The 144,179-nt window shown below is 42.1% G+C and overlaps 1 protein-coding gene and 2 long non-coding RNA genes across 7 annotated transcripts; 1 reads left to right on the forward strand and 2 right to left on the reverse strand.

The window, feature by feature from the left end:
* Positions 1 to 39,065: 39,065 nt before the first annotated feature.
* On the reverse strand, positions 39,066 to 67,104 carry LOC141965529 (uncharacterized). The gene is made up of 4 exons (XR_012634474.1): positions 66,382 to 67,104; positions 66,001 to 66,090; positions 52,856 to 52,974; positions 39,066 to 40,054 (listed from the first exon to the last, which is right to left on the reverse strand). It is a non-coding gene; the product is annotated as an uncharacterized LOC141965529 (long non-coding RNA).
* Positions 67,105 to 67,504: 400 nt separating this feature from the next.
* On the reverse strand, positions 67,505 to 90,801 carry LOC141965528 (uncharacterized). Of its 3 annotated transcripts, XR_012634472.1 has the most exons (10): positions 89,444 to 90,801; positions 88,845 to 89,070; positions 87,226 to 87,410; positions 84,246 to 84,472; positions 83,353 to 84,093; positions 81,816 to 82,306; positions 80,594 to 80,680; positions 79,822 to 79,952; positions 69,929 to 70,068; positions 67,505 to 68,630 (listed from the first exon to the last, which is right to left on the reverse strand). It is a non-coding gene; the product is annotated as an uncharacterized LOC141965528 (long non-coding RNA). The 3 variants fall into 3 exon arrangements; XR_012634471.1 differs by having other exon boundaries at positions 79,822 to 80,680; XR_012634473.1 differs by lacking the exon at positions 83,353 to 84,093 and having other exon boundaries at positions 79,822 to 80,680.
* A 12,242-nt stretch (positions 90,802 to 103,043) lies between these two features.
* On the forward strand, positions 103,044 to 118,010 carry NR2F2 (nuclear receptor subfamily 2 group F member 2). 3 transcript variants are annotated; one of them, XM_074917257.1, is made up of 3 exons: positions 103,044 to 103,192; positions 111,239 to 111,766; positions 114,891 to 118,010. In XM_074917257.1, the coding sequence occupies exons 1-3, from the start codon at positions 103,150 to 103,152 to the stop codon at positions 115,163 to 115,165; spliced, it is 846 nt and encodes a 281-aa protein (XP_074773358.1). In that variant the 5' UTR covers positions 103,044 to 103,149; the 3' UTR covers positions 115,166 to 118,010. The 3 variants fall into 3 exon arrangements, with proteins under 3 accessions (XP_074773358.1, XP_074773356.1, XP_074773357.1); XM_074917255.1 differs by lacking the exon at positions 103,044 to 103,192 and adding an exon at positions 107,570 to 109,389 and having other exon boundaries at positions 111,218 to 111,766; positions 114,891 to 118,009; XM_074917256.1 differs by lacking the exon at positions 103,044 to 103,192 and adding an exon at positions 108,811 to 109,389 and having other exon boundaries at positions 114,891 to 118,008.
* The last annotated feature ends 26,169 nt before the right edge of the window (positions 118,011 to 144,179 follow it).

The following is a 144,179-nucleotide window of genomic DNA, read 5'->3' on the forward strand; positions in this document are numbered from 1 at the left end:
GACTAAATTTCCCCTCTGCTGTTACCGGGCGCTCTGCTGTGAGGCAATTCTTTGCTCAGCTTCTCTCACCTGCCTGCTAGCAGCCTTTACCACACAGCGTTTCATATATAGATATAAAATCCTGCTGTGCAAAATACTCTATTCATCCAGGCACTCGCATGCTATTTGTTATTGATAAATATCAATATTATCATCATTAGCAAAGCAGAAAAATTACCATTATTATCTATTTAACTGGCTGCTCGTGCAAAGGGGGTTGATTTGTTGGTTTCAGGGGGTTTTTTTCGTTTTTTTTTTTTCTGGTTTTGAACTTTATTATGAAAAGACTGTGCAGGAAATAAGGAAGAAAAGGGAGCACTGTACCATATGAAAAACTACATTCAGTGTCTACAAACAAATTAAAATCAGATATGGAAAGAAGTAGCTCCCACAAGAGAGGATTAATGAACATGCACACTGGCCCGAGTTCTGCCCTTAGGTGAAATCAATGAAAAAAAGCAAGTGCATATTTTTGGCCCATTACATCTCTTCTTACAATGTTTTCTTAGTATAAACCCAAATCCAGGGACCAGATCAACTCCAAAATATCTTAAATTTTCTCTTGAGCAATATGAAATCTTATGGAAAATGATTTCAAATATCTCAGAAAACAGAACACATTCAGTACAACTGGGAACACACTTATTTCACACAAATGAAAGAAATAATCCCGCTCGTTCTAATTGGAGAATATTTTTCTGGGGCAGTGATTTTGTCAGCTGTAAAAATGATTAATGCTGTAATTCAGCGGGATACTTAAGCACATGTTCAGTCAATTCCTATTCAGCAAAGCATTTAAGTACTTAACTTTGCGCACATGCTCAGGAATATCAGCATGTGCTTATGGGCCAGATATGGAAGCGTACAGCATCAAATGACACAGAGCGGGACCGAGCAGGTTTCCAGCCATTGCCCAGCACTCGGTGTACGACATGCTGACTGCAGCGGCATTTTGGCATCTCCTTTCATCTTGCCATGGGATGCTCTACGTGCCCTATTAAATAAGGTTTGACTATGGAATGGAGCCTGAGGCAATTTTTTGTTATAGACCTAATACATAGAGTTTTCAACACCAGTGACCACAAAGACAGCCCAGTCTGTTTGCTAAGGGGATATTTTCACATCCAGCTGCATTCTGCTTAAAAGCAGCATCAAGGTGGAGGCAGAGGCAAGTTTGTCACGCTGCACGTCTCAGCCTCCCCCCTCTTGAACACACAGCCGGGCGGCTCACCTCCCCGTTTGTACAATCCCAGTTCCTTTCCATGCTGATTGCTGAGATGGTGGCAGCTCTGGTTGGAGTCCTGCAGCAGGCACAGCCCCAGCAGGCAGGATGCATGCGGTTGGGAGAGGCTGGGGGAGGAGAGCGGATCACACATGCTGCAAGCACAGGCACGAGGAAACACATTTCTCCCTCTTGCTAGGGGACATGTGCAGACACAGGCCTGTGGCTGCAATGACAAAATAATATAAAACAACAGGATTTGCGCATCCACTATGGAAAGATACTGTTTGAGGAGTGCATGGCGAGCAGTGAGAGCAGTGGAGGGGCTGCTGTCACTGGAGGAGAGGAAAACCTCCACCGGTGATGATGGAGAGCGGGGGCAGAAAGACAGAGCTGGAGGATGACCAAGCATATCGTTAAGCAAACAAACCTCTGGACCATCCAGAAAGAGCTTGAACAGGGACACATCTACTATTTGCTAAACTGACTGATGGTGCTTACCATCTTGTCCAGATGTCCAGATGATCATAATGTTCCCACATCTAACCAGATGGATCCAAATGTTTCACTGTATTTTTTTTTTTATTAAACTGATACATGGGGTTCAGTTTTCTTCAACTGATACACGGAGTTCAAAAACAGGTGTCCCTGGTGCAAAAAAGTAACTATCTTCAGCCTTGAACTGAAAATCAGACAATGCAGAGAGGGCAGCAACAAACTGCATAAGAGAAAAAGAAGTCTTTTTAAAAAGATAAGTAGTTTTTACAAAAGCATGAGAGAAAAATATAGAATGACCACTATGAAAACTTTAGCATGGGAAGTCCGGAAGCAGACTGATGTTTTGTTACAGGGTGGGGGTATTTTTTCCCCTGTTGTTCAGACATCTGTTGAAATCAGAGCTGGACAAATACTTTCAATTAAAGTTATACAGTCTAAGCATTTCACCACATCTTTATGAATTTTTGAGGAACAGTAATTCCAAATGGTACCCAGTTTTCTCTTAAACTGTGCATACCCACATGTATAGGATTGGAATCCATTGAATTTCTCAGAACATGTATGAAAACAGGTCTCTGATGATGTCTCTAACCTTACTGTGCGCAGAGTTGTAGAAATCTGTAAACACACAACTCTATGTGAGGTTATTAATCAATAAGATGCTATAAACTCTGTAGGCAAATTTCTTACAATTGAAGCCACAACCTTTTAGTGAAGACAAAACTGCACTTCTCTGACACGATGGACTTATCTCAGAGTGGCTAACAGGTCCTAAAAAAATTCTTTGGATTAGGAGTACAATTCATCTTTAGCTTTTTAATAAAAACAAGAAAAATAGCACCTGTAAGTAACTCAGAGAAAATGCAGCATGAAATTTAACTCAGGACACTTTTGGCATGAAAAGCTGAGCTACATATTCAGGATGGGTGGCCCAAATACAGATGCACATAGAAATATTTGTCTTTGACATGCCTGATGGAACACCAGGAATGAATAATTTCCCAGTATCTGAGGAAAAAAAAAAAAAAAAAGATGCAAACTGCCTGATTTTAAGGGAGCAGCTACAGATTAATAGAGATAAGAGTGTCATTGTGATAGAAACTTTATGAAATACCAAAATTCTATCCTATAAATGGTGTCTAATCTAAACCATAGAACAGCTCAGTTTGTCTCTTCCTTCCCCCAACATGGAAAATAAAAATACTGTTTCACGGGGGACAAAAGGAGCATAGCCATATTTTTAGTAGTCCTGGCCAAACTTTGTAAATAACTTGAGGAAATATTTTTTACTTGGATTTTCAAAGAGAACTTCTCAAGATGTTATTTGGAAGCCCTATATCATGCAGAAACAGATTTAAAACTCTTTCAGGATGATAGCCATATAAATCAGAAAACATTGTAAATATATAAAATTAGCCTTCTATAGGGCGGTTTTTCATCCTTTCACCAAAAAAAATGTCATTCAGCACAAAACCCCAAATTATTTATTAAAGTCAATGACTGAACTGGAAAAAAATATTGAACACTTTTAGTAAAAAGAGTAAGAACAAATTAAATAGGAAAAATATACAGTCCATGGTATTTCAGAAGGGATGGGATGGTCACTACCAAGGAAAGCCACAAGGTACAAAGATCATGGATACAAGAGGAGAAAGCATGGAGCAGTAGGTGAGAGGAGAGATGGGAGAAAGGTCTATGGGACAACAGTGGAGTAGACAGTTTCCTAGAGGGAATCTGGAAAAGGCACCTCAGAACTTCTTTGTTTCAATTTGATTTTAAAACCACCATCACGTCTGGGTCACAAGGTAGCACACCCTCGCAACTCAAACTGGCTCTACAAGTTTTTCACTTCTTTAGACTGTGTTACTGTGTTGTACTTTAAAACCAGTTTTTCCTGCGGTCAACAAAAAGTCAATGAAAAAAAACAATAGCGCTCCAATTGCATTTTTGGTCTGCAGTTGATAACATTGCTTGAATACATTTGCACAGAATCATTTCTGGTATACTTCTCTGTTCATACATGCTTTCAAGTTAATGATAAAAACCTACATCATTAATGGACCTACTAGCAATAGTCTGGTTCTTCGTGATTATTATTATTTTATTATCCTTCCTAATTTAAATTTGGAATTAATTTGGTTTCTTTTAGAAATCAAGTCAGGGCAATTTCAAATATATCCAAAACCTACTTTAACTGGAGATGGCTGCCTGAGGTCACATAGGCAAGAGGATTGCTAAAAAGAGATTTTTGCAGGAGAACAATTCATGTCAGAGATTCAGAACACTGAATTCATTTTCATGATGTTGATTGTACTTGTAGTTAACTAGTTTCTTAAGAATACCAATAAGTCTTCTTGCCCCTTTCCATCCTGCAAGCTGACCCAGGTGAACCAGCTTGAGGAGTTTGCACAGACTGTTTGCAGAAATGTTGGTTTAATAGACTGATTAATATAGACAGGAACTTTCCAGAGCCCACAAAAACACACAAGTCTCTAGTAAGTTCCATTAAAACTTAAGAAACTTTTCTTCTCCTCTTACACTTGTTATCCCTATGTGTCCATTGTTCATTTCTTCCTTGCCTAGTGCCAGGAATACCTTCCACTCTCTCTCTCATTCTGCACTTCATGACTATATACCAAAGTTGCAAGGCTTCATACAACACTTGAATTTTTAGCACTTAGCTGATCATTGCATTTTCTGAGCAAGATAGCATCTTTTTCTGGAGTTTTGATATGGGTTTGTTATTATTGCCAAACTGCTGAACATGGATAGGATTGGTGGAATCACCTGAGAATAACACAGACTGTAATTTTTGGCATTTGCTTTAATTGAGCAGTTATTTACAGGTATTTTTTCCATTAGGAGCTAGCTGCGAGTACACCTGCAACATTAGCAGATATATGGCTTACTTGCTGTGCCAGTTACAGGAGGTAGCACTTAAACAGTGAATCACAGCAGTTTTCGCTTGTTTGTACCTATTTCCCCACTTATTTCCCACCAGTCCCAACTGGTTTAGTAGCCCTCTCACATTTAATACTCTTACAATTAATTCCATTCCAATCAAGTGATCCTTGCAAAGCCACTGTCAAGGATCATTATCCTAGTTCTCCATATTTATATACAGATTGAGAACCAAACAGAAAGCTTAGGCTCTCTGCCTGAAATCCCAGCATAATTTAAGGTCCCTTTGAACTGCCAGGCTGGCAGTGTCAGACTCTAACCAGACCCTAAGGGGTTAGGGGTGCGAGGAGCCCTCTGAGGGTCCCACTATGGCAGGGCCCACCATGGCAGGCCTCCAGCACTGGCAGGTCCTGCACCTCGGTGGTGGGAGCAGAGGAAGGGCTCTTTCTCTTCTACACATCTTCCGTGGAGATGTAGGGCAGTTTGCAGTCTGCCCAATGTGAAAACATAAAAGCTGTCATGCAGGAACCCACTCCTGTTCTCTAATTGGGATCAGGACACAGAGCCCTGTAGGATTCTTCCCTTAAAAAAATTGTTTTGCTCAATAATATTTTAATTTATCCCTTCCCCACTCCAAAGTCTGAAGAGTCCTATTGGCCACCCTACACATTAAAACTCAGGAACCCCTTTCTCCTCTCTGCCCTCTCAACTCCCACTGTCCGAAGCAATCTCCCAGAGGATAAATTCTTCAAGAATAACAGACTTTGAAAAGGCCATGAAGATAAAACTTTGTAAAGAAGGAAGGAAAACCAGCAATGGGAAACTGCCCTATCTAGGTTAAATACATATTTTGGTATACATACTATTTACGCAATAGAACCTAATGGCTTCTTCAAAAGCCATTAAGGTGTATTAAGTAAATACATCATTTGGTACATGAGCTAATTTTGAAAGTACATTATTCTGTTTACAATACATTCTTTCAGGTCTGAAATCTACTCTTCTGAAGTGCCTGAAGAGTGACTCACAAATGGATCCTTAATCCACAGCAAGGAAATCACCTCCTAAAACCAGACCGACTGTCTTTAAGTTTACATAGATAGTTGGAAAGAAAAGAGAAAAGAATCCAAATGAAATATTAACCAGCTGAGTGCTCTCCAGTGTACTGAGTCCATGGGATAAAACATACCACCAGGATACTCTATCCACTTAATACAGAACATGCCATCTGAAATACCACTGCATGTGAGATCCACATGTCAGGGTCTGCACTCAGAGGCAGCAGGAGAAGGTTTAGAGGAATGCTGCCTTTCACTGTGAAGTAAAAGAAATGAAATGAAAAGTGATGTTTCAGGAAAGATCTATTTTGCATTGCATAGTATGCGAGTTGATGTAATAAATGACAACAGTAATTCCTTTTTAAGGATTCATCCAAGTTAAGTCTGCAGATCCAAATACTCAGATTTTTTAAAAGTTTAGGTCTAGGGCTGAATTTTTCAGTTTAGGTCATCTGTAATAGCAGTAAACTTGCTGCTTGCCTCTTTCATAAAGGATTGGGTAGCACGCTGAGATCTTCATGAACCTCCTAACTTTTTTTAGGTGACACACAAATATCCTTTCCTCTTACGGTGCACATTTTGCAGCAGGAATTCTCATTTCATGATGAGTGTGCACATCATTACAAACATACAACTTGGCCCAATCCCCAGCTGTGCCAAATGATTTAAATGTCAAATAAAAACAAGGATAATCCACATGCATTTCTGGGGAAGGTTATGGACTTCCGTCCACTGATGGCAGCACACATGGCAGTAGATTGTAGACTGAAGAATGATTAACTAATCAATTTGCATTTTATGACAGAGGGGAGCAATATTTGGTTTTGAAAGTCGTGATGCGGCCTGAGATAAAATTTTAACTTCCTGATCTGTCTGAGCACAGGTTTGGGAGCCAGGAAGTTCTGTGCTCCAAATCCAATTATCCAGAAATATTGACCTGTTCTCTTATACAGATGACTAGCTATTTATCCTAAAACTTATCATGGTAATGTCTGATATACAAAAGTACTATTTTTCCCATTCTACAGATGAGGAACTGAAATAGAAAGAGATTAAATAACTTGCATTAAGTCACATAGGAAGTTGTTAGAGGATCTGGGGACCAGATTACCTCAATTTTGCCTCAATACCTTGATTACAGGGCATTCCTCAGAAAAGCCATGCCAGTAACAAAAGAGCGTATTAAACCAGATGTGATTAAACTCAATATAAATGATACATACTAATAAAACAGATTTCTTTGTCTGAAAAACAGGAGAAATTTAAGACAAGGAATGGGGTGGGAGGCCTAGATTGAAGGAATAATATTCAATGTTAAGAAAATGAAGTCATAAAATCTTTGTCAAGCATTGCTCAACTCTTCAAACCATATGGAGCATGACTGCTGGGCTTCATATAATGCCCCAAATGTTTTTCATTTTCTATTCCACCGTTCACAGCAAAGGCACAGTGCTGTAATCCTGTCCTTCCGTTAACTACCAATTGTTTCTTTTGCCAACCTTTTTGCTTTAAATATCATTTTTTATGAAGGATAATGTTATATAGTGGAAAACTGTAAAAATTTTATGGATAGCCTTGGTGCTGAGAAAATGCATTCTTTCAACAGTTTTATTATATATATATTTTTTTGTCCATTACACATTTACAGGGTTTTCTCCATTGTATATATGTGTGTTTTATAGTTCTTTCTAGACAAAAGGCATTATGTTAACAGTCCTATCATTTAGAACTTTAATTCACTATTATGTTTTTACCTTTTTGGGGAAAGAATGGTATTATTTTTTTTCCTTCTTGGTAGTGCCCACTGTTGTTAATAAGAAGAATGGGTGATCCTAGAAAGAGTTAGGTGTGAATAATCAATGGTTCAAATGTGTCTCTGAGCCACAAGTGTGGAGAATCAGCTCCAAACACATCAGATGGGATGATTTAACTCCAGTATATTATGTGCCCTCAGTCAAATGTTAACCAGTCTCCTAGTATCTGTGCTTCCCCCATGTTGTTTCAAGCATCTGTTAACCAACTCTAGCTCTTATGACACTCATTCACAGGTAAATCGAGAAAAACCATGGTCATCTCAAAGGAATGAAATACATTTACTTCAGATTTAAGAGATGCCTATAAACTCTTTGACATTCCTTCCTAATAACCAGCCCAGTCCACTCTTTTAAAGATTGACATTTCTTTGCTCTATATCAGGCCTCAAGCCTTTAAATGTCAGCCTGGACTCCAAAGTTCTACTTAAAATCTCTTCTGGTTCACAGAACCACCCCACTGCAACCTCTACCTTTCTTTGAAGCTGAACATTAAGGCACGGCTGAGCCTCTGGTGCCACTTCTCTTTGCTGCTTGCTCTGTTGAACAGTCCAGTCCAATGCAACATGAGCCCAAGGAGGATTTGACACTGGGAACAGAGCAACGTAGCCCAGAGACAGCTAGGTTACTCCAGCTAGAGCAAAGCCAGAAGATGAGAAACTGAGACAGCAGAGGGTCAAGAATGCCAATCAGAGAGCATGACCTCCTGAAAGCCTCCTGTTATTTGAGTTCTTCAGCCAAATGGTTTTTGAAACTTTTACAGTGATTAATGGGGTCCAATTTGAGAAGAAAATTAAGAGCAAGTTTCTTTTTATGGTATGGGATTTTGATATGATATGGTCCTTAAGTTTTCAAGCAGCTAATCACATTCACAAGTAATTAAATACTGCAACATGTCTTCTTTCTTTTCACCATAAATTGGTGTTTGTAGCAACACAGAACAACTGCTATACTTATATGGTTGTGAGTTATTTTTAGCTCCATTGTTCATTGTCTTTCATACATGCTAGTTAATGGGCACCTTCTTTCCCCCTCTAGCAGCAAGACAGTCCATGCAAAATAGTAATGGCAGATTAATCCTTTTTTTTTTTTTTTTTTTTTTTTATGAACACCTTAAGGGAAGCAGAGGACTTTCTGATCATAAAAACACAAAACCTTAGAAAACAAATATGATGGAATCCAAACAGTAACCTAATAAACACAGGAATCATACATTCACAAGAGCTTTGATACATTTTATTTGAGACTAGTTAGCTTGAATTATTTAGGCCATGGTCTGAAGAAAAAAATTTTCATCAGCCCAGAGTATGAATTCATACACATAACCTTCAAAATCACTAACAGAAATCTGTGAAAACATTTTTTACTGTCTCACAGCTCAAAACATTGCATTATTGACTGCCAGCATCTCTTCTGCTACCAGACATTGAGGCAAGGAAGAGAAGCTTGTCCAGACTCATGAAAAATCTTAGTGACTAGTTGCTATATTTTCCCTATTAGCCAGAATTACCTTTAACCACTTAAGTTATCTATGTCCTTCACTAATTATTCCCACTAGCTGCCTCTGCAGCTCTGCTTCTATATGTTGTGTCACTCCAGCTTTCTGGAGCGTTTCTGTTATTTTGGAAAGGGTGTAAGGATGTCCTGAATCCAGACAGGGTCTTTATCACAAGGATATTCTCTTCCATCTTCCTTTTTCATCTTCATGCTGAAGGCTTTATTAGGATGAGTGCTTCAGTAGTGACCCACTGGGGATCTTCACAAGTGGACATATCTTCACCACCTTTGTAACTTAGTAGTTTGGAACAGAAGCATGCAAAGATGTTATAAAATAGATGTAAGCCAAACTCAGCATGTTCCACTCCAACCCTCTTGTTCTTCAAGAGACATCAACAGGGTTTCTGAGCCTATGGACTGATGATCTTCCACCCCTCACAGGTGGGAATCAAGCCCCTGCTTCCACGAGCACACAATAATACAATGTCAGACTCCACCTAATGCAGCAACTCAGAAGATTGTGTTAAATTCCTTTCTCATTTAACTATGTCCTCTGTGACAGTTGTTCTATTTGGTTTGCGCAAGCAGGAGCTATACCTTATGATGTTATATGGGGACCATGCTGCCTGATAACAAGTTTCAGAAAGTTTCAGCCTCTACTAGAATAAGTTGCCCATACAAGACTCAAACACAGAGGTGGGAGGCATCAGTCAGATTTCCAGCCTCAAGGTGGCTAGATCATCAAGAAGAATTTCACATAATAATTAAAATAAATGTAGCAGGATATTTGCAAAGGGAAACCCCTAAATTTCCATTTGCACAAGAAAAAACTTGCACTACTCAAGTCAGACTCTAGTTATGTGTTCACATCATTGAAGTAACAGGAGTTATAAATTGTGACTACTCACAGCAAACTGTTCTCAAATAACCTACAAGCCAGATCAGAAATTATTTCACTAATAATTTAAAATGACAAACAGAACCAAAAAAAAAAAAAAAAAGCAGCAGAGTATTTGCAGACCATTCATAAACAGGAGAAAGAGATTAAATGTCACATAAATGATTCATTATGGATTATTCATTCAGCCTATGTGTGAACATGTGACTGGAGAAAACCAGTTATATCCATTCCCTACTTTTTTGCTTTAAATGAGCATGCTCAGTATAGGCTATTGTTTAGCTGGGTTACAGAAGCATTTCATAAGAAGGGCTTCCCCATTTATTACTAAAAAAAAAAAATAGAATTAAAAAAAAAAAAGTGAGGACAATGACCCTTCTGGAGTCTGAGTGCATATGTTCAAAGTAACTCTGCTGTATAAGCCAACAGAAAATTGGCCCCCAAAATGACTTATAAAGGGATTTTGTAAGACATGAACAGAACAGCATGGGCTCTGGCTAGGCAAAGAATTCAGAGTTGTAATAGAAAACATTTATTTGGCTACAGCTAAACATCCCAACACATGTTAGCATTTGCTGCCAATATGCTTCCTAATTAAGAACAACATAAAATCATAGGAAATCCTGTATCCCTGTCTTCATGCACTTTCCTTGTATCTTCGGTGTCCTGGCTCTGTTTCTCAAGTATAGCCTGCACAAGAGAAAGGTTAATTCAAAAGTAATGTTTTGCCAGCCATTAACTGTGTTGTCATTAACAAGATTAATGTACATTCCACTATGCATCACCAAGTGCATTCCCCCTCCTGCCCCCACCCACTCTTTAAACAACTGCTCCTATTAAAACCTAATGAGCACAGCACAATTTAAAGAATAGCACCATTTCTGCTGGGCAAAGTGTTGTCTGTAAACCATATAAAGCTGCAGGATTATTATGGATCTAATTGAAGGGCAGCCGAAAAAACAAAAAAATCTGTTCTCTCTTGGACTATGAAGTCTTGGCCATGTTTATATATTTTATCACAATGAACAGATTTCAAGACGAAGGACAGACTAGTATCTGTTTTTCTTCCTAGCCTGCTCTTCCTTCAATCTCTACTCTTTCTTCATCTGAAACCATTCAGAGATTCCTGCAATGCACAGTCCCACACCCAGGTTACCTCCAACTCATCATCCAGTGATTACTGCACAGATAAACAGTTGACTGGATCCTTCTAAACCACTGTGAGATACATTTTTTTATAAGCTGCTCTTAGAGGACCTTAATTCATCAGCATGGATGGAGCCTGGGCTCACTTGACCAGACTAACTCACTCTGGTTTTTTCAGCAGAAGAAGCAAACAAATTGCTGGACAATTATACAGAGTGCTCCTCCTTCATTTTCATATTGAAGTGGCCACCGGTTTGGAGATCAAGAGTTCAGACATGAGACACTTGCAGTTTTTCATCAGGTTCTTGAGAAATTTCAGAATTATTTATTTTATTTCCAGAAAAGCCATACACTCTGCCCTGCTCTTTTCCTGCTTAGTCGTTTTACACTTCTGCTCCCCCCTAACTTTTTTTTTTTTTTTAAATCTATTTATTGCCTCTTTTTCTTGGCTCATTCTCACTTTCCATTTTTCATTATTAGTTCTTTATGATCTTCTGTTTCCTTTTTTTTTTTTTTCTCTGTCATGGCTGCTCTCCCAGTTGTTCTCCTCTGGGGCCCTGAGTTTCCCTTAGCTAATGAAACAAGAGCTGCCTACCTCCCTTGCTTTTGCAATCCAGCTGTTTCCTTTTTAAAATATAAACTCATCTTTATTCAGTGAAGTTCCTGTGCAGGGTCTGATCCTTTAAGAGGAGATTGCATTTTGTGACAGTGAGAGGGAGGGAAAAAATAAACTTTGCTGGAGGAAAAGCCCTTTGGTTAGAAATCCAATCAGCTTGGTCTTGAAAGGCAAAGCCTTCACCAGTAAAACTGGGTCGTTATTTTACTTAGCACCTCTTGGCACCTTGACATTGAAAAAGTCTCCTTGACAGTCTCCCCTCCCTTTTCCTCCTTTAGCTCCTAAAACCTCCCACCTTGAAAGCTTAACGTTTCCTGGCCTCTGTGAAAGTGTAGTCTAACTAACACCACAAACCTGGATTTTATATGATTAGTTAGTGAAAACTTGCCAACTTTAGGTGCAGCCTGCCAAGTCAAGTCAATTTACTGTGATGCTTTGACTGTGCAAGTAGGCCTTAATCCCCCTTTAATCTCCAGTGTACCCTTGACATCATGGAAATTACTTACAAAGCTAATGTCATCAGATGATCCATGTTAGCTATTTCAGTGAATGTTCTTCTGCACAATAGAGCAGGTTTACCTTGTAAGACACAGGCCCCAAAATATTTTTGCTTAATGAGCCCAGCAGATATCATCTTACAAATGGGGAATGAAACTCCTTCTTCTGCACTATAACTCCCCAGGCCTCATGTGACTTGGAATTTACATGCTAGCCAAGCATCAGGTCAGTGTATTTTATTTCATGTCTGATTGATTGGATAAAGAGATTTACATAGTAGCCACAACAGCTATGAGTTATTAGGAAGGCAAGTTTCCCTTTTCAACTCTGCAAGGCCCTTCCTGTGCTGAAAACGTATGGCAAACATAAAAATTTCTACAAAAATTGTTTTTGATAGTATGTTCAGCCATCAAGAGCTTAAAATAGAAAAATAATGCCATGTTGTGCATATGGTGACCAAGGTGAACATTAACATGTCTAACAGCAAGGAGGTAACTGTTGTTATTTATTGATTTAATAATAAGGACTTACATTTATACAGTACCCTTTATCTCAAAATGAGCCAAAGTGCTTCATACACCCAAAAAAATTATGTGCAACCTACGTAAAAGTATTGTTTCAGCCATTACAGGAGAGTTGCCAGTGCTGGAAGAGGGACAGGACACACAGCAATCTCCTGGGCAGCCTGCGCTGAAGATAAGATCAGGGTTTAAGACAGGAAGTGAAAGGAATACTATATCCCCTCACATCTATAGGATGAGCTCATGACTTGGAGAGGAGCAAGGTCATTGGGGTCAGCTGTCTTCTGAAAAAGAAAGAAAGCCTAAAGGACTTATTTCAAAGGTCTGCAGAGGTGAAGCTTGCTCCTGTGTCAGAAGGGTAGTGCTCTGCATAGACAGTTTGTGATTAAGGAGTGACTCATTAGTGTCTTAGAGGGAAGAGGAGCACTTATGAATGCTCCTTCCTGGATCACTTAAGAGGCTTTTAGGAGTGTCTCATCCCAGGACCGTTCTTCTTCCTCATTTAGGTTTGACATTGCCCTTTGGAAGCCAAGGAGATGTCTAACATTCATTTGCACGGGAACAGGACCAGATACTTCACTTGTGATACAAGATGAGAAAATAACACACAGCAGAACATCTATGAGCAGCCAGACCCTGAGAAAAAACACACACATCTATCAAAATGAAGGTGTAAAAGATTATACGTGCTCTGCATCTGTCTACAAAGCTGCTTATTCACTTGTAAAGTGCAAAATTGTATGTGCAATACCAGTATTTACATATGCCTCTGGCCCATTTGGGAAAAAAATGCCAACTTTTCTTCAACATATGTCTCCAGTCAACTAAAACTTTGCTCACTGTGAGAGATCACTTTTCTTCTCCAGACAAGCAGCCCCTGGGAGAGAAAGTGACAGTTCCATGTCAAAGGACCTTACAACATTTGAGGAAGAGAACGAGATATGAATCCAGATTCAAAGTTAGGTGTCTTCATTGATAGAGCTAATCCATGTCAGCTTGTGAGAGAAAGGGGAAGTCAAAATTAACCTGAGCAACAAAAACAAAGGGGAAGTTTAATTAGGAAGATAAAGTGCAGCCACCCTATTTGAGATTTAGCTAAAACACTGAGCTAGCTGCCTCCCAAGCTCTCACAGCAATTTTTAACTAACAGATGCAGTCAAGCTTTCAGTTTTATATTGCTGTCATAACTCATGATACACAATCTTGGGCTGTTTTCAGAAGGTCCGTAGAACGAGGCCAGCTTGCGATTTCATACCGGGGGGCTGCAGCGCAGCTCTGCTGCCAGCACCTGTGCCCGACATCTGATCTTAGGGCTGGAGCACATCCTCTCCCCCCTCTTCCCTCTGCGGGACTGGCTATGCCAAGCCAGCGAAGAAGCATTCCAGCAGATTATGAAGTACAACTATCTTGGCCCTCGCAGCTCAGAAGAAACTGGACCTAATAGGAATTTCACACGCCATTCTCATGGATCTAAAGCAAGCTATATGGGTAGGCCTGTAAGGCAGTTTCTGTCCATGTGCTCATCTGTGACCATGAGACGCACGGATCCCTAAATGCTATGATTAGGTCAAGGATAATGGCAGGGACAACTGCTGCGTTGAAACATGGGATCAATGAAATGAACACATTCTTAGAAAAGGTGGCAAAGACGTAAATGGGAGTCACTGATGCTTCCAGAGAATGGCTTGGATTACCGAATTCATAGAGGGAAGAGTGTACCAAATATGAGGGAGAGAGGCAATGTGAAAACACATCGTCTCAAGTACTGCCTTAGGAATATTGAGGCCTTCTAAACAAAGACTCTTATCTCTGAGCCAGGCATTTGGAAAGATGGAAGTATGATCCTAACTCTAAGCTTCCGCAACTCTAATCCTCCTGGGACAGTGACATGAACGAAACAGTCTGTTCAGAAATCCCTCAACACTGTCACTCTTTTTATAGATCTCAAAGCGACGGAATGAAGAATGGAAAAGCACTCTGGTGTCAGAAAGTGCACAGGAGGGGTCATGACAGATCAGCCGATTGAAAAGAAAAATATGATATTCATCTTCTCCTGAACTGTAAAGGGGGGGGGGGGGGGGGGAGCTTACCATCCCCTCCCAACTGAAGGATCCCAAAAGGGTTCCCTTTAGTCAGGGTTTCTGCCCAGAAAAGTTTATTACAGACTTCCCACAAAAATTCAGCAGCTGTTTTAAATGGAATGAGCGGGCATTTCCCATCAGTTTTGGAGGTCAGTGCTCTGACTCCTGCCTGTCAGGAAGGTGTGCTAAATGTAGTTAGGGCCAGTCCCACGAAAGGTATTCAGGCTCCTCACTCCTGTTGAAGTGCCTAAATATCTTTGTGGATATGGCCTTTAATCTTTGCATGAGCTGCGTTCCCAGCAGAGAAATCTGAGTCCTCTAGACAAGATCTTCACTTCTGCCTGATCCAGGGTAATTCTAAGGATTACTACTCAGAATACTGGGAGAATGGGTTGTCATGCTGTTTTCAGGCAGACAGCACTTTAAAATACCCAGCTAACACTAGATACACACTGGGGTCTGGTGCCAAGCTAAAGGATAGGAATTGCAGTGAAATCCTATTAACTAAGGGCATTACAGTCATTAAATGAACCACTGAATGCAATGTTGTATTGAGGAACAAGGGGAAGGAGACAAAGAAGGAAATACATCTCACGAGGGAAGGGAATTCCCTGTCCTCTCAAAGGTAAACTTCAGGCTTCAGTGACATCTAGCAGAAGTTTCAGAAGCCAGACGTACTAGAAATGACACGTGCTACTTTTTTTAATCTCTTAGTGCAAGACTTCATGCTTGGTCTTGTCTGCAACCTTGATACTTTATGTTCCTTTGTGCCCTTTAATGCTAAGGGTACTGATAGGCTTTATAGTAATGCAAACAGAGAGCATTCCACCTGCATCCGCCAAAGCATTTAAAGATTCTATTAATCTGATGTTTTAATTGTTTTTGAGATTAGGAAACAGCAGAGCCTTTGTTCCCACAGCCTAGGTGCTCTCCTAGAATAGTGGCGGGGGTTGTTTGGTTTTTGTATATTGAGGTTGTTGATATGACAGGGAACAGAGCATGACTCAGTGCAGGTGATTCATAAGGGTCACCAACTAGAAGCCCATTTCTTTGAAAGCTCATGATGTTTTACAGATCAGGAATAAGAACGCTCTACTGGGTTTTCCCTGCACAGTAGCCTTGTGGCCACAGTGCTCCTGTTCCACCTGTCTATCTGTGGTTGTCAGCCAAAAGTAGAAATTAAGTTTGCTCACTTCTCAGGGCTGCTATATTAGGAGCAAAGGACCTTCCCTCCTGGATCTTACACCAAGTGAAGTAGGACATTCAAACAGATAATGGCTCCCTAATGTCAAGACAGGGTTGGAGTGGGATAAGAATTAAATTATCAGAGGGAACAAGAACAAAGAAGGATCAAAAAGAGAGAAAGAAACGGTGTTGGGAGGAAAATGGAAACCAAAGCAGGAAAAAGTAGGCTACCAAATTGTCTCCACTGTTCAGGCAAGAAGGCTAGAAACTAGTGAACAAGATAGTCCATAGCCACTAGGTAAGCAGTGTCCCTGCTATTCACCATAAATGTACTGAAACAAGCAATAAGAACAGGACATGGTAAAATTGTTACCCAACTCGGGCAATGCCCTGCTCAGGCCAGAAGAGAACATGGTGGAGATACAGAGCTCCAAAGAGAAGCAGTAATAATATCTAAGCATCTGTAAAACATTTCATGGGGAGGTATCTAGCAGCATAGCTCAGATAAACCAGCAATGATTTGGCCTTAAGTCTGAGTTGATAGAGATGGGTCCTGGGTCAAAGTGAAGAAGTAGACTTTCCAGATATCACCTGGAAAGATCAAATAGTACAATATCAGATCTGGCTGCTCTATGGACACCACCTGATTTGTAAATGTATCTGGGAACTCCAGCATTGTCCCTTTTTTTACCGTGCTTGTCTTTTTCTATGAAATCCAAGGTGAATTATTTCACATCCAGGATAGTCCAAGGTAACAACATTCTGAGTGTCACTTACCATGAATGCATGAGCACCTGCTGGGGTTTGTTGCTAGAAATGCCTCTCAGCTATTATCCAGCCACAGCAGTTTTACAGCAGAGCAGACACTTTATGGAATGGCATAGCTAACTCACCCTGTAGACTTTCTAGTAGCAATAGACTTTTTTTCTTCACTTGAGACGCCTATGAGCTTATTTACAGAGTCAATTAACAAAAGATAACCTCCCATTGTGCAATCATCAATAAATCAATTCTGTTAATACTATCTTGGAATGTCCTCCACTATTTACTTTAGTATTGTTGACTCTCGGCACTTAAGAAAGCCAGCACCTTCCAGTTTCACTTGATTATGGGTAAATGGATTTTGTAGTAGTCATTAATAATTATAAATTGTTTTGGAAAATATTTAAGTTTGTTGAATTTAACCACTTGCTGAGCATTAAAATCTACCCCATATTGACTGTGTTTGACAATTACTTCAAGAAAGACAGTCCCACATTGTAAGATTATACTACAGCACCTATGTATTTTGTTGGCTTACTATTCTTAGAGCTCCTTCCAACTGTGAAGTGTGATTATTGACATAAACATATAAGTTAAGACTTAATTAAACCATCCACCTCAGTAAAGTGTTTTTCTATTATTTGTCAGATTCCTATCCCAAAATAGTTTACTTATCCATAGGTGATGTGTTGCTACATTTCCTCCTAGTGAGTAGCACTTTACTCCATGAGCAGTCCCACTGATTTTAGTTCTACGAGCATATATGATGCCACATCCATTAATGTTCATCAGTACAGAAGGGTCCGTTAGTCACGCTGAATTGTGTCTGCTTCCACAGCAGAATGATTTATATCTACGGGACTGCTCAGCATGAGCAAGGACAGTGGAATGTTTCCCTAAATAGACAATATATAGGCATAGGAATGGGGCAGGGTCATGTTAAGGAAATTCGATGCCCTCAGCTCATTCTGCAAGAACCTCCACCCAAAACTTCAACAAGAACATGCTGCTTTCAGTGTAGAATATAATTAATGACAAATGGGAAGTTTAGACTTTGTTGTAGGCTGTGTGCAATCTCATGCAGACAACATAACCTGTTTTTTGGTAGGCATGTATTTTAGGTTTTTCTTTGCACCCTTAATACAATAACAAAGATTTTTTTTCATGGTACAGTTCCAAGACAGCCTTAAGAACTTCTACTTTTTCAAGGCCTAAAATAGAATCAGGAATCAGGGAAGTTGTTTAAAAAAAAGACAGCTGAACATAGCCAGTGTAATTCTGATGCCATGTTACCTTTGAGGTAAGAAATCAATTATTTCACTTATTCTTCTATTGCTTCAGAAGTCAGTAGCCTTGGCAGTAAATTGAATATTATGCTGCCTCAGACAGCATCTTCCTTGTCAAGCATCTAGTTCCATTTTTCTCTTGATGATGATTGGTGACTTTAAAACTCACATGACTTCTAGATAATAAATGAAAACTGTCATTGTTCTGGGGCTGCTGGGATTCATTTTTTTCCCTTTCCTCTGCTTTGACCTCATTGTGATGTATTGTCTACTTCAGGGTGTTTGGAAAAGTGAGGGAAATACTAGGCAAGGACTTTTAAAGAAAAAACATACCTCTAATTAGATCCCTTCAACAGACCCTGCATTGACCCTGTTTAGGCAGACAGTAATGGATGGGCCTAAGTTCCATGACTGTAGTGCTGTCCTGGCCAAAACTGAGTCCAGACAGAGGCTTTTTGCTCGTGCCCATGCTTCTTCCCATCTCATCTTCGTCTTCGGCCTGGGCTGCATGTCCCTGAAGTCCCCATTCTATCAGTGCTAGCAGCTGTGTGAATGCACACTCAGCAGGGTCAGCTCTTCGAACTATCTGAAAACCAACTTTATTGAGGGATAAAAAAGACAGTAGCTCTCTGTGAGGTTAATCTGGCCAGATAATTAGTATAAATGCAAATTAGATTGTAAGAGTATGTAACTAAGGCTAGAACTGCCTTTTATCAGCAGCCTACAGCTAGATTGACCATGCGCTGACCATATAACCACTCTTGTAATTATCTGCACATCTCTGCAACTCAAACATTTGATATTCATCCATTTGTTTTTCAGTCAGGAAAAATTTTTGCTTAAGTAGTTTTGTACAGAGAATACCTTTGGCTCAAACCCCACACTAGACAGTCTCTGAACTTCAGGAAATTTCAGTCCTTGTAACTCAGTATAACTTCAAAACCCAAACTATGTTTCACTGTTCATATGCTTTTTGAGTTGCTCATCTGGGACATAAATCAGAATGAGCTTTCTGGAAGAAAGAAAATATTTTGTGTTTTTGGAGGCCTGTAGTGGAGCTGGAACTGAACCAGCTGAATATGGGGAGGCATGAGCAGAACATGACAGAGGACTGGGAACTTGCTGACAGGGCATTTTCTTTGAAGAAAAGGGCTGTGAAAGAAAGGAGTCACAGAGCTGGATGAAATGTACAATGTGGAAAACAAGAAATTCAACAGTTTAGCCATCCTACAGATCAGCCATCATCACATGTAGGTGAAAAATGCAACCATACCATGCAACATCTTTGGTTAACCTCTTAAAGGAAGGAAACCATGGACATCGAATAGGGTCTACCTCTGCTTCTATGGCTGCATATTGACAGCTGTGAGGGCATACTGGATAAAGGAGACACAAAGTCTAGAATTTAAGTTAGAGAAGGGAATAAGCTGCTGGATCATATCTTTCACAAGTTAAAATGGGTTGGATATGTATTGCTCTTAGTTCCATAATGGTTACATTTGACTCTCTGTATTAATTCATTATAAAATAAAGGTTTTAGAAGAAATTAAAGGAAGAATAAATCCTGTCCAAAAATAGGGGAATATGATGCAGATAAAATGTTTATTTTAAATCTGGGAACAGAGATTATTAATTAAGTTATATAAAAGGACACGTAAAATGGATGTAAATGGCCATCATTTAGCATCAGTTGCTAATGATAGTTGCTAATTTTACTTGGTGGGTAAATCAATCCCCAGATTTTTGAAAGTCTAAGGTAGCATTGCCCACACATGAGCAAACTACTACAGCAGTAACATCTCTCTTATACCACTAGGAAGTGCTTCTGAACATGTATCTCCTCTGCTGCAATCCATATGGTATCAAGCACTCTGTTGGCTCTCCACAAATAAATAGCAAGGTTGTGCACATCCCCACAGTATGAATTTATGCTCCTGCCTTCTGAGGTCATACAAAAGTAAAGCAGGAAGGTAATAATCATGGAAATTATTCTTGTGCTTTCATATACACACACACACACACATATATATATGTATATGACAAAATCATGCCCTAACCACTCACCTTGTCAGCATACAGGCATTTAAAATATCTCCCACCTGCAATGCACAGAACACATGGCTGAATAACCCGCTCTCCCACTGAACTAGGTGGCAAGCTGAATGATACATTATAAATAAAAATAGTCATGGAAGCTATCAGTTCTTAATCTCTTCCTATTATATCTAGATCTTTAAACAGTGTTTCAGAAGACGATGGGACCTATGAAACAACCCCTGCCCCTTTTACTCACTCACCCAAGTGATCCCCATCCACTTGGGTACAAAACAAGTAATGCAAGCAGAATCTGTATTTAAATAATTGTGGCATAATAGAGGGAGTAAAGGCTAAGAAGGAGCTGTTCTGGTCCATTGGCTAAATATTATGATCTTTATAGTGGAAAATAAATGCCCAGCTATCTATGAAACCAATAGAGCTGTTCCAGTCTATCAAATTATAATTTGTGTTTTTAAAAAACAATTTTAAATGGAGTTGCTCTGATCTATCGAGCACGTTATATAGCTTGGAAAGACGCTGAATACATATTTATCTGGAAAATTTAAACAGCTCCCTATAAATAATAAGCATCTTGAGGGGGGGGGGGGAAAGTCCGGATTAAATATGTCATTGCTTTGCACATAAAAGCAGATGAACGCAGAACACCACTTCCCACAGGAATATTACATTTCAGCCTTGTCCCTTGTCTCACAAGCTAAGATGTGTCAAGTTAGGTCAGTCTTAGATGAGAGACCTCCAAGGAAGACCTAGTTATTGCAAGGAATGGTGCTGACAATTCTGGTTTATGCACTGTCCTCTGAGTCAGCACTGAATTAATTTTCTAGCTGAGGTGTGCTGAGTTGTTGTCTTTCAATGATATCTAAAAGAAAGCCTACCCTCTACAACTGCAGCTCATTAAGGTTTCCATGGCATGCTTTACAAGACTGGGGTGCCAAGCCAATGTTCTGAAGAAGTTCCAACAGAAATAATTAAATTCTTTCTCAGGTCTCCCTGCAGTTTCAATCGGATGTGGTATGCTTCTTCAGTTTCTACCCTGGTGTGTAGTGTCACTATACACCATTAGACAGCTGTTGTGCTTGAACCTTGGGATAGCTCCATATCAGCGGTGGGTGACACTAATTCAGTATAACACTTATCCAACTCGCAAGGCTTTTGGTGGCTTAATTAAGGTGCTGGTTGAAAGACTCTCGAAAAAGTATAACGATTATTATTTTTCCCTTTTAGTCATATATTTACATGCTTATCAAACAAACTGTGGGATTATCTCGATAAAAAGCAGGAACACAGCGTGGATAAATGGATGCAGCATCACTTGCCCACAACTCTAGGCTAAAATGGATTTGATCAAGTCCTGCCCCTCAGTCTTTCAAGATAATAATGCATGTTTTAAAGAGTATTTTTCTTTGTTTCTACACTGCTGTAACTTCAGGTCAAAGTGTCAGAAGAGCTTGATATTCTTGTCTTTTCTCAGGTTTTGTCATACCGCTATTTAAACATAGGTTTTTGGATTTAATTTGACAATCTTTATGTAGTTGCTGGCATGGTAATTGAGTCTACTTGTCTTTTTCAGGACACCAGAAGATCTAACTAAGTCAGAATGTCTCAGTTACAGTCCAGATTTCTATTTATTACCTACCTCACCAAGAAAGACAAGGTGAGTTATCATTCAGTACAGAAAACCTGAAAGGCATTTATATGCTTGAAGTACTGTATAACCATCCTGTACTGAAGCACAGTGCTTAAGTAAATGTGTTACAGCCTAGACAAATCCCTCTGAAACAATACTATTGAGCCCAAATTGTCTATGCAACTGAGGGTAGAAATCTAGAAAGCTTACCTCCCACCCAGGACCAAAACAAACCCCTTCAGAGATTATTGATACAATGGCTTATGACAGATTGCTCCTCAGCCTTACAACTTATATTCTGTATGATAAATTCGACATGAAGTGACAGTCACAGCAAGTGTTCAAGGCTGTAACTAAAAAAAAAAAAAAAAAAACCTAATTTTTACTGAAGTTAGAACTCCAATGAACAAGAAAATGTGGATGTATACCTACAGATACATCAAAGCTGCAATCTCTGTAAATGCCATCACCATTACTTATGTCTGGGGTGATGCTAATATTTGAAAATATTTCAACAGGAAGCCAATTTCAGGCCTGCAAATTGTAATCACAAAGACAATATTTCAAGGCTCTTCTTAGGAAAGAATGCTAGTGGACCAAGGAAGAAGAAACCTGCCAGTTCCACTTATCTCCACGGGAGATTGGTTGAGGCCATCCTACACAACAATTTGAGTGGGGAGTGCCCTCAAATTCTTTTTCATCCTAGGCTACTGCTTTTCTTTTTAAATTAGTCACATTTAGTGAGCAAAAATATACACAGAGTTTGTAATCATGGGTAAAAATTGGTGTCAGCACTTTCAGCTTTAATCCAATTGTGTCCCCAGTGTAGCCTTTAGCAATTAGTAGAATATACAGAAGACATATCTTATTTGTGCTCAGGTTAATACGGAAAAACTAGAGGGAAAAAAAAATTTATCTACCATAATTCTTTTGAAAAGCATTTTATTATGTCTGCATGATGGACCTATATTTTTTCCTGTTGTAATGTATTTTCAAACAAAAACAGAAACAAAGAATATCATTGAAGATTTTTTCACTGTGCCATTTGGCTGAAACAGACTTGTACAAACGTCTGTGAATTATAAGTGGTATTTAATTTTTGTTTTTCACATCAGAAAAATTTTAGGTAGATAATCTTAAGCTATGAAGAGTATTTTTAGGTTATTAAAAAATGTTGACATTTACTGGCCAAGAGCCTGGCATGTAGTTGCAAAGGTCATCAATGAGTAAACAGACATTAATGGTTAGCTGGATAACTGGTACATAAACAGGTCATATTAATAATTAACACAGAGGAAAACTGGCAATTTACAGCAAGCTTAGGAAAATAGCTAATAGAAATAACTTTGGAAAGGGCAAGGACCGATATTTTAAAAACATCTAAAAATTAAACCTAGAGGAGCTTAATTTTAAGACATTTATTTCTCATTTTTTCTTCTCTCTCTTATGAACAAATTATTTTTTAATTCATGGAGAGTAAAGTTATTTGAATCGCTGAAAAAATATTGCACAGCTGTTCATTCTGCAATTGATTCTCAGACTGATGCTGTCTTGTTGACAACTCTGAATATAAAATATTTAAGGGATTTATTTCATCCCCAAATATATCTGGTTAAAAAATTAAAAAAATAAAAATAAAATATATCTCTTCCCTTTGTTCATTACTGGGAATATATTAAAGTGTATGAATATTTGGATTTAACATTCCATCAACACCCACTAGAGCTGCCTATTGATTCTAAGTAAAATATACTTTAATATGTCAATGGTAAAAGTTTTACCAACACCTTTTTTCTAAAATATAAAGTCTCAGTATTTCTCTCCCACGTTCTAAAAAGTGAGATTTTTTTCTCAATTCCTTTTGGCTTGTCAGCTCAGCAGCAGCTTTCCTGTGCAGCCCTATCTGTTTATTCCAGACCAATACCAAAATCACCATGAAGCCAGGCCTCCATCTTAGGTCCACAATTAGTCCTAGTTGATTTGACTGTAAATAGGTCCCTGGTCATTCAGGCTAGGAAATAAAGGCAGCCAGATCTGAGACTAATTGCATCTCTCCTAGCATTTTCATAATGCAAACTTCAATGGACACAAATCAGCTGGCTTCTTACTGTTAATTATTATTTTAACTAAAAAATGGTACAAAGCATATAGAACTGCATATTAGAACGGAGTAGAATTTCCAATACTTCAACGATAATCATCAGGGTATGCACATTATGGGAAAATGTAGAAAAATATTTCTACAGATAAATATTACACTTTTCTACTGTTTAAAAAAAAAAAAAAAACTACTACTCTTGAATGTTAAGTAAAATAGTATTATCTGAACAGTGAGTTAAAACTGTAAAAATATCTAAGATCATCTAAAAAGTACAGTCAGAGAGCAGAGCAATAGGAGATAGGACATATTAGGGAAGTTGAAGTAGATGTAATATTTCATGGTGCAACAGAAATGGTTTCTGATGATGGACTTGAAGAACTAGGTAACTTCTGTGGACCTACAGATGTAACATAAAATTTATGCTACACAGGCAGAAGAGCCTTTCTCCCTGACTTTTACTAAAATTTAATTTATTAAAGTTTTCTTAATGATATGCAAAAGTCACCATCTCTGTGTGCCAGCATATGGAATTTACAAATGCAGATTTATGTGTGCATATAGTTTATAGGCAGTCTCAGGCTTACAGTGCAACTCAGCCTAATAATTTGAGTAAAGAACTGAGGATTAACAACATTTTTATCATCTTATGAACATGTGACCATTTTATTTTGCAGTTCCTGTTCCCTGTTTGTCAAATGCAATCTACTTCATGATACCGAAGTCTAGTTAATGATAGTGAGCTATTAATTAATCCACCACTGTAAAAATATTTCTTTTTACAGTAGAATAAGATAAGACAAGCTGTAGATACATCCTTGCCATTAATGTTTTTAAGATGTAGACAAGTATATGCCAAACATGCCTCACCTTTTGGCAGCCTGTTTGGTACGACCTGAGGCTCAATCCCATCTAAAGCACTTCACTCCCTCCCTCCCCTCATCCTATGAACTCTAGTTCTGTCTAAAGACCAACATATGCAAAGCTGGTACTAAATGCCTCTGTTTGATCTAGATTTGAAAATACATATTCACACAGTAGAAATCTCTGTGAAGGATGAAGAGCTCTCCATTTGGAGTGGGTGTTTGATTTGTTAACTGCTTGTTTCGGTTGCTCAGGAGATTCATGGTCACAAAAGGTCAATAGTTATTGGTACGCATTGCAACAAAAGTCTGCTTAACGTTTTTAGAAATAGGCCACCTTCTATTTATCCAAATTACTTATTCAATATAGCTAAGGTTCTCAAGACATTTAATGGCTACACTTTAAAATACAACCTATTCTTACTCTTGGACAGCTGTATTTCTTCCTCTTCTTTCTTAACATGTATCTTTTTCTCATAAATTTATCTTTTAAAAAAATCTATCTTTAATTAACTATTCCATTCTTTAATCCTTTTAATGCCACTAAATTATATACTGAAGAATTTTACAGTCTGAGTCAAAGGGGCATTCTGGTAAAAGAATATTGCAGCTGTGTTGCCTGAAACATCTTAGAAGGTAGTGTCCACAGGGAGCAGGAGAGCTTGGTAAAATACTGACAGATGTAAATAATAGTGGCACATTTTGGGATGAAAAACAGTTCATGGTCATGCTCATTAAGAGTGATTTCTGTGTCTCTGAGAGCCTCCACAGAAATGGGGAGGTCTGCACCCCAGGCAGCAGATACCACAGCAGCAGAGAAAGGAGACTCACTTTGCACCACTAATCCAGTTAATCCTGGTTATTTCAGGGTTCCTTCTGCAGCAATACAGAGAGTGATGTGGCTGAGAGGAAGGGATGAGCCTTACACAGATAGTGGGCAAGGGTAGAGGAAGCAGATCCCCCCCGGTTCTCCCGTTTTTCCAGGGGAGAGCTGCTGAGCTGGGGTGACTCCAGCCATCAGGCCAGAACAGCTAACACGAAGCGACACTTTCATCCTCTGCAAATTTTACTGCTCAGCAGAAATAACGAAGCTCTGCATGGTGGACAGGATTTTCCCCCTAGGCCCTCATTTGGAAGTCCTTCCTCTGCTAAATCCACCGAGAAGATCCAAAATAGACACTCTCCGGAGGATGGGACGAAGGAACATGTGTATGGGTTCAGCTGCACCACCCAAGCTCCAGCCTGCTGTCCCTGTCAGCAGGGCAGGAAACTGCGGTACAGACCATAAACGTCCACAGAAAAATGTGTTCGGGATTTCAAGGAAGAAAAATAGGAAAAAAAAAAAAAAGAAGAAGAAAATAAACTGAGATATAAAAATGTGAAAGCCATTAAAAAACGCTGTTTAAACTTAAGAATAAATGCAATGGCATAGTCACATTCTTTAAAAGCTTTGCTCCGCTCAGAATGGCTTTGTTATTAGTGATTCTTAATGCATGAGATAGTGGTTTGGAATAAATCTTTAAGTAATTCAAAACAAGGACTCTTCAGTAAATAGTTGAAATTAAAGGGGGAGTTAGAGTCATCTGGTTTCCATTAGGATGATAAAATAGTTCACTTGAAACCTTTTACAAGATGCTTTGTTACTGGGAGGTGTCTGTGCATCTCACTCCATCACTAGCCATTTGACACAACATAAAAGGCTTCAAAAGCCATGCTAGGCCTCTTAATCAAAAACTAATTGTAATAGATATTGGGGAGTGTTAACACTGTGACCGCTAGGTTGTATCTTCAGTATATAAGCAGGAGTGAACATTAAACACAACCCTGAGTTGATAGGGCTTATCAGAATTTCAGAGTTAAGTGCTAAGTACTGCAGCCCAGTATCTGCGTGCTGTTCCTTTGTACCACTTTTGGAGTTAATTGCACTGTAGGACTTCATCTTCCCAATAAAATTTATAGCAGCGTCGGAGAAATTGGAAGCCCGCTGAAGAAACTGCTTCAGTTTACAGGAGTTCAGTGAAACCACAGGGGGAAAAAAAAAAAAATGTGGTTTCTTCTTCAGCATCTGAGGCATTTGCTGAGGAAGAGGGATTCCCCGCTCTGCCTCTCCCCAGTATACCCCATAATAAAATTGAGCTATTTCCCCTCTTGAAGCTTTACTTGCTGCTAATGCCGAGGCAGAAGAATTACGGTACCAGCTCCCCAAAACAATGCTGCCCCTAAAATTTTCTCTAAATTGGCATACATGCTTGCTTTACGTTCCCATATGACTTATTATGATGGTTGACATGAATATTCACAGTGCTCACAGAAACAGCTTTATTGATTTTACTGATACAGGGTGGGATTGGAGTTACTGATTTTAATTTAATTCATGCATTTTTCCAGATAACAGATGACCTTAATATTTACGCACTATTGCACCATAATAAACCCAGGCCAGATCCTCTTCTGTTATACGAACTGTTGAAAATAAGAGTTCAAATTTTTTAAGTAAGTAGCTTAGAACCAGACCGTCATACAGTGAGGAAATCAGAGATATGGGAGTTTACTCCAGCTGAGAATGTAGCCCACAGTGTAAAATTCCTTGTTCAGTGCAGTAAAGTGCATTAAAAAGACTGCTGCTATTATTTCTCATGAGTTCATTATAACCTGTATGCTACCAAAATCTCTAGACAGCTGTGTTCCTTTTTACTCCAATTTCAAACAATATAATTAAAAAAGCATTTGATGAAATGTAGACACTTCTACCATTTACACTGGAATGCTGGCACCATCCAAAATCAGCTAGTCTGTAAATACCAGATTAGGATCTGTGTAGCCAAGGCTTTTATTCTAGGAAAGCACATTCAAAAGAAAGTCTCAACCTTTCTTGGTGAAGAATAAGCTTTATTTCTAAAACCCATAATTATCTCAAATGTTCTGAGAAGCTGGGAGAGCTGCAAATGTTAAAACAAAACATAAGGAAACAGTTTTGGACATTTAAGTGGAGGCAAATAAGTACGATGTACTTTTCCCCTATTCGTTTACTATATAAATGAGAAGACATTACAGAGTGAAATTTAATTAAAGTAATTGACCAAATTGCATTTTGTAGTAGTTATTGTTGTTAGCAGCCCTAACTCCTCTGTCAAAAGGATTTGCTGAAGATTATTTCTAAGGGGTATTTATTATAAATATTAATCTCTCCAGTAAGTACCATCAACATATTAAAATTCATTTGAAGCACTTTATGGAAGACTGCAAACAGAAATGACTGGTGAAAAACAAGGTGTCTAATCATGTTAGCTTGGTTCACACATGGTTAAACCAGAAATAGAACAGGGAGAGGAAATGTAATAAAAGGTGTATTGGTTATATTATGATGAAAATATGCTTAAAGGGTACCTGATTTCCAAAGAAATCCAGTCTGCACTACCAGGAGAGCTGACGACTGATGTTTAAGGCCGTTTTTTATATAGTCTTGAGCTGTCTCACTGGAAAAGTCTGATTCTTCAGTCCATGTGTTAATTCCTGTTTGATCTTTATAGTGATTGTTTGCAGGAAGTATATAATTAGGGAGGGCCATAATTTCTACGGATAACTTGGTTCACAGTTGCTCACCACACTACTTAGACCGACAACAGACAACTTGGATTCGGTATTTGATACCCCAAGTAGTTCCATTCATCAAGCCCCTCTCTTCAGTAGGGGAAAGGACATACTTTTTAATTACGGTGCATGTATGAAGGGCTGTATAGAGTTGCATCGCTGTCTCTTCCATCAGCTCAGATGATGCATCTCTTCTCTTTGACAGTGCTACATCTTCTTGTTGAGAAAAAGAAAAAAGTGGAGATGGGATGAGACAGCAATGAAAGAAAAACACAAAGGGAGAAAAACTAGGAATTCTTGACCCACTCTTTTCAATTTTCTATGCTCTGAAGACAGGGTTTGAAGATTGATGGTTATATGCCAGAGGGAGAAAAGGCATTTATGAGATTGTCAGGGTTGCAAGTTGCAGGTTGGGTCAGTCCTCCTCAGCCTCACCTCATCCTTCCTCTCCTCCACTTCTTCGCTTTGGACATTTTTTCCTTCCCTTTCAACAATGCCATCTGCAACTTTCATACCACCTGTGTTTAAAATAAACACCTGACAGCAAATAAGCTCTAAGTACACACAAGTTGGGCATCCCAAGCTCCAGACGTCAGCTTTTCTTGTCCTTTTAATAAAGGCTCAGATCCCTATCATCTTAGCTCTCTGTCTCCGTTTTGCCAGGAGGCATTCCTTTCTCTTCCTTACGAAACAGGCTGAACATTTTCCCCGTGTAAACATTGTTCCACATCTGTTCACTCTGAAGAACATCAGAGCACCATTTCTCAGAAACCGTTCTGGCTGTGTGTAACCAAATGTACCACAAAGGAACCAACGCAAGGTCAAGAATTTCCTCAAAGTTGGGGCTGGGAAGAGTCACTTCACACCACTGCCACAGTTCCTACAATAATTTTTTAATAGGCTTTATCAACCTATTAGCACCAATCAGTGGTGGCTGCACAATCCCTCTGCATAGACCAGGGCCATGGCAGCCACTGAACTACTGACCTGGAAGTAAAAACCCCAAAATATCTCTATTCCTGAGTAGAGTAAAAAAGATAAACCATTTCTATTGCTGAATATGGCAAAAATCCTTAAGGGAGTCCACTGATTACACTACTGAGATTTGTATGAACTAACTAGGGTAAATAATTAGACTATATTTTAATTAATATATCAGTGCCTGCTAGCACAATATAGTTAAATTTGTGCCACTATTAGAGCTGAATGAAAGAAAATTGTCCTATCTGTCGTGAAATTATAATCATGACCTTTCCAAGAAAAAAAGAAGGCAAGAAAAACCCTGCAAGTCTTTTTTGTGCTGAAAGAAGACAAGAGGTGCCTATAGTTCACCAAATGCCCATGTGCCTCTTCTCTAGGTAGCAAACCTGAATATGGCAAAAGCGTCTCTGGTGAACAGGGAAATGAGCCACACATACACATATATATATGTGACACAGATCACAAAATGAGGGCTAAAAATACAGCTCAATTATTCAAAGTATATAATTTTTTTCAAGCTTGACCTTGTTATTGAAGCACCTGTGTCACTTGAAAGGGACCTTCTTGCACAAACAAGAAAAATATATCTGTGCATCGCAACACAGGCTTTCCCCAAAACCTTGCTCCCTGGATAACATTGCAGTTTTGGGGAACAGGCAACAACCTCCCCATGGAACGTTAGCAGTGGGTTTGCAGGACCAAAAATGATCAAGATACCAGGTGGGGTTTTTTCCTGCCTCCTTTAAAAATCAGACTTTGTCCCTCACTGCCTGAGGAGGCAACTCCTCATCATCTTTCCATGAGGAGCAAGGAATGGAGGGATAATTAACCCTTTGGACTTCTCTGTACAAAGGAGGTGGTCTTTGCAACATCAAAGCAGTGCCAGCCTGCTGCCCTGTGCCCGCAGCAAGGCTGGGATCTAGAGCTCTTATCTGAAAGTGAAGTCTGTTGGAAGTCCTTTATCTGGGGGATCAGCAGGAGCCAAGGGTAAGGGATGTGGAGGGAGCTTGCCAGCAGAAGGATGTGATGGTGAGCCCTTTGCAGCTACCACTCTGATGGTGCCTGAAGGACCATGGTGGCTCACAGTGGCCTACACCAAAGCTCCAAAGACATCATGGAGGTGCACCGATGGGTAAGCTTGAGACAGGGAAGTGCTTTCCAGCAGCAAAAAGCCCAGCTCTGCAAAGAAAGCCTTGCTGCGCTGGCTTTGCAGAAGGAGAGACTTCCTGAGCCTACACTTCCCAAGGTGGCAGCTGATCTCCGCTCTGTGGCAGCCAGCATGAAACACGAGGGCTTGATTTTCAGAAGGTGGGAGGCTTAGCACTTGCTGAAAATAAGACCCATTTAAGTTGTCACGACAGCAGTCACCTTGAAAGATTTAGGCCATGCTGTCTGGTTAGCTGGCCGTTCCCCTAACACTGTCACATTTATCAACCCCCCGCAACAATTCCCTCCCCTTCAAAAAGCTGTTTATTTTTTTGATCTCCCCATGAAAGTTAAGGTGTTGCATTGGTTAATATTATTGCTCCTCCAAACTTCTCCCACTTTTGGCCCACACAAGGCAGAAGATAACCCCTCCCCCAACATCACTTATCAAAGACACAGAGCAACGGAGTCACCACACAATTCAGCTTTAACATTAATCTTCCCACTGGCTTCTCATTACTTTGCCAATAAGATGATCTTCCTCACACCACATTTCGATATATTTGACATCTGTCATAAAACTCAGGTCACACATATCTGTCTTCTGGTAAAATGAGTCATCCTACAGAGACCCATACTATACTGTTCGGGTCTTGCCAGAAATAATTATTGATATATTGTCAACACATCCAGCCTACTGTATTAATAGGAGTCATAAATTACCAGCCTTTTTTCTTCCCTCTACCTAGCAAGGAAATGAGGGGACATACAGCAGGAAAGCAGGTACATGGCATTCGAGTGATGGATCCAGGCATGGCCATTCACGGCTTTCTAGAAGTTTTGCATTATTTAATCATATTTAAGAGAGTAACGAGTTTCAGAAATCATTTAAAACTAACTAGTCATGACTTTCCCTTTGTTTTGGTACCTTTTGGTACCATACAGGTCATGATCTATCAAAACAACCAGCTACTAGCTCCCCAAAACTTGTAGCTGACAAACAGCACTCATTTAGGGGAGAGAGGTTACAGACATATAGAAGTGAGCCTGTCCTCAGTATGTCATTTACTGCACTGGAGGGAGAAGTTTAACCTGTTCTTGGTACTTGCTGCACAAAACAGATGCAAACTTTTCTGTTTCGTTATTTATATGAAGTGCTCCCCAGCTGATTTCATTAATAACTTAGGTTCTTTTCCTGCTTTTTTTTCTTTTAAAGTGTAAGCTTCCATAGCTAAAAGTGAAAGAACAGAGATTACAGCCATAGCTGGAGGAGATGAATAGCTTTTCCCACAAGCAGTGTGCTCCTGCAGAACTGACACTGGGTTTAAACACTGTCACTTTTCCCTCCCAGGGTTGCTAAAGTGGGTTCAGTTACCACCTACTTGCAGTTTAGGGTATCACAGGTTCCCCTTGCTCCACATTTTGGTATCAGAGGCACAAGATTGAGGTGGTTAAAGCATTTTCTTGCAGACCCAGAGAGAGGAGCACAAGCTTTGCTTTAGAACCATGACTGAGCTGTAAGTGGTACCTGGAAGTCAGCGATAGACATCACATGATGTTCTGCTCCATCGGCTACAGAAAAAGACCATTAGGCTTGTGTGATTAAGGTATGCCAATCTACAGGCAGGCAGGCTTTGACCTTGACCTTTAGAAGGTGAATACCATGGTTTGCAGCACTCTACCTTTGCTCTCTGGAGTAAGGACTATGGTTGCCTTGTTAGAGACCAGGGAGAAAGGGGCCCACCTTGGGGAGGGTATTCATTTTGTACCAGCAAGCCTCCAAAGGCTGCTATGCTAGAGAGCACGGAGTACCCTCTGCAAGAAGGCTTTGGCATAGTGTTTTGCTGAGGATAGCGACAGGGGAGAGCAAACCCACCAAATGTCACCTACACACAGTGGACATGTTGTGCGAAAATATTCCTTCTTGCACAAAGGCAACACAATTCCCGATCCACAGCCTCAGTGCCAAAACCTCAAATCTTTTTGTGCAACCTTCATTTGTTTTTGTATGACCCCAACTGGGATAACACCATGAGTGATGTACCAAGGTGAAGAGGGTCTGCACATCACAGTAATGTTCCACAGGCCCAGCAGCAGCAAAAATATCACCTCAGTATTTTACGTTTTTAGCCCTTCCATATATACAGGAGCACTGAGAGCACCTCAAACTAATTAATAAGCTGCTCTGTATCTTTGTGCATTACCTTTCTTTTCCCTCTTTGATTCACACACAAATTATTTTTAGAAAAGGGAAAAAAAGTTTCATTTTTTTAAAAAAGAAGCGATGAACTGAGGTCTGGCACTGCTCATCTGCTCTGTTCATTGTCTCAGCGGTGTATTAGGTTTATGGGAAGGTGAGGGAGGAGAAAACGTGGAGGGTGCCTTCCCTCCTCTCACCTCTCTCACCCCAAAACCTCCAAGGTCCTCAACAAGCACCAACTCCCTTCCTTCCTCCCCCTCAAAAAGCCCTGGTGGTTACATTCACAAAATCCTGGTATGTATCTCTGACCTGTACTCTGTCCACTTTCAATCATTTTTGTAAGGGAAAGATGTTGTTACAAGGCAGTTTGGTTTTATGAGGTACCTGTGGGTGGCATATACCTGGGTTAACTGACTTGGTGGCACTTCTAGCCTTACGCTGTAGGCACCATGTGATGGCACAGGCACATCAAATACTTAGTGCAGGTGTTGAGTTCCTGGGCAATTCTGGGCCAAGAAAAGTGACCTGAACAGACCATTTTAAATCCTGCTAATTACAGTATCCCTGAATTTGATCTAGTTTTTTTCCAGGTTGAATTTAGCAAAGACAGGAGTGCAGAAAGCCACTCATGCTTTTCTGCTTGGGCACTGAGCTCTGACACACTGGAGGATGTTGTCTTTCATTATTAACTTTGGCAGCATTTAAATTAAGTAATATCTTGACAGGGGAAAGGAAGGGAATGAAGGGCCCTGGGAATATTTTTTTTCTCCTGTTTAATTGTACTGCATTTGATGTGTTCCAAAAAACACTAGAAGATCTGCTCTTCAGAGACCAAAAAAAAGTTTATAAACCCCCACTAGTTGAGGTAGTTTGGCAGCACATAGAAGGATAGAGAATTATCATCTGTCCAGGGAAATCCACCCCCTGCTTCTCCCAACCCTCTTTCAGCTGGTGCATGCAAGATGTTCCTGCTCACTTCATCCTCAAACATTTAAACACTTTGAGGACCACACACCTACATCGTGTTATTTGCAGGGCTTTCTAAGCCGAAATCCTCTGTGTGTGTGTGCGTGTGTGTGTGTGTATCTGTGGGTGGGAATGGCTGGATAATGTTACTGTGATAGCTGATGATAATATTTCTACCAATTGTTAAGCTTCCTAAGTCTCCACTTTGTGAATGCTTCAGCGTATCATTTTCTGAAAAACGCAACCTTCCTTGCCTAGGCAAAGGTATGAGTCAATAATGTATTCATGAAAGATTATCTAGGAGCCTCTGATTTACTCCAGAGAAAAAAGTCTCCCTTACACAAATGCACCTTTCTAAACACTTCAGGGGTCACATGGTTCACTGCAGGATTGTGTCAGTACAGCCATAAAATAAGGCGGCAGTTCAAACTGTCTTGGTCTAGCAGGATAGCAGGTACTGCAGAAACACAGATGTGGTGTGGTCTGAGCTGTTTAAAAGCAGCTGCTTGCTTGTGAGCATTCTGCTTTCAGTCCGAATAGATATTAAGAAAATGTGTGAGGGACGAAGGAGTGTGTTTCTTCAGTGTTTCAGGAAAAAAATGTGTGGGAGGAGAGATAATTTTGATGAGTCAAATTCCTAATTCCCTTCAGACCTGTAAAGTCAGTAGGAGTTGCTTCACTTTTATCTTAACATGCAAAGATGGGTGAAGTTAGAACAAAGGAAGGTGGAAAAAAACAAATGAGCTTTTTTATAAAGTGAGTTTAAGGAAAACCAAAAGAAACAACAGTGTTCTTGGTGTGAGGACAAAGGCAAAATAAAACTATTACTCTGCATAACGTACTATTTATCTCGGAATACTTATTGAGGCCCAGGCTTCTGGGAAGTCATCCTCCCATCTTTTTTCAATTTCCTCTGCTATGGTGACTCTTCTGAGCTGTAGCATGACACAAACAAAGCACAATATCCTCCAGGACTTTGATAAAAATACTGTTTAAGACCAACTTATGGTCCAGTTCTTCTGACTTTATCATTCCTTTGCTTCTCTTCATCCACTGCATCAAGGCACAAAACTCTTGTTTTAATCCAAGACACTTCCAGGTTAAATCCCCCTATAACCATTCCCTCCTCGCAGCTGCTTTTGTCCCAAATCAAGCAAACCTGACTGTGCACTTCTCCCTCAAGCAGCAGCAGTCTCAAAACTTCTCAAACTCTGTAAATTAGCCATAGTTCGACCTCTCAGAGCACTCCATTGTATTCTTATTCTGCAGCACATAAATAATCTCCATGTTAGACTTCTTGCTTGTGACCTGCTCATTACATTTACAAAATTGCACACATGACAATCCTGCCAGTTTTCCGTGTTTTTCTTATACAATGCCTTCTGCTTTCTTACCCTTTTAGGTCTGCTCCAAAACCCAGTTGATTACAGGGTAGGGGGGGAAATACTGATTTCCAAGGCTTTATGGATCAAGCTATCATTCCACCACTTTTCTGGGGCAAGAATTCATTTACCAACTTTCCCAACATACCTTAAATTTAGTTCTCATCTTTCCCTAACTATAATTATGATAGTCAGCAGTTTTGCACCTTAAGTTCTGCATGAATGATCTGGGTGGTCCTGGGGTAGACAACTTCCTTTAAAAGATCTGCGACAGATAATTTAGAAAGGTAAACCTGTTGTTAGGGTGTTTAAATTTGCCATAGAAGAGACGATTCCTATAGATTCACAGTTCAAAAATCACAGTTGCAGATATTTGTAGATTGCCTGGTACTAAAAGGTTCTGACTTTAACAAAACCACTTGGATTCCACTGTAAAATAAACAGTAAAAATTATACTGTTCCCATTGTCATGCTAGGCTACCATACTCTTATCCTGAGAGCTCCCGTGGCTTGAAGGAGCACTCTTTCTTCTGGAGAGCACTGAAGAAATAGCTTATACAGAAGGTGAGTCTATGCACAAGAGGAAAAAAAATGGCACTAAGGAAAAGCTAAGCAATAGCAATGACTCATGTATTTCATTCAGAAAGCAGAGATCTCTAGTTTTGTTTATCTTCTGTGTGAACGAGTTCCCTGGTCTAGGTTCCTTTACTTTAGGTTGTTTTTTTTAAAGTCCCATCCCCCATCACAGCAAACCTCCTGCCCCAGCTGACAGTCTCATTGTCCCCATGGCTGTCCTGGGAAGTCATGATAGATGGCTACACCACGACCCTTTTAGGAGGTGCGTGTTCATATTATGCTCAGAGACCTTTTTTGATCAATAGTCAATTCACTTGTGTATACACACAAATATATTTATGTTTATAATATACATACGTATAAATAAGTGGCTGGAGAATTGTTAAGATGAGCACAACTACTTCGATAGGTTTCAGCATTTTGGAACCCAAAGCAACAGTATCTCATGAGTAAATGTGGTCATTTGCAGCATGTGCAATATTTTTTTAATATTTTAGTCAAAGGAAGAACAGCCAGAATATTTTCATTGTGGGGAGCACAGAGACTTGAAATAACTAGGTTTTGATACTAGCCATATTGCACTTCACTTTTCCTCAGCACAGAATGCCAGCTTGTTTCTTCAAATTAAGACAATATGCTTATAGTGATGAACCTTATTGGCCATCTATCTTCCTTTTGTAATCTGGCTCTCATCAAGCTGAAATGAAGCCATTTCTTCTGACTGTGGCTGATTAAACACAGAGTAAACCTAGATCTCTGAGGAGGCTCTAATGATTCTCCACAGGCCTAGTGTCAGCCCGGCACCTGCAGCATTCAGCTTCCCCATTTCCATCATAAAATGAAGCATCTGTTACAGAGAAGTGTTATCTTTTTATCATCGATGGTATCTTTCTGTTTGAATTCATCTAGCCCATTTGGTATAAATTACAGCCATTTCATACGTAATGAATGGTCACACAGGATGCACTCTGGTTATTGGGGGTTAAAAGGGCACAAAATCCTTTTACTAAACCTTTATTTAACTTGGTGAAAGTTAAGACTACATGGCTTGTGAAAAACCTTCTTTCTTACAACAAACAGGAGGAAACACTTATCACAGCTTAATGCTGAAGCATTTTGATATTGCTTATCTAAATAATGGCCTTCGAGTTTTTTGGAAGCAATTTCTGGAGAAACATTATTAGTTGCGGGGAAAAGAAACAGAGAAACATGTTCATGCCAAAGACATTTCTGTCTCAGTAACGTGATTAACTATAAGCCTGAAATGTAAAAGTAGACAAGATTTGTTTGCTAGAAAGGGTAGTTGCCAACTTAGAACCTGCTGTAAACCCCACGGAAGTCAATTGGCATATTTTCAATTATTTCAACAGAGTTTGTTTGGATCAGGCCAAAGATCAGCTAACTGTTTACATTTTGTGTGGTCCACATGCTCCTCTGTGTTTTACCTTCTTCGGTTTTCCATCTGAGCTGAAATAGGCAACTTTGTTTTAGAAATAATTTTCCACTGATGGGAATTTGGGGCATAACTTTGCCAAGCATTTCACTGTCTCCCACCTACAACATGGATAGTCTGGACAACTTCATATCTCGAAGAATAAAAGAAAAATTTCCAAAAATGCTAATTCATAAGTAAAACTTTGCTCATTGCTCCTTGAAGTAGCAGTATAAGTGATGGGAACAGTTGTAAAACAGCTAAATAATTCCACCTATTAACATGTTGCTACAAGATATAGAGATGGGGGCAGTAACTGCACACAGCCTTCCTGGTCACATGAATCTGACAGACCTTGTAACACAACAACCACTCCAATAACATCTGAAGATTGCAAATAAGAGGTAGGTTTCTGTGCTTGATGTTGTAAATATACATAGTCTTCAGTGAACTAAAGAACAACATAGAGATATTCTAAAGAACTTTGCTCAGTTATTGGTATGAGACTATTTGAAGGAGACCAAAGATCAGCACCATCTATTTCTCAGCAAATTCTTGGGGTGTTGAATCATTGAGATGTTAGCTTAAGCTGGGATAGGAAAGGCAGTTACAGTCCAAAACATTTCATTCCAGTTGTCATCCTATGCCATGCTCTGAACAGAACGTGCACCACTGAAGTCACTATGATCTACAGCCCAGCATAATTCTGTAGTCTCCCCAGGCTTCACATTTCTCCTGTACAATGAGTGTTAATATGTTCTCCATCTCACCAGGATTGCCTGAGTTTCTTTTCCTCATTTTTGTTAACAACTATAGAAGATGCAATGAACATAAAGTAGTATTCTCAATGTTCTACTGAATTACAGATGTTGAACATCAAAAAGGAAATTGTAATCACACACACACAAAAAAAATTATAACTACAGCCTCTTTGGTGGATCATTTGTCTAGATATTTTCATAGCACATTACAGGTGAAATCATTCTACAGCATAAAGGTAACAAAAACATGTATTTTATCATCAGTTTAAACTTTCAAGTACCTGTTATCTACAGAGAGGTGGGGGTTGCTTAATGGACCTCTAAGAGGGGGAAGAAAATCTTCCTTGTGAAAATAAGGAAGAGTGAACAATTTTGTACCAACATGCATTCTCGTGGTCATTTTGCAAGCCTGCATTATGTGGCCACTTTTTGCTGATCTGTTTTGTAGCAAGCAAAATCATATTGTCCTACCACAAGAGCACACTTGTTATTCAAAATAATTAGGACATGAGTCATCTTATATCAAGGTTGGCATTAGTGATATATGGGGCTGATGAGTGATGAGTCCAATGAACATTTGACTCATGTAGACTTAAAATATGCAGCTGAAAAGCTCAGTTAATTCAGAAGAGACACAGCATAGCAGCGATAGCATCTTGTAAAAGCAAGATCCAAGACAAGTAGAAATGCAGTAACACTAGTGATGAAAACATCTGAGGTCTTTGGATTTCTCAGAACAGCTGAAAAATGGAATAACTTTTTCATAAATAAATTCAAAATTCATGTGTTTTCCCCTTGACAAGGTACAAAATGTAATAATTTTTTTTTCTACTGTTTACATGATATTTTTGTAAGTGCTTGAATTATTTTTGTTCCACATCCATTTCTTTTCATTTTTCCTTTTTGTTACTTTAGTTGAATAAGTGAATGATATCCAGAATTTCAGTTTGGTTTGGAAAAGCTTTAACAGCAGAAAGAAAAATGAAACTAACTCAACCACTTTAGAGAGCTTCAATTTTCCTTTGTTCGCTTCTGTAACTTGTCCAGAATTAAAGATTTGGAAGAGTTAGTCTGAAAAAAGGAAAAACAGGGAGAAGAAGGATGAGGAGTGCAAAATGAGGAGAAAGAAAAGTGATGGGAAAAATCCAAACCACTACTCATTCTCTTAGAGGGGGGGGGACAAAAAAAAAATAAGGAAAGAGGTGTTTAATATTTATTTCAGACAAAAGATAGCAATAGGAAAATCTGAAAAGAAGCTTTTGGTTTATTGTCGTCTTGTCGATGATAACAACAATTTCCCTGTCAGCAACTGTCTAATTGACTAATACAGTTAAACATGTGGCAACTATTTTCAACTGTATTTAGCTAAGTCTGGCGCTGTATTTCAGACATAAGGAAGGCTTCCAATGCCCGATAGCTGTCTGGTTTTTCCAGCTTTCCTATGGGATCTAACTGAAGGCTATTAGGTGCAATGGCTTTTACTTAGTTCAAAAAGTAACAACATTTGTATCTAAATATGTTTTAGGACAATACGAAGGTCTGAATCTGTGTCATACAATTCGTTTTGAATGTCAGCTTCTGCAAGGCCTCCCTCTTGGTATCCCAGTCAAAAAGGTGCCCCAAAATCAACCATCTTCAAAGCTGCTTCATAGAGTGGTAAAACTAATAAGAGCTTGTATTTCAGCAGCTGGACACCCTGAGGGCAAACTGAAAGCAATCAGAACCAGAAACTCCAGTTAGTGTTTTCTTCCTCCATGGGACAACTTTGGGTGATGTGAGGATGCTCCCCACCATTGTGTTAGATGCAAATTGTTGACTGTCATTTGAGTTAACAGGCTATAAAGCAGTGGAGACCATCACAAGCTGCATATTAACTGGTGACTATAAAATTTAAAGGACCTTGTTTCTGTCTGACACCTCAGATAGAAACTTAATTTGCAACGGGTCAAAAATAAACGTTTAAAAACTGAGAGAATAATACATTATTATCTCCCCAGCAATTCCAAACATCAAAACATTTAATCACAAACTTAATGTTAAAGGATTTGAAATCTCTGGAACCAGTCTTGGGTTTATAATTAGGCATATAGTACAGTGCCCCCCTAGGAAAAAAATCTGACCATTTCACCCCTCTTATTCTTTTTTAAAAAGTTACTCTTTTTAGCTTTAAAATCTATAGTGACACAATCACATTTGTGATCAAGTATCTTCTTGCCGTAAGATTTTTTTTCTTCAGTGATTCAAATGCTGCAGTATATAAAGCCCATATATAATGCTGTCTGTAGAGGATCCATTAATGGACTGAGGCCATTCAATTTTTTTTTTCCAAGCCATCAAATCATTCTGTAGTTATTCTGGGAAAGAAGAAAAAAAAACAGCTAGAATGAAATATCAGAGGTGGGTACCAACTTACATGATTGTGAAGAACAATATGTGAAAAATGTTGTGATCACCACAGATGAAAAAACTTTGAGATGAAATTGGTCTTTCACAGTAATATCAGTTTGCTTCATCAACAACAATGTATTTGGACAATGCACCCGTGTCATTGACTTTCACCATTTTAAAGGCCTTTAATACTGATTACTGCACAGTGAACAAAAGCTTTTCTTGTGAGAAGTCTGAAAAGGTTGATTATATGTACATTACAGCTGAAAATGGATCAGACAAGTAGTAAGTTATGAAAGTATGAACACAAGAGAATAAAACCATTCACTGGGCTTGAATTACTTTAGTTTATCTTCTTAGGCTGAATTGTGGCTGTGGTCTTTTGCAACTCAAATAAAAAGCATAGATCAAGATGAGATAAAGATAACTGAGTATTGCCAGCATTAGGCAATAAAATCAGTAGCTGGAATTGAAGAAAACTTTGATAACCACACAGGAAAATTTTCAAAAGTTACAGTAATACAGGCAGAAGTCCTCTGTAGCTGCTACAGTCAAGTAAATTAGGCACTAACACAATAAAAAGACATAAGCATTTGCTCTTACATTTCTTTATAAAGACGTTTGAACTGAAAATTATTCTGGCCAGCTGAAGGGGCTGTCTCTGATGTTCCAGTTAAACATGTTTTGAAAGCTTCCAAGAGATGAGAGTGATTAACAACTTTCATATTACGGTCCACAAAGGAGGGTAAAATTCATTCAAATTTCAAAGTTCTGCTTTACAGGGTTGGGGGGGCAGGAAATATATTTTTTAAAGCAGTTTGTTTCTCGAAAGAATTTTCCAAGATGCTTTAGAACCATGTTTCTTTCAATATCTTGTGAAGAAAATTAAGTTTTTATTCCTTTATACTTGTTTTAACATGAAAGAGACAACACAGCCATCACTGGAAGAATATCAGAATTCATGTTGGTAGCAAGAGCTCACACCTCAGGAGGAGCACAGTCTGGTCTGCAAGGCTGAGTAGAGTTTGCAGACTGAGCAGTCAGGAAAAAAAATCCAATCATTTTCTCTAAACAACACATTTTTGCTGTAAAAGTCACAATAGAAAAAGAGGGAAGCAACAGTGTTATACCTGTGAAACAAAGCTCACACTTTTTAGAACAAAATATCCTAAATTAAATTTTAGCCACTACATTAAAGGGTCATTTCCAAAAGATGAAAGTACGTTCTGTGGCAGTGTAAAAGGATAATAGAGGGCAAAAAAGAATTACAACACACTAGTATTACTGAAAAAAGAGCATGAGTTGTGATATCCATGAAATGTTAAATTTTCCGCTATTCACAAGGCTCTGCATTCTTAATATCTGTAAAGAATGGTCATCTCAGTTGCTAAAATATAACCCAAACGCTCAAGCCACAGGGCTAAAATACTCTAAAGTAGCCACTACATCCAGCTGATTCTGCCATTTAGCACTTCTCCTGTAACATCAGTGGTGTAACCTTAGTCCCCAAAAATTGGAGGGCAAGTTATGCCATTGACCTCAGTCTGATCTGGCTCTAGGACAAGCAACCGTGCAGTCCCTTGGGGCTACGAGCTATGGGGAAACTCCAGGGCCCTGGAAGATGGAAACAGCCCCAGATGCCTCAGCTGGAGGGTAAAGCCAGAGCTGAAACCTCTCCCTTACTTCAGGAGCCTGAAGCGGTAGGACCAGGTTTCCACCCAATTTGTCCCAGCTTAGGCACACAAAAAGAGAGAAATCCCCAGTCAGTGCCCACCTGGTGAACCACTGAAGGGTGCTAGGTGCAGCTTCATATACAAATAGCTCGGGTACACACTGGCTTCCTGGTGCTTACGTATCCTAAGTGCAGCCTATCGTACAGAGAAATTCATGTGTGCATGTGTTTAGACACATTGCTTAGACACCGGCCAACCTTGTATTAAATATTGCAGGACATGTGAGAACCCTCATGCTTTTTCACTAGACATCACACGCTCCCATGTGCACATATATACCTACACATGTGCATACATTTTCATGCAACAACTGTCTTCTCAGCTACAGGCAAAACCTTGCTAACTGATGTTTGTTAAAATTAACATTTTTGCCAGTCAGAATTAGTCACACATGAAGCATCCTGAGCTTCAAGTAGGCTGTCTTAATTAAAGTTTTATCTGTCACTTAATGGAAGAATTATTATCAATTTTGATCACACTGCTTTTCTTTCAGATAACAGGAGTGTTACATCAGTCTTTGTGTCCCTGTATATAAAGCAAAATTTCTTTCTGATTTCACATGCAGGCTGATTTATTTTACAGTGTTTTTACTGCATCCTAAGTCGTCTCAGACACAATGTTCTCACCCCACATAGCACACAAGTCACACAAACAGGTGAACCCACAAAAGGAAATGATGCTGCACGTGCCAGATATTCTCATGAAATGTAATGCCAGTTGCACAGCTTTGCTTTCCCTGCTTAAGACATTTTCAATTGCAAAAGGCCATAGGAGTACCCCTTCTAGGGACAAAAGAAGGTTAATTTTTATTTTTTTAATCAAATAATAGTTCAGTAACACTGATTTCTCTAAAGTATGGTCTATTGCCCTTATGCAAATTTGGAATAACAGCACTGACATGAATGGAATTAAATCTGGAGTCATTCAAGAGCAGCTGAGATCCAAATTCCCAGGTCAGTAACATTTTGTTCCAGATTGCAAAACTTCTTGTTAGAACACAAACGTTCTTTTTATGAGAAGAGTTTAAATGAGTTGTTAGTGACGTCTTCACAGAGAGAGATGGAGAATTTATTTGTACTTTACAAAGAACCTCTTCCTCTCTTTAGAAGCACCAGTTGTTTTAATTTAAACTCAAATTATAAGTTTCTTGCCCTGAGTCTGGTCTTGGATATATAACTGTACATCATCTCTTTATCAATGTAGGAGTGCAATGGCATAAAGACCAATCACTCAAGTGAGACATAGCCTTGTATTGTTTTTCTCAGATTGCTAAAATTAATCCAGATTTACCCCCCACTCATCTGTAAGGGACAGTTAGTGCCCAATTCTTTCTTCATAACTGGGGAGCTGATCCAAATTCCAGGGAAGACAAGCCACTCTGTATATTTTAGTTGAAAAGAATGGATTGGTAAATCAAAATCTCCCTTTTTCCAAACAGTCAAAAATTCGTAAAGCCAAATCAAGTGACAATATGTCCCAGAAACTACATCGTCAACCAATACAGTGGCATAAATGAAGAATTATTTGGTGGCTCTTCTAAGCAGTTCTTTTTCTCTCAAAAAAAAAAAAACCAACATATAGCAGCCAATCTACCTCTTGTGCCACCCTGACGTCAGTAAACAGAGAAATCTACAGAATTCTCTTTAAAGTATTTTGGCCACATGCAGTGGGGCTTTAATAGGATCAGTCCTTTCCTGACAGGTCACAGTACGTTGACTAAGTTTAGTTACACTTTATGATTTCAAAGGCTTCTTCCCAAAAGATATCCCCCTCTCCCTTCTTTTCTTTCTTTTTTTTTTTTTAAGAGTGCAATGATCAAAGTGCTTTTAAAAATGCTATTCATGACTACTTTGAGTTAGAAAATGAAACCTAATGTGATTCCAAGCAGAATTTCATTTTAAGTGATACATAAATTTCACATGACTGTTCAGCTTCCACCATTCAACAACTATCGGTAATAAACAATTGGTTAAAGTATTTACTGTTACTTATCAAACTGAAGTTTAATATGTGAATAAATCTATCAGCACGAAATGATACCACATGCATGCCAAAAGCTGAGTATGTGCTCAAGAGCTTTAGACCAGCAAAAGGGTGTTGGGTACTATGCAGAATTAAGCCAACATGATACAAGTGAAAGAGCCATCTTCTTTGGTTTAATTACTATAATTTTATTCAAGCTTTGAGTTGTATGAAGAAAAGTTTTTAAATCTGGCAAGTTTAATTATTGTAAATGAAAGAGAGAAAGAGGAATATTTCCACCAATTTCACAGACTACCTCAAGCATGTAACACTCAATACAGCCATATATATACAGGACTCCACATAGATGACTTCAGTCTCCACACCAAGTTTATATTTTTATGGTATTATCTAAAATACCCACCCAATGCAAACTGCATGTTTACCTTGGAAGGAAGCTGTTTCTGCCAGGATTTAAACACACTGTTCCCGGGGATTGTATGTTTTCCACGCTTTATGCTCAGACTACCAAACTTCCTGCACCAGCATTCATTACATGGTCCAGTAGGAGTTAAGAGCAATTTACCTCCCCCCCAAAAAACAGATTTTTGTTCATTTCACCACTTTTTCTGAAATATAGGGCTTCTCCAGGGGGCCAACTTCTGTTTATAAGTAGTAGTATATACCAACGTAATATTCCGGGCACAGCGACTGCAAAGGTACACTCACCACATACGAAAGGTTGTTACCAGAAAACGTCATTCCTTCGTTATCCTTGGAAAAATGAAGGGGAAAACCTCGTTAACTGTTACAGCAGAGAGCGGAGAACTGCTCGCATTTGTGCTGCTGATTCTCCTCAGTTTGGAGGCTGAGAAGTTAATGTATTCAACTCCTTTTTAACACCAGTCTTCCCTTGCTGTTATTCATACAACTTAACTCCAGCTGCCTCCTCCTCATCCCTCCTGCTTTGCCTCATGCTTCTCAAAAGGCATTTCTCTGCATGGCACATCAGAAACTAAAAATCTAAGTTGCTATCTTACTTCCAAACCGAGCTGTTGTCAGCATTAAACCTACACAATGCTTTACAATATAATCCATTTACAGGGTGTCTTATCATGCAAATAACTCAAGGTGCCTCACAATAAAATAAAAAGGACGAGAGGAATAAACTTCAGCCATTGGAACACACAAAAAAGAAACCTTGAAATTTACTTTTAAACACACTAATGGCTCTTTTCTCCCAGAGAGGCATGAAGAGGGACAGGGCAGAGGATTTGACCAAGGAATTCCTATTAGCATTTGATGGGACTTAAATGTGGAAATCCACCCCAAGATCACTGGGAGACTAAACTCCTTAAAAGGAGAAACTTCCTTGATATTTTGGAGAGAAGATTCATAAAGGCACGAGCATTAGAGAAAAGCTTGGTCACCAAAACATCATCTTCCTGGCTTAGTTCTAAAGTGTAAGGCCTGAATCATCTGGCTTAGGGGCAAGAGTCATAAAAGATCCCTGTAACACAGAAGCAGAAACACTATTTAAAAGAAAGAATGGCTTTGGCCAGGGCTTACGTCTGACTCATTTCCAAAAAGGGTCCTGTTTTAAATTATTGTACCATGATCAGTGTAGAAATAGCAAATAAAAGGTACTTTCCCCCTTCCTTCTTAATTTGTTTTAATTTTCCATAGTCCTTCCTTAGACTGTTATAAACTGCTCTTTGGAAGGGATGGATCAGTAGTTCCCTCCCTCTCCTTTGCTCCCCTGGGCTGGAGCGTGATGCAGTCAGTGGCACTAAGCAGATTGGCTGTCCCAGGACAGAGCAGGAGGAACAGGACCAAACCACACTTTGGACTGGTGTTGTCCCTCTGTCAGTGAAGGCAGTGCCAGCTCACATCATGGCCATATTATTCCCCCGGTCAAACCAAACGAGCTTTACCAAAATGACAACCAGAGGATGGGGCAAAGCAAATATGCCTATTCCTTACTTAGGCACAGGAGTGGCAGTAGATGCCACACGCTTTGTATGGCACCCAGAAATAAAACCACTGTAGGAGAAGCAACAGTTTGAGTCACTATTTTCCACTCCTTAGAGCCCAAATGTTAATATAGTAAAAATGTCAAATACTAGAGATATAACCCAGCACTAGGAATAAACGTGTGAATGTGCCAGCTCTTCTAGCAGATTATCTAATGCAACTCTTGCCCACATCAAATTCAAACATTCAGCCCTCTGTCTACAACCCAGCTGGAGACTGTGGATGAAATCAGATTGAGGAGCAGAAAGACTTGTTGCACCAAATTCAGGCTGTTGAAGAATCTCTGACTTACAGTGATAGAGTACAGGTTTAAAATGATCAGAGGTGGAGCTTTATTAGTCAAATATTATCCAACATTAGCCAAACACTTCATCAGGATTCAGCACTGGCCTACTGTTCTTTGATCTAAATAGACACATTCAAGATATTCCCTTTACTTTCTCTTCACCATTGACCAGATGTACATGTAGGTTCAAATTCAAAATATTTAGGGGTTGTTCAGCTTTGGGACACTCAGGAACAGAATAAAGAGGACTGGAGCAACTCAAGCATCAGTAGATAACTACCACCATAGAATGGAAAGCCTGTGGATATCCCGGCAGAGTTGAACACTTCTTCTTGCTCCAAAAAAAACCATTTCTGGTATGCAAAAATTTTATTTTAATTAGTGGGCATTAACACAGAATCAGAACCATAATACAGCTAGCATCCATCTATTCCATTCTAATTTTACTGAAGAATGTTTAACCTATCTCCATATCTATCTAGCTGCTATTTTAGAATATTATTATTATGCCCCAACATTTACTCTGCTTCTGGAGTTCATTGCAGCCAGCCTTGCCTACAAGCTAGCTTAAGTCTACAGCCAAATAAGCAGAAATCTAAATTTTAATTTTACATTTTTAAGACTGCTTCTTTTCTTTCAGGGTCACAATAGCCATGGTTTCTATGTTGCTCTGAACACTGGCTCTACTCAGATTTGATTAATCTTTTTCTTAGGGACACCCACTTCTACATTCATTCCCACTGATTTAAATCCAGAGTGATACTTAAATAGTGAATGATATTCCACATTTCTAAATGCTATCAGACTGTTGCCTGTGGCCCGGGCTATGAAGTAATGAACTCCTAAAGCTGCTTTAAGAAATAAAAGACTAAAGTAAAAATGCAATTTAAATTGGAAAGCACTGTGTTGTTTGACTCCTCTTGCTTCAAAGTAAAAAGACCAATTTATTTGCCATTTGAAGAGGATGAAAGCCTTTCTGAGACACTATTCCCCCTTCATCTATCATATATTGCTGGACATGTATGGCACCCATGGTTTGTGAGAGCCCTTCCTTGGGGATCATAGCTAATTTCAGAAGAGACAGAGGGATATGCATCATCTGCCTTTCCAGGATCAGAATCAGGTCTGCCTTGGTAAGCTAAGCTTTAGCTTGGAGAGAGTTTTTATGGCCGAGTTATAAAAACCCTGGAAACAGGGGAGTTTATGATAGAACCACTGACAGACCCTTAACTATAGCAGTATTCATGGTTACCACTACAAGACATGCATTATGTTGGAGGGCAGTAAAGTTAAACCTGCCCATAGGGCATTCTGAAATGTTAACTGCCGGTGCATATAGTAAGATTTTTAGCACAGGTGTACTCTCCAAATAAACTTGGCTTCTAGAAGCCTCCTCCTTTTCAAAAAAGGAAAGGAAAAAGAAAAAGGTTTTCATCTATGACACTGAAAACATTTCTATAGTTGTGAACAACTACATTTGATTAAAATCTGTCAGATTTATCTTCTTAGCAGGAGGGAAGAAATATGTGTTTTCCTCCAAAAGGAAATCAATGTGTCTTTATGATAGATGCAGAGTGAAAACGGGGATGGTGTCACTTTAAATAGTGAGGGAGGAAGGATGAGTAACCCAGTGGATATCACCATTAGCTGCTGGCATAATTGTTGTGAGGCAATGCCCCCATTCAGATCTTATATTCTACATTTACAGGACTGTTTTATGGTCACTGACCCAACAGTTATTACTCAGACTCTTAAGGCACAACATCTTCAGTGCAGAGACACTCTGGTTTTTTGTTCTTTTCACATTTCTTAATTATCACACTTAGTAAAATCTCAGGAAAAAAGTTCTTGGCTTTTTTGCTGACATTATTAGTGTTTGAGTCCAACTAGGTTCTTTAAAACAGCAGAGTAATAGCAAAATAATTTTACTCGAAATAACACAGAATTTGAAAACTGCTTACAGCATGCTGGTTGATTTAATGGCCAAAACAAATATTCCCATTGAGATAACGTATCACAAAAATTCAAAAAAATATATTTATTGAAAGAGTAAAATAGAAACTGATTAAAAACAGTAACCTAATGCCCTTATCAAACTATCTGACCATCACAATGCATTATCAGCTTGGATTACAGCATTATCCAGATTTACCAAACAAAATGGTTTAAAGAAATGTGCATATAAATATGCTGCCCCTATCCTGGAAAGCTCAGAAGCTAAACAGAGGAGAAGGAAGAAATAATCATTGCACCTCTGCACAACTGCACCGCAGAAAGATGAAACAACTTGCTCAGTAAGACAGATTTTTGGCAGAGAAGGAGTATAACCTGTGTATTCTGAATGCCAGACCACGGTCCTAAGTAGAAAACCACACTCTCCTTTTGAAATTATCTTAAATTTAACTAAGCAAAACCACCACAGTTTTTAATGCCAAGTGATACTCAGCACCATTCCTTGCTCTGTACAAACCCTTTTAATAAAGTTCTGTTGAGGGAATCAGCAAATGCACGTGCATCTCCAGGAAGGGTACACAGATTTTTAGAAAGATTTTGAGAAGGTTTCACATTAAAGGCCCTTAAACTCAACTATTGTAAGATGAGATGGTTACAAGAATAAATGCCCAGTTTTCAGACTGGGGAGAGGTTTTGATCAGAGTCCCACCAGGGTCTGTTACCAACTATGCTGATCATATATGGACAAATGATAGAGAAATATCCAAGACTATCCAAGCTAAAAGATCTCACTGTACTACATGTCAGGGTATTAGGAAAACAGGAGAAATTCAGTGTCACTGGGTGGAGAGCAATGCAAGTCCAATACAGACACACACAGGCTCTAGACACATCTATGCCAGAAAGATCTCAGTGATCGTGAATAATTCACTGTAAAGCATCAATTCAGTGCTTCACAAAAGGGAAAATAAGATACAAGAACATGAGTAGAGAATGAAAACCTTGAAAATATCCTCATGCCATGTATAAAACCATGGTAGTTCTGGTCATTCTGACTCAAAATAGATACAGAAGACTATAACGTCTTGCTGCCTTCTTTCAAGTAAAGAATACCTGAAAAAAAAGAAAGAGGGGACATGATATCTAGCCTATAAAGTCTGGAACGGAGTAGAAAAGGTAAGGAGAGAATGATTATTCACTATTTTTCATAATACAATATATAGCACCCGTCACAAGAAAGCATTTTTCTCCTCAGCACAAACTAAATGATTAAGCTTATTTTCATAGATATTGCAGAGAACAAAAGTATATATGAATTTAAAAACACATGAAACTTCACTGAGTAATATTAACCATCAGTTCTGGATATCTTTTAACTGCTGATTATGAAACCGAGAGGGTACAGAGCCATCCTTCTAGCAATCTTTCCTTAAGCATTTGTCACAGACTATGCTTGGGTCAGGTTTTGTTTTGGTTTGACCCAACTTGAAATTTAAAGTATAATGAACGGTATTATGATGATTTTCACATAGTACATAAAACTGTGTTAATGAAATCTGTAGATGACAGGAAGAATTATTATGGTAGCAAATGATGGGAGATTCTGAGTCAGAGCAGTCTGTTATTCTGTATTTATTGTAATGTAGCTAATTACAGCAAAAGTCAGGGAACAAGGTTACTTTTATAGAATGGGAAATTGTCTCAAAACAGTTGAACCTGAAGGAATTAATCTCCACCCCTACTTAATGCTATAGCATAAAGAGGCTAAAACCCTCTGGAGTCCAGAGCTAGTGTGAAAAAAGATCTAAGAGGAAACAAGGAAACGATCTTGTTTCTGACAAAAAGCACTGGTAAGATAAATCTATAGATAGCTGGGTCCAACTCTACTTTCAAAACAGAGACAAATACTGAAGTAAGACCATAGGAGATTAAAATAATCTAGGTACTAGAAACAAGCACTACGGTGCAACATATAAACTCAGCTTCCGCAGTTGAACAAAAAAGAAGGAGGAGGACTTGATTTCTAAGCAGTGGTACCCATACGCAGGGAGAATATTGGATAACGTGGGGCATTTGACCTTGCTGCCAACAACATGACAAGATGCAAAAGTGGAAACAGAAGTTACAGAAACTCAGCTTTGAAGTAAGATGCGGTTTCCCAGTACTGACAACTGCTAAACTTTGAGCTTGAAGTCTTTAAGGCGAAATGTGCTTTCTAAAAAGAACAAAAAAAACCAAAAGGTTCTACTGTAGCTCTTGGGAGAAATTCTTCAATCTGTAGATACAAGAGTGTAGCTGGAGATAAACATAATTGAAGGGTGTTTATCCACTTTAATTGAGACAACATCTCCATGGTCTGACTTGGAATAACCAGCAATTTATGCACACTCATATTTGAGAGGATATGGGGAAAAGAATGATGCTTATGCAAGTGAGGGAAGTGTATTGCCAGCCTCAGTATCCACAGACCAAAGTCCTCCTCTTACTACTCTGTGAATCTGGGGCCTTGCCTTGTCTTCTTTTATTACCCCTGTGGTTCAACATTAAGAAAATATTCATGCTTGAGTCCTGGGCTTTAGACAGGTGTTTGCAATATCAAGAATAATTCTCACACCTTGGTGATATAATTCCACTTCTGGTTTTGCTTTATTCCAGTATTTTTTCCCTCAGCTACATCAAAGATTTTGCAATGCTAGGCATGAGATGCTGAAGAGGTGCTCAAAAATTTCAGAGGCAATGGAGAGATCTCGCAGGCAGTAGCTGGTGACTGTTCTTTTCATGCTCAGGATCATACAGATCAGCAGTTTCAAATCTGAGAAAGAAATTAATCCCAGATCAGATTATCAGGGACAGTGAGGGAATTCTTACTGTGTGGGATTACCTGGATATATTTCAGCCAGCTCCTCTAGACATTAGTGCTACCTTGCTATGACCTATTCTCTGCCTACACTTAATATTTGGACAACAAGAAAGGGCAGAGCAGAGGGAAAAAAATTGTAGAGAGTTTTAAATAGGTTGCAATCTCTAGTCTTATCATAGGTAATTTGTAGTATTTAATAGCCCTGATATACAGGAGGTCACATGAAATCATTTAGAAGTACTGTCTGGATTCAATTTCTAAGAATGTATTAATCTCTGCCTGGCACAGGAAAGATAATGGCATTTCCTTCAGTAGAGCCTCAGTCAGTGCCAAGAGCAGGAGTCCGACTGTCATCAGATCAGCCAGTGAAAACAAGAGGGGTATTTGGTTGTTTATTTATTGAGTCATTCCAGCTTGATATTGGCTTTATGCCAATGCATATAAGTTCAGAGATAAAGAGTTATTCCTAATGATAGCAGGACAATCCGTTTCTCCCCACTACAACACAGAAATCTAGCACTAAATTAAATCCCATCCCAAATATGCAGGTAACCTGAACCTCGACTTTCACAAGGGAGAAAAGGTTCAGAAGACAAGCTGGGACAAATCCAGAGAAGGGTCATAAAGATGCAACGAGCCAGATCTCTGCATAAAAGTTTTGCTGTCTTTCAACAGGCCAGCACAGATTTGAACTTGGAAAGGTCCAAAGGAAACTATTTAAACCCAGGTCCCAGAATGCAAAGTGAGGTAGTGGGATTGCTCAGGAGCCTGAAGTGGCATTTTTTATAGAGCAAACAATATAAAGTAAATAAGGGAGAATGACAACCCTCTGTGTACTCTAAAAGAAAACTAAAAGTCCCACTGGTGCGCTCTGCTTGTCAGAGAATACAGGAGCAAAAGCAGAATGCAGGTGTGTTAAAAGGCTCTAGCCCGGAAAAACTTTCTTTTTCTACTTCTTTAAAGCAATGAAATGGTTCAACAACCTTCTGAGAAGGTGAAAAATCTTGCCTGTCTACATTTGTAAGAGAAGCCTGAATTACCTGCCTTTCCCTTTAAGCATTTTCAGATACAAATCAAACACAGATGGCCCATTATGTTTATGACCTCACTGTCAATTGCTCTAGATAGTGCATGCATTAATTATTGAAATATTTTCATAGTATACAACTTTTTAGTGTTCACATTGTCACAGATAATTTCAACTTTCTGATTAGGAGATATAAACAGTGTTATTTATGAGAATTAATCTCTCAAATACCATAAAAGCCACAGATATCTGGTCTTCTTTTTTTTTTTTAATAATGAATCCAGGCTTAAAAAAAAAAAAAAAATCAAATCAAAAAAACCTGGCCTCAGTCCTGAAAGTCAACATTATGTTAACATTCCCTGCGATACATAAATGATGCCAAAACCTATTACAATTGCAGTAAATTTTGATTACCAGAGTTGTTTGTTATTTATGTCTAGAAGATAAAGATAATATTGGGAATAGCCCTCTTCTTTTCTGTGTATAAATTACTTCCATAAAATATTGTGTTTTTTAAACAGTAAAAAAACTTGATTGAGGTTTCAAATTGTTGTGTCTATTCTGCTGCAGGAAAACCACCTTTGGCAAGTGAGCAGACAGTAGCATTTCTTTAATTCTCATTTACTTTCATTAGTAAAAAGAGCAACTCTAGACCAAGTCCAGAAAAGTCCACACAGTAGCAAACATCTCCTAGGAGTGACAAAGTAATCATTTTCAGAATAAGGTCCTCAAAAACACCAGTTTCCCCAGAAACAGCCCATAGACTGAGAGTTAAGGCATTCTCCCAGAGGTAAGACTTAAATTTACACTCTGGTGAGCAAAGAGGAATAAACCCAAACCTCCCCTTCCTTGGGGATATAGAGGATAAAAGGTGGGGAAAGGACCTTCTGCCAGATGTGTTTTGGGGAGTACCTTGAGAGTCAACGGCAGACTCCTTGACATCAGACCAGGATGTCCCACATTTGAAAAGCACCAGCCCCAGGCACAAGCTCTGCCCTGCCCACTCATCACTGGATCCACGTGCTGGATTCCTTTCAAAATTAAAAAAAAAAAAAGTCAACCTTGAGTTCCTATAGTATTTTTCTCTTCCCAAAAATCTAGATTCATATTGTGAGAAACTTTCCTAAGTAGGATCTGTCTTCCTCCAGCAGGAAAGCATAGAAATTTTTATTCCAGTTGCTAATTTAAAAAAAAAAAACAAACCAAAAAAAAACCAGCAGATCACCTTTAAGGTTGCAAGAGGTTTATCTCTATCTAGAAAAAAAAAAAAAAAAAAAAAAACCAAAAAAAAACAAACCTGCAGCTTCTTTTACTTATACTTTATTGCCTTAACATTTCTGCAAGACAAAACTAAAAAGGGAACCCCAAATTTATGGGGTGAAAAATTAAAAGAGTTAATCCCTCCTAGAACATTCCAGATGAGCAAACAGAAAACATTCCTTTGTAATATTACTATTTTCAGCAAAACCCTCCAATAAGCTGATGCCATCTATAACAGCAAAAGTAGAATGAGGGGGGGGGAAGGAAGAGAAAGAAACATCTCATGGAAGTAGCCCAAGGGAGAAATAAGTTCATGACTAGCACATTTACACCTTTCTTGATTTATTTAAGGTACAAGAATAGTGTAATATGACCTGTTTGCTTCCCTAACAAGCATTTATATTTGCAGCAGATCAAGTCCAGACCCACTTCTTGTGTCACAGGCACCTCTCACAGCCCTATAGAAGACCAAGAGCACAAACCAAAGATCCCTACAGCTTCCCAGAAGCAGGGGGGAAGGGAGATGGGAGTGGTAAAGAAAAAAAAAAAAAAATCACTATTTTTTAAGCAAATTTTGTAGTAAAGCAGCAGTATCACCTTTAGCTAAAATCACCCAACTTCACATGCAGTCACCATGTTTAATTTTTCTAGTTAAGTGGGATTTAGCTTTTTATGGAGCCAGTGTATTCACCCCACCCCAAGGAAGAACCACACCAAACAGTGGAATGGTTTTGGGGTACTTCCATGAAACCCTGCGAAACAAATCATTCCCATCCGCTCATGTCGCTCTTCTGAAAGACACACTATCTGCTGCAGATGCCCTGATAGCTGAAATAACCAAAAAAGAGAAATAGCTGGCAAATAAAAGACTCAATTTTCCAAGACACCCCTTGTCTCATAATATGGAGACTTCTAAGGTCCCAGCATTCCTTTGGGCCAATTTACATCCCAGGTCCCAACTGACTATGAATTCAGTGCAGACTGGGGGTTCCTATGTGTTGTAAAAGGGAGCTGGGAAGGAAGGGAGAGGTTTTCTTCTACGCAGGAGCTGTTCTGAACCTGAAGGAAAGAAAGATGTTTTCTATGGCTTCGTTTCTCTGCAAAGCTGCTCTTAATCCACCTTGCTTACTTTATTAATTCTGGAATTCTTAGCACTAAGGGTTTTCCTAGAGCTGAGAAACAGAACTAAGAACACGAGGTGTCTTACTTTGTTGGGTTTTTTCAGTATAGAACTGTTAAGGTTTTTCTATAGCTTGAAGGACTCACGTTTGTGATCATTTCAAATGGATAGTGTCTATCAACTCTTCCAGGACTAGTGTTTATGAGAGATAGTAAATACAAACTCTTTCTTTTTATTTCCTCTTTCTTTTTTTTTTTTTTTTCTGTTTCTAAATAGAAAGCAGAGGTCAGGTTAAGCTTCTGTTCTCCTAAACAACTAAGTGTATTGTTTAACTACAGCAAACCTTTACTGATTTTTTTCTTATATACTGTGAAGAAAAGTCAATGTTCAGAAAAGGACATATCCTACTGAAACATGTTTGGGATTGGTGGAGGCGGTCTGGCTGTGCAAACAGATCTTCAGGGATTTATGATGATCAGTTTTTCTAGCATTAGGAAAGCCTGAGAGCACATTATTTTTAAATGAGTTTTATATTTAGTGCTATACCCACCATTCTTTCAGTTCTAATTTTAGAGGGCAGGGGACAACTCTGTCACTATTGTAGCCTTGTCTAAATTTAATATAGTTGAGCAGCTGATGATTATCAGAGAGATTGCCTTTTTGCTCCTTCAGGAATTTTTCACTCGGGGAAAAAAAGTTGCTGTGTAGTACTCTGCTGAAGGTATTGTACAAGCTGTTGTAGTACATGAGAAAAAGGTGTGCTCTGAAATAGTCTTTTAAGCCCTACCTCTTACTCCAGGTAGGGATTTCAGATACCGGAGAAGTGAATGAGGTTGGCCTGAACAATATTTTCCTTTGCCTTCTGAAGAAAGTGTAGTAACATGTGCTGCATATACCAGTAGACCAGTTCTATCCCATCACCTTATTGAGTACAGATGCCACTGATAAAAAACAGAACTAGGACCTTCCAATTCATAAATTTCCTTATGGAAGGGGTAAGGAGTGTTGTTCCCATCTGCTTGCCCAATGCAAAGGATCAAGTTGTCCATCCAAAGCCATGGTTTGAAGACCAAAAGAGGAATTCTTCTAACTCTTCAGTCTCTTACAAGACAAAGTCCCCAGATACTTCCCCCAGTGACAGTCATGGGTGAGTGGGACTCTTAACACTTACATGGGCTTCAAGACAGTCTAGACCTCAATGTGTTGTTTTTCTTATTGTGGCCGTAGCGAGCAGCGTCATCTCAAGCAGTGTGTCTTTCAACTTGTCAAACAATATGTTATTCATATTTTATTGAAACAGGGATCTGCCATGCAGGGAGGTTTTCTAAGCGTTCGTAAGTGCTTGAAGGCAACATACGCAACCACCTCAGTATTAGAGGCAAGTTTAATCTGCATAACTCCACACAGTGTCAAAGACTCATTCTAGCCAAAGGGTGTTTAATGAAAAACTCTGTAAAAAGAGGCCTTGCAACTTCCTATAAATATTAGGCTTTCTGCCTTCCTTCTGAAATATATTAACAGCCTCAAGAAGGATTATTGATGCTGGCAAGTAAGTTTAAGCAGCCCTCAGAAGTTCCTGACACTGTGTACAGCATTAGATATTTGCATATGGTTCCCCCCACACGCACTTAAGTGTTTTGAGGTTGGGGTGACTGCAGGTCTCTGAGAAAGCAAGATTGATAAAGCAAAGCAATCGGAGTTATTTCCTATGCATGAAATTGATTAAATGCTTCACTAAATGGCTTATAAATTTGGCTCTCATATTTCTGTCACCCACTGCAAAGATTACAGAAACTCCGTCTATAACCATGTTGTATACAATACCAAATTACAAAAGGTTGTAAAAACTAATGTTTTGTTTAAAGTTTTGAGCAGGACCATATGCCTTCAGTGACCTTGAGTAAGCTATTTTAATTCAAAACATTTTAAAGAGAAGAAGAGAATGAAAAAAAATCCATCTGCATAACAAAACTGAACTAACACAGTTTAATACTTATATGCTGCATATCATTTTTTACTTCTTGCCAGAAAAAATGTTGAATCCCCTTCTGCCAGAGTGTTCTAATTTTATAGCTCCGAAGTGTATGTGGCATGAAACCTAGAAGCTCAGGTTTCCTCAGATTGAATTTGCTTTTCTTATTTTATGAACTCTGTTATCAAATCTACCTGGGAACTTACACGGTCCCCTTTACTCTAGAACCCATGTGCATCAGGCACTAGGGGTTTTGACCTTATCAGACCCTTTAAAGTGCAGCTTTATTAATTTCTGCCTTAGCATAGAGTTTCATTACCTCCCAAAATAGGATGAGAAGCTGAGGCACAGAGACACTGAGGATCTCAAGATGCCAAAAGCAGGTGTGAGCACAGTTTGTGCTCAGATCTGCTTGCTTCCCTTTCACATGGGACAGCCGAAAGACTTCCTACAGTTTGAGCACCGGGGTATAGCAGTAAGAGCACAGTCAGCTGTTGGAGATCTACTGGTACAATATTAATTTCCTGACTATGCTTAGTCACATGCAGTGTTCTGCACACATTTAATAACAGCTGCTGGTTACATCCAGCTATGCTTTTGGTCCACAGCAGAATAAACTTTGGGAACTGAGTCTTCTGTTATTTTAAAATCTTGTGTTGGCTCTTGCCTTGGCTGTCTTGATATAAACAACTGACCTGGAAACTTGAGCTCACCCAAAGCTATCTAATTGTAGGAAAGGATATTACTTATAAAGTCACAGATATATCGTTAGCCACACTAAAATAGGTAGATTGCTTTATAAATCCGATAAACACTTCTCTTCTGACAGTCATAAATAAAATTTTACGGGATCCTTTTTATATGCAGCTCCATTTTACAGATGGGAAAACTAAGGTTCAGCAAGCAAACAGGCTTTGTCCAGAGAGCAAGTTCTCTGGCAAAGTTTGAGGCTGAGCTCTGCTTCTTCTGCTCCCCAGTGCTTTAAGAACTCAACCATGCTGTCCTTAGCTATACAAATAAAGACCTTAAGTGATTAAATGTAAGTAGTGAAGTGAAGCTCATAGCAAGCAGGAGTGAATCGGCATGAAATGCAAACGTAAGCATGAGAAAATAATCCCTGTGTTTTAACCATAAATGCCTGTTTTCTACAGGAAAAGCTATGTTCTCCTATAACATTTACAAGCCATCTTGTCCCCAGCAAGGATTAACATTTGGCATCGAAGTACTGATCTGGCAAAGAGCTGCCGTAATGTAATCTTTTTTACAACCAACGACATGCTTAAAGTCTTGACGGACTTGACCTCTGCCCATTGCTAATCCCTAACTTTCTTGCCCATTCAGATGTACATCTTTAAAGAGATGGTACCGAATGTATAGCAGACAGCTAAACTTTAACTGAAGGTGAAACAAGAGCTGCCTGGAGAAAAGCATTGGGCGGAGGGAAATCTGAGTGCTGCTTACCCAGCCTCGTGCTGGGATTTTGACCCCATCGTGGGGGAAGAGGTGCCTGCTCAGCTATACATGTGCAGTGATTTTGTTTCTGCCCAGATGGGAGAACACACCTTTTGGCAGAGAATGTATTTTCTTGCATTACAGAAGCACTGAAGACCCCTAACTATAATCAGAATCTTTATGCTCACACTGTCTGAACAGTCCTTGATCCCAAAGGATAAAGCTAAAAAAAGTAGATTACACCTTATTTTTCTATGTGTGAGCTTCAAGAGACCTTATATTTTACTGAATCAGTTTCTCAACTCCCACTTCAGGCATTTGGTTGAAAAACCAAAGTGATAGATTTACACTATGTTCAGAGAAAATAACAGTCAATCCAAAAAGATTCCAGCTGTCTTCTCTTTCATTTGTGTGACAACCAGTCCTGGGACACATGCCAGCTCCTCAGATATTGCTGCTCCACAGTCTAGTTATTCTAACTTCTGGCAACTGGTTACTTGACCTCTTGGTGGCTTGTCATTTTAATATCACTTTCTCTATGTGGATAATCTAGCGGGAATCCCTCCTTTATAATGCAACAGTCTATACATGGTAATTGGCCAGAACAGTGAAGTATTGTGCTCTTAAGTCCAGTCTTGAGCTACAGCTGAGGAGCACTTATTGTGCTTGGGAAGCACAAAAATATGGTTTAGTCTCTTGTTCATGAATTAGTGGCCCCCAGACACTGGGACAAAAGTCTAATCTCTTGTATGCCACGTGTTATATACCAGTTTGGATCACTCTCTAAAGCCATGTGATACAATCTCCTCCTCCCAGATGAGCACAGCCCTGGCTCCAAAGAACATACAAAGAGTAGATCAGTTGAGTAGCATCAGCCATCATAGCTTTCACTGGCTTGGGTGTGATGAGATATATCATTTCTGTGTGAGAAACCAACCAGGTGTAAGAACTTATCTATATTCCTCCGTCCCATTAGCAGTGATTACAAAGTGGCATAAAAGCCAGCAGAGTGCTCTGTATCCCATAGAGATCCTCCAGTGAGTGGCCAGTGCTTTTGGATGAGAGCTGCTTTTCATTAGTTTCCAAAGCAGCCTAAAAGCATCTCAGAGGAGCCCGGTGTCTCTAGACAATCTCATCTTCTGATGCTGTACTCAGTGAAAAAGCATGCAAGCAATCCAAACAGAAGAAGCAGCCGTATATCTTAAGGTGATATTCCATTGTAAGCCTTTTGCCCACCTGAGCAGTCAGAGCACGGCCATAGATTTTCCAGTAGTCTGGGAATGAGATCTTAGAAAACGGTGTACTCAGTCTGACGTGGACTTAAATAGGTTTCAGAATAATCCATTATGCATCAAGTGTTTAATCAACATAATTAATATTTTTAAGGGGAGCCATTTACATTGTAAGTTCTATACACATTATTTACTATTTCAACAGTAACAGTTAATGCTCTGTGACAAACTATATTGTTTCCAGCTTGTTATCCATTCATAACAAGGTCAATCTATTACCATTATTTTTGTGAATGTAGCTGTTACCTTGAGGCAAAAAGTTAATTGTAAATTACAGAGGAGGGATTATTGAGTTGTTTTTTTAACTGTATTCACTGTAATGTATGGTAATGGTGCTATTTTATGAAACTTTTACATTTAAAAGCATTTTTGTCTTCATATCAGATGTGCTGGTCAAATTCACTTCCAAACTTTTCAAGAACTTACTCAATGGGAAGAGCCATTCAAAAGGATCCAGCTGAACATTTCATAACCATTGCAGTTAAAACCAGATGCAGTCTCATTTATTTTTCCCCTTTGTCTGAGACTGGTCTCTCTGCCATTACTGTCCAATACAACTCCAAGAAGTGCTTAGTACTCTGAGAAGCAGGACCAGATTTGATTGTAGTTTAGAGTAACACTTCAGCCCTTACATCACAAAAGTGATCTGTAAGAGTTGTATCTTAAGGTTTTATTCAGTCCTTGATACGCAGTGCCAATCTGATGTCTGAACTCTTCTACCTTCCTACTTTTGCACAATTTCTACTGCATTAGCTGATGCCCCAGCAGGCAAAGTTAAATTTTATATTTATGCCCTGCCTTATTTGCTCCCACCTGAGCAAAAGTCAAAGGTTTCGTGGCATCGCTGCTTCCCAGACCGCAGTAAAAGTTGTCATTCATAGGCTACACAGAAAAGGATGGAGAACTATAATAAAATCTGTCTTTCCCACATCATTTTAATGATGCATTTCAGGACAAAACCCATGAGCTTTCTACTAGATCATGGACTTGTCCATCTTAATGGACAATGAAGAGTTGACACCATTTAGCTTCAATCTAGACAATGCTTCTGCTATGCCCACAGATACAGCAGGTCTGCCTGCCATGTTGATCTCCACCTTAGTTGTCTTCTGTATTTGTACTTTGAATTAGGTGACTTAGGCGTATTTTATTCTGGGTTCAATTATAACATTGGCATTGAATCTTCACAATCACTTCCAGAATAACAGAAGACAAACTCATAAACCCTGAATATTTTGAGCCGACTAAAGGAAGTAAGAGGATGATCACTGATCAGATGCAGAAATACATTTCTAGTAGCACAGGAATAAGAAAAGTATGTTAGAGTTTTATCTTCCTTTCTCTACTGCAGAACAGGCAGGCAAGAGCTACCGAGATATTTGCCTAACCATCCTATAAAAGGTATATTCTGACTTCTCTGTGATGAAGTTTGTGTAGTATGCTAGAGGTGTTTGGGTGAAAATAAATTGATTTCTTCTGTAATTTTATGGAGAGCCATTTAAATTTGTTAGAATCGGTTGTTCCAACACCCAGCTGCTCACTTGGAAAAATCTATTCCTTTCTTCCTCAAGTCCTAATGAAAAAGAAATTTGTCAGGCTTATGTCTTCTATTTGAAAGGCTTAATATGTTAAATTAAGCTAGGTTTTCTTTTACTGAAAGCTCTCAGAAACTTGAAGGCATCATCAGGTATTAGCATATCTAGCTCGCAAAGGGTTAAGTAACATTTCTGTGGTCTCCATTGCTGGTAGTATGTTCAAAGCGCACAAAGCTCAAGACATGTGCATTCTTCGTCCAATAACTTGTCCAGTAATTGGTATATTGATTGCTAATGTCATCATGTTTTAGTATATATAAACCCTCTCACTCTATCATACAGCCGCCAACAATCCAAGAAGTCATTGTTTATTCATTGTAACTCCCAAACTGGCCGTGTCAGATTCTGCTTGAGGCCTTGCTGATAAAAATCAGCAGATGATTGGGCACACACATTCTTGACATGGCTGACCCATGACATCTTAGGGCCAGCAGGGAGCCTGTCATTATGTGTACAATACTCTTCTTTCTTTCCCCTTATCTATTCCCAGATGACTTTGAGAGTTTTATTAACTCATTAATGACTGAAGATGTCATTAAAGAAAGTGGGGAGGAGGGGAAAGAAAGACATTTTGTTTGTTTGTTTAAAAGTGGGGAGCAGCAAACCATTGGCTCTGCATAGAGAAAGGTGGAGGAAGCTTAAAGACAAAGCTGAAGTCTATCCAGAGGAAAAGATTGTTAGTTCGTTAGGATGACTAAAGCTAAGTTTTGAAGGGAGAAAAAAATATTAGGCTGTATTTGAAACACAACTGAGGAAGGAGGGTTGAATTTCTCCACAAAAAAAGAAATAGCAAAAAAAGACTGGTCAGTTTTATGAATATAATACAACCGATAGTCCTTACAAGCACCAAAGGATATCTTCCTGGCACTACCTAGGTGTTCAAATACTTAAATATTCGCTTAGAATGACTTTTATGTTCAGAGTTAGCATTTTTTCATGTCTTTAGAAGTGTGTTGTTTTATACAGGAAATAGTATCTCCTTTTTTGTCATTTTCTCGTAAATGTGTCAATTGAACAGCATTATATAGTAATCACACCTGCAGTTTTTTTCCAGTTGTGGAGGGGTTTTGCATCTTAAGTTTGTGAATTCTATCTGTAAATGTAGCAAACTACTGATATAACTTTGAAGTTTTTTACTGTATGGTCAGGATTTGATTGCATTAAAATATACATCTGAAGCAGAATTTTCATGTGCGTTCGCCCACAGCCTGCTTCTGATCCTACAGCAGTCAGACACTAAACTTCCCCTGAATTCAGGATAAACAATTAGTCCCACTTCATAGGCTTTTCTTCCATTTTAAACTCTTGCCTATATTTCTTAATTTCTCTTAAAAAAAATCTCACAGCCAGTATTTCCCTTGGAAGCTGGATGTATGTGACAATGAAAGTCATCTTTTTCCTCCTGAAATTTGGGTGTTTCCTATTATTAGAGGCCTGTTGGTTTAGAACCAAGGACTTAATATTTTAAGGATGGCAATTATTTTATTTTAATGATTGCCATTTGTGTATTGACTGAGGAATAGTGAATGCTTTTCTGTCTTAGGCAGCTGCTCTCCATATGGTAGTTGATCTCAACGTAGAAATCTCTGACGTGATTGTAGTGGTACTGGACGTTAAAGTGACATAGAGCTAGATGCCATCTGCATTGGCTGGCCTTTAATAATCTTTGCTTCAATGTCTATCTTTTTGACGAGGTGAGTAGAAGATGAGCCTCTTTCCCTGAGGGATCTGCAAGTATTGGTATAAAATAACAGAATAAACTACCTGAATGGGACCTGTGAATTACTAAAACCAACTCAAACAGGAATCTGCTTATTCCATCACATAAACTGCAGATAATGGCTCAGCAATCGAGCAATCTGACCTTATAGATTGACTATAGTAAGTTTTAGAACTCATAATAGAAGTTAAAAAAGAACAATTTAATTATGCCATATTGTTTCTGACAAGCCCCCATTCTCTCCGCTCAGTAGATGATCCAGATCACCTGGGTCACAGGGCAAACATTTATTCTTAGGCATAATGATAATATTTGCTGTGTCCTGAGTACTTGCAAAGGCAGTGGACGTTTTCTGTGATATTAGAAGTCGTTTCTGGTTTGCTTCTTTAAGAGAGATTTCTTTTCCTCTTTTTGTCTCTTGATAATTAACAGATCATCATTTGTATTGCACTGGGAGCTGGGGTTCTCCATCAAAGTTCAGACTTGCGCAAGGCACTGTCTGGGGCTTTAAAAAACTACAAATATATATATAAATACAAATATATATTTCAAAGGAACACATATGACTTCGGAAAAGAGAAAAAAAGATGGCAAGAACACATCAGCATGCACTGGCCTAATCAGCTATACCCAGCTTAATCAAGGTGTGCCATTTACCCAATGCACCTTTTTGAGAGGAAGCTTTCCTTTCTCCTCACATTCTGACATCCAGACTCTCTTCCATCGTGTACTGAAGTGGGAACCTGTGATGAATCTTTGGATAATGGACTGTTGCTTTGACAAACTACTCCTCTAGTGAAACACGTGCCTGTCTTGGCGACAATAACAGCAAAGTGCGGATTTTGTGGAAGAAATAGAGGCTTTGAGGGCTACAGCACCAGACTCTGAGTCTATAAATTGCTGGACTGGGATGTTAGATGCCTTTTAATATTTTCAAACATCCAGTAGAGTAATGAAAGAACTGTAGGACTATCCTGATGTAAGACCTCGGGAGAGTTGTTTTCAGAGATCATGGGAGCTCACAACTTGTTTAAGAACATGAAGTCCTATCCAAGTAATAGCTGGAAATAAGTTGCTTGATTTTTTCTATCCCTAAAGACAAATTCTTGTAATAGCAAAAGTGTAAAATCCAACAAAGAGAGGCTTGATACTTTCAGATACTCCAGCCACTTCATAGTGGAAAAAAAGCATACTGACAGTGAAACTATTTGGGGTAAATAATGAGGACAGGCTTCTCAGAAATAAACTGGCATGGATTTGGCCATGAGATGTCAGATTCATAACTTGGGAAATGAAAGCCTCTATATACTAGAGAGCAGGCCCTAGCCCAGCAGTGGCAATTCAGCCTTCTGAGCCACAGGGATTTCTTTATAAGCAGTGGTATATTAAATGTGGAATCGGGTAGGCCAAAGGGACAGCAGTAAAACGGAGACAACGTGCAGTGACCAAAAATGAGCTAAAGCCAGACACTAATTACTTCACAGTAATTTTGTTTTCCTTTAGAGCTGACTAATATCTCTTGCTCCTGCAAGGTAAATGCTTTTCCTATCACTTAGGTTTTACATCTAGTACATTTTTTTTTACTTTAACTGAAGCTGGGGAGAAAGTAGTTTTTGTCTATTTATCCAGTTTAGAACCTTTATCAACATAAAGATGAGGGGTGGATTTTTATACTGTGCATATAGCTGGAGTGGGCTGAGGAAGAGCACTTTTAGACAGGCCTAGGTCAACAAAACAGATTCATCCATCACATCTGCCAGAACGGAAAGATAGTTGTCTCGATGCTCAGTCAATCCGAGACCTTTCTGCTGAGTCAACTGACAAGATTGCAGATATTTGTGACAATGAGGACGCTTATCCACTAGTAAATGGACTGAAGACCACCTACACATTTGGCAGTGGATCTTCAGCTTAGGAAGCTCTAAACTCTTGAACACCAGCGTATTGTTATTTGCGGTCCTCTTCTCCTTAATAGTTGACAGTCATTACCAAAAACTAAGTTAGAATAAGATAAAATAAAAAAAGGAAGGAATTCTGAGGTGATAATGGTGGAAGGTGTGAGAGTCAGTAGAAAGTACAGTAAAGAAACCCATGACAAGTCATGATAAATGGGTCGTTATAAAATTCATGTTTAGGCTGCACCAGTCTGGGGATAATGCCATTCGTCATGGCAACACTGGGGCACTAATGAGCCCTCATTGCATATTCATAGCTTTGGCGCCTCTCTTCTCTCTCTGCCTCCCTCCCACCCTGAACCAATGCCTGGTAAATATCTCCACCTCAAGCTGAAACTCGACTTAGGCTGCTTTTTTTTTTTTTTTATTTGTTATGTTGCAGCAATTACACTGTAAAAGTGCTGCACAAGATTGATTGCTCTGATCTGTAGTTCAATTGTAAATTAGAATACACATCCCCCTGGGGACACACGGCCCCTATTTGTGATTAAGAAAAAAGCCCCATAATAGACTAATAGCTAAAGTTCTCTCTCTTTTACTTTCAGGCAATTAGCTTGATGAAATGGCCTCTTTTTGTGTACCCTGGAAGTGTAAACCGATATCATAATGAAGTATATGATGTTTATTCTATTATTTTCACCTTGCCATGTATGCAGGAATGCATAAATAATGGCTGCTTTGTCTGGTACATTTACTGATTCAGAAGTAAACTATGTCTTAAAGATGCAGTGTATGATCCTGCAGCCTTACATTAAACTGGGCACCATGACTAGTCCATGTAAAACCTAATGTTCTGCCTAAATAAGTTGGAGACCAGTTTTAGTCAGGTGATTAAATACTGTTTGCAAGACACTTTCATTTATAAAGAACCTTAATTGGAAAGTCCTCCTAATAACCTTGTGAGAAAAATAAGGTATTTCCATTTTATAGAAAGGAAAACTGATGGGAAGATGCTGAACATGTTACATAAGCTCACACAGGACCTCAGTAAGTGCTTAAGAAATCCTAGCTTCTTGAACATTTTTTTCAGGCAATCAGAAGCTCCCTTTTCTCTCTCTTGTAAAGTGTTATTAATTCTGTCCTGGATGGTTCATGGAGTGGCTCTGACCTTAGCTTGCCTCAAAGATGTAAAACTCTGTGGTGTCACAGTTGCCTTCATTCCCATGTGACATACATGGCTAAAGCTCTTTCACCTGAATCCAAGGTGGATATGGTCATGCCCATATTCAATATCATGTGTTGGATGTTGGCTTCCCAAGGCTCAATCTGAGCTGTCAGTCCGAGCAAATGAGTCATGTTGTGCAATCACATTATAACACTGTGATGGTGTTCGTGCAGTTGAGCTCAAGATAAATATCTGGGAGGAAAACTGCCATATGATGATAGCTCTGGGCATACCTGCTTTGTGACAAAAGCTGCTTCTACTTTAGCATTTCACTTTGGCCCAGGAGTGTGCTTTTGAAGTGAATCCTCCAAATGACCCTGCTTACCCTGCCCCACAACGCGAGGCAGTCTTGGGGCACACAAACTGAATTCTTTTGTGTGAAATCAAACCAGATGATGTGGTCTGGGAGCTCCAGCAGCTAACGGGAATCCTGTCTGCAGGAACATGCTAGAGCTAGTCCGAGTAAACCCCTGACATGCAGTGACCGGGGCCAATCCCCGCTCTTCAGCGTGCAGTGTAGACATACCTTTATTTGCCTATTTGCTAAGTGAAGCAGGGTTCCTAAGGAGTCATGAGAAGCTCAGACAGTATGGCAGGAAGGACATTGTGAAATGGCCTGAAAAAAAAAACGCGTGAGAAAACGCACTGGTTTATGTATAACCCCATCAGTTTATCTGCAATAGAAATATTTTCATTCAGTTTAAATTCTTTGTGAGAGAGGTTCTGTAGGGGAATATAACAGAGTTTGGAAACATTTTGCTAAGAAGCACTACCAGTGAAAACCTTTAAAGGGTAACACTCTGTACATGGCTACAATACCATATTCTGTTTAAACTTGTTCATCATTGTCTTCTTGCATGACAGCCCTGGCATTTAAAATATGTTAGGGGTGACACAATACTTTCACCTGGTGCAGACATATATCACTGGAAGGATGTTCTCATAAACAAAGTGCTGCAGGCTATGATCTTATCATTCTCCTCTTCCTTCTTCTCAGTTCAGTTCAATGACAAACACGTATTTCTCTTCTTTGCTCCAGTTTCTGGTCTAGAGAAGCCTGGTGTTGGAGCAACAGGTGATGTTGCAAATCAGGAATGACAAGCATTGGTGGTAGCCTGCTTGGGCGAAAGCGATGGAGGGGGTAGCAAACATGCAACAAATTTTATCATGCTTCGGCTGGCACACTAATTCTACACAGCGCTGCAATTTTATAGCATGAGCAAAAGTTTACTCACGTGCATGCCTGCACACGCACGGGTTTTTGAGAAAGACATAAAGCAAATTAGAGCGTTCACATGTAATTAGCTGACTATTAGTGTGGTTCAGCCAAGGCGATAGGCAGACAGTAAACTTCAAGATAGCTCACAGATAAAAGGACTGAGGGTGTTCTGGAGAAAACTGGAGGTAATAGTTCAGAGGAGAAATTCCTGACAAATTGAGCAGACATCTAAGGATGTTCTTCCCCTACACCATCAGCACTGTGCTGTGTAGCTATACCAGCCTTCCCACTTCCCCCTACGAAGCTTAACTCTTCCTGGCATCCAGGGCTCTTTCTCCTTGGACAGCCCACTTTTAAATTATGTAATAATTACTCATCATTTTGGGTTTAAACACATTACTTTGGACTAAAACTGTGAAATTCCCTGCTCATACTTCCTGCCCTCCTTCTTGTGACAGTGTATGATATAGAGACTATAACCCTTGTACAGGCTGGAATACCTCCAGTTATTTATCTAAGAGTGTAGATGGCCGAGTCTACTAAAAACATTATCACTTACCATAAGTAAGCATTACACTTGGAAACAAACCCAAAATGTGTCCAAGTTCAAGTCTTTGCAACTTCAAAGAAAATGTGGGTATTTTACTAAATCTTTATGCTAAATGAAAACGTCATTATATTTTTCTCTCATTTTAGAGTTGTCAGGGAAGTGCTTCTTTCCATCCTTTGGGAGTTTTCAATGTTTCATTTTTTCCAACTAATTCTCTGGCTATCCAATAAGCTGCTAACAAAATAAAAAAAAATCAGACTGAGCCGTTTGCTTCAGTAATTTCAGAATATTTCATTTTTTGCTTTCACTTACAAATTAAAAATTAAAACCAAACTGTATTTCAAAGCAAATAAATGTTAATTTAGAAAAACATATATTGGGACACTTGGAATGATTTTGAAATGTCTTTAACATCTTTTTTTTTCAGTTGAGAAGCCTCATTAAAGCCACATGATTCCCTGCAAACCTTTTTGCCTGTTTGGCATTTTCCTATACAGAGTTTTCCAGGAAACCACAGACATTATCCACTTGTATCATCAATTCAGTATCTCAGGGTCTTCTTGTTTGGGATGGCTTCTGAGGAGGAATAATAGAGAACTTCATGCTCTGAGTTGATCCAGCACTGAAACTTCAAATACTGCTGAAATTATCCATATTTCTGAGTATCTGTTCATTGCATTTCTCAAAGCCTGTACACTTATGACCTGTTGTCCCCCCCATTACTCTCAAATAGGACTGAACTAAAGTGTTTCTGTTGACGTGAAAATTTCTCATAGGTTTTGCACAAATTATACACAACTTCTTTGACAGTGTATAAACTCTGTAGGAAGTCTGTTAGGATTCCATCCTGCAAGGAAAACACACCCTTGATATATCAAAGGAAATTTTCTTCTTTTCTGTCATGCCAGACGCAGGGTTCATCAGGCAGAAGAACTAACACTGCCACAGTGGGTAAAGCCATATTCACTAAAGGACATGTTATTTTTTTTGCAGGAATCACTTCTCAGTGCACAATTAGCAACATTCAGTAAATAGGAATTCTTGAACCTCCAAAGAAAATTACCATTTCTAGTTTTAACAGTCATTTGTTCAAGGCTTATGTAGGCATTTGTCATGAACAAAAATTGGAGTAAATTCTCTATAGAAGAAATGTTGAATCAAAAGTGCAAGGTTGTGTTGATGCTTTGGTTCAGCTTGAAAGAGAGAACCTTCTGCTGTAGATCTCAAGTGATGCTCAAGGGGAATAATAACACGTATGAGGAGGAGAGCCAGCATGCCAGTGGCCAAGAGCCTACCAGGCCACTCAGCAAATGCTTTCTTTGCAACTCTTGCTGTACTTCTTATTTTTTTTCCCAAGGCCCATCTTGTTCGTTGTCTTCATCCCACTCTGCAGAATGACAGGAAAACCTGAGGTTTTTCACAGGTTTCTGGAGAGACAAACAAGCTTTCAAAAAACCGTTTGTCTTGCCTAGATGTAGCTGTGCTGGGTTAGACCAAAGGTCCAGCTAGCCCCTCACCACGTCTGTGGCGGAAACCCCTAGCAGACATACAGAAAAATGACAGAAGTCAAACATAAGCTAATTCTTCTCCTGAGGCATCTTCCTTGTTCGTGTCACTCAGTGCATTAGAGACTGACGACAGAAGTTACATAAAACAATAATGTTTAATGGTACAAAGGAACCATTCCATGAATTTCTATTCCTTTTTAAATTTGATTATATTTTTGGTATTTCTGTGACAGAAAGTCCCATGGTTTAATTGTGCTGCATGACAGACGTAAAATTTTGTTCACTTTTAACCTCTTTTGCACCTTGTACTAACATAGTGAATAAACATTCCACTCTTCAGAACATCCTTCATAACTTTTGACATTGTATAAACCTCAGCCATCTCCTTTCAAAGAGTTCTAAATTATCCATTTTTTCCTCACATGAAAGCAGATACCTACAATTACCCACCAGAAAACCACTATCAAACCCAACTGTTGTTACTGAGACTGAAGCTCTTCCAAAAATTAATTTATTTAAAATAATCCAAACAGTGCAAATATCTGAAGATCAGGCAGATCTCTAAAACCTGCCCGCAGCAAATTCATGCAATTAGAATCATGCTCATAAGTGTTGAAGTCTTAAAACATTAATAGATCATTTTAATGGAAGGAGTTATTAAAATTGTATTTGATTTGCATTATTACATCACTGAATGCACTATGGAAAACTGAGTTCATGAGAGAAGTACAGCACAAAACAGAAAATTCTTATTATCTGAGTTGGAACTTTAAAATAGACCATGCTTTAAAGTTCTGCCTGAATTTCCTTTAGTTTTATTTCTCTTCTAAATTGATACGAACCCCTGTTTTTATATTAGAAATAGAAAATGAGGAGGAGGATAAGAAAATAACTGGGGATTGAAATAAATCCTCGGAAAAGTAATTTGAGGAGGAAAAAATCCTTCCCAACGTAAGTAATTTTTATCCTATGAAATGTGTTGTTCTGATCATAACAACTATCAAAAGTCCCATGAATTGCAGGGTCTCTGTAGATGATTTAAGAAAAGGTTGACCAAATGTGGAAGCAATTATAAAGAAATTCATGACTCATTAGTAAGCATTCCTTGTTATATTTCTGTTACAAGTGACTGTAATTTCTGGATCTCTATCTGACATCTTTTCTATTGGGCACTTACCCTCCCTGATGAGTTTATAAAATTCACCATTTCATTAGTGGGACATCACCAGCAAATCTGATGTACAAATTTCTTCCTTAATCCAGTAGAAAACAGAGTCTGAGTCAATGGAATAATTTCCAACAGATTTACGAATAAACCTGCAAGAGTTAAAAAATGTATATAACCATAAGCACAAATTGGAGGAAGGAATACAGTGAATTTGCTCTGCAACCGAGATATTTTTAGTTCTGTATTCTTTAGAATCCCTGCAAAGGTACGTCCCTCATGCACAGTTGTCGAAAATAGCGTTTAGGCATTTAGACTTGAGTTGATTTAAGCTGGTACAGAAGTGTGCTCTAAATTTTTCAGGGCAGCGCAACTGTGCGAAAATGGTGTCTTCATGTTCAAAAGCTCCACATCATTTAGAGGAACTGTGCCAATAAATTAAACAAAGGAGAGTATTTCTATTAAAAATAGAAACAGTGTCCTATAGAAAAAATATTCTCTATCTTCTGAACTTAAAATATGGTTTAAGATTCAATGATCAGACCCTTAGCAGGTGTAAATCATCACAGAAATGATGTTGTAACACTTTATATGATATTACCAAATTGTCTTGCTGGTAATTAAGAATATCCTCTATGGAATAAGGACCAATGACAGGACGAAGTATAAGTTGATATTGTCTCAGCACGCATATGTGGTAGACAGAAATATTCATGTGTATAATCTTACACCTTGCCTACATGATACCCAGTGGGCTAAAGTAATAGCATACAGAATTATCTTGGAAAAGGCAATTCTCAACAGAAACTAAAAATCTTATGAGTTGTCTGTAAGTTTCTCATAATTATGCATGGCAAAAATGAAAATAAAACCAACAGGCATGCACTTGGAAAATGTTTCTTTAAAAATGTTTCTTTAAACTTTCTTTAAAAATCCTGAGCATATTATACTCCAATGTTTTTAAAGCCCATTTTTTTCTGTGTTTCATCCCAAGAAAATCTGTATCTCTTTCCCCATTCCATTTCATTAGTTTATTATGTCTATATTCTACAGCCCAGGGAAACAAATATAATTCCTATCAGGAAGGTAATGAAGTCATCCTGATGAACCATGACAGCTCTGAACTTCTGGTGTAAATTTCAGGGGGAAAGGACACCTCCTAATTCAATAGCCACTTCCATGAAGAGCCATACAAGCCACGAGGTCTGCGACAGCAGTTCCTTTAGCATACCAGGATAATGATGGCTGAACCACTAGGTGGATAAGGAAATGGCTGGATGGCCACACTCAGAGTTGCAGTCAACAGCTTGATGTCCAAGTGGAGAGCAGGGACAAGTGTCATTGCTCAGGGGTCAGTGTTGGGACCAGCGCTATTTCACATCTTTGTTGGTGACATGGACAGTGCGATCGAGTGCACCCTCAGCAAGTTCACTGATGACACCAGGCTGTGTGGTACCATCAACCTGCTGGAGGGAAGGGATGTGCCATCCAGAGGGACCTGGACAGGCTGGAGAGGTGGGACCGTGCAAACCTCATGGAGTACAACAAGGCCAAGTGCAAGGTCCTGCCCATGGGTCAAGTCAATCCCAAGCACAGATACAGGCTGGGTGAAGAGTGGATTGAGAGCAGCCCTGAAGAGAAGGACTGGGGGGTATTAGTCGATGGAAAACTGACTATGAACCAGCAGTGTGTGCTTGCAGCCCAGAAAGCCAACAGTGTCCTGGGCTGCATCAAGAGAAATGTGGCCACCAGGTCAAGGGAGGGGATTCTCCCCCTCTACTCCACTCTTGTGACACCCCACCTGCAGTGCTGGGTCCAGCTCTGGGGCCCCCAACAGAAGAACATGGACCTGTTGGAGTGTGTCCAGACAAGGCCACAAAGATGATCAGGGGGCTGGAGCACCTCCGCTGTGAGGGGCTTACAGGAAAGCTGGGGAGGGACTCCTTAACAGGGAGTGTGGTGATAGGACAAGAGGTAATGGTTTTAAACTGGAAGAGAGTAGAATTAGGTTAGATATAAGGAAGAAATTCACCTTGAGGGTGATGAGGAACAGGTTTCTCAGAGAAACTGTGGATCTCTCCTCCTTGGAAGGGTTCAAGGACGGGTTGGATGGAGCTCTGAGCAACCCAGTCTATTGGAAATTGTCCCTGTCCGTGGCAGGGGATTTGGAACTAGATGACCTTTAAGGTCCCTTCCAACGCAAACCATCCTAGAATGAATTTTTTCAGAATCAAGCTTTTCTTTAAAAATCTAGTGCTTCCCTTTCTCAGTATTAAAAGTTCATGTCTTATAATCCTTGTGAAAATTATTTTTAACAGCTTCCTTAAGGAGATGTCCATTTTGAGCAGCATAGTCTCAGGGCTGGGTTCTCAGATGTTCATGAAATGTGCTCTCACCTATGAGTTCTGCTCATGGCTTTCCCCAGTGTGCTATGGAGTTCTGAAATCACTTGGTTTTAATTCAAATTAAGTCACTATGGGGATGGTAGGTCTAAATTCCATGTAATGAAATGAAGAGCTGATGACCAAATCCCTGTTTTCTCATTTTGGACATTAAAATCAATTTTGTTTCCACTACCTCAAAAAGCTTTAGACATAGTCAAACAGAGGGAGGAAAAGTGTAGTGCATAGTGGTGAATGATCCTTCAATGCATGTGTTTAAAATGTCCTGTAAGTCCAGAATAACCAGAATCATGATGTCATAACCAGATGACATTAAAAGGCAAAAATATCTGCTATACAAGACAAAAAGATAGTTTGTATAGATTACTCATGGTAATCTTTATTGCAGATATTGAAGGATATTCTAGATTAGCAGAAAACAAGAAATAATTTGGTATATATATATATATATGATTAGTCTTTGATCTCATGTAAAATGTAGAAGACAGAAAATACTGTGTATTAGAGGTCCCTGAGCAAGAACCATTATCTAGGTATCAAGTGCAAACACATTATAATTGCAAGACTTTTTCCAAGGTATGAAGAAAATCCACTAACAGCAGGAAGTAGAAATATTTGAATGCTTCTCTTGAAGCCCTCAAAACCAAATTTGGATGCCTCTGTGTAAGACAGGCTCCAGCACTATCATCCCTCCGGGAGCTCTGATCAGGCAGTCTCCTCATCTCAGTATCTGCACAGTCCAAGCAGGCACACAGTGAATATTAGCATCTTTCTGAAGCTACTTAATGTATTTGACTGGTTTTTAACCTGTTGGTATCCTGATTTCTCTTGTATCACGTAACATGAAGCGTAGCTTTTTTCATTATTAATATAGAGCATACAGGTATCCACATGTGAAGACTAGCAAAATGCTGCTGGTTGTAAAACAGCAAATATTTTGTATAGCAGGAAAATTCTGTGACCTGCCTACTAAATGAGCACATTTTCTCATGTATGGCCCCCAGTGAACTCATTCCATTTTGTACATACTGGAGCTTTGCAAATCTCCAGTCTTGTGTTTAGCAAAGCAGATGTGCAAATGGAGATCCTGGTGACCTCACCTCTAGAATCAGGCCTTGGACACACATTACTCTCCTGTTGACAGCAAGAGAAATGCGAATCAGTCAGCATTTCATACCTGCAACTAATGTAGAAATTGTAATGATATAACTGAGCATTAGGAATAGAAGCGATGCTTTGGACACAAACCAGCTATATTTAATGGGAAAGGTGCAAATCCACATTATGTCTCAGGATATGTATTAGCTGCAGCCCTTCTTTAATCTGGAAAAGAAGAATTTTATCCAAGGGAACTTATGTCAAAGAGTTTCTCTTTCCTCTGGCAGAAGTGATGATTAGGCTACAATTGGCCATCGGTTTTATTTGTAGTTGGGGATATATGATTTTGTTCATACAACTTCAGCTGGTAGGCCAGTCTCAGTTCAAGATCCTGATCTGCTATGAATTCCCCTTCACAATCAATAGAGCAATGAATCTGGGGTAGACCTGAGGACCTTACCCAACTCCTTTGACCTGGACAGAGCTGACCTGGTAAATCTGCAGGGGGGTGAGATTTTACTGAATGTCCTGAGTTCTCCAGCTCCCCTCTGCCTTGGGAAGTCTGTGCCTCCAGACAGGACCCTGGGGCGAGGAATTACAACAGCTTCTCACCCACTATTTTCTTGTTGGTAACAGATGCTCTGCACTGCTCCTTGGGTCTTCTGGACTTCTACGAATGCTGTGGCAGGTATTATCCTGATTGGGGCTCTCCTCACTAAATCACATCTATCAACTGCAGAGCATTTGGGGTTGGAAGTTTGTCTGCTGCCCCATCTAGGAGTAACAAATCTTGGGTGCGTAGAAAAGTACCATCACCCTTTACATCCACCTGCTTTAGACCTGGGAATTCCTCACCACTTGATGGTGTTTGGAGGTTTCTTTCTCAGCGTCTAACAGGTGGCTGCTCTAATGCCTCCCAGCCTACAGTCTGATGCCTCGTGGCTTTCCACCTGGCTGAGAAATGTCTACAGATGGAAATGAGCAGGTTTGTCTCCTCCTGACAAGCATACAGGATGGGAATGGGTCACACGGGCACATCTCTCCTTGAAAAGTCAGGGGAGACTACCACCACCAATATGGGCCCCTGGGCAGTTACGTGACATTTGGCTTGAGAAAGGAAACCGGTTTGTCACCTCATTGCTTAATGGTGTGATCTCAAGACAGAGCTGAGGTGTACCTATGGGCACAAGAGATAAGATTACATTATTAACGCTGTACTCTTCATGCTCTGAAGATATTCTAGCTTCTGACCTCAGAATGTGATACATTAAAAATGTGGGATTCTAGGTTACATAAATACTAATTTACAGGTTCTCCTACCAAAGAAAACAAAGCAACTCTCCCTACTCATCCTCCTGATTTCTGTTAGAAGATACAACAGCTTCAAAGTAGATGAGAGCTGTCATAACCCATGAGCCCTTTGCCTGAGAACTGTATATACATATAGGAAAGATGTTCTTACCCAGAATAACGTAAGCTATAGATGAAGAATGTGTGAATACTTTTGTGTAACAGGATTGTATGTATGTATTCTGCAAAATGTATTTTGGATGCAGTTGAGAATAGTAGTGTAAGTAGTTCAAAGTAATCAGATATATTAAAACATATATGAAGGGCATAGAAAAGACCAGGGAAAGTACAGAGAAAATCAGGAAAAAAAGAAAGAGAATAGATGTGGAGACAACTAAAATGAAGACAGATGTGACAGGCAGGATCAGGTAGGATAAATCCAAATAGTTTATAAGATGGAAAAATGCCTCTCTGTACCTTTAGTGTTTCTCCACAATGATGTTATAGTGCTTTACCTACTCTTGATGCAAACAAAGCACTGAAGAACTCCCGATTTTTTTTCCCTGTGTAAGATGTCCTTTACGCTGTGATGAGATCACTGGTATATTGGTTCATTTTAATCTTTTCAGAAAGAATCCAGGAAGTGCAGTGAGGTCACGACTGCAGTAATGTCTAGAAGGATGGTTTTATGGAGGAAAGGAAGATTTTTCCTCTCATTTAGCAAAACTGTAACAGAATTTGTGGCTCTCAAGTGTGTTGCACAAGTTATGGTTTGTTTATTTGTCTGTTGCATGTTTTTTTGTAAAAGACAGACTGCTTCATACTCCTTTTTTTTTTTTTTTTTTTTAATTATTGCACTAATCCAACAAAGCTTGCGGACAAAGCACCCTGCTAGAGCAGTGCTCCATTTGAACAATCATCTAGAAGCATCTTTACCCATGGTACCTCCCCAGTCATACAGTCAAGGCTGGGGGAGGAGGGGGGAACAGACTCCTGTGATGACCTGAATGTCCTCACATTAGACCTTCTGTATCATTCAGAAGGCAAATGCCTCACTCAGAACATCCTAGTTCCCATCTCTTTCAAGGAGAAAAATCCTTGGGCCATTCCCCAGGGCCACGGTACCACTGTTTAATATGACATATTTGTGCCTCATTCATCAATGGAGCAATGTCAAGCACGAATTTCAGGCAATGACTGTGGCTCGGAAGTGCCAAACTTTCACCGTTACTCTGATTTTACCTCCAGTCTTTTCCACTATCTGTTTGCTAAGTGAAGTGACAAGCCTTACTGATACGATTCTAAAAGGTCTCTGAATGGATTTAGTACTGGGAAAAAATATGTAGACAGATGGAATCATATGCCTCGCTTTAGCACGGCCAATGTATTGTATTTTAATGTGTTCTAATGAACTTAAAAATTACTCCCGGGTGTGTTTGCTGCCTGGGTCAGAGGGGTTATTTTGAGTTTGCTGTCTTCCTGGATTCTTGAGATAATTCCCTCCGGATTTGTTGGGTCAACAACAAAGTGGTGATAGCAAATACCCTGCTTTAATCCGGTGCTGTGCTTTCCCCCTCTTTGCAATGTGGATTTGTGCGTACTAACAGTTACACTGCTCCTAGTTTAACAACTTTAGGGCATTAGTGACATGCAGGATAAAACCAGTTCCCCTTTCATATCTAGAGACCTAACGTCCTGGATGATCTGTGTGACACAGCAGATGCCTCAGGTTTAGTTTTGCTCAAAGAGTTTAAGAGCTTTAGTTGCCCAGAGAGGAGTGGGAGATTAATGGCATTCATTGATAGTGATAGGGAACTGTGTGCTCTAAATCCCACTGCAAGCAAAGAAGAGCCCACCTCTACATACTACTAATATACATAACTGTAGAAAGCCTTCCTATTCAAAAATACTAATTAATAATGCTTAGTGGTCTGAATTTCTAAGTATGAATTGTCAGGGATTTCAGCAGGCTTAGGGAGGTGGGGAAATGGGTTAACATTGCATTGTTTAAAATTACAGGGTTTTAAATTGCTTAAAATGATAAGCAGATAGGGTTTCCACACCAGATTTGAGACATTTGTTCTCTTCTATTTGTACTAAAAATTTTGGCTTGAGCTCACATTGTCATTCTACCCAGACTGCTTCCCAGACGAGCTAATTTGTCTACCTGCGTTCCATTTTAGGCCTTGGTTTTAATTTGAGGATGATTCCTGCTAATACCAAAGACTGGATAGGACATCCATTAAAAGTCTACACAGCAATTGAAATGGAAAATTCCAAAAGAAACCCTATTAGAGTTTTTCTCCATCAAATCAACATTACAGACTTCTTATGCATTTCTTAATTAGACATTGATATTAACTGGACTGTTGCATGATTTAAATCTAGCTCTTAATCTCAGCTATTCTATGCTGCTGTAGTTTTTATGACATCCAACTAGCGACTGCTTTATGCATTAATCTATCTGGAAAACCACCTTCACATTTTTTTTTGTCTTTTTTTAGAAGAATAAAGGCCCCAAGAAGGAAATGAAAGCTTTTGGGTTCAGCCATTAGTAATTTTCTGCTTAGTATTTGAAAAATTGCTTATTTTAATTGCTTCATAGAAGAAAAAGATATCAAAGCTAACGTTCTTTCTCTCCAAACTTTGTAATTATTTCTCTCAGACTCTTATTTGAAATGCCTTGAAAGGATTTTCATTGAAATGTAGATTTCTTCTCTTTCAAAAGTACTTTTATTCCCCCGTGCTTCTTTCCCTTTTTTCCTGGTGACTTCCTGTCTAGATTTAGAGCAAAATACATAGACTCCTATCTCTGGACACTGTAGCATGTGTCACACAAATGTCCCTTAAGTACCATCTTCTTTAAAACTAACCTTCCCATGGCCTAGCGACTGTGCTGACAAATGGCCATAGGTCTCAGACAGTTTGGTATCCTTGGGCTTCCTCCATGGACAGTGAAGAAGTCATAGGTATTATAGGGCTTTGCTATATCAGTCATGCTCATTCTAAAAATTGTTGTGTGATTCGCCTATTAATAACACTACCAAAATAAGGGGAGCCTAATAGAAAAGTTTTATAAATCTTAGTGAACATGTCAGTGAACCGAAGTATGGGGTTTGTGATAAAGTCTAGGGACAGGTAAACTTTGTATAGTTTCAGATCCTGCTTCCAGGAGTATAAATCCTGAATATCCTAATCCAGGAAGGAATCTGCTAACCAAACCCTCTAGTTAGTTCTGCATTGCATTTAAACATCAGTAGCACAAAGCTTCAGGATCATGTTGGCCTCATCAGTAATCCTTGATACCAATACAGCACGAATACAGTAGCAAGAAGTTCTTTATTTCACCTATACATTTTCAGGGAACATTATTTACTAATAGATTATGATCTGGTCAAAATGATCTATACATTCATTACATCTAGAGTGGGGTTTCATAACTCACAGTATCTAAGAATGAGGCAAAACTTGCATTTGTTTATAGTGCAGCAATTCTGCTCAGCAAAAAATAGGTGCAGAGAAAATACTGTCCTAAGCACCTTGTGATCTGCTCTGAGTCCCAGGCGATTTCTCATGCCAGCTCAGAAACATCTTTAAGAGCCTCAGAAGAGTGGGGACCTGGCTGCCTCAGAGACTCCTCAAAATAGAGCTGTTCTCTCTGCAAATAAGTGGCCCTACAAGCCTAGTGCAGTCATGCCTAAGGTTATCTCCTAGGGAGAATCTTCACAGTGGAACAAAACATTTTGAGGAGAGAAGATTGAAATGAAGCTAAAGCATTCTCGATATCAGATTTTACATGCATTTTTTTGCAATAACACAAAAGGGAGAAAGAGAACGAGAAAATGAGTTAGAGGAAGATGGAGAGAGAGATGGTCTATTAAGCAAAGCTACTTTTTTACTCTCTGAATTTACAGTCCTGATAGACATCTTTATTCAAAATTACTCATTTTTTATATTCAGATGCTACAATTTTCAATACTAGGTCCTAGATTTGTCTGGACAGATTACCTTCTTATTCCCACAATGAAACTTAATTATCCTTTTTATGTCTTCAGATACTTTCAGTCATTTCCTGAACTGTTTCTGGGGACAGAGAGCAGCTGATGGGTCAGTCAGTAAAGCAAGTACTGTGCATCCCTGTTGGCCACACATTTTTGAAGGTAGGAGCCCTTTGGCCCCAGGTCTCCTTAGAAGGATTTTGAGCACTAGTACATGTAATTTGCTCAGATCTACTTTTGCTTTTTGACTAGGCAGAAACTCCTCATTTTCTCAGCACCTTTCTGTGTATTACTTGGAAGCATCTAAATGTGAGTAACTCACCTGGAATCTGTAGAAGGATATTTGAATGATTCATCTCTGAAACGAGAATAACCCCTCATGAAATACAAGATGGAAATGACTACATGGTTTAAAACACACCTTCCTGTATCACTGCTTGCAGCAGAAGGGAATGCGTCTGAGCAGTTAAAGTCCAAATGACTAAATAAATAGGTTCAAAGCAGCAGCAGTAGCACAGAGTGCCAATATAAGTTGCTGGTATTGAGTACTTACTCGACTTCGGGACACCTCATTAGTTTCATCTGTAAAGAAACCTATAACACACATTATCCATTATCACTGCCTTCTGGATCTGAGGAAAACTAACAAAACATAGTCAACATGGAAAGGGTGAATAAGATAACCCAAAACTTGCAAGTACTAAAGAGAAAATTATAATGAGTATCCGTTCAGTCTCTGAGAGTTAGTTTTTGGCTCTTACTACTTTTGTAAAAGTCTCAATTGTTTAAATAAGAAAGTAAACAAATGTTACAATAAATTAAAATGTAAATAGACATAAGAAAAATCACCTAATTCATCAGAAAGAAGAGAGATAGCACAACTGGTGTGTGTTATAGAATCCTTTATGAATGAAACGCTGAATTCCAAAGGGCTGACCTGGTAAAATAATTTTAATACATAAATAGAGCAGATGTTGCTGTGGTACACAGGTATACTTTATGGGACTGAACAAGTAGTGGTCAAATGCAGTTCACATCTAGACTGGGATTAACAACAAACTTCGTATGGACTTTATACATTGTATATAAAACCCAAATTAAACAAAAATCCACTTACCCTGAAATAGTATGCATATCCCAGTCACATTTCTGCATGAAAGTTGATTCTTCCAAGTCCAACTTGTGACCCCAGCCTGGAAGCAGGGAACAGGATGGTGGGATGGTGCAGTATCAGTGAGACCACAGAGTCTGTCATACCAAAACCAGAGATTAAGACAGCACTGCAGAATAAAACACACATTTCCCTGTCACACCCAACCTACATTTTTTCCTGATGAGTTTATCACTCTTAATAATTTCCACTAGCCGGAGAGAACAGATAAACTGTTTCCTATAAATACAATAAATAATGCTTCAAAGGACATGGCATTTATTCAATTCATCATTTCAGTGATGTGAAATAAATGTAAACAAAAAAGGATGTCTAAAGCATCATGATCCTGGGATAGAGTGTCTCAGGCTGAGTCCCCATTTTTCTGTCGATGGGTTCTGGCATCTTAGACCAGTAACTTCAACCTTCAGCCTGGGTGCATTTGTCTGCCTCCTTTTATAGGGCTCGTACAGTACAGTGTACTGTACAATCTGTACAGTGCATGGCAATAAAGTAGGTCCTGATCTCATCTGTGCCCTTTCTCCATGTGACTAGAAAATGAGTGATAAAAAATAATAATAAGCTCTGAATAATTATGTATTGTCTTTATAGTGAAGCAGGCCTTGAGCATTGCAAGGTCTCCACTGGGAGAAGTCCCATTTAAAAAACTCTCCCTGGCACAAAAATGAATCGGATCCTGTCACATGAATGGCCTGCATTTACTCTTCTTTTCACTTACCATCTAGTCGTTCATTTTCTGAGCTGACTTGTTCCTGTTCCCTGATTGTCAGCAGGAACTGGGTAACAAGAACTTGCTGGAAATGGACTATTAAATAAATAAACAAACAAACATGGAAAGAACTGCTGACTCAGCAGATTCACTATTACAACCATTATATAAAACTATCAAACAACAAATGCAACTTCTGAACGTCTCACGATTCACTTCCCAAACAGCAAGGGAGAAAAGCGAAAGAGGAATTTCACCATAGCTAATGAATTTGGCACAACACTGGATTTTGAGATCATAAGGAACTCGGGCTGAATCCAGGTTGAATTTTTGGTCTGTCTGAGCAGCAGATGTTCTCCTTCCTGTAACCATTGCAACATTAAGCACTGCATCCATCATCTGTAAAAAGGCAATACTTGGATTACCCCGATAGCAAGGACCTCTCCACTATAGCCAAGAAAATCAGTTAGCATCTCGGCTCTAGTATACTGAAATGTTCAGGAGAATGCTCCTCTTCTTCCAAGCTCCTGACAGCTGTAAGTGTGATACCAGGGCTACTTGTTTCATCTGGGAGATGAAGAAAGCATGTTGCCTAGACTTTGAAGCTCTTAGAAAAGGTAACAGTTCACACCTGCTGCACTGGGCTTGCTCCAGGTATGGGGCATATCCCCAACAGAGATGGAGCAAAACAGAATAGGGCAGAGGCAGAAATACCATGAGTAACCTGATGGATATTTTGGCGAGAAGAAAGGGAGAAACATTGTAGGAAAAAATCTGCTGGCCATTAAGTGTCCTGGAGCATCTACTGCCACACTGAAGCAGAGTTTCCATGTGGCTTTAAGACATATGCCCTAAGAAAGCATTTGCAATTGAAACTGCTTCCTCTTTTTCTTAGCTATCCAATTCCCATGGGCCGGCAGTTGCCTTGCTAAATGAAATGCTTCTTTAGGGAGACTGCCTGGCCCCAGGGATTGGTAATGCAATATAGTGTCTTTCATCTCTCACCCATGAACCCAAGTCAAACAGAGTTTGGTAAATGGCCAGTAACCCTTCCCATCCCAGGGGCTGCTTGGTGACATGTCTGAAATGAGGAGGGTCATCTCTGTGTCTGTTTACTAGAAGGCAAGTGTCAACTTCACTATAAAAAGGGACACGGTTACTATTATTTATCACCCCATTTAACATTTTGAAGCCAAAAGAATGAGCCCAAAAAACTCAGCCATCTTCTTACCCAATGATGGTTGTCCCAGTACATCAGGGCTTGAGGAACGTTAATGAGGACAGTTGCACTATAGCAAACCAGGCTGTGCCTCTCCTGCAGACAAGACCTCCAAGTCTGAACTACTCACAGTGGCATGTGATTGCAGTTGTCCCCAGATCTACATGGAAATCCCCAGGAAGAATCGTTCAGTTTTCAGATGCAGCAGGCACTGAAGCGTGGCCATGAAGTTACAGAAAGCTGCAGACTTCTGCAAATCTGCATTTGGGGGTCTTAAATAGTCACAGGCAACCTACACAGGGACACAGCATCCAGCACCGATAGAGTTAATGTGCTGAGAAATCCTTCACTGGAAGGCTCTGTTCTCTCACCCATCATGAATATACTGTTCTGGTTACCAAAATAGCTGTATTTGGAAGGGCTGAAGGCCAGAAGCTCACTGCGGTACCCATTCTTGCCCTATGCACTCCTCCTTTTAAGGTCAGACCTTTAGCATCAGGAACCTGTTAGAAGAAAGAAGAATTGCTTTAAAAGTTGTTGCCACTCTGGGGGTTACCCTGGAAGGTCTGAGAGGGGAAAGGGAAGGGCAGGGGCAGATAAACACTTGGCCACATGAAAAATCAGCTGCCCCTAAATTTCAATAGATCTGTGTAAACCTCTGAAACCTACCCAAAACTCCAGCCAGCTTGTTCTTACTCATAGTGTTTCCTTCCAGTCACTACTATAATTTTGTAGCCCTTCTATGCCATAGCAATGACAATATCGTTGCTGTCAACTGTGAGTTACTGGTTTATCCCTACCATCTTGATTAATTGCATTAAATTAGTATACCTATGTTAATTAAACAAAAGATGGCAGAGGCAGCTTTTACTTCTTATTCTTTGGGGTAGATCATTACCCAGAGCTTCACAGGTTGTGGAAAAATAACAATACAGACACACCACACATCATATTCCAGCTCAGCTGATATTTTACTCATACAGCGGTCCATGATTTTTTTCGCATATGACAACATAGGCTTAATTACCATGCTGCTGCCGCATGGCAGCTCCCCTCTCTTTTTTTTTTTTTATTTGTATTATTTGCAAGTCGTAATCATGTTTTCCTGTCATCCCCAAGCAATGTGCGTGCGTGCGTACAGGCAAATGCCAAGCCTGGAAAGGAAATTTGATGCGTGTCCATGAATTGGAGTTTTCAAACTTTGGCTGAAGATTAGTACATGTAAACATAGCTCTGCCCCCTTCATCTTGGATAATTGGTCACAAATGCTACTTGACACTTCTCAAATCAGACACTTTACATACTTCTGAGCATAGCTGAACTTTTTTGGCAGGAATTAATTTGCTTTGCAACTCAGCCGCTCATTCCTGGCCCTATCCCTACTCCAGTGATTTCAGTGCAATGTTCTGCCAGTGCAAGAAGCACAGAGGCAGGACCAGATCTGTTTGCTAGCGTTGACGAGCCTGGCTTTGTTGACTCCCTCAGAAATACAATTACTTCAGCTAATGTTCTGCCCTTTGCCAGCCTTGATTAACAGTGGGATTTTTACCTTCGGGTCCCTCTCTCTATTCCAATTACTGTACAAGTCACACTGCATCAGGGGACACCTCAGAAAAATGAAGATGCCAATGTAGCATCACCAGAAAATGCAACTTCTGACACGGCAGGACCCTTCCACAGCAGCATCAGCTTCATAAGAGATGGCTACAGACACCATCTGCCCCCAAAGAGATTGTCTCAGTTTTCTCCTACGTCTCCTGCAAACAGTGCACGCTCCGGCAGAGAAGGGGAATCCATTTCTGAAGTACTGATGAAGTTTGAAGTAGCCACAGAATTTCATGCTATTAAACAGCCTCCTGTTTGCTCTGACATTGCTGTGTGTTTATTCACTGTGCACCGGTACTGCAAGAGCTGAGCAGACCATATGCTCACTTAGAAGAGCTGCCAGGTCTCAGGGAGCAATCCTGTGTCTATTCCAGGAGCGGTTTGGGGCAAGAATACGTTCCATAAAGGTTTTCACTAGGAATATTGTATTTTATCTGGTGATTTATTTCTGTCCAGCCTCTGGACTAAATGGCAGTTTATCAGCATATCCATGTCCATCTATGAATAGCCAATGGAAAAGACCATTCACCCTTTATTCACTGGGATGTTGATAAGCTGCAGCATATTAAAAATGTTTGTCGGTTTGTTCTTTTCACCTATCAAGTGGGATGTGTGCCAGCATGCCCTCTTCATGTTGGCTGCTTCATCCAGAAAATGGAGAGAAAATGATGAAACAATGTCAGTTCTAGAAGAGGGCAAAGGGTCACATGAGTTATTTTAGCATTATTGTCTTGCTCATCGCTAACACTAAATCTGTAAATTAGTTTGAGTTCTTACCTGCAGAAGGGTGAAACCTTGCCCTGTACTTCACATATAAACCATGAGAGGAGCAAATACCTGATCACACACTCATGTTGCCTCGGTTCTCAGGGCTTCCCGCAACTCAAAGCACTGATGAGGAGCAGCCAGAACAGGAACAGTCCTCACAGTGTTTGTCTCGCCTCTGGTAACTTATGCCATGACAGAGACCTGCCCAGTGACAGTCAGGGAACGAGCTGCATCAGCCACCTCTCTGTGTGCTTGGTCCCCACATTTTCCAGTCACGGTCTGGTGACAGTTCATCCCTGGAAAAGAAGGGTAGCTGGTGTTACAAGAGATGCAGCAGATTCACTGTGGAGAAGCAAATGCCCTTATTGCCCCTGAATTTTCCATGAAATAATGAAAGAGAAGACATTGCATGCTAGTATGTCTTGGGTTTTCATAGATTCTTACCTTAAATTAAGCAGAGGTGTATCTTGCCTCCTCCTGTTTAACTCTGATATTGGAACCATCCTGAGAGTGGTGGATATGATATTTATAGGTGAACAAGGCACCAACTGGCAGAGAGATGTAACATAGCTCTAAAGCCTGAGCTAAGGAGGAGGCTTAGTTTCCATTGCTATTATATATCACTATATAAATTTAGCTTTCAGGTCCTAGACATTTTAAAATAACATGTCTAGTGTTAGAATAGAAGAGTATCAGAAAAAGTGAATTACAGGTTACAGGCTTCTAGTATTTGCAGTAAAAGAGCTATTATTGTAATTACACCTATAGAGTACTCATTTATGTTGTTATTAGGGGAAAAGGATGGTAGAATTAGGATGTATGGAGAGAAAATCTTGCAGAAGGGTAGCCAAATAATTTAGCTGGAACAAAGAACTATGATGTCCACTCAAGATACTTCTGTTCTCAGCACGTGAGCTCACTGTGTGTGTGTGGACCTGCAATGTCCATGATCTAGGGCAAACCACTATAGGTGAGTGATGTCTGATACAAATGGGAACAAACCACAGCCCGCAGAAAGGCCTGACCTTACACACAAACCCCCAAACCGGGAGCCTTTTTGCACCATTGAACATCTCCATAGTCTTTGCTAGGTGAGAACGGAAATTGTCCAAATGACTCCGTGAGCTCAATACTTCACAGACAAAAATCCTTCCCCACTGCCAAAAAAGGTCAAAACCAGACTCTTGAACATTTGAAATTATACTAAAATAAGAAAAAAATCTTTTTTTCAGGGGAAAGGTGAATCTCCATTTTGACTCATTATTTTGTGGCTGGGGCTAAGTGGCCATTATTAGTACATAGGTACCCGCTGTTGTAAATCCACTGCATTGCCTCCTGGATGTCATTACTGAAAGCAAGTGAACTGTTATTTCAGTAGCTGAAGATTTACTTACTTAATGCCTGGTGCCATCAACAAATTCAGGATGACAATGACATCCTACTTGTCTAAGCTAATATACAGCTTTGCACTCCCCTTGTTTTTCTTCTCATTCAAACTTATGGCTTAGTGTTAATGTCTACCACTAACAAATATTACAGCTGAAGTGAACGAAGTGATGAATTAACACGCAGTTTGTATGCAGATAATTAGAAGTCCGGCTGAGTAGATCACATTATTTAATGTATCATCGTTATGTTTGCATTTAAAAAGCATCTAAACAACATTATTTCTTCTAGAACTCCATCTCTCCAGCGCTCTGACACCAGGGACTGTGTCGTGCATTTTGGTAGAGATTTGTTCTCTAAAAAATGATAGAACCACTTGGAGCTTAAATCATTGCTGTAATAAGTTAGTAAGTTGTCCCTACTTGAGAAAACTCTTGTGTCAGGAGTAAAACTCCTTGTTTGGCTGTGCTGCAAGAAACAGGATGATCTTTCATTATGACAATTCAAACTGATCTGGTTCCTCCAAGTGCAGACTATATTGATTTACAGTACTAATATAGAAAAAGCGGAATTAAAAAGCTGGTTTATTTAGAAACTTATTTACTCCTAAAAATGTCTGTTCAGCTCATTTTCAAATTTGATTTCTTATCCCAGGTGAATTACACTGCATTTCTGAATCTCAAGAACTGTTTGTGCCTGATAACAGCTGATCGAACTACAAGCATAGTTCAGTCATTTTGATTGTAAGATTTTTGTTTGTGGCTTTATTGGACAATGGTGTTTGCAAAGGAGAGATTAAGAGCACCAGAGACAGAATTACAGACCACGGTTAGTGCATGAGACTTAATATTAGTATAGGACCACAGTCTGTAAGATCAGTGGCTGGCAAATGAATCCAGCTTGCAGGCAGAATCAATGTCTTGTTCTGAAAAAACAGTAAGGAAAATCCGTGCCAGTGTTTCAGCATGACAAATGAACTTAGGCAAGTTGAAGATAATCATGATTATTTAATATTCCACAGCTTTACAACTCGATACTCTGTGGACAAAAGATCAGAAGGCTGCTGAGTCCAAAGTTTTGAATCTTTGGGTCAATATGCTTCTCATGTCTTCAGCATTTAGTTTAATTTAGGAGGAAACGGTTCTGAGCTAAGATAAGATCTCAGACAAAATTGACGTGGACTCACAACATGGCCTAACATAACAATTTAATCTATCCTGTGCTTCCCCTGAAAGAAGGCTTAATAACTGTGGTATGATTTCACCTGCTGCTTCGAACATTTGCTCATTCTTTTTTCCTGAGCAAATTTGGATTATCAGATGGCAAGCAGCTTTGTTCATGGTAGACAATCTTGAATTCATTTAGGATTAATAACAATGAGTTCAATCCTGGATTCAATGGCAGTCTTAATGAATGGAGTCTTTGGAAGACAAATATTTGTTTGTGTTAAAGAGAAATAATTAATTCTCAATTTTCCTGGCTATGAGGTGCACAGGGCATATGACAAAATGTTTTCCCTATGTATCCAGCCTTGGACGTACGAACTGCAGGAACGTTCCCCAAGACCTGGCATTGCAGATACAGGCCATTTTGACCTTGTTATTTCCAAATCTGAAGTTTCACAATGAGTTATTTGGTGTGACAAAAAACATATCTTACTCACAGTATTATCTCAGGCCCTCTTTGTGATCTGATGCTGGGGAGTGACGAGAGAGAAAGGTCCACGTCGCTGCGATCCATCAGCAGTCGTAGGTCAAGGCAGGGCTACTCAGATGGAGGGATCCAGACTGGATCTAGGTTTTGGCCCAATCCTCACCATTGTCTTAGACATGGGCGTCTTCCAAATTCCTGTGGGAAATCCCGCATTCTTTACTACTTTCCCTGTCTCTTGGGAAGCAACCGGAGCACACGCCACCACCGTGCCCAGCCAGGGAGGAGCTGGCTGAGCCGCCAGGCTGGGCTGCGCTGCCCAAAACCAAGTACCCGCTGACCTTGGTACAAATGAGCAGACTTCTGTAAATTTACCCTGCAGGCAGTTTTACCCTGAAAAAACATTGCCCACGTTGCTAGAGTTTAGGACAACAAATTAGAGCTTTTCATAGGCGCTGGAAGCTTTTTTTTTCCCTTTTTTCTTGCCCTCCCCTGCCCCTCCCCAGTAACATCCAGTTGCTTAATTCCATTTGAAATCACCCAGGGTAGGCACCTAAATACCTAAATAATCTTGTCCTTCATGCCTGTCAACATCTTGAGGCACCTAACCACCTTTAGAGATGTGGTGTGAAAGCTTGTGAACGATGCAATCGAGGAGGGAAACAAAAGACAAGTATCCCTATTTGCTGCCCAAGAATCCACAAAGAATGCTGCTTCAGCTCTGCTCTGATTTCTAATTAGATTATGAGTGATGTAGGACTCTGAAGCCAAGCTGGAGTTTGTGCTAGCACTTTGCATGTATGAATGACAAAGGGACACCACTTTCATATTGATTTAAGCAAGGCAGTGGAAGAATGTTTAAACAGCAAGTGCTTGATGCCCCAGTTTGCCAGAGCACCTGGAAATATCAAATTAATTCCAGGTGTTCTGCCATTAAGACAGGCTTGCTACTTTTACAGCCACACACACAAAATGTGGCTCCCAGTTCCACAAATAAAAACTGAGTGGTTTCGGCTCCTAATACCTCGACAACTCTGACATATTGCAAGTTCTGGAAAGAATTTTAATCTACATAGTTTTTTTAATAGGGAGGGGAGCGAGGGGGGAGGGATTTTAAATATGCTGCATACAATTTGTGATGGTCATCTCTAAAATGCAGCTCCATTATCCTTTTCCATTTGGAATGAATGAGGCTAATTAATTTCAGGCCATACTTGATGAGGTCAGCACCATACGAAGGGTGCGTGCTAGACATTGCTAATCTCTTTCAGCTGAGAGTGATGAATTAAAGATGAAGCATTCCTTTGCAGGCCTAATTTAGAATGTATATCAAAAACCTACAGCAAATAATACTATACCCTACAACAAAGGAAAACTTGTTCTCTCAGGCTCCCATGTAGGGTTGATTTTAAAGGCATTTTCATTTCACTTTGGAATTCCAGCTGTGGATGGGTGAAACAGTTCAGAAAATTCAAGCTTTCTCTCTTTCTATTGCTTTTATGGACAAAAGTACGCAAAGGGGGGGCTACGGGGAGAGAGAAACTAGTCAGTGTTTGATCCTGTATATACTGTGATTCTGACTGTACGCTCGACATTTAGGAAAGCTGTCAGGGTCTTGTGCTCCCCAAGTACCTGTGACGTGACAGTCCCCTCACGGTGCACGCTGCAATTTTACTGTTGGGGTTTTTTAAGTCTGAGGGGAAAGCTATCAGGCATCCTGTTTTGTTCAGCATCACCTCAAGGATGTTTTGTTGGACGTTACAGGCTTTTCCCCTGGAAGCAGTACGGATCCGGCAGTTCTGCTGGGTCACCCAACAAGGACACAAGAGCTTCCAAGCCAACACGGAGCTGTATTTCTCTGTAGGGAAAAACACCTTTCTGTGCAAAAAGGTCCCATCACATCTAGGAGTGCAGGTAGCAAAATCTAACAAAAGTCACTCCGAAAGCAACCTCACCAGGTCTGGAAGCTGTATAAATTGCTACAGGGCTCTCAAATTTGCTGGGCTTGGGCTCAGTCAAGCTTTGCCACCTTTCCCTTAGGCAAAGCCCCCCATAAAGTCTATAGGAGTTTCCCCTGAGTGAGGGACTGCAGGATTTGGCCCCACCGGCAGCGAGAAATTAACCTTAATTGTCATTTCAGTAAAAAAGGGACTACGAAATCCTAATCCAGCCTCGGAAGGAGGCTGAGAACAATAGACCACCGGCTTCCCCACCACTTTGCTGTTTAATACCTGGCAGTTTCTTGAAATTCTTGACAGGTTGCTGCGAGTCGAAGTTCCCAACTGGTGGCCATAAGCGGCTGCCGTCTTTGTATCCCAGTAGTCCTCATTAGAACAAAGCTGCTTCGAATTAAATCCAATCTACATGCCGAATCAATCTTTCAACCCTTTGATTGCTTCTGAAAATATTTATATTTCTTAATAATGCACATTTTGTCCCACAGCCTGTGATTAAACCCAGACAAGGTCCAGAGAAGCCTGAAGTATATGTGGAAGGGGTTATTTTGGGCAGGAAAAGAAAGATAAAGAGCACAGGTTTTTCCTATTGTGAAACTATTAGAGTGTATAAATCTAGCAATTGCTGTTGTATAAGCATCAGAGTGGGGTTGTAATAAATACAGATTGGAGTATTATAGTAACCAAATGGAGTTTATGGATTATGTTCACTAGTTCATATTTCTCAGCTACTACAATCTAACTAGCATCGTGCTGCCCTCAGCTCTATTAATATTCCCTATTAATATTCTCTTTACATGTTTGTGGGGAAAAAAAAGTTAGGAATCAACTGCTGCTCTGTGTAAAACAAACATGTTTAAAGAATCATGCCCTCCAAAGAAAAAAACAAACAAGGGGATGCTGTAAAGTGACTGTGTTGGAAGGGCACGGGCTGTGGCTGGCTGAAATCGGCTCCGTTCTGCTTAAAGTTAATAACTTCCATCTGAGTGAGAATCTGACCCTAATGCAGGGCATTTGCTGCGGAAAATTAGGATGCAGAAATGAAGACAATAACTTCTACTGTCCCTTACTCAGGTAAATTTTTAAGGTGGTAAATAACAGGCTTTGTCTGGAGATGGAAACCACACAAAGGCTTTGAAGCTGTGCTTTGTGGTAAATAGTATATTATTCCCTCCTCAAAAAGTAACATACATCACAGGTAAGATATGTGGAGATGAAGGGAAGGATAGATTCCTTGGCTGAGAAGTAGCCCAGATAGGGCCTGATCCTCCAGAGTGGGAATTTGCCATCGATTAAGAAGGTAGCTGTGGCTGGGGACACAGATCAGATAAAGGCACTGTACCTGTCTCCCTCCCTAAACATAAATGACTGCCCTTGTCTATAATAAAAGGGAAAAATTGACTTCAGAAAACATGCCACGATAAATCGCCTTGGACAAAGTAGTACAAAGCCTGAGTGAGAGGGAAAGAAATCCTAGAAACTAAAAATATACAATGTTTGTTTAGTATCATTGTCATCAGCAGCATCACATGGTAAGTACAGCTAATATACTTTAGCAGTAGTTGGTAAATGCTTGGGATAGTTTTGCTGGTGACAGCTTCTCCTTTTATAAAAGAGAGAATATTCTCAGTTAAAATATTATTCATTGATTCCTTCATCACATATTTCATTATATTAAGCTGTAATTTCCTAAATATGTTAGGGGGGTGGTATTATTATTATACATATATCCTGAGTCTTATCAGCTATTTTGCATTAATATATGATTTGGATGCTCAGTCTTTAAGGTAGAGAGAAGGTGGGGGGGGGGGGGGGTATCATCACCAAAAAGAAGGGGAGTGATGAAAAAACCCTCTCACAGATAGGGATGGATTCAAAACCTAATGACATACAGGAAAATCCATTTTTGATCAGGCCCCCAGCAGAATATTATATTGTATAACCAATATTTTCTGAATATCTTCTATTTGACAACACTGATTTCACACTAAACTTGGAGTTCATTTCCGAGTAGAAGATTTTTGTATAGAAACTTTAAATCATATCCCTTCGTGAACACACACATACCATAGAGGATATTGTCTTATTAAAGGGTTTAAGCCTAAAGGTGTATGCCTATTTTTAAAAGAAATTTTCTGATTGTAGATAACTGCTCAATTTGATTTAGTGTCCAATGATAGTGATGGGGTTGATAACTGAGCATTCATCGGTAATTCATCTTGTGCTAGTAGAAATTTACAGCAAAGCAGTGCTTTCCCAACACTGACAAGTCCTATTAATCTTCTTCAGACACATTTCAATAGGTGTCTCCATCTGTGCCCAACATCTAAACACTCTGGCATCACTAGGGACTTGGAGACACCTTCATTTCAGGTTACACTAGTGAAAATGTGATACTAGATTGTACTCTATTTTTAACCTAATTCTCTCTTTTCATTCAATTAGCCTTTCTTGCCTGCATTTTTCTACTCATGTGTAACATCCTTTTCCCAGGAAGAGCTTAAAAATGTGATTTAGTTACTTAAAGAGACAGAATCTGCCAGGGCAAGAGCAACCAAGAGCTTAATACATAAAAGCAGGATAATAAAGCTCACGCATACAGTGTGGAGACCGAATCGCCAGCCAGAAAACACGTCCTGTGTTGCATGCACGTAATATTCACCTCCTGATGCACCTCTTGTAGGCATTGTTCACTTAGGACAGGTCTGAAACTGAACACCTAACCTCTGGCTTCCCAAATTTTAAAACAGTTGCAGAGTATTTGGGGTCTGAAATCCAGTATGTACCAAAACATCTCTGTTTGTTCAGGCTGTACGGGGATCACTACCATACATCCCCACTTCACTTTACATATACGGCTAATGCATGAACAAACACAGCACAGTCAAATTACAGCAATAACATTTATGGGTGGATTATGTTCCAACTTCCTCACTTATTATTAAAAGCAAGTAAATTGCAAAGCACATGGAAGAGGTAGGGTGCAAATGCGGGCGAATTTCCACTCGGAACCAAATGTTGTTTTTTCACTTTCAAAGCTGCGATGAGTTTGCTAGCAGACGCAGCACAGCTTTAAAGCTTACTCATTCAAAAATGTGTGTTTGGGTTCTTTTTTTCCTCCTTACTCCATTTACGTTTGCCTTTCAAAGAGGAGCAGATGCACACCATTTGGGTTTGGGTGGCTCCTACTTGCTCTGAACTTCCTTCTGAAAAGAGCAAACCATGAGCCGTGCGTCTGCTCCACAACTCAGAGGCAGTTTCAAACTTTGTTTCTGGCTTTATGAAGTTCTCTTGCGAGTCGTATTATAGATCTAAATGACCTTATTGTAGGTGGCAAGTTTAAATGTGCCATATTAATAACTTGTTATCCAAGACAAATTAAGTCCTTATGTGTCAAAAGCACTCTGCTCTGGATTACCTACAAGACAAGTATTTATTGAATAAACGTTGGATCCAATTTCATTTTAATGTGACTGACTGTATGCTTCAGCCCCTTAGAATGAGATAAAAACACTCAAACCTATAACTGTGTTGCAACATTACACCTAACTTGTCTATTTCTATTATTGTCTTTTTAATGTGGGATCTCAAAAGTGTTTGGGGTTTTTAAATAAGAATTATTATTATTATTATATTATTATATTATTATTATTATTATATTATTATTGAGAGAGATAGAAAAAAAGATTGGCATTCAGCCTAAAGAGAAATCATTGAAACAAATTAATCCTATGTCGTTTAAATTGACATGGTAATCCATCATCAGCAAAGGGAAACTCTGAAAGCAATCTAGAATCTGCAGTGTTCTTTCACTGGCCCTCAGGCACAAAGACAGATAGTAAAAGAGGAAGAGAGAAAAAAAAAAATCATAGAAGTTAGCAGCACCTTAGCAAAGGGAAGGGCTAGAGAGAGCAGCTTTCACTTTTTCCTGCTTTCAACCGTCCAGTTCAGAAAGCAATACTGATTAACCTTCAGTCATTGCCTACTAACGTTTACTTCTGTATGTCAAATCATCTTCGGCTGCTGAGATATGAGTAATTTCAAATAGGGCAGAGCCCCCATCCTATATAAACTCAACCATTGAAAACTCTGCCAAACATCAACTTGGGCATTTCTGCTTACAGAGGGCCTTTTATTAGCCTAAACTTGATCGTTCCAAATGGACAATAAATTCTATCTTCACAGCCCTGAAGAAAAGAGCTGTGCTATCCTTGGGAGTTTAATCACCAGGATTTTCATAGAGCTAGCATGAAAAAGCTGGGGGGTTTTATTTGGGTTTGGGGTATTTTTTTTTTCTATCCCCTGCTCTCTCAACAGGGCTGTCCACGATAATATATGTTTCCCAAGGGTTTTTTCAATCTAGTTTTAAATATCTAAAGTGATGAGACTTTGTGCACCTTTAAAATTTTATTATACTTATGGTCAGAAGAAAACATAAACCTCTTGGGCCTTGAAAGCCCATTGCAATACAGCCATTATCCCTATAATGTCAACAGAGCTACAAAATTCTCTAGAAATAAACCTTTTAAGAACAGCTTTCCCTGCCTCATGTTTTCTTTTAAGGTCAGTGGTGCATCACTTTTTGGAAAACGTTTCCCCTCTCTGGCCAGGTTTAGCAGTCTGAAATAGAATGTATATTACTAAATGAATAGGTTTAATTTTAGACGCTGAAAAAATAAATAGAAGAAGAGAGCTAGGGCAGGAATAATACCTTTCAGTTAGAAACAGACATAGTAGAAAGAAAAAGTCAGAACTTTAGTGCCAGGGGCAAAGGGGTGAAAGGCTGGCTAATACGAACCATATCCAACATCTGCCCTATTTTAATTTAGCAGGGATAAAGTTTCTTCTTTTTTATTATTAAGAAAACTTTATGTGGCAGAGAAACCCATGAGCTATGTTATCAAAACTGTTTTATTGTCACACTGAAACTTAGAACTATTAAGAATTGGTGGCGCAAAGAGATAAAAACTCCCCTTCTCTCTCCCTTTATATTCTGTGACAAGCCCGGGCTCAGGTCCTGCTGTCTGGGATGTCCTTTTCATGTCTTTATGAAGTACTGCACTTGGGGCTGTAATATAAAGGGGAGGTTAATTGTTCAGGATGGGTCCAAATGATTGATTCTCCAGGTAAAAAAAAAAAAAAAAAAAAAAAAAAAAAATCTGAAGATTTAAAACAAAATCCTGCTGTAAAGACGTTCACGGTAGTCGCCCTCCGAGATGAGCGATGGTGGTGGTGTACAAGTGTAAAGAAGGGCTGGATGGGGGACCTGTGTGAGAAACAGCCCAAATTGCCAGGCTGGGACACGATCTCACTCCATCTAAAAGTTTTCCACCTCAATAGTGCAAATTCTAATATAAAATAACAAAGTATACTAAAACACATGTGAGTAGCTGCAGGACTAAAAGAGCAAATTGGTTTCTGACAAAAGAAGGATGAATACCTTTGGATAATCTACAGTTAGAATTTGATTGAAAGCATAACATTCCTTTAAGCATCAATATGCTTAGGATCCAAAATATGGTTATTTTATTACCAGTTAATACTTAGATCAAAGCAAAACACTGTAGCTGGAAGGGACATTCTCTCTGGAAATAAAGTTGCATGTAATTATTTCCTATTAAAAACTAAAACTGGTCTTAGATTCAAAAGTTTGTGCTTCCTTACATGTGATATAATGCAAGCTTGTCAAGAGAGAACAGACATGCCATTTTTCACTGTTTGCTGGTATCCCTTCGCTTTAAAGTTTTCAGTTTAGCTTTAACCCTTTGAATGTGAAAAATTCGCACCCAATCTACCTCAGTCAAACACAGGGAATTATTCTGGATAATATTAACTAATTTCTTACAAACATAAATTAGAATTTGATATAAACTAGCATCATTTTAAATAAAGTCTCCAAACGTAAGATGGTAAAATATAAAGAAAATGATATGGCGATTGATAGACTGTTGAAACTTAAACATTAAATTGTAAATAAGAGTTTAACTCCTGGGTAAAACAGCTCATCTTAATTCAGTTTGGGACATGGAGTTTAAAATATGCACTCAAAGTATTTCCAAGAAAGCTGCAACCTTTCAGAAGAGAGAGATAAGAATGTATTTTAATTATGAGGTTATAAATATGCGATCTGTTAGGGTTTTTTTACCATCCCCTAATGTGGTACGTAACGTTGTTCAGATGCAGTTATGTATGTATCTGTCTGTCTCTATTCCTGTCCAGGGGTTTATTTTTATTTTATTTTTTCAATATTTTTTTCCTCATAGTTCAACCTCTATTTATGTCATCTCTGAGGCAGGCCCTGGAAAAAAGGAATCTATCTTTCTATATTTATAAACTACCACAGAATAACTAGGGAATGGTTCCTTTTTACAACTGATGGGCTAGTATTATAAGTAGCAATATGAAATATTTAGATACATTATCTCAAGCTTTCTGACTGCTTCTGATTCTGCTAATTATTTTTGATCTGTCACTCAGAAGAAAAAAAAAAAAAAAACTTTAAAGAGTTCATTAGGACTGCGGAAAGGAAGAAGAGTCAGATATAAGGCAGCAATTATAATTTAGTTTTAACTTTTTTTTTTTCTGACTCCTCAGCTATATTGTTTAGTAAAAGGATAGCTACGATATAATTCTATATTAAAAGCATTTTAAATAGGGAAGGAGCTGAGACATTCAACTGGGATATTGTTTGCTAGCTCAATTAGTATCCAAAGAATTTGAAAGTACAATAAATGTATCTGAAGATCATATCTAAACATACTTACCAAAAAGTACCCACCTCTCTCAGCAGTTCACATATTTCTGCCTTCTGACTGGGAGGGGAAAAAAAAAAAAAAAAAAAAAAAAAAAAAAAGGCAGTTCGGATGTATAGGTTAAGATTGGCGTATGGCAAGGTTTGTGTGAAATACAAAGAAACCTGTATTTCACTCAACAATTTCATTGCTTAAACATATAGTTTAGAAGCATCCCTTCCTTAAACATGTGGTTCAATAGCATTTTCTTCAAAGGAACAATTCAATGTGTTAAAAGATTTAAGAACAAAGAATGTGCTGCAAAATGCAAATTCTTACAGTGTTATACTGTGTATGCAATTATGTATGTAGGCAGATAGATATAATTTGAGAGTTATTAACTTTCAACATCAATGATGTACCCTGAATCAATACAATGTAACTACCTATTAAAATATAAACCAGGTGTGTTACCAGGCAAATACAGTCTGAGAAGCTTTTCTAGATTTTTTTTTTTTCCTTTAACGATTAGAGCTCTACTATGGACAAGAAGCTCCAGAGATTGCTGCTGGTCCTAAAGATGGAGATTGCTTTGCTTTTTGTAATACCTGACGTTTCTAGAATGTTTCATTTCCTCCACGTTTGGGGAAAATGAAAAAAAAAATACATATTAAAAAAAAAAAAAAAACCACACTCTGAAATGGTACAAAGGGAATGAATTGTCTCACAAACATCCGTACATTTATGCACCTCCCAGTGCATGGGAAAGAGAAAAGTTCCCTTTCCATTTCCATTTTTCCTTTGGCTCAAGAGAGGGGAACGAAGGGAGCAGAAATCATTTTAAGCCTTCCTCCCCTGTCAGATCGTCCCCTCTTGCAAATCCCTTTCTTCTGCCCTCCCTCCCCCAAACACACAGCCCAACGCCGTTAACCTTGGAGCAGCGCTGGGGAGGGAAGGGTTAATGAAACCAAGCTCTTTACGACCTCCAGGGTCAGACTCTTCCTATCTGCAATCTAAGGAATTAGGTAAGGAGGTTATAAGATTATAGTGAAAGGAGTTATAGGCCCTCGTAGCCTCACACCTGAACATATTGGGCTAATCCACTGGGATTCTTAAAAATCGCTTCAGCTATGGAAAACTGTTAATTAGGCTGAGTCTATCCCGAGGTTTCCTGTTGCATTAGTGATCCAGCCGAGCTGCCTGTACTCTATAGCCTCACATGAAATGCGCTTAATATGCCTATATTTTTCCCCCACCACCACCTTCTCCACAACTAAAACCAGCATCAGCCACTGATTTCGGGAGAAAGCAAAGTTTGGGTGAAATTCAGCCCGAGAGATGAACAAAAGTCATTTCCCCCCTCGTCCCTGAGCCCTGGGTACCCGGCAGGCTATTTGCAGCTGTTTCTAACTTCAATGTTTGTTTACAGTAGCAAAATTAGCACTTGGAGGAGAAGTGAAAAGCTGTTTTCACATCGGTTTTACTCCTCGGTTCCTAGCTTTAGATGCCTTTCCTCCCTCCCAGCAATCAGCATCATTTAAAGTGCGGCTCAAACTTTCTCTCGCTCCTTTGACTTAGTTCTCTGCAGTCGCATCCTATTTTCTGCTAAAGAACAATACATAGAGAGAAGGCAGCGTCTGAACACGGCCCAAATATCAGTGATTCGGAGGGAGAGGTTTAAAAAAAAAAAAAAAAAAAAAAAACAAACCCACACAAAAACAAAAAAACCACGAGCATCCCTAAAGAACATTTTTTAACGTGGCTTGGCAGAGCCCTGCCCTGCTCCCAGCTTTCTGCCCTTTGGCACTTAGACATTTGCTTGTCTCCAGCAAAGTTTTCTTTAATCCGCCGAGACACCCCAGGGCTTGTACCTGAGCCACCGCTGAATTGCTCCCTACGACCGATTAAATCCTGCAGCAGCAACTCCCCAACTCAATACTTAAAGCCCGGGCTGGTTTTAGCCATTTTATCATTTGCAGAAATGCTGATTTTTTTTTTTTTTTTCTTTTTTATGTCATTTGTGGTCACCCTCGACTGGCGGTAATCTGTAGATTACATATTACGAGCCTTGTCATTACGTGGATAAAATGAGGTGGTTAAACGCTAAAATCCATTTTACTCACCACATTTGCTTGGGGGCGGGGGGGGGGCGGAAAGAGAGGGGAGAACAAACTTGTAGGAGAAGGATATAAACCCCTTGCATCTGAGCTGGATGTGCCCTCGGTTCTGCTCCCAGAGACCTGCCTGCCTGGGGCACACCGGGGCCGGGGACCCCTCATCTTCACCTCCAAGTCAGGCGCCCGTTTACTCCCGCCCTCGCCTTCCCCTCGCTCCTGGGTCTTTTGTCCCCATTTTCGTGGTGTCTCAGCATTGCTCCACAGAGGCGACTTTTCCCTGCCTCTCCTGGATTTGCTCTGTAGCATTTCTAGGCTCCTACTAGCCTCCTCTACCCTTGTTTGCCTCTTTCATGTGTGTCCCTGATCCCCTCTCCAGCTGATGTGATTCTTTAGAAATGTGGGTCTTATCCCGTCCCTACCTTTGCCGGGTCTGATTAGATATTATTTTTTCATTGGCTCTGCTACAATGGGTTCCTCCCTTTAATCTCTCGATATATTTTTCCCCCTCCCGGTATAACCAAATCCATGAAATTCACAGCCTCTCTCTTTGACACGACTGGCTCGTCTAATCACTCCATATCGATTTCCCTAACTCTTTTCATCCAGCTGAAGACACATCTTAAAACACTCCAAGCCAGAGTGTGCTCTTTGCTTTATACACACTAATAAAATGATTTACCCTTCTCTCTCTGCTCTCCTCACAGGAGAAAATCGTTCAAGTCCCGGCTATTTGTGTGTGATCAGTAAATATTTAGTGTGGCGACATCTTCAGCTCCTCTCCTGATCAATACACAACCCAACAGGAGGTGGACTATTGTCCGGGTAGTGACTTGCTGAGATCTCCTTTAGATGAATTCTTTGCCCCCCATACAGTCTGTTATGATTTATCCTCGAAGGTAACCAGTAAAGAGAAATTGAGGCTTTAAAAACGTCTGTTTCTAACCTGTTTACCGTGACATTAAAGCACCTAAGCAAGGAATGGCTTATTCTTCCCCGTCTCCCACCTCCCTTTGATGGGCTAACACATCCAAAGCGCTGCTAGAAAAAGAATACCAAGCCGGGCGGCCGTCGCACGTTTGCTTCGCATCCCTGTACCCCTCTGCCCCCTCTTCCCCGGCCCCTCCAGCAAAACCCCGTCCCGTCTCTGCGGTGCTATGTCACCATAAAGGGGCGATCCCCCGGTCCCACTCCTCAGCATCCCTGGGCACTGGACTCCCTCCCACAGCTCTGCCCCGGCGGGTGGGTAATGGAGTGCCCAGGGCTGGAGGGTGCCCCAGCAACTTCCAGCCCACCTCCCTCCTCCTCCTCATCGCATCCCGCAGCTCTGCCTGCCCCAGGATCAGGCTGAGGCAGGGCTGGGGTCTGAATGCTTTTTTGTTTGTTTGTCTGTCTAGGGTTTTTTTCTGAACGACGTGGAAAACCTCTAGTGAAGAAAAAAAATAATAATGGAAATGGAGAAGAGCTTAAAGCCCGGTTCCTGTGGTTAACCATACACGAGAGCTTTCCCAGGGTGATAAAATGGACAGAAAGAGAAGTTCGTGTGTGTATGTGTATGTTTTATCCTGATCTGTTATTTCACTCCTGGGAAAGCCTATGCCTCGAATAGGAAATATTTCCACTTGTAATTACCCCAGGACTGTATGCTGTGTGCCCGCTGATCGCCGGTTAGATGTCTGTGCAGCACACCCAGGCGAGACAGCTACGCCTTGTGTGCGTGTGTCTGTCTTTGATGCAGGGCTGGGTGCCTATACACAATAGATACACAGTTATATCTGTCATGGGGGGGGAGCTTACTCACATCATGCCCTGTAGCCTACAGAAGTGCCCAGCTATTTATTTTATTTCCGTGGGTGTGCATTTGCACATCAGCTATAGGTGGAAGGCATTTCTCTCTGTAAATGCACATTGCATGCATACGTGCCGCATAAATATATGGCTGTGTATTATAGATGTGCGGCTGCTATTCAAATCTAAAACCAGCTACATCCACCTGTTAACTTTGTTTAGAAACCACTTTCACTAATGGCTTTTCGCTAACTTATTCAGTCCGTTACTCGAGTATAGGAGGCAATGGAGGGGAAAAATCCATATGAAACCCTGCTTACAGCCTCTCTTCGAGAGGACACTTTACACACCTTGCCTAGACAGGGCTCCTATAGAGCGCTTATCTCTCGAATATATCTTTATACTAATGCATACTTAATTGGTCTGTCTTGACTGTCCATATAAAACAATTTAATTAGGGTGCTTTCTGCTTTGGAAAGAAAGAAAAAAAAAATCTGCCCAGCATTTATTGTATTTAGCACCAATACAGGCAGAAAATGTTGCACAAGTTTTTGGTTGAAAGAGCACCTATGTGTCCATTGAAGGGCGTTGATCCGAAAAGACAGAGAGGACAAGTAAAATCGATTTGAAGCGACCCTCTCTGTCCCTTTCACACCATTCAGACACTCCATTCCTTCTAAGACAAAGACCCAGCGCCTTGGGAATGCTGGCAAGGGGGAAAAAAGGAGGAAAAAAAAAAAAAAAAAAAAGGGGGGGGGGGGGGGGGAAGGCTTCAATCCCCCAAGCAAAAGGGAGAACTCTGAAATTCCTTCATATTGCTGTTATTTACCCCCCAAGATATGTTCAACTCCAGGATTTTCTTCAATTCGGCGCCTAACACTGCTGCTGCGAGGAATGTCCCTGGGAGGGGAGGAGGTAATTATGGCTATTAGTGCTGCGAGCCCAGCCTCAACCTTGGTCACTCGCAGGCTTTTAGGGTTAAAATAGCCCTCACCTCTGACCCCTGCAGAGCAAAGTTGTAGCTATCGCCACAAGTTGGGCCAAAGTTTTCAAATCCAGGGCTGAGCAACACCGGAGGGGGGAAACTTCTTTCTGGAATTATTTTTGGTCGGGATTTAAATCATCTTTAGTCTATTTAATTGCCTTTCCCTCCTCCTTTTGCCAAACAATCCCTTTCGGAGAGGCGGGGGGTGATCTCGAAGTGCCCTGCTCCCACTACCTTTCCCACTGCTCTTTCCATTTAGGTTTAATTTGGCAGTTTGTTTTCAAGCATGAAAATGGTTATCATCAAACTGAATTACTAGGTCGTCCTTTCATCCACGGATCTCAAGAATAAACGGGGGGCGGGGGAGGTGTGCCCCTTTAGGCTTTCCCCACCGTGACCCGTTCAGCTTTACAGAAAAGGAGCATTTGGAAAAGAGGAGAAAGGACGAAAAGCTTGAATTTGTCTCCTGTGCTTTCTGCGCACCTTCACGATCCTCCTCAGCGAGGGGGAAATTTTGGAGCCGGGGGGGGGGGACGGGGGACGGGGACACACACGACACGCAAAGCGAGGAGGGGAGAGAGCCCACAGACGCAAGTACCCCTCTGGCAATAATAAAAATTCATTCAAGTGGGCTATGTCTCCATCTTCCATGTACTGATTAGACTTAACAAGAGTGGAAACTTGTGTAGACCATATTTATGGTATTAACGAGCAGTTAAAAGATTTATCCTTCTTCTGATCAATATTGTTCGTGCCCAGCCTCCCCCTCCCCCCCCCGCCCCGGCCCTCCCCGAAGGCTGCAATGACAATCGCCTTCATACTTTTTCATCACCGATCGAGGTGGCAAAACCCTTTTGTAATTTTCATTAGCCCAGTAAACATGCAATTAACATGCAGCACTGTGGTTAACTTAATTCCTGTTTTAAGGCAAGGACAAGCAAGAAATGGAAGAGCGTTTGTTCCATTTGTCAAGTATGACACACTTCTTACCCTAACAGTTTCTTAAAATAAAAGCTCGGCTCCCACCACCACGACCACCACCCCTCTTTCCAGAAACCCCCCACACTGATACACACACACACACAAAAAGGAGCAGGAATCCATTAGTTGGAGAGTATTCTCCTGCCAAAGGCGGTATAATGTATTCCAAATTTTCCCAAGCCCTCACTGTACTGGGGTCCCTTCCCCCCCCCCCCCCCCCCCGTGAAGGGGGCTGACGAGCTGATATTTCTCGTGAGTGAGAGATTTAGTGTCCTCCTAACCGTATTTTTTTTTTTTTTAATAATAAAATAAAACTAAACGTGCTTCCCATGTCTAAAAGTTGCCATGTTTGTGAAGGGGGTGGGGAAAAAATGTCTCCAAGGGTTTCAATTAGCAACAAATGATTATTGCAACGGATTTTTGGTAATGAAAAAATGTGGAGTACCTCTTTCGAGCTGGGATCTCAGGGGCAGTGAAAGAGAGAGAGAGGGGGAGAGGGAGAGAAGGAGAGAGAGAGAAAGAGATTGCTGATTAGCTCGGATCCTTTCCCAACTTGCTTTAGCGTGTGCTTGCGTTCCCTGCCGACCCTACACAGGACACTATATATTTTTTCCCCTTCGGTGCATGTGTTGATAGTTCAGCCTGTAGTTGTTTGCGGTTGGCTTTTTTTTTTTCTTTTTTCCTTTTTTTTTTTTTTCCCCTGCCGGGGAGGGGGGAGGTGGGGAAGGGGGGGGGGGGGGGGGGGGCTGAAATCGGTCGCATCCATCCTACCCCCACAGTCATTAAGTTAGGAGATTTCCCTCTCTTATTTTTTTTTCCTCCCCAATTGGAAGGGTGGGTTGTGAATATTTTTTTTTTTTTAAGTCTCGCCTTTCCAGCTCCAAACAAGGTGTAGCGAGACGCTCTTCCTTCTAAGGAATGAAATGAGAGACAAGGATCACTCAAAGACATCTCCTACCTTGGGCTTGGGGATTTTTTCTTAAAGGCGAGGCGCACATTCCTAAGCAGCTATGTACAAAGCCCCCCCTGAAATCTTGTCTGTGTAAAGTTAGAGTGTGTTCAGGATTTTTTTTTCCTCTCTCCCAAGGCTGATCGCTAATAATACATCGAAAGCACTTCCCTTTAGGTTGTGGGAAATCTATTCCCTTCACCTTGCCTCCTTTTTTTTCCCCCTGAAGGCTGTAACTTTACTTTTTTTTTCCTCTTCTTTTTTTTTTTTTTTTTTTTTATCAGTTTGCACAATCGCTTAGATAAACACCAAGAAGGAGACTTCTCTTTAATTACCCAACGCACATCTTTCTGGGGGGCAAACAGCGGTCTGATTATTTTTTTTTTGTTTGTTTGTTTCACCTGCCAAACTAAAGGAGAGGTAGAAAAAGGAAGATGCAAGCGATTTGGGACCTTGAACAAGGCAAATATGGTTTTGGTATGTTTACTTATAGTTTTTTTTCTTCTTCTTTGACACTTTTTTCGGGCAATGTGTTGTGATTCTTATGTTTCTCTTTTAAGGAAAACAAAAAATCCAAAAAAGCAAATGTTAGCTAACGTACGTCTTAAACGATCGTTTCTAAGGTTACGTGGGTTGCTCTAAGGAGGGGAAGAGGGGAGGGGGGGAGACCCAAGTATGTGTAATTGCAGCACCATCAGTTAGCACGTCCTTTAGCTAAATAAAGCAAGCAGCAAACAAACAAACAAGCGAACAAACCCAACGACCGGAATCGGCTTCCAGGTCCGAGGCAAGGCAAAGCGCCTCAAAGTCATTTCCAAAGCAGCGTCCAGGAGGCAGAGCCCGGTCGCAGCCTCCCCTGCCTGGGTTTCAGGCTGGTCGGGGGGGAGCGGCGGACTGACCTGCTCGGGAGGGTGGGGAGGGCAGGACAAGACTCTTAACTTAAGTGATAGGTATTAAACTGCACGGAATTGTGTCGCCGTGTGCAGCTGGCAGCGTTTATTTAGGGGGGGGGGGGGGGGAAAGGTCTGTGGTGAAGGTATAGCGCCGAGATCCCCTCTCCCCCTCCGGTCCCTTCCCTGGCTAAGCAAGTACAATGGAAAGAAGCTGGAATATACTCACCCTCCGAAGGTGTGGTTGGCAGTTCGGCTGAGGCTTTAAGGCAATTATTTATCCTTTTTTTTTTTTTTTTAAGTATTATTGAAAAAGACGTAGATCTGACTTTAAGCAGCAAAAGTGTTTTGCTCTGACAACAGCATGCGAGGCACGGTTCCTCGTTTAAAAAAAAAAAAATCACAAAACAGGATTCCCCCCCCCCCCCCCAATCCCTTACCACTATCCCTTAAAAATACCTATTCGATACAGCGCTCGCAGAAACCCTGAAGCAGAAATCTTATAGTCCGGTCTAGGAGTGCCCAAGCCAATTAATTTTAAATCCTTAGGAATTAATCAGATTAAAATGTACAGAAGTTTCATTCTCGTATGCATACGTGAGCCAAAAGTCGTTTCCCTTTAAGAGATCCTTTTCTTTTAAAGTTGAATTTTAGGCAGATAAGAGACTTACACTAGGGGGCAGCCAGATACTGTACTTGCTCCAATCTTAAGCAATTTTTTTTCCTCTCTCACAGCATATGCTCTGATTTAGCACTGTAAATTTTTCAGAGGACCCAACTCTGACAGCCCCTGGTGATTTTCAAAGTACCACAAGCCAGTGGTTAAAAATTGCATTGACTTGGAAGTTCAGAGGCACACAATAGGAGCCACTTTCCCTATTCATGGAACTTCAGTGTGGTGGAAGAGAAAAACACACACATACTACATTGAGGGAGAAGAGGAATTCATTGAATTCTGTTAGACGTAACTGCTTTCCACTGAGTTCAGAGCGAAACTCGGTATTTGTTCGATGCTGTATTCATATTGCGATTTAATCTAGAAAGAATTAGAGGACTGTTAGGCAGCTTTCTGCCAGGAAAGCAGCTTCCCCCTCCTTCCTCCTCTTTTTTAAAACCTAAAGATTTACACCGGCTCGATCCCCAACTCTATTTTAGCAAAATAAATCCTTCCACTCCCTCTCATTAAAATAAATTTACATCTGCAGTAAAATGGCAGGAGGGATGCGTTTGTTAATTTGGAAAACCAATACGGTCTTACTTTTAAAACAGAGCATTTCTATTGTCATTAGGCTGGGAGAAGGACAGTTGAGAATCTCCCCCTTCTTTGCTAGGCGCTCAGATTTCGAGTATTATTTAGCGAAATTAGCTGCAGTTCATTTTTACATTCATCTGTTCTACCTCAACCCACTCGCAGGGGTGTTTTCAAATAAATAGCAAAGCATCTAATGGTGCTAATAGATATATTGCCACATCCCTCGAAGAGCAAATAGTTAATCTGGGGCATTCTTCATTAATGCTTGAGCAATCAGCGTATACGGCGGCTTTTAAGCGTATATCAATGGCTTTTCATTTTTACGATCATACGTTCAAACTATTAATATTGTACGTCCTGTTAAAACCGCTTTCTCTTCTGATTTCTGCATTTGTTAAGGCAGCATTAATGTTTTTTCATATGGAGAATTAATCCTGTTTACTTTGTCAGATTCGAGACAGGAAAGGTTGGTGTTGGGTTGTTTTGTGGTGGGTTGGTTTTTTGGTTTGTTTTTTGGTTTGGTTTTTGTTTTGGTTTGTTGTTTTTTTTTTTCCTCAGGAAATTCAACATCAGCAACAATCTGTGACTACCCTGCATTTTGAACCCCCACCTTCTCCCACCCTCCCCGAAAGGTCACCTCCTCGGTTCTGGGTTATCTGGAAATCATAAGGCAGTTCCCCACATTTTAACGGGGAAAGATTGCTTTCCCCCCTTCCGTCTTTCGAGTCCCTCCTGGTCCCTGTTTCGGGGAAAGGTTATTTTTGCTCCGTCAGGATCAATGGGAATGGTGCAGCCTTGTCTTTGAAATTGAGCCGCAGTACATCTTCGTTCGTGGGGGTCTTAATACAGGAGGTTTGGAAGCAGGACGTTGTCAAGTCTAGGTGCTTTTTACAACTTTCCAATCATCTCAGCACCTGCGGCTTTAGCCACATATATTATTTCTGCAGCAGAAGGGGGTGTGCATGTGGCAACATGAAAAAGTGTGTGTGAGGAGGTGAGGGGCAATTAATCCTTTACAGAGTTGTGCACAGGTCTGTGTCCCCACGCCCGCACTCGGTGACCAGCTCGAACGCGAGCGTACATACACGCGTGTGTTCGCAGAGGAGGGATTGTCCGGCTGGGCGTTTATCTGTCTATTTTAACATGTTTTCTTTTTTATCTCTCCGTCCCTTCGCCTGTTAGAGTGTCGTTTGGCCATTTTTCACTAGGAGACGAACTCCAAGTCCCCGTGCCGCTGGCCGGTAGCTATATTCAGCGGGAAATAAACAACAGTCCGCCCGTACTTAGATCGGTTACCTATGGAGTGGGGCTCCCACCGTAGCATAGGGGTTGTGTTACCGTGCCAGGGTACGTGTGATCCAAAGGGGAGAAAAAAAAAAAAAAAACCACCCAAACAAAACACCAAAATAAAGTTAAAGGGGTTGCGCTGAGCTACGTTATAGCGATGCCGTGAAGGTCGCGGGGGAACGGACACGAGTGTCGCGCCCTGCGGAGTGGCGTGGCGGGTTTTCTCCTCCGTCGTGCTGCGGGGAAGGGGTAGGTGGTGTCTGGGTGAAGCCGCGCTCCTCTCGGCCGGCCGCCGGCTGCCCGGGGCGGCGGGGGAAGAGGCGCCCGCACGGGGAGGAGAGGTCGGGGGGAGCGGCCGTGCCCCGTTACCCGGTCGGGGCTGTGCGAGCGGCCGGTCCCGGAGCGCCGGTGGCGGCGGCGCGGGGCGGGGGGGAACGGACCCCGCGGCTCAGCACCCCGCGGCTCCGCAGGCGGCCGGGGCAGGGGGCGGCCCGGGCAAGCGCAGGTGCCGCTGCCGCCGCCCCCCCCCCCGCCCCCCGCCCCACCGGCCGCGTCTCCCGCCGGTCGACCCGGAGCCAGGCCGGGGGCAGCGCCGCCAGCGCCCGGCGGGACCGCCGGCGGGCGGGAGCCCCGCGTACCTGCGCGGCGCTTCCCCTGACGGGGGAGACGGCGGCCGCTCCCTTTCCCCAGGCGGCGGCGGGGCTCGTGTTGGTTTTATTCAGTGGAGTTTTACCTCATTTTAGCGTCAATTTTCTGATTCTCAACCGCCCCCCCCGCCCCTCACGACTCCCGAAGCCGTGCCCCGGCGGGCGGCCCCAGGTGAGGCGGGCGGCGGCGCTCCGCTCCGCCGGCCGGGCTCGCCGGAACCCCTCGCCCCGAGGCGGGGTGGGGCAGCACGGCACGGCGGGGCAGCGGGCCGGGGGGCAAAGAGCGAGAGGAGCGAGAGGAGCGCGGAGCCGGCGGGGAGCGGCGTGCGCGGGGGGACGCCCCGGCCGCGGTCCCCGTGGCGGCGGCAGGAGCGGCGGCGGCCTCTAGGACCGCGCGGGCGGCGGCGGCGGCCATGGCAGGCCGCGCAGGGCGTCGCGGCCCAATGAGGGCCGAGGGGCGGGGCGGGAGCTTTTGACCAGTCAAACGCCGGTCGGGTTGCCTTATAAGGCGCGCGGTCGCCATGGCAACGTGCGCTAAGTTGCAGCAGTCGTGTCAAAGTTCACTCTCCCGCCAGCGGGGCGAGCGGCCGGCGGGGAGCGCGCTCGCCACTCGGCCCACACGCCGCCCGCCCGCGCCGCCGCGCCCCGCCCCGCCCCTCCCCTCACCGCCGGGGGGGGAGCCCCCGCTCCCCGCTTTTTTTTTTTTTTTTTTGGGGGGGGGGGGGGAAGGGCTGGCGCGCTCCCCCCGCTCTCCCCGTGGTGATTTTCCCCTCTTCCCCCCCCCGCCCCGGCTGAGGAGCGATGCTGCGCGCTGGGTTATGATCCTTCCCTCGCTCGCTCTCTCTCTCTCCCTCCCTCCCTCCTCCTCCTCCTCTTCTCCTCCTCCTCCTCCTCCTCCTCCTCCTCCTCCTCCTCCTCCTCCCGCTCCCCTCTTTTATCATCCTGGCTGGCTGGGCGCTGCGCTGGCGAGTTGACTCCTTCCCTCCCCCCCGCCCCGCGGCCCCCCTCCCCCCGCCCGCGCCGTGAGCACCGGCGGCGCGGAGGCGAGAGCCCACTTGCGAGGCGGCAGAAGCAGCATAAGGCAGCGCGGCGGCAGCGGCGGCGGCGGCGGCAGCACCCGAGCGGCGGCGGCGGCGGGAGCGGCGGCGGCGGGAGCGGCGGCGGCGGCGGGGACACGGCGCGGCGGGAGCGGCGAAGCGGCTGAGCGGGGCAGAGCGGAGCGCAGCGCGGCGGGGACGGAGAGGAGGAACAAATAAACAATCATAATAATAATAATTAATAATAATAACAATAAGAATAATAAAAAAAAGCGAGGAGAGGAGGAGGAAAAAAACCAAACAGCCAGCCCCCCCACCCCCGAGCCCAAAAGAGGGAGAGAGAGAGAGAAAGAGAGCAGCGCCCGGGCGGAGCGGCGGAGAGGAAGAATTAAAGCGAGCGAAGGAGGGAGGAGAGACAGAGCAGAGAGAGAGAGAGGAGGAAAGAGGAGAAAAAAAAAAAAAAGCCCACAAAAACAAAGCGATCGCAGTTGATGTTGCTGCTGCAAGCTGGACTTCCAAAAACTACGGCGAGACCGTCCGCTCTCCGCGCCGAGAAAAGTCTCCTCAGCTGTGCGTGTTTTTTTCCGCTGTGTGTGTAATCTTTAACCTTTTATTCATTCTTATTTTGATGGCTTTCCTGAATGGCTGACTGCGAGCTTCCCTGGACCTGGCCCCCAGACACCCGCCTCTCCTCCTTCAACTACTCTGCTGCAGATCAGCTCTAAGAGAGAGAGAGGGAGATCTTTGAAGAGATTTTTTTTTTTTTTTCTCCTCTCTCTCTCTCTCTCTCTCCCTCTCTCCCCCACCCCCACCACCCCTTTACTTTGCTCTCCTGGAGCCCAGACAATCGACTCGCAACTCGCCCCCCCGCACACACACCTCCATCGCCCCGTGCTTCTGCACCTTCGCCGGTACCGGGAGATCCCCCCCACCCCGACCCTCCTAAAAAAAAAAAAAAAAAAAAAAAAAAAAAAGCAAAACAACAAAAGAGAGAGGGGGAGAGAGAGAGAGAGAGAGGGGAGGGGGAAAAAAAAAAAAAAAAGACTGCTGCAAAGCTGATCTGAAAAGCAAAGCAAACAAACTTTGAAAATAAAGGGGGAACAGGAAGTTTGGCAACGGTGTCCAATAGATATGGCAATGGTAGTCGGTGCGTGGCGAGACCCCCAGGACGATGTGCCCGGAGCTCAGGGAACGCAGCCTTCGCAAGCCCCGCCGGTGCAGGGACCGCCGGCCGGGGCCCCGCACACCCCACAGACCCCGGGGCCCGGGGGCCCTCCCAGTACGCCAGCCCAGACCAACCCGCCAAGCCAGCAGAACCAAGGAGACAAACAGCAGCAGCAGCAGCACATTGAATGTGTGGTTTGTGGGGACAAGTCTAGTGGCAAACATTATGGCCAGTTTACCTGCGAGGGTTGCAAGAGTTTCTTCAAGCGGAGTGTAAGGAGGAATCTCAGCTACACTTGTCGTGCCAACAGGAACTGTCCCATTGACCAGCACCACCGCAATCAGTGTCAGTACTGCCGCCTCAAAAAATGCCTCAAAGTTGGCATGAGACGGGAAGGTATTGGGATTTCATTTGTTTTGCAATTTTTTTCACTCGCTGCGTTTTGGGTTTTGTTTTGTTGTGTTGTTTTGGTTTGTTGTTTTGTTTTTTTTTTTAATGATGATTCTTATTATTTTTAACCTCCCTCCCCAAACCCCAAACCCAGCCAGAACCTTTCCTCCCCCCTCGCCCTCCCACCCCCCGAATAAACAGAGAGAAACTTTCTCGTAATGAAAGAAAGAGGTGTTGGAGGGGGTGGGCAAGGGAGGCAGGGGCTCTTGCATGCTTTCTCCTGCACTCGTAATTGATTTGTGTTTGTTTTGATTTTGCTGATGGAGGTTTATTGGAAGTGGATTTTTAGTTTCACGCTGCTTAGGAGCGAGATGATTATTCTGACGTGTGGTTACTTTTCCTTCATGTTTCCTCCTGCATGTTCAGCGTTCCCCCCTGTCCCCCGAGCAGCTCTGGAGGGGGGTGTGGGGGGGTGTCTCGGTGTCTCTGTGCGTGTGTGTACACACACACGGAGCCTCACGAGATGCACACACACACATATATATATCCTCCAGCACCCTGCCTTAGATTGCAATTTTACACAGGCGGTTCAAATTACTATTACAATGGGACTCACCCTACCGAGGCTCTACAGCACTCCACTGTGGATTCCCAGCCGGATTTTTCCTCCTTTAAAAATATATATACACACACAAACCCGCGCATGTGTGTGTATATATACACATATATTGCCGTGTGCCTGCCTTTCCTGATTGTTATTCTCTCACTTTTCTCGTCCTCCTCTTATTTTCTTGTTCCTCCGGGGAGAGGCAGGAGGGGGTAGAAGGGACGGGTTGGGGGGGGGGGGGGGAAGGAGCAGCCCAGAAGTAAGTGTGGGGTGCTCGGGTCTCTGCAAGTCGAGTCTTTGTGATATAAAATTAGACGAGAAATGTGAGCCTGCAGTTTTCCAGTGCGTGCTCTGTGTCTGGACGCTGCTATGTAGGTTAAGGGTTAGGGGGCTTGGGACTTGCTGGGCTCCTCTCTTTGTGTTTCTGCAAGAGTAACTAACCTTGTAATACGTGCGATAACAAATATAAATCAAGCACATTTTTAGGCGTTCTCCCTTCTTGCCGTCTCTCTGCCTCTGAGCCCTTTTTCTCTCTCCTTTTTCTCTCGCTGTCACCGTGTAAATTTATTAACAAAATGAAAGGCCCACTTTCCATGGGCAGCTGAGGAAGGTGCCTTTGGATAATGCCCTCGGCCTCGCCGGGGGACCTGCCGGGGATGTTATGGGGTGATCTCACCTCCTTTGATATTTTTTATGAGGGGGGGGTGGATATAATAACAGCAGCAACAATATATTCAGTGGGCGAGAAACGCGTGTGGGACCAGCGCCGGGGATTTTGAACTGAAGTGTTTCTTCCCTCTTTCCCTCCCCTCCCTCCCCATCCCGCTCCCCCCAGCCGCAAATCAATAAGCTGTTTTAGGTGTAATGAAGAAAAATACCCGGGCACACAAAGACGTATCCTGCATCTCTTGAAGGAGGGGTGGCGGTGGAGGGGGGGGGGGGGGGGGGGGAAATAACTGAATTGTGGTGTTGTTTTGGGAAGTGAGGCTCTCAGGCTTCTTCAGGCAGTCCTGGCCGAGCGGACAGCATTGCTCAGCTTTTATTGTTGCTTTTACTTGACCCGGGAACTGCGGAGCTTTACAACGGGGTACGGGCTGAACTCTGGCCGGAAAAAAATGCATGTTCCCCCTTAAGCTGACTCGGTACGGTGTCACACACGCATGCACAAGCACACAAAGCAGGCTGTATTTGAACCGATGGTCGCAATTCAGATATTAATAGCTGTAGTTTCTTCTTTATTTACTGCAGCGGTCCAGAGGGGCAGAATGCCACCCACACAGCCAACTCATGGTCAGTTCGCCTTGACAAACGGGGACCCTCTCAACTGCCATTCCTACCTATCCGGATATATCTCCCTTCTTCTGAGAGCAGAGCCCTACCCCACCTCCCGCTTTGGCAGTCAGTGCATGCAACCCAACAACATCATGGGCATCGAGAACATTTGTGAACTGGCAGCTAGGATGCTCTTCAGCGCGGTGGAGTGGGCCAGGAATATCCCCTTCTTCCCAGACCTCCAGATCACAGACCAGGTGGCCCTCCTGAGGCTGACCTGGAGCGAGTTATTTGTCCTCAACGCTGCCCAGTGCTCCATGCCCCTCCACGTAGCTCCGCTCCTGGCAGCTGCTGGCCTCCACGCTTCGCCAATGTCTGCTGACCGAGTGGTCGCCTTTATGGACCACATACGAATCTTCCAAGAGCAAGTAGAAAAACTGAAAGCATTGCATGTCGACTCTGCAGAATATAGCTGTTTAAAGGCCATAGTCCTCTTCACCTCAGGTAGGCAGCATTTCTTTGCTCTTCCTTTTTCCTTCCCCGGGCCCCCCCTGAGAACTGTTTGCTCTTGCAAAGTGTTATTGCCTGCACCCCATCACCGGTCCCTGCCCCCCTAGAACCAGCACGGTCTCTTTCCATTTAGGAAACGATGCCCTGTGGTCTCGCCTTCAGGGCCTCGGATCTGAGCATCCCATCTTCGAGGGAGTGCAAAATTTAAAAAAGAAAAAAAAAGAAAAAAAAAAGAAGAAGAAATAAAATATACATACACACACACAAAAAGACAACCAAAACACACCCCAACCCTAGTTGAATAATGCTGGGGACAGGGGAAGAGGGGGCTCGGGGAGAGGCACCCATTCGCCACGAGAGACTGCACTTTTCCCATTGAAAATAATATTTTATTTAACAGTATAGCTCTGGGTTGTTGCATTTAATGACACGCATCCGAACAGCAGCAAAATCTGTTTGATGTTGTTAAATACAAGTCGTCCTATCAGTGAAACCACTTTAAAAAGAGGATCATTTTATGGGCAGCCAGGAAGGGAAAAAAGCCCTGCAGGATTAAAAATTGAATTAAAAAAAAAAAAAAAAAAAAGTTAAATGCGCAAAGCTGAGTTTAAAATATGTTCCCTGCCATCCCATAAAATAAAATAAATCAACTTTCCAAAGAGCTGTCTCTGATTTAAACAGAATGTGGCAGTGAGCAGTTCTGTGTCATTTAAGCTAAGGGGAAAAGTTTGCATTTGTACCCAGCAGGAACTGCATAGTCCAAAGCGAGTAGCGGGTGCGAAAAGATCATTACCATAAGTAGACAGGGATAGTATGAAAAAGTAAGAGGAGACTGAAGCTGCCGCTCCGCAGTGTAATTCCGGGGTGGCACAACCATGCCTCTCCCGAGGAAAAGACCTCGAGGTGTTTCTTAGATAATCAAAGAGAGGGGGGGAAAAATATGTGTCAACTTTTGCTGCCTAGAAATAGTGCATGAGTTATAAAGCAATAATTGAGTGCGTTGTGAAATCTAATTAGCTTGCACTAGAGTTTAACCTGGGTGAGTAATAATCCTGATATTAACTCTGGAGGCTAAATTTTTTTTTTTTTTTTTTTTTTGAGGGGAAAAAAAATCTGCTCGCTAATTTGTGCAATACGTTATCTCAGATTGCTAACTTTAAGACTGCATCGGCAACCCAGCGTGCTGGAGCCCTAGAAGTTTTGGGATTAAGTTTAAAAATACATATATTTATTCTGTAACTCATTTGAAAGCTTGGGAAAGTGGCCACGCGATAAACATATGAATGGAAGCAGGACCTGTAAAATAATTACTCATCGGAGTTTTTTAAAGCCTGATATCAGGAAACAGGAAAAAAATGTAGTTTATGTGGGAAAAGAAGGGCTCACAATCCGTTCCTTGTTGTGTTAAAGGGGGTCTGGGGAACGAAGTCATTTTCTGGACTTTGTCCAGGTTCTGGGTCGTGACCTAAACTTCCTTTTATATATTATTGCTTTACACATAAAAAACTTCTCTTTTTTTTTTTTTTTTTCCCCTCCCCCCCCCCCCCCAAATTACTCGTCCTAAAGTCCTAAGGTGATCAATGAGCAGGGCGCAACTAGCCACAGGGAGACAGGGATCCCGAGTGGAAAGGGGTGTACGTGGGGTGCTTATTTTATTTTTCAGTCGTTTTCTAGGATGCATTTTCCTCTCCCTCGCTCAAACGCTCAGCGAGGATCCCACACACGCTCACATCCCTCCCCAGCCCCTGGCCAGCTCACACCCACACCGAGGAGTTTATTTCCAATCCTGCCTTTTCTCCCAAATCACTTTTTTTTTTTTTTTTTTTTTTTTTTAGCCTTCTGAGAAAACAATCGTCCGATCCTGTCGTAACTGTTTAATTTATTACTATTTTCAAAATGTGAGGCCTGGCGTGTAAATTGCCTCCCAACTAGATAAACGTTTCTTGTTATCTGATTCTGGGGAAGATAGCCGCATGCAAAAAAAAAAAAAAAAAAATAGGGTGATGCATGCAGCTTCTGCAGCACCCCAATAACCCTCCCTGATATAAAGCAGACGCACATAGATGCATATAATGTTTGCTGCAGCCTCTTTTAAGAGAAAAAAAAAAAAAATCTGGGTTCTAATGACTCGCAGAATATGCATGTGTTAGCCCTGTGCCTAGGAAAGCCACAGGGAGGTCAGGTCACAACCTGTGCTCTTTCAGCACAGACGTCTCTGATTTAAAGGGAACTTATTGTATTTTAGCGTATCAGGAAAAAAAAGAAAAAAAAATGTCCAGACCCTATCAGGGAGTTTTCTTCTTGTAAGGGCCTTTAGGTTTAAAAAGAAGAAGAAGAGGAAAAAAAAGAGGGGGGAGTGGAGGGGGGGGAAGAAAGAAAGAGAAAAGAAAAGAGGGGGGAAAAGAAACAGCTCAAATGAACAGAGAGATCACAGTTTGCATGGCTGCCTCTGAATAGGCTAAACTGACAAGATCAGTTTTAAAGGGCCACTTAAATCAGTTTCAAAGACTGAAGAAAAACGCGTTGTCTTCTTTGGGGGAGAATCTGTTGCTGGATCCGGGGCGCCATTATCTTTGGCTGGGCCAGTTTTTTATTACTATTATGATTTCTATCACTATTATTAGTATTCCTTCTCATCACATGGTTAGGCTCTCCCCAATTATTTTCCAAGGGGGGGGAGAAATAGTGGCTCCCTTTGCCCCCTTTCGACTCAAGCCTTCCCCGCCCCCCCAGCCTTTCCCCCTAAAAATATAGATATACGAAATTACGCTTGGCCAGCACCTCCTTGTCAACCCCTCAAGTCTGTCGTGCCATTAGAAATCTCGACTCTGGGAGCTGTGCTCAATCCTAAAGGAGACCCTCCAGAAGAGAGAGAAATACAAAACACACACACATACACAGAGAGATAGTCCCTTCTGGTAAAACCTACTTAAACTCTGGGGGGCGAGGTGATGGCACACGATCTACACTTAAATCTAACAATAAAAAAAACCAGATCAAATTAAAAATTAAAAAAAACAAAAACAAAAACAAAAACAAACTTTTTAATCTGATGATTGTTTTCTTTTTTTCTTTTCTTTTTTTTTTTTTTTTTTTTTTTTAATACACTTTCTTCTAGATGCCTGTGGTCTCTCTGATGTAGCCCATGTTGAAAGTTTACAGGAGAAGTCACAGTGTGCTTTGGAAGAGTATGTTAGGAGCCAGTATCCCAACCAGCCAACACGATTCGGGAAGCTATTACTACGTCTCCCCTCCCTTCGCACTGTCTCCTCTTCTGTCATAGAGCAATTGTTTTTCGTCCGTTTGGTAGGTAAAACCCCCATAGAAACCCTAATCAGGGATATGTTACTGTCTGGCAGCAGTTTTAACTGGCCTTATATGTCCATTCAATAAAATATTCGAGAGAGAAAAAAAAAAATTTAAAAATTTAAAAATTGAGAAGGGAGATGAAAGAGAGTGAAAGGAAAGCAAATGACATTTGGGTTCTGGTTGTTTCTTAAATTTCCTTCTGCTAAGAAAGGATGTAAAAGGATGTTACAAGTTTGCTAAGAGAAGACAGGAAAAAATTAATGGACTGTGAATTAAAAAAAGAGACTGTCAAATGAACTTTTACAGAATGCATTAAAAACTCCCGTGTCGTTCAGAAAAAAAAACTTGCTACTTATAATTTTTTGTAAAAAATAAAAAAGAGAGAAAGAAAAAAGAAAGAAAGAAAAAAGAGAAAGAAGAAGAAAAGAAACGATGGTGGGCTTTTTCTTTTTTTCTTTTTTCTTCTTTTTTTTTTTTCTTTATTTGGGGTAAACTTTTTAAAAAATTTCGCTTAAAGTGCATTTAAAGGAAATTTGGAGAAAATTAGCAGAACGGAAGAAAGTAAGTCTTTTTTTTCCAAATTATTAATTGTCCTATGTGTCTATGTACCTATAGCTGTTCTTTTTTGTATTTTTCTGGTTTCAAACCAGTTTATTCTGTGGTTCTATAATAATTTTTGATATAACCTTGGCTTCTTTAAAAAAAAAAAAAACCTGTGTATCCTTAAAATATATGTTCTGAAAGAATTAAAACTGAGTCCATGAAAGTATCATAGGAAGAAAGGAAAAGAGAAAAAAAAAAAAACAAAACCTCAACAACACAATGATGGAAGCGCACTTAAGGTGGTGACCCAAAATCTAGCTTGAAGCTGAGAGCTATAATTATATAGACCCGAATGAACCACATGTGTCATATAACTACCCCCAAATCTAGGTTTTTTGATATTTCGGACAGAAAATGAACTGTGGGGATTTATTATAGGTAGAAGGAATTTGTGTCCAAGACACGCTACGGTTTTGATTTAAAAAACAAACAAACAAGCAAAGTGAACTTTTGTAATTTGAATTGGGTTCCACATAGTTCATCATGAATTGTTATTAAACTCCTCTATCTGTTTGTATATTTGCAAGCCCTTTGTATTATAATAATTGTTGATATTTTCCCTTTTTAAAAAATACCATTGAAATCAGCATGACAAAATAACACTGTTGGCACTTATAGATAACGTGATTGATTCAGTATCTTAGAGTTTACAGTTTTGTGTTTAAAAAAACTGAAGGTTTTTTTTTTAAGTGCAACATTTCTGTATACTGTAAAAGTTATAATAACTGAACTGTTTGGTCGAGTCTTTGTGTGTTATATTCCAAGGAAAATTGAAAGTATTCAGAAATTAAAATATTATTTGATATCTGAAACTTGTTTGGCTGTCATAAATGTCTTTCAGAAACCACATTACTTCTCTATAGTTTGCAGTCATTTAAGTCCATAGGCGATTGATTTGTTTACTTGTCACAGTAAGTTTGTAGCAGATGTATTGTAGTGTATTTACCTGTTTAATTCCGGGATGGGGGTGGAGGACTTAAGTTCGTGGTTTATCTCTGGTTTTAGGAAGTACTATGCTGAAATGGTAAACCATCAACCCCCATTCATCTAATCCTCCTGTTAATTAAAAATGGATTTTCTGGAAAAAAAAGGCCCTTATTTTTGTCACACTTAAGTGCCTGCGTAGGAAAGGTATTGTTGTGAAAAAGTATTAGAAATCTGGAGATCAGTATCTATTTTATGATCAGAATGGGGCGAAAATCTTTTGTAAATGTCTTACATACGCGCACAAGATCATTCAAGCAAGGTAATAGCAGTATTGTAAATATAGGTCAGTTGTTTGCAATGAGTTTTCTTTAAGTATGTGTGATTTTTTATAATACTCCGTAGTTGCCATCTATCGTTGTCATTGAGAGGTCTTCAAATGGAGTGGCTTTAGCTTCTAGCACTGAGGAGTCGGTTTTTAATGTATATATACTCTCAAGTGGATTTTTTTTACCTTAGACTGTGAAAGCATGACCACAGGTCATCTCTATATTTTACGTATGGCATATATGTCTGTATGTATACTTGCATACATACATGCGTAGGCGTACATGCATCTTTCCTGTGTAGCTACAGGGCCCTCTCTTGCAGTCCTTGCCCAGGCTCAGCTCCCACTGATGCGGTGGGGACCTGCCTGGGCGAGTGGCATAGGATCGGACACACCATTTGTGAATTTAGTGCTATCCCGAGCAGGCAAAAAACCCCCAAAACTGAAGGCAGGCAAGATGATGTGATTTTGCAAGGGGTTGATATTTTGTTTTGTGTGTGTGCGTGTCATTATTTTTTTTTTCTCTCTCTCTCCCCACACCCGCCATCCCCTTGGTCTATAGCAGATGCTTTGTATGTGAAAGCTTGCAATTTTGTTCTTGTCTGAGGCTTCCCCCTCTCCCTTTTTACCACACGTAACTACACCATGTTGTGGTTTCACAAAAAGAGAGAGAGGGAGGGAGGGAGATCATTCTGTAAAGTCGATTAAACCCTGATCTTTAGTGTGTTCCAGTCAGACACATCTGTACTGGGGGCTGAGGGGCGTATGACTGTGAATTTGAGCAGAGTTTTACATCTGAATCATGGCTCCTTTTCTATAAATATATAAATATATATAAATATATAAATATACTATTATTGCAGGGGATTGCTGACCTCTAGATTTAGCTTTTTCTATTGCAAGTGCTATCCATGTGAGTGTGTGTGTGTGAAGTTTTTATGCTTACTAAGAACACAGGATCTTGACTTGTTTGTTTTGTGTTAGTTTATTGTAAACAACCATTTGTTGTAAATTGTTATTGGCATTAAATTATAATTTATGATTTTCAAATCCAAAACATTCTCTGCTTTTTATGTTTTAAAGCCTGTAAGCTATCTCTGTATTTATAAGTTTCTTGCAGCGAGCTTTGGTTCACAGAGAATAATAGCAAACAGAAAATGCACCAGGGTTAAATAAAAACACACACACACGCACGCACACACACACACACACACACACACACACAAGCCCCATGTATATATGTTTGGAATGCTCAGAGGAGGATTTGTTTAGGGACTTCAGTTAGTTTTAAGTTTATAGCATTTAAAGAAAGTTTTTCTTTTCATGCTGAGTTAGAACAAAAGATCTATCCAAAGATTGAATTGGACAAAAGAGGAGGGTTGGGATCGAGAAGCTTGTTCTATGTGGAATTGAGGAGATTTTTTTTTTTCTTTTAAGGAAAAAAAAAAAAAAAAGCTGCTAAACATGGCGACTCTTTCCCTTTAAGTCTCTAATTTTTTTTTTTTTCCTTGCGGTTCCCCCCTTCCCAACCCTCCCTTTTATTTATTTATTTTTTAAAAAAAAATTTATTTTTCTCTTTAATCTGATCTCAGTTCGCTTTATTCCTTCCCCACCACCCCTGCTACCGGCGCGGGGACTGGCGGGGAAAGACCCAAAGGCGACCCGGAACGACAGCGAAAGCTGCAGAGCCGCCCGCGGTGCAAACCACATCTCGGGAAAGGTCTTCTTCACCCCCCCCTGTGCGCCTTCCTCTTCCTCCTCCTCCTCCTCTTCCCTCCCCGCCGCCGCTCTCCCAAACCTTCCCCGACCCCCCTTCGGGGGTCGGGGAAGGTTTGGGAGAGCGGCGGCGGGGGATGGGGTCGGGGAAGTGTGTGTGGGGGGGAGGCGTGCGTGCGCGGGGCGCGGAGGGGGCGCGGAGAGGAGGCGGCTCTCCCAAGTTCAGACAAAAGCGGAGGGTTGGGGCGAGAGGAGGCGCTTGGCGGGCGGTGCCAGCCCGCGTGTGGGGCTGCCGGGGCCGGGCAGCGCCCGCAGCCCGCGGGGCTCACCCGTGGGGCCGCGCCGCCGGCGGCCGGGGAAGGGGCGGGCGGGCGGGCGGGTGGGTGAGAGGGGAGGAGGAGGAGGAGGAGGAGGAGGAAGGGGAGGGGGGAAGGAGGAGGAGGAGGCGCGGAGCGCTGCGCGGCCGCGGGGGCGACGCGTGGGAAAGTCCGCCGCGGGGTCCGCTGAGCTCAGCCAACATGGCGGCCCCGGCCCTGCTCGCTCGCTCCGCGCCGCGCGGAGCCCCGGGGAGGAGAGGGACGGGGACACCCCGCGTCCCCCCCCCCCCGTCCCGTCCCCCCGCCCTTCGCCTCTCCGCGCAGGGTCCCCGCGGCGGGCAGCGCTCGGGGGGCTGCCGGGCCGGCGGCGGGAGGAGTTGCCGGGGCCGGCGCGGGGACCCCGGCTGCATGTCAATGACCCGGGGCCGCATCTCCCCCCTGCGAGCGCGGCGCAATGGCCGCGGGAGCGGAGTCAGACCTACCCCGGGGTGTTCTGTTTAGGGTCTGCGCCTGCAGGGACAGCGGGATCCTCGGGAAGGTGCCTGGAAAAGGGAGGGGGGGGGGGGGAGGTTTAAAAAAAAAAAAAAAAAGGGGGGGGGGGAGAGAAAAGGAGGAAAAGGGAAGGAGAAAGGGGGACGTTTCGAGGCGCGCCGCCGCCGCTGATAACGAGCGGGATGTGGAAATGGAGATGGATTTTATTTTTATTTCCTTTTTTTTTTTTTTTTTAATTAAAACTTTAGTGGGTCCTGGGGATCGCGCTCGCTTCGCTTTGCTTTGTAGAATGGAAAGAGATACACGGAGAAATGCAGGCCTTGTCAGGATTTATTGAAGTTGGGTTTAAAAAACGTGCTTCAGATGATTTTTCCCATTTTCTCAGATTTCAAAGGCTCCCCGCAGTGCGGCTGCCTAATTAATGGTGAAATTCAACTAAATCTAATTATGCAGTAATTTTAAAGCAGTTAGTCCTGGGCGCTGCTTTGTAATAGGAACCCAGTTTTTAAAGTTTGCTTAATGTGTTGGTTTAGGGAGCTGGGGAGGAGAGAGGTGTAAGAGACAGAGCTGTGGGGTGGGGTTTTTTCCTCTCCCCCCCCCCCCCCTTTTTTTTTTTTTTTCCTTTTGTAAAGAAACGCAAAATGTAAACCCAAAACATCCAGCGAAAGGCAAGGAGAGAGGCTGTGTTATCCATCGTATGCGATACGGGTATTGAGTGAGAAGCACCAGCGAAAGTGTAAATAACACAGTAGTTAATAGGGACCATAAAGGTATTCCTGGCCTGTGGATTTCCAAGTGCCAAGCTGTTTTAGAGAGGATCTTGAATCCTGAGGTAATAAAGGGCAACGGAGACACACAGCGTCTCTTCTTGGAAAATAGAAACCAGATTTCTGCTATTGAACATCTATTGTCATTAAGAGGAGAGGCTTGTGCTCACGAAGTTATAAATCTTATCACCCTTTTGATAACACAGTTGTAATCAGTTAGCATCGCATTCAAACCCAATTGTAAAACTGCCTAATTTAATATGTCATACATGTCATTAAAACTTTATTTTCCCCCCTTCTCTTGTTTTTTTTTTTTCCTCTCTCTACCCATCCCCCCCCCCCCCCCCTCCCCAAGTAAAATGTCAACAGATCTGGCGTGGTAACGTGCAGCAGGGAGAGCTCGGGGTGGCTGTGCGGCTCCGGGGGCGAGCCTGGTGCTATGCTGAAGAGGGGTTGCATTCCTCCCGTCTAGGTAATCGGAAGCGTTTATATCATATTAGAAGGAGTTTAGGGAAAAAAATAATAATAAAAATAGAGGGGGGTGGGAGACAAGGGAGAGGAAAATGAAATCCTTCTCCTTCCCTCACAATTGCAATCGCTCAATGAAGTTCTTTGAAAGAAACTTGTCTTATGATTAGCTAAGCAAACACATCTGCTTTCCTAGTTTGGGCTTAGCTAATTATCAAAACAAAGGGGCCGTTTCTTCTTCTACCTTGCTGGAAAGAAGATGTTATTTCAGGAGTCCTGTCCCTCCTCCCCCCTCAGCCCCACACACTCAGCCCCTATCCCAGCCCTTCCCAGCGAAGCACCACGCTCGTTTTATTGGGATTACCGATGGGGAAATGAGTTTGCGCACTTCTCTTGCTAATGTTAAGCTTTATCATTACCTTCCTTGGAACAATATTTTTCCAACCAAATGTCCCTGCGGCAGGGCGGAGGGTGGAGGTGGGGTGGGAAGGGAGGAGGGAGAAGGTGGTTTTGAATTGCGGACCAACTTCGCAGCTATTTGAATCAAGCCTGCACTCGGTTGATTTTAGTTGACAGAGCGTGTGTTGAAGCTGAACTCTATAATTTGCACTTCTGTTCTTTTATTAGAGTTGGACAACGAACTAATGAGCTTTCCCCCAGCACAGTGTCACTTGTATTTATTTTCTTTTGGAAACTTTTAGATAGAAGAAGTGTTCTTGGAAAAGGGCAGAGGTGGAGGGAAGGTTTTGCGTGTTGGGTTGGGCTTTTTTTTTTTTTTTTTTTTTTTCCTGGAGGTGCGGGGATCAACTCTGTGGATGTGTGTGTGTGTCTCCGACTCCCGCGAAAGGCGACCCACGGGGTATTAGAGGAGGATAAGCTCCGAGCTAGATGTGAAATCCGGGCGATGCTGTCCTTGGCATGATTCGGATGGTGGGAAGATAACGTAGAGGCGATCCTCGCAAGACACCCGGAAAAAAAATCATAATAAATCATCGCTCCTAAGGCGGAGGCTCCGCGGTGCGGGCGCGCTGCGGTGCGGAGCAAGGGGCGATGAGCAGCGTTAAACCGAATTTGATCAGATCTCTGCAGGAGCGGGCTAACTTTATAAGAGCAAGAGGTGGCTTTAAACATCTACCTGAGAGACAGGGGGAAAGGGGATTTCAAGAGAAAAAAATAGAAAGGTTAAAAAAAAAATAAAAGAGGGAGAAAAAGCCCAAAGGAAGGATTTCCACACACACACACAAAAAGCAGGGAGAAATGTTTGCCACTACGTGCCCACCAACGCATGAAACTGCACACATTGCTCGGAGCCTGCTCCAGCCGTGTGAGTCGTGAGATATTTTGAATTTTGATTCCAGTGTGTTTTCTTTGAACTGGGCCTTTCGGTTTATTAAGGCAGGAAGAGGAACTCAGCAATCCTCTTTGAAACACGCTTGGTTTAACTATTTTACACAAGTTTGCCCAGGTCCCTGGAGATTCTCCAGTTGAAGAAGATTGAAATTAGAGTCAAAAGCTGGCGGGGGGGGTAAGGGGGTGGAGGGCGAGTGTGAAAGAGGGTGATGAATCTATTGTAAATGCTCTCCTGTATTCTGATGTGTTGGTGAACGGAACAGAAATATGCGTCGCCTTGTTTGATCCATACGCACGCATCTACATGTATGCGGGTGTATGTCATATACTCTCTCTATGTATACATGCAGACACATATATAGGCCACGATTAATATTCTGAGAAATGCAGGAGAAAAAGCTGGTATTTAGCGGCCATACGGAGAGGCGCACACTGACTGCTTCCCAGCAGCTCTGCTCCCAAACTTTGCCTTTTCTTTTGTCTTCTTTTCTTTATTCTTTTTTCCCCCCTTCTTGTAAATTGCTGTTAACGTGTGTCTTTATGTTCTGTCTATAACTAGGATGTAATCAGGCGCCCCATGTCTCTCTCTAAAAGCATTTAATAAATGTCTATTAAAGCGCTACAAATGTAAGATAAATTTAGTGGCGCTGCTGTCTCCCTGTATCCAAACGGTAATGATGGATTTATCAACAGGGATTCGCCTTCAGCGCAGTGAGAGAGATTTACTCAACAAATAAGTCGGAAGAGCACCCACCCAAATACAATCATTTATACGGAAACTGATTTCTTTACAGCACCACAGATTCGAGGGAACATACCGCTTATTGCCTTTTTTTTTTTTTTTCTTCGCCTTTTCTTTTTCTTTTCTTTTTTTTTCCTCCCCCGTCCTCCTTTTATTTCCCCCCTTTTTAACATAATCAGTGGAGCTGGGAGCGTGTGTCTGTCTCTGTTTTGGGAGTGTTTGCCTGCTTATTGCTAGTGGAAGCTCCCAAACTCGATCAAACCCGAATCAGTTCCTAATTTCATAGCATCACCCTCTCTCTTCTTCCCCCCTTTCACTCATTTCTTTTACTTCAGTCCCCAAAATGTAGACGATAGGTGTATTCGGTATCGGAAGTCGTCGAGTTTTGGACTCCAACATGGATGATAAAAGGGGGGTAAATTGTCCCCGAATTATCTGTGTGTCGCTTCCTAAACGCTTGCGGGCGGCTCTGAGGAGCCACACCGCCCCGGAGAGATGCTGCCTACCTCTGCTGACATTTCTCTCTCCTTTTTCTTAGCCCTTGCTTTGAACCCTACCCATTAGCCTGTATGCGAATAAAGGGAATGAACTCAGAAAGAGCCACCATTCATTGTTGAATTCAAACACTGTAAAAAAATTACTGAAATGCAGCGCCCTTAAGATTATTTCCCTTTCCTAGAAAGTAGCTTCCAACCTTAGATTTCTTCCCCCTCCCCACTACCCTGGTCTTATTTCCCCCCTTGACCACATCTTTCTCCGACTCGCCTTGGGAAAAAAAAAAAAAAAAAAAAAAAAAAAGCATGTGCTGATTTGATGGAGTCCTTTAAACAACGGGCATGCGAGAGCTGTATTCATTCTGAAACATTAACCCTATTTTCTGAATTTCCTTCCTTTCAAATAGCTGCTTGTATTTTACTATCCTGGATCCCCGATTTAAACATCCGCAGTTCTAGGAGCTTGTTAGGTACACCTATATTTTAATTTAATTTAATTTCGGTATTGTACTTAAAATAACAATAAATAAACCCAAGAACTTGTATTTTCCTTTGCAGAGAGTTTTTTATTCTTCTCTAGAAATTTCATTGAGATGTCTCTGTACTTTGTTTGTCAGTTATCTTTGTTCCTTTTAAATAAAGGGCTTTTAAATGGACTTATTGCTCCCAGCGTGGGTTCTTCTCTCTAAATGTTAGAAAATTGTGCCATCTACCCGCTATTCTAAGTACTGTCACACTCAGAGACCTCCAAGGACCTTCCAGCCCCAACTTCAATACAACTGTGTCAAAGGGTGCCTAGTAGCGAGAGGAGAAAGGTTTGCGTGGATTTTACAGATTTCCAGCCTGAATCGCTCTCTGAAGCGCCAAAATGATCTGCAAAGATGCAGTTGGCTTCCTTTGATGGCTGGCTCTCCGGCCCCAGCTCCAACCCAAGCCTTTGCAGGAACTAATGAAGCCTCCCTGCCTTAGCTACATTGCACTTTCTCTCCAGTGCATAGTTTTCCTGCTAATTTTAGACACGAAAAGTGTGGGTGTGCAGGGGAAGGGGGGGAGGCAGTGATTCTTCTGTCGTGTGGGGTTTTTGTTGTTTTTTTTTTTTTTTTAGAGAAATAGTCAGATATTTATAGCCATGGCCTCTAATGATGAAAATATATTGTTGTTAATTGAAAAAAAAAAAAAAAAAGAAAAGTTTGCTTTTTGAGGTTGGTTCTGGCTGATTAGCTAGAGATGCTGCTGGCTGGGTTTCCAAATGAGGGATGAGGAAAACAGAAATGTATATAAACTTTACAGGCCTTTTTATCTCCATCCAAATACTTTGCACAGTTACCCAACTCTACCCCCTTAGCCGGACTGGAACATTAGTGGTCAGGTTTAAAATTAGATTTCGAAATCTTTCTTGCTTGTGGGTAAGTAGAAGTTGCTGGGACGGTGTCTTTTTTTTTTTTTTTTTTCCCCCTAAAAAATAAAATCATAAGTGCCTTCTAAATCAGTTAAAACGGATTAACAGTTTCCAAGTTTATGGTGTAGTTACATGTCTTCGAAATTATTTTTGCACCCCTTAGGAGTATTAGGAGAGAATTGCGAGTGTCGACTGAGTATTTATGGGTGGGGGAAAAAACAGTGATACGCTTTATGACTTTTATGACTTGTTTCACACTGTTCGAGAAATGGAGTTTTAAGCAACATACAATTAAAACTATATTGCTCTTTGGATAAATTCCAAGAAACTCCAGAATCAATTAGTTTAGATCCTTGGATACTTGTTGCTAAAAAAAAAAAAATAAAATAAAAAAAAATCAAAGTGTAAAAACGGCCAGCCAAGGACAGCTCTGCTCCAGATGTAATTTTTTAAGTCCCTGCTATATAGACCAGACAGGCTGCACAGACTCGCTTCTCCGATTTCCCATTTTGTATTTATTCCTGTCGGAATATCCAGGCATCACAGAATCATTTTTCTCTCCGTTTCTCCGTGCGTTCACCCTTTCGGGATTTTCGGGCAGGTTCGCGATTTTCTTTTTTTTTTTTCTTTTTTTTTTTTTTCTCCGTTTGAGTCTTCCCAGTGTCTTTTTAACCATTCCGGTTGTGATTCCTATTTGTCAGGTACTAGGGTTAAAACTTCGCTACCCACAAACTACCGCCCCGCGGGCGAAGCCGGATTCAGCCACTCTTAATTCCCAGGTTTAAAGATAATCCTAATTTTGAAAGCGGCTTCACCAGCCGCTCTCTTCCCTTGATGTCAGACTGGTTAGTCATCTAAAGTGCGATCTTCCCCCTTCCCCATTTTTTTCCCCGTGCCCCAGAGCCTTTTCCACGCCACATTTCTCGGGGCTGCGGTTGGCCGTGGGAGTGGGGCTGGTCCCCACCCGCTGCAGCCGCGGGGCCGGGGCGTTGGGGCCGCAGCGGCTGGGGCTCAGGTCGGCTCAGCCCCGGGCGTCCCCAATCACCCCACCGACCTCCATCTCTTCCTTGGAGATCATTGTCTGTCTCTATTCTTTGCTTTATTTTTTCTGGACAAGAAAGTCGTCCCCGGTTGTAGATGTAATGGAGTCCAGTCGCAGTTTTTCCTTCCTACATAATGTAATCTCAGCCAACAAGTTTCTGCCTTAACTCCTGCAACATTACTAATTAACGACCCCTGGAAATTAACTGTACAGTGACCTAAAATTTCATCCTCTCGACTGACAGTTTCACTTAACCTTAAAAAGATACTTTAAAAAAGGGGTGTGGGGGGTAGGGGTGTGTGTGTCACTAAATTGTTATTATTATTATTATTATTAATAATAAAAACAACTCTGGGAGAAGCATATGCGAAATATCTTGCGGGAAAAGCCTTAAAAGAGACATTTTACATCCAGACGAGTTTTATATCGTCTCTGAATGAGGCTCAAAAGAGGAGGGAGAGGAAGGGCTGCCATCCAGCAAAGTTTGCTGGACTTTATTCAGATAAAACTCCATCTTTCCCCCCGCTGAAGTCAACGGCGAACTTGTACAATAGGAGGCAGGTCAGCACATCACACTGCCCATATTGTCTCCTGAAACATGGGGAGAACCCTGCTACCTTCTTTAGCTGCCTTTTTACAAAATTATCTGTATTATGCTCCGCGCCTGATAGACACCCCCTCCCCGCTCGTATTTTGTGTTTCCTATTCCCTTTATAGGAGGATGATTCATTTTGCACTGTCACTATTTCCAATTTTGTGGGTTTACTGATGTCTTACTTTAAAAAAAAAAAAAAAAAGTACGCTATTCCTACCCCAAAGGTCTCATTAGCCTCCGCTGGCTGCTTTTAAGACAGCAGCTCTCTCTCTTTCCTCCAGCTGAATTTGTCCAACCCCTTCATCTTCTCATGTTTTATTTCGAGGTTTCACTGAAAAAACATGAAATCCCAGAAAGGTCAGCTTCTCCCCACTCTAACATCCCCGCCATCCGCTCGCAGCCCTGAGCTGCCGTCCCTCCTCCTCCTCCTGCCGTTACAAGCGGGGCTGCTGGAAGTTGGCAGCCCCCGGCGAGCGGCGGAGCTGCTCCCCCCGCACCCCGCGCATCCCCCGCGGAGAGGCCGCTCCGCGCCTGCCCGGCGCCCCGGCCCCGCACTGGCCCCCGGGGCGTCCCCGCCGGAGCTCCGCACCCCGCGGAGCCTGTAAACACCTTCCACCCTTTATCTCCAAGCACGCTCTGGCGAGAAGATTATTGTTATTATTATTGTTATTGCTATTATTATTATTATTAAAGGCGATATTCAAATGGGTCCCTGTTTGTCTTCGCCACCAGCGTGTTTCAGAGCGATTATCTCATATCTTTCCTACAGAAGTAAGCTATCCCTCAGCCCTGGGTCAGGCATTGATCTCTCTGCAATGTAACAAACGGCCGGGTTAATTTTCCCTCATTACCATTTCCATAGCTCAGGCTCCACACACAGGACGGAGCCCTCCAGCCCGGAGCCCCGGCTGCCGCCGTGTGCGGCTCCCGGGCGGGCACACACGGACACACACATGTGCCATGACAGCACCCCAAGTCCTCACACCCCGCTTCGAGCACCCCCAGCAGCGTCAGGCGGGCTCGCTGCCTTTCTCTCCCCTGTGTCACCTTGCCTGACCCCCCCCCCCCCATTTCTACGGATGTAGGGGTTTCTCTGGGGCTGTATTATTTTTTAAACGTTGTTCTGCTCGCTATAAATTAGAAGGATTTTTTTTTTGCTCACCCCGTTTACTTCTTAATCTTTTTTTTTTTTTTTTTTTTTTTTTCCTTGAGTCTTTTCATTCACTGGTTGCAAAAGAAAAGGGGGTTGGTCAACACCAAAATGGCAAAGTTCAGCTTGGAAAAAAAAAAAACCTCCAGCTACCTACAAAGGGGCTCAGGGCTTTGTAATGGCAGAAAGAAACAAAAATGAAAAGAAAATTGCAGTTGAGGCTAAAGTGTGAGAGTGTGTTTGTGTGTATGTATATCTGTGTGTATTTTTAAAGGTTTCTTTGAACTGCCTTTGTGCTGACTAGGCAAAGCTCCTTGCCAATGCTAGTCACGGTTTAAGGAACTTTGAGTTAACCTCTTATATCGAATGAATCTTTTCATTTGGAAACCAATAAATCTCAATCTCTAGCCACCTTTTGTAGAACAGGCTGGGGCTTACCAAGGCAAGGCTGAAGCTTATAATAAAGAAGAGATAAAGTTTGCCAAAGTTTTTTTTGTTTTGTTTTTTTTTTTTTTTCTCCCCTTCCCCTTCTTCTTCTTCCTCTTCTTCTCTTGTAAATAAAAGTTTTGGAGATGGCAGCATTTGGAAGCAATCCGGAGAAGGACTTGGATCTATGCATTGTTTCACAGTAAGCCTATTTACTTAAATAGAGTCTTCAGGGATTCAAACACGAAAATGATTTATAGTTTTCCAACAAGTCATTATTTTGGTCAGTTGTTGAGGGTGGGGTTGTGGAAAAGGAGGGGGGTCCATACAGTCTAATAATCAATGTGTGTCTATGGAAAGTGAAAAGGGAGGGGTGGGGAGGGGAGGGTTCTGCAGATAAGTAGGGTTAACACTATAAACATTAGAGACAATTGAGTTTTCCCATCTGAGCGGGAGTTGGGGAGAAAAGGGGTCTTCACATTTATCAGTCATTGGAGAGGGGGTGTGTGGGTGAACGAGAGAGAGAAGGGGGAAAATACATTTCTCAAATCAGTTTGGAGTCACCCCTTTGGTTTCTGACTTGCACTTTTGCATATTTGGTATAATTTCTTTGAAGTACTTTGAAATCCAGCGTGGTGTCTAATCTTTGGATGGAGATGTGACCACAAGAATCAATGTTTTGATTTATTTTTCAGTACTTATCTCCTGTCTAGTCTCCCTCGCCCTCTCCCTGACTATGCCATATTTATACCTGTGTATACATTATATACATAATATATATAATGACCCTGTAGTCATCTTTTAAAAAATCATTTGCAATTTCTCGTTCACGGAGGCGCAGTTTACTTCTCAGCCCCTCTCTTTACCCTGTTTTATTTCAAGACGCTGTCTCCTTTCCATCTCCAAATTGTTCCCATCCAGGAGTTATTAATTACTCTTACAAGGCGGGAGATTCTTAACTAATAACAAAGTTGTAAATTACCACCTTCCCTCAAATATTTCTCATTTGTCAACCCTGATTGATTTGATTAATATTCCACCGGCTGAGATCATTTCAAGTTGCACTATATAATCAGCAGCACCAGGCTGCTCAGTAGAGCTTCTGCTTTCGGAGAAGATTTTCTCCAGCCCTTAAGCTGAGGTGTATTTTGCATTTGCTCTAGGGGAGGTAAACGCGGATCTATCGCTTAAAGGACTTTAAGGTGCAGAGGCTGAATACGGTGTCGAGAAATAAAATGAACTAAGCGTGTCTGTTTTAAAAAAAAAAAAAGGAAAAATCAGGGAAAAAAAAAACAGAAAAGAAAAAAGAATCGAATTATAAGCCCTCCTGTGAGCCTGGAAGAAAACACGGGTTTCAGTCCTGCTTGCGAGGCTGGTTCAGCCCTTGCCTGAACTCTCCCACAGTCCCTCCTCGCCTTGCATCCAGACTGTCACATCGCCTGGAATAAACACCCAGCACCTCGATTTATGCTTTGCTTGTGGCCTCCGACACACAGAAATAATAATAATAGTGCGTAAATTACACCACCCCCCCACCCCCCACCCCCCTTGAAATGATAGACAATAAACTTGGCTTCAGCCCCTCTCGCTCCACCGCGAGTCGGACCGGGTTTCTGGTTCAAATCCATCATATTGGCTTCATTATGTGACTGTAAATAACGGCGCGGTGATCATCTTTCTCTGCTTTTAAGCGGGGGGGGGGGGGGGGGAGTAATCTGGGTGATCTTTCTGCCCAGTGCCAGAGCCGAACCGACGCGCACCGCTGCGCATATGCGTAGTCCACACCTCCCGACCTGTATGTAGGCTATAACGTGGAAATCACTATATACAAAAGTGACCCCTGCCCGCCTGAGCTCGGGCATCAGATCCCGGCTGCTGTCCTTGCAAATCATCGATAGCCGCTCCCTCCGCCACCGCTTGAGTTTTAATCTTAATTATATTAAGCGAAGTAGCGAGCTTGCCATGGAATTGAACATGATGCATGACGGCTGCCTGTTAAACGATCGATTGTGAATATCGCCTTTCTCCTCTCTATCGATATTCACAATACGCCGTATCTGCGGACGGGGAGGTAGCGCTGGGGTTGGGTTTTGGTGGTGGGGTTTTGTTAGGTGGCTTTTTTTTTTTTTTTTTTTTTTTGGTGGAAATGTAAAAATGAGAGACTAGAGTGAAATAACATTCCTCCCAGTCACCTGCAATTCAATATGCACACAAGAGACGCCGATGTATATGAGACGATTTTAATTATGATTAGAAGACACACTCCGAGCAAGAGAATAGATTTGGAGGGAGGGGAGGGGGGAAAGGGGGGGACGGGGGACTGGAGAAGCATTAATGAAATCTTTCCCCGCGATACTAAAAGAAACAAGTGGTTGATACAACGGAGGTGATTTGTCACCCAACTCCAAAGGGGGGTGGGCGATGGGATCTGAGCATCAGTCCTTCCCCCCCCACACCCCCCCCGTCTCTTTGAAGCAAATGATATGCCATGATGCCTGCCTAACAGGCAGCGCCTCAGACCACGCCTTTGCCGGGCTCTTCCACCCGGTGGTGGCGGAGCGGCCTCCCTCCCGGCCCCGGCCCCGGCCCCCCCCGCCGCCTTTCCGCGGCTGGGCGCGGAGCGGCGGCGGCGGCCCCGGCTCCGGGCAGCGCCGGGCTCGGGCCTTCGCCAGCCCGTGTGCGCGCAGATGGAACCTTTTGTCTCGGGGCGCGGATCCCCGGCCTTTCCCCAGGCAGCCGGGAGACAGTTCAGGGTCACTGGCAGTGCCCGGCCCCGGTGGGAGGGGGAGCGGGGGGGGACGGACGCGCAGACACACACACAGGGAAAGGTGACCCTGGCCAGTCGCCTCCCGGCCGGTTGTCGCCTTTGGAGCCCGAGCGGAGGCGGTGGAGGTGCGGGGCGGCCCGGGGACCGCACGGGACCCCCACCCTCACCCCGGCTCTGCCCTCCGCAGCCTCCTCCCCGCAGCCCCCGGCCCGCGGGGCAGCTCCCTCCGGGCGCCCCCGGGCCCGGGGCAACGGCCCCGCCGGCCCCCCCGCCCGCCCCGCGCCGGGGCTGTGCAATCGCCGGCTATTTTTCTCAGGATGTGACTTCCAAGTGGCATAATCTGTAGGAGTGTGAATCTGTTCTCGTTATGTTTGTCCCCTTCGGTATTTCTACAGGCTCTTTTTTTTTTTTTTTTCCCCTTTCTTTATTCCCCCCCCCCTTTTTTTTTTTTTTTTTTCGGTATAAATTAACTCCGACTGAAACCACCAGATTGTTCCGAGGAGACTACCTCCCTAATGACTTCATCTCCAAAAGTTGACTGACACTCTAGCGAACTGCCAACACCTGTTTCCCAGCACCCAGACTCCAGAACCCACCAGACCTCGTAAATTTAGCTTCTCCCTTCTCCCCCCCCCCCCCCCTTAATAGATGACGTGAATATCTAAAGGGAAGGGGGAGGGGAAGATAGAACTAGGTCACATTTGAAACTTTTTATTTTTCATCTCTTCTGAGAGAAATCTGGAGATAAAAGGGCCGGACACCTCCTGCCGCCTCCCGCCCATCCCTGCGGGGGGGCAGGGGCTGGTGGCAGCGCCGGGGTCGGGCTCGGCCTCGGGCTCCAGGGCCGGGAGCTGCCCGCGGGTCCTGCTTAGGCGGGATTTAGGTACAAAGCTCAGCCCTGGCCGGTGGGTCTCCGGGGGTGTAACCACGACCCGAGCCCTTTCCTCCCGCGGTGCCTGGCCCTCTCCCCTTTTCCCGAGGATGTTTCAGGCTCTTCGGTCCCGCCTGGGATCTGCCCCGCAGGTCCCCCCCCAGCCCCCGCCGGCCCTGATCCGGCCTCGCTGGGCCGGGGGTGCCAGGCCGGGCCAAGGGCACGGGGAAAGGAGCCACCCCGGGGAGAGGGGCAGAGCCGGAGGGGCTGCCCCGGGCCGGGAGGAGGAGGAGGACGGCGGCGGGCATCGCACCCGGAGCCCGCAGGAGGGATGTGCCCGGCTCCAGGCCATGGGTGCTGGGGCAGAGGAGGTGGGAACGCCCGCTCCCCCCACCCGGCCCCTCCGCCTGGGCACTTCTCGGCCCCCCGCGACCCCCCATCGTTCCTCGCACGGGTTTCAGAGGTTCGCGCTCAGGAGAAAGAAAGAAAGAAAAAAAAAAAAAAAGAAAAATGTCTTGTCAAAGGGGGGAAAATCTTTTCCAGCTGCAGCTGCAACTTGCCGGAGAGGCTGCGGGGAAAGCGGCTGGGAGCCGGCCGGGAACGGGCACCCAAAGCCCGGCTGCCCCGCAGCCCCCGCTCCGCTGCGGGGCGGCCAGCCCGGAGCCGGGGCTGAACCCGGCCCCCGTCTCTCCCTGCTCCCCGTGCAGAAAGGCTCTGCCCCCCCTGATTCGGCCACATCCCGCCTCCCAAATCTCCCCCCCCCCTCCTCGGGGGAACCTTAGCGACCGGGCCTAGAGCAGAGGCGGCGAGGAAAGCCCCGCAGTGCCCTGTGGCATCTGTGCAGGCTGCTCCTTAATCCCGGCAACAGCCCCCCTCCCTCCCCATGGCTCCAGGGGGGCTGCACACCCCGAGCGGAGCCAGCCCGCTGCCCGGAGCACTCCGGGTACAGGTTTTACGTGTCCTGGGGATAGACTGGGGGGGGCGGGGGGGGCTGGGGCACGGTAACTTTGCAGTGGTCTCCATCCCGAGTGGAAACCCCCGGCTCCTGGAGGATCCCCCACTCTCCCCATACAAAGTTGGAAGTTGTCTTCTCTAATAGAGCCTCCTGAAATTAATAGGCTGCAAACATAATTAATAGGTGGAATATGCAAAACGTTTGCGGTGTTTAAAAGGCTCATGGCAGATCCGCGTGTCTGTGCGAGATACTGAGATGTTGCAAGTGCTGGATATTAATGGGTAGGTTTTACGTAGCTTAAAAAAAAAAAAAAAAAGAAAAAAAAAAGAAACCAGGTTTTCTTTTTCTCACTTCTCGCTCTCCCTCTCTCTAATCCAGGAATCATTAGCAACCCCCTCTGGCTACATGTTTTGCATCAGTGAAACATTATGACATAGTTGTAATACAAACTCCGCTGACTTGCTCTGCATCTTGTGGTAGGAAATGCAATAGCAATAAAAGCATTTTTTAAAAAAGACTCCGGGCATTAAGTTGTCTACCTGAATTACTCTTCTCTTAACCAAAAAAAAAAAAAAAAAAAAAGCAAAGGGGTAAAACGGGCAAGGGGGAACGAGGCAACTTCTCAGCCCGTGGGATCCGCTTGTACTCACCGGGCAGGGGGAATTTCTTCGCAATCTTTTCTCCCTCCTGTTTCCCCCCTCCCTCCCGTTTTGTTTTGTTTTCCATAATTCTGAGTGCTTTACATATTTTCTGGGTGTTGCTGCATCCCCCCCGCACTGCCCCTTCGCACCCCGGCTCTTAACAAACCCGGACCGGGGACATTATCTCCCCGTAATATTAATTGTCAAAAGCAGCCTTTGCTCAATTATCTCTCTTCCACCTGTCGCAGCTGTTGGGTTATATTGTTCCCGATAGAAATTCTCGCTGGAATTAAAAAATAGAGCGGATTTTTCTCTTCTTTTCTGCTTTCTTTGAAAGAATCCAATTGTGCTACCGCCGGCCGGGGGCCCGGCCGCTCCGCACCTCTCTATTTTCTCCATTACTCATTAACTAATATTCACTACTTTCTGGTAAAGTCAAATGGCTCTTAATAGCTCTTTATATTCTCGGAATAACATGTGGATGCTCTTAATCAATACTTAATAGCACGTTTCATGCTAAACAACTGCCATGTGTGCTGGTGGGCAGGAGTTCCCTGCAAACAGGAGGGCGAGAAGGAACCGGGGGAGATTTGCCCTCCGTTGTCACCCAAAGCCAGCGCTGGGAGATGGGGGCTTGCCTTTCCCTCGCCCCTTTGCCCCCTGCCTGTGCCAATGCTCCCTCCTCAGCACGGACCGACAGTGACTGCCCCAAATCAACATCCCCGCGCCCCACCTGCCTTCGAGCCGGCCCGCACAGAGATCCGCGGAGCTCTTTGAAATGGGCATGTGACACTGTCCCTATTGTGAGCCTGGAGGGGGGTCTGTCTTTCTTTTTTTTCTTAAATAATTTCCCAAAAGTGTCCCCCAAGTGCTGAAATTATTTCGAGACTTTACGTTTTAATCTTCCTTTTAACATTTGCTTATTCACTGCTTAGTCTTCCCTTAAGCGATGAGGGAATTTCGGACTGTATCAGCTAAGGCTGGTAGGGGTTTTTTTTCACCATTTACCTTTTTTTTTTTTTTTTTTTTTTTTTTTCCTGGAGAAAACAAAGAGATAAAACATTTAAAAGGATCTCGACAAATGCTATAGTTGTACGTGCTCCATGTAGTTAAAGAAATTACTCTGCCTTCTAAGTGGCATTTTGATCATCCAAAACAAAGTAGTTAAATGCCTTTTTTCTTTTTTTTTTTTTTTTTTTTGGTGCAGAAATTACGGCAGGCTCTGTCTATGTGCCCATGTCATAGCCGGCGGAAAGTGATCCTTCGATTTTGCTCAATTTAACTGAATGTACAAGTCTGTCGTAGTTGTTTGTGTTACAGGACACTTCTGAGTTCTCCCTGAAAGGTTAGTCACCACCGTCAAAAAAAAAAAAAAAAAAAAAAGGGAAATAAATAAATAAAAAAAGGTCTTCTAAGGGAGAGCGAGAAAAACTATCTGTTATTTTTTACAGCTTTCCTGCAACCTTGCGGCTTGTGTTACTCCGTGAAACTGTACCCTCCGGTCTTGCCTTCGCCCCTGCCTCCCCACGCGCGGCCCCGCCGCGGGAGGCCCCGCAGGTGCGCGGGCAGCGGGACCTGCTGCGCGGCTGCCCGCGCCCTGCAGTTACGCCCTGCGCAGCGAGGTGGCGATAGGGAGCGCGGCCCGGCACGGCGGCGGCGCGGGGACGGCTGCGCGGCGCCCCGCGGGTGCGCAGCGGGGAGCGACCCCCGCCAAAAAACATCACCGTCATAAATAATATAGATTTTTATAAAAACAAAGCCCGGCCGACGGCACCTAGCCACGCTCGGGCACCCCCAAACCCCACCACACCTTCGATGCTCATTAACCTGGGAGCACTCAGCGTCCGCACCCGCGGACACTCCGCGCTCCCTGCCCTCCCCAACTTGGCCCTGGCCCTTGCGCAACCCCCGTGCTCGGCCGCGGAGCGCCGCAAGGCCCCGGGGGGGCGGGGGTCGGCTCCCTCCCGGGGCGAAGTCGGGCACCTCTGCTCTGTTTTTCCGGGGACCACTATTATTTTAGCAGGCAAGCGCCCACGCCCACGGCATTAAGTGAAAGCAAACGCAGGGGAACAACCTGTGTAGTTTGTTTAAAATAATTCCTCCTCTCCCACGGCTTTGCCCCCTGAAAGCGACCTGCTGCCGTTGCACTACGGGTGCGGATTTATTAATAAACGCCTGTTATTGGCAATAGTTTTACAGAGCAAAATACACTGTGGAAACCTGAGCGCGCAGGCATGAAAACTCCTACAAAGGTGAATTCCCAGCATGGCAAGCAAACGCAGACTAGCCAGTTTTGATGTGACCTGGGAAGTTCCTGAAAGCTTTGGCGAGTACTGTCATTTCGGATTGCGTTTCTGTGATTTAGATCTTTGTTTCCTGTTTTAACGTCTCTGAAAGAGGAAAAAGATCTTTTAGGGGTCTATCCTTTCCCTGCAATACCTGCCACCTTCTCCGAAATGATCGTGTGTAGACTTGAAAAAAAAAAAAAAAAAAAAAAAAGCGCCTTGAGGGTGTATGAAAAATATTCAGTGAGATAAATGGATCCGAGATACCTTTTCATTTTTTTAAAAAAACATTTTTCTTTCCCCCATATTTTAAACAGCTGTGATAGGAGTGCGAGGAAGAAACGGAGAGAAGAGAATTATTTACTGCTCACCCAGTTCTAACTTCCACCTTCCTGGGCGTGGGCAGCACATGTCTGATCATACATGATGCTTCGGCAGAGAGTGTGTTGCATCTCTGTCCTGGTCTGCCTCTGTCCCCCGCCACTTTCTCACCTTTTCTGTAACTTTTGGAGCCTGGTGTGTTGATTTTCTTTTTATTATTGTTTTTAATCCCCGCGTTAGGCACACCGGTTCCCCACGCAGGTCAGGTCATTAGGAATGTTAACGTCGAGACAAAGAATTATAAACACGATCTCCAAGTCTCTCTCAATTCATTTCTTCAACCGTTTTATTCAGTTTAAGTGATGAAAAGTGACAGTTCTGAAATAGACAGCTTTTAAAAGTAATGAAGTCAGATGACGTTTTAACCTGTCGATTGCTATAAATCAACTTTGAAAAAGATGAATGAACAATATTATTTGCTGGCTTAACTAGGAGTTAATACAGTGTCGCATTAGGAGCTGCGGGGAGCTGAGCCGGCGTTGGGTGCTGCAGCCGTTCCCCAGCCTCTCCCCGCCGCGAAAAATAACAACGTTAAAGCAGCAAATATTCCCCCTTGTACGGAAAGCAGTGTCATTTTCACCGCTTTTATTATGGACTCTCGAAGGGAAAAAGGGGTATTTAAACGATCCCCAACATCCAGCTGGGAAAGGGAGGCATCTGCTATTTTCTTTTATTTCTTTTTTTTTTTTTTTTCCATTTTTGGAGGCCTTCTGAGCACGAGTCTCGCCGCGTTACTGGTTTTTAAGGCCAAACTGATCCGAGTACTGAACCCACCACCTCTGACGAGCAAAGCAAGCAGGAACGTTTTCAAAATAAATATGGGCCATTTCCTCTCTTTTACCTGATTCATTTATTACCTGCATTCTAATAGGCACGGTTTGGAAGGGGGGGGGGGGGGGGGGGGAGTGGTGGAGAAAAGAAAAAAAAAAAATCAGGAGGAATAACAGAAGAGGAAAAGGTCGATTCTTTTCGGGTGAAAAAAAAGAAATTTTCGCTGGCGAAGCCTCTCTCCTCGCAAGAGCACGCGTGGGCAGGACACCGCCGGTCCCTCCCGTCCCTTCCCGGGCTCGCCTGCAATCCGCAAATATTGCAAAGGAAGTAATTAACGTTCCTTTCTAATGAATTATGATGAATGAATTAACGACTGGGATTACATGTGCGGAGGGTCGCTCCCGCAGGCTCCCCCGGCGCCCTCCCCAAATCCTGCTCGGGTCGGGCGGCGGCTCCTGCTCTGCCCCACAGAGCCGGACCCGGCTTGGGGGTAGGGAGGGTTTGTCTTTGCTCCTGGAAAAGAGAAAGGCTCCTCGGATTTTTCTAAACATTTTCTCGGAGGTTGTAAAACGGTTTCAAAATAAGTTGTAAATACAAAAACAAACGACGGGGACCCCGTCTGTGATATAGGGCCGGGACGGATTTTTTAATTGCCTTTCTCAAACACACACACACACACCCCCCATTTTTTCTTCCCTGAAGACAGTGTAAATCAAAGCGCCTGTCTTCGTTTCCCAGCACTGTTAACTTTTCTCGATTTTCCTAGTGCTCGCTTTTTTTCCCCCAAGGTGGCGAGGGCAGAGGTGCGCGCCCGAGCCCGGCGCTGCCGGGGCGGTGGCAGCGTGTGCGCGGGGCGGTCACGGCCCCGCCTCGGGACCAGCCGCCACAAACGCACTCCGCGGGCTGGGGAGTGTGTGGGGGGAGATGTTACCCGGGCTTCTTCTATAATGTGTTATCGATTTTAGGCAAGTCTCGGCGCCCTCACCCCCCCGAGAAATGTAAGAGCAGAGAAGTTGAGAGCGAAGTTTCTCTGCTACTTTAAAGGTGACCTTTGGGAAAGTTTCCGCACTTTCTCTTTTACTGCTCAAGGACTTTATTTGAAGTTTCTTGGCTGACTACACTCTCTCCAAAGCTGAGCCTGTCTCTTACATTGCTCTCCTCAAGTCTCTTTATCCTTTAAAAAGATTGAGACGCAAATACATTTTTCTTCCTTTTTTTTAAAAAAATGATCCCTCTGCATGAAGCTTTTTCTGCCTCGGAAAACCCCCCACCTCTCTCTTTAGTAGAGCTTGGGAGAAAGATAAAATACTCCCATACCTGTTGCAAGTACCTGGGAGCAGATTCCCCCACTAATTCCCCGTCCCCTCTGTTTGAAACATCAGCCGGTGGCTGCGGGCTGCGGCTGGCTCCGACGTGAGCCGGCTCTCGGCGTTGCCAGAGAAATTCAGGGATTTGCAGCGGGCTGTGCGGGGGTGCCAAGCCCAGGTCGTGCGTGGCCGGCCCCCCCGGGCCGCGTGGGTTCCTGCCTGCCCCGGCAGCACGGCCCAGCCTTGCGCCCTGCCCCGCCGCTCAGCGGGGACGGGGGGGCGGGGGGGGGGGAGTGGGGGAGAAGCGCTTCCCTTGCCCGCCACCACGCGTGTATTTTCCAGGCGTTCCGGGGAGGTTTCCCCGAGGTTTATTTGCACGGAAGATGAGGAGACAGCGGCAGGCGAGGATTTATTTTTACGGTAGGAGTTTGTGGGGGTGACCTCGGCCCAGCGTCCCTTACACACACACCCACCGCTTCCCCCTCCACACTCCCACACCCCCCCCGGGCCACCAACCCAGAGATGCCCTCGCCCCGGGCTGGGGCCAGAGCCGGCCCGAGCGAGTCCCCTGCCCCGGCCAGCCCCAGGGTGCCCGGCACCGGGGAAAAGGCCACGGAAAGAAACTTTCCCCTCTATGATTGTGTTACCTTTGGCTGAACGTGTAATGAAAATCCTCGGAAAATGTTACACAACACGAGGATACCCTTTTGGAGCAAAGTTTCCAGAAAAGCCTGGCCGCTTCCCTGGGGGCGAGGGACGATGCTGGGAGCGACGTTATCTCCCGGGAAGCACCGGCGCATCCTCCGCGGTCCCGCCGCGGCTTCCCCCCTTCCCGGGCCGAAACGTGAGCCCGAAAATAATATAACCCGTCTGCGGCCGCAGACATATCTCTCGCCCTTACAGTGTTACAAAAAGCATTTAAATTAATCAGGGCGCTCCCCACGGCTGCTAATTAGGCAGGGAGGGAAGGAAGGGAGGGAGGGCTGGCCGGGGCCGGCGGGCAGCGCGGTCGCGGGGTTTTGCGCTGCCCGTGTCGCGCCGGGAGGAGCCCACGGGTTGTGCTCCCCCCACCCGGGGGGTAAGGGCTGGGGAGGGGCCGGGGGTCGGTGCTTTGCCCCCGGTGGGGCGGCTCGTTACGCTGCCGGTGCCGGCGCAGAGGGATGCGGGGGGGGGCACACGGGACACGCCGCATCTACCGAACTGTCCCGGGGATCATGGGATTAGGGGGGACATTGTAGCCAGGGAGCTGCAACCCCCCTAAATCCAACTCCAGCAGGAGCTGAAGGGTGGGTTTATCTTATTTCATTTTTATTTTAATTGCCCAGATCTCGCGATAAGGCAAACCTGGCGAGAGCTGGCTCTCCCCTCCCCCCCCGCCCCCCCCGTTCCCCCCCGGCCACTAAAGTTGTGATGAAAAAAGCAGAATAAATAAGTCTCCCCCACCCCATCACCACCCGATACCGTGGAGGCATTTTGCCCGGAGCGGGGCGGGGGGAGCGGGGCCAGGTGGGGGCTGCAGTGACAATCTCCTGGCCGAGTGGCACCTCCGGGTATGTGTGGGGGGGATGCTGAAGAGAGGCGAGCAGCCCCCAGAAGACCCTTTCTCCCTAAGTCACGAACTGGATATTGCAATGTTTGCGATTCTCCCCCCCGCTTCCCCACTCCTCGCAGGAACCAGCTTTCCTATTCCCAGCCAGCCGGGCACCACGCCCCTCGCAAATCCAGCCTGGGGATGCACCTTATTTCTTGTTACTACTTTATTATTATTATTATTATTATTAATAATAATAATAATAATAATAATAATAATAATAATAATTTATTATTCCTCGCCGCCGCGGCTCATCTGCTGCCAAGCGGCACAGAAGAAGGGCTGTGGGGTTTTTTCTGGGTTTTTTTTTTGGCCATGGCAAAAGGAGGGGCTTTAGGGCAGGCTTTCGGGGATCAGGTGAAGCATGGAGCCGGGCGGGGGCCGCAGCCCCGCTCCCCCCGCAGCTCCCCCGCACCGCAGCGCCGGTGGCTCCGCGCTGCGCCGGGTGGGTGGGAAGCGGGGCGGAGGGGGGGGGGGAGGCTTGGAAACCCGTCCAATTTTCCTGTGAAAGAAAAGAAAATAATCAGGGGGGAGAGGGACTGTGGTGAATTGGTGTGAAGGAAGTGGGATTATTGCCTTAATTTTGGACAATGATAAGCGAATGAGGTAAAAACAAAACTCGCTTCATTATATACAACAAAATGTAATTTATACCCAGGGATGCCTGTCCACTGAGATTTACATCATTTGCTGATAGCGATCACACTTATTACTTTTCTTCAAAGACTTTTTTTCCCCCTTTAAAAAAAAAGAGAAGAGGGCATTTGTGCTAAATTGCCCAATGCTAGTGTGATAACTGTCAAAAGTTTGACATCAAAGGGAACTAATATTATTCAGTTACCAGAGGAGCTGTCTGTCCAAATAAGAATATCTTAATTACTGAATCACAACGGTAGAAAAGGGAACAGATCTGAAAAGGAGAGGGGCTGTCGGGGGGGGGGGGGGGGGGGGGGGGAGCTTTCAGTCTGCTCCTTTTTGATGAACCATCTATATTAGGCCACTGTGCAATTCTTAATCATGTTTAGTGGTTTATACCCTTTCTCTCTCCCCACCGGTCCTCTGAACTTTATAACTATATGTAAACACGTTGTCAGTTTGAAAATAATCTTCTCTGGGTTCTTGTTAGAAGAAATTTCAATCTTCTTCAGTTCTAGATTAGGCAGTCTAGTTTTCTCTATCACTGAATGGACTGGGGTTTCTTGGACAATAATGTGCCAATTGTTGATGGTTTGTGACCCATAAAATGTGAGGGTGACTATTCTGGCTTTGGTATGTAATTATGCAAAACACTTTCTATAAAGGCTTGCCATCTGATCTAATGACAGTCCCTGCGGTCTATTTCAAAAAGGGAGGGTCTCTATATACAGCTCCTGAGAGAAAGAAAAGTAACATTTTGTTTTAATACAAGTTTTATGGGAAAAAATGGATAAATACAGAAACATCTGAACACGTAGACAAGCTTTTTGGGGGCAAATGAAACTAATGACGAGATATTTTCATAAGTTAATCATAGCAACACCACGGGTCTATAGCATAGAGGTAGGGACAAATGATGTGAAATCCCTAGACCAAAAAAAAAAAAAAAAAAATTATCTTCAACTCCTAAGCACCTTGGCGGAGATGGGAGGTCGCCGCCGAGGCGGTGGACGCCGGGGGTCCCGCACCAGCCTCCCACCGCTGCGGGCTGTCGCCATCCCACCACGGTCCTTGATCTCCCCCTTTCCAAGCTTCAGAGCAAGCCGGGATCCTACCTTAGCCAGCCTGTGCAAATGAGCTGGGCACTTGGGATGACACCTATCATGCTATCAAACGGACGGCTACTTCACCTGAGGAATGAACGCCAACAAAACAAAATAAAATAACCAGGATCGGCGTAAACGGCTCCATCGTTCCCCAAGGAGTATGGGGCAAGAGAGGGTTTCTTTTAAACAGGTGAACAGGAGGGCAGGAAGGAGACGTATACGTTCCCCTCAAGAAAAGGGGAAAAGTTAGAGGTGTTTGGGTTTTTAAAAAATTATTTGTATTTTCCCCCTTTCCTCCCCTTATGCTTTCTTGAAAGGAGGGACGCTAAAGGGCTTCGGCTGCTTTGGTGGCTACCAAATGACATTACTGCTACGTCACGGGACAAAACATAAACACTGCTGCCAATTTAAATTGATGTATAAAGATTAATGGGAGATGAAGCATACTAACAACCTGGATTATAATGGCAGGAATAGTTATTATTTCTCCAGAGCACATACATGTATACAGAGAGCCACAGGGAGCACGCACTCGTCGCTAGAATTTTATCTCTCCACATAGGCATGATGTGTGTCCACCGTGACATGTTTAATTCCCCCGTGGACTAAACTAATACGATTAAAAAAGAGAAAGAAAGCAAGAAAGACTGATTAAAAGGGAGAATCAACAAAATATCAACATGCCACAGAGAGGAAGGAGGAATAGATAATTAGAAGCAAAAGAGGAGCAGGTAATTATGATCTGAAATTAAATATGATGTTTAAGACGTCTCCTTTGTACTGCAGTGAAGATTTCAGATTCATACCCATAATAAACACTCAGGTTGTCATCTGGAGGTGCAAATCTGAAAGATATTCCAACAAATGAAGTGCTGGCAGAGAGAGGTATAAAGAGATCTCCGCCTGTCAGGGGTCAGACAGCCTGAGATTGCTTCTAGAGATCTTTTGAAAATTTCACACGATTGAAGGCTTAGGGGCTTTGCTGCGTTCTCATTTCAAACTCAGATCAGCGGGATCACAATCAAAAATAGAGGTCTGGAAAATTTTGATGCAAAGATGGCCACAGGCTTCACTGATTTTTTTTTTTTTTTTTTCTTCTTCTTCTCCCAGACAGACACTCTGACATGACTATGATCCCTGGGATGACAGAGTTGTCAGAAAAGAAAGAGAAAATAGCATCTTGTCTTGTAACTTCCTATCAGTCAAAAGGAATTTAGGATCCTCTTTCCAATAAAAGAGAGGGAGAGGGAGCAAGAGGGGGAGCAGGGGAAGACAAGGCTTTCTTACCAAGCAAAGAAAAGTGAAGAGAGTTCTGTGTTTTATAATTAATATTCCACACCTAAACGTTTCTGATCTCTTCCCTTTACAGTCCTCCCACCCCATCACCTTCTTCTCCTCTACAATTTCAATTTTAGATCAATTCATGTCCTCCAAACCAGTGTGCATAAGTGATATAATATTGGCTACATGTATATTCATGTCTAATACTGTGTCATTCATCGTATATGCTTACATGAAATACATTGCATTTTTTACTCGAACTTAATGTAAAGAGATTATTTTCGCTGGAAACATCTCACCTCATTATTGGTTTATTTTAAATTTAATTAAATCGTTCTAAGAAATTTTGTTTAAAGTCTAAAAAAAATCAGTCGGAAAACCGGAAAGAAATAGAAAATTAAAATGTGTCCTAAGAGCCGAGAACAGCGAAAGACGGATTAAACCAACGGGAATTGTGTTAAAATATATATTCAGTATATTCTATTTATAACTCTTTTGGAAAGGTCAGGTGCAATAGGAAGTGTTTTATCATCTCAGCTATTTCAAATTAATTGCTATTGATTTGTTGACCAGGAGGAAGAGTAGTTAACTCAGCTCAGATCTAATTATTGTGGTTTCTAAAAGAAACGATGCGGGTAACTTTTCCGAAATGAACGAGCTGGGTTTGGAAAGGGGAGCTTGCTGGGCTGCTCTTTCCTAATGAGCTCCGAGCAGAGCATTTGGGGACCTCGAATCACTGGAAAGTTTCCCCCTCTGAATTTTTCTCCCAGGTGCTCTGCAAGCCAAATCCTAAGAAATACTAAAAATCCCCCCTCCTATTTCACATCCAGGATGGGTTTTTGTTTGATTGATTTTTTTTTTTTTTTTTTGGCTCACTTCTTTGGCGCCGGGTGAGCTTCCTCAGGTAAAGACAGGACAGGGAAGCAGCGAAAATGTGCTTTTGATAATTGACCTTATATATATTTTTCTTTATGAAGGAAAAAATATTATCAAGAAAGATCAATATTTTTTCCCCTGAAAGGAATGAAAAAGGATTCGGACTCTGCTGAGTAACCGGAGTTTCAGAATATCTCTCGAAATAAAAAATAATCCCCTGCCACGCTGGGAAGCAGAAAATAACCTCTTCAGAATGCCTAAAATTATGATATTTGCATTACTAAAGTTATGATCAGAAAACCTGTATTTAAAACGGCCAAAGTTTCCCGTTTCCTCCCCCCTCCCCGAGTCTGACAGTGGTAACTCTGGCAAATGACATCTCAATAATGAACAAAACATTATTTTTTTTTCTTGCCATCTGAAGCAATCAGTTAATTAAAAAATACCCCACCCCCCCCTATTTTGCGTGGACCCCACATTTTCTAAATGAAGGGTGAGAATTTTCAGAAAAAAAAATATTGACGAACTTGAGAGTGTGAAGAAAAAAACTTTTGAGAGATGCTTTTGTGGTGTATTTTCCTCTGCTGGGAATATTTCTGGGCTGTGTAACAAAAATGAACCTACGCGGTAGAGGAAGCAATTTCCTGAAGATAATAAACAAGACTAAAGAATTTAAAATAAAGTAATTCGAACATGCAGTGATGTGTTGGTTTAAAGGATGTGCAGAAACATCTTCTGGGGCGAGAATTCCCCCCCCCTCCAGAAAAGATAAACCAGAATTGGGAGGATTCGGGCTTTTGTGCTGTTCTGCCTGTAT

The sequence above is a fragment of the Athene noctua genome, chromosome 13 (assembly GCF_965140245.1).
Source record: "Athene noctua chromosome 13, bAthNoc1.hap1.1, whole genome shotgun sequence".
Classification (NCBI taxonomy): domain Eukaryota; kingdom Metazoa; phylum Chordata; class Aves; order Strigiformes; family Strigidae; genus Athene; species Athene noctua.

Coding starts and splice junctions, on each gene's coding strand:
- NR2F2 (XM_074917255.1), top strand. CDS start 108,960: ATGGCAATGGTAGTCGGTGCGTGGCGAGACCCCCAGGACGATGTGCCC. Junction 109,390..111,217: donor AGTTGGCATGAGACGGGAAG/GTATTGGGATTT, acceptor TAATAGCTGTAG/TTTCTTCTTTATTTACTGCA. Junction 111,767..114,890: donor CATAGTCCTCTTCACCTCAG/GTAGGCAGCATT, acceptor ACTTTCTTCTAG/ATGCCTGTGGTCTCTCTGAT.